General features: G+C 36.7%; 8 protein-coding genes across 10 annotated transcripts; 4 read left to right on the forward strand and 4 right to left on the reverse strand.

The window, feature by feature from the left end:
* Positions 1-19,949: 19,949 nt before the first annotated feature.
* Rho-7 (rhomboid family intramembrane serine protease rho-7) lies at positions 19,950-21,969 on the reverse strand. Of its 2 annotated transcripts, XM_076802843.1 has the most exons (9): positions 21,813-21,928; positions 21,576-21,715; positions 21,309-21,489; positions 21,081-21,182; positions 20,844-21,009; positions 20,546-20,766; positions 20,381-20,482; positions 20,200-20,297; positions 19,950-20,133 (listed from the first exon to the last, which is right to left on the reverse strand). In XM_076802843.1, exons 2-9 carry the CDS (start codon positions 21,620-21,622, stop codon positions 20,037-20,039), a joined length of 1,014 nt encoding a protein of 337 aa, XP_076658958.1. In that variant the 5' UTR covers positions 21,623-21,715; positions 21,813-21,928; the 3' UTR covers positions 19,950-20,036. The 2 variants fall into 2 exon arrangements, with proteins under 2 accessions (XP_076658958.1, XP_076658950.1); XM_076802835.1 differs by having other exon boundaries at positions 21,576-21,969.
* Positions 21,970-22,335: 366 nt separating this feature from the next.
* On the forward strand, positions 22,336-34,714 carry Kto (mediator complex subunit kohtalo). Its single transcript, XM_076805117.1, has 12 exons — positions 22,336-23,090; positions 23,701-24,410; positions 24,479-25,259; positions 25,346-25,671; positions 25,744-26,275; positions 26,355-26,948; positions 27,026-28,740; positions 28,812-29,237; positions 30,117-30,591; positions 32,144-32,400; positions 32,480-32,641; positions 34,204-34,714. The coding sequence occupies exons 1-12, from the start codon at positions 22,547-22,549 to the stop codon at positions 34,408-34,410; spliced, it is 6,729 nt and encodes a 2,242-aa protein (XP_076661232.1). The 5' UTR covers positions 22,336-22,546; the 3' UTR covers positions 34,411-34,714.
* Positions 34,715-35,348: 634 nt separating this feature from the next.
* Positions 35,349-36,789, forward strand: LOC143365187 (uncharacterized). The gene is made up of 6 exons (XM_076805120.1): positions 35,349-35,727; positions 35,809-35,867; positions 35,934-36,074; positions 36,147-36,329; positions 36,393-36,575; positions 36,645-36,789. Exons 1-6 carry the CDS (start codon positions 35,520-35,522, stop codon positions 36,783-36,785), a joined length of 915 nt encoding a protein of 304 aa, XP_076661235.1. The 5' UTR covers positions 35,349-35,519; the 3' UTR covers positions 36,786-36,789.
* A 108-nt stretch (positions 36,790-36,897) lies between these two features.
* Rps23 (ribosomal protein S23) lies at positions 36,898-37,944 on the reverse strand. Its single transcript, XM_076805121.1, has 3 exons — positions 37,806-37,944; positions 37,292-37,451; positions 36,898-37,214 (listed from the first exon to the last, which is right to left on the reverse strand). The coding sequence occupies exons 1-3, from the start codon at positions 37,807-37,809 to the stop codon at positions 36,947-36,949; spliced, it is 432 nt and encodes a 143-aa protein (XP_076661236.1). The 5' UTR covers positions 37,810-37,944; the 3' UTR covers positions 36,898-36,946.
* Positions 37,945-38,258: 314 nt separating this feature from the next.
* Klp3a (kinesin-like protein 3A) lies at positions 38,259-43,111 on the reverse strand. Of its 2 annotated transcripts, XM_076805118.1 has the most exons (12): positions 42,980-43,111; positions 42,330-42,555; positions 41,101-42,243; positions 40,620-41,010; positions 40,181-40,547; positions 39,827-40,121; positions 39,621-39,757; positions 39,372-39,551; positions 39,120-39,290; positions 38,591-38,770; positions 38,458-38,519; positions 38,259-38,395 (listed from the first exon to the last, which is right to left on the reverse strand). In XM_076805118.1, exons 2-12 carry the CDS (start codon positions 42,553-42,555, stop codon positions 38,371-38,373), a joined length of 3,177 nt encoding a protein of 1,058 aa, XP_076661233.1. In that variant the 5' UTR covers positions 42,980-43,111; the 3' UTR covers positions 38,259-38,370. The 2 variants fall into 2 exon arrangements, with proteins under 2 accessions (XP_076661233.1, XP_076661234.1); XM_076805119.1 differs by lacking the exon at positions 38,591-38,770.
* A 685-nt stretch (positions 43,112-43,796) lies between these two features.
* On the forward strand, positions 43,797-45,353 carry Surf1 (surfeit locus protein 1). Its single transcript, XM_076805159.1, has 5 exons — positions 43,797-44,097; positions 44,208-44,329; positions 44,546-44,740; positions 44,828-45,001; positions 45,089-45,353. Exons 1-5 carry the CDS (start codon positions 43,873-43,875, stop codon positions 45,297-45,299), a joined length of 927 nt encoding a protein of 308 aa, XP_076661274.1. The 5' UTR covers positions 43,797-43,872; the 3' UTR covers positions 45,300-45,353.
* Positions 45,348-116,318, reverse strand: Gs2 (glutamine synthetase 2). The gene is made up of 3 exons (XM_076805153.1): positions 116,148-116,318; positions 58,615-58,805; positions 45,348-48,804 (listed from the first exon to the last, which is right to left on the reverse strand). The coding sequence occupies exons 2-3, from the start codon at positions 58,796-58,798 to the stop codon at positions 47,879-47,881; spliced, it is 1,110 nt and encodes a 369-aa protein (XP_076661268.1). The 5' UTR covers positions 58,799-58,805; positions 116,148-116,318; the 3' UTR covers positions 45,348-47,878.
* LOC143362379 (52 kDa repressor of the inhibitor of the protein kinase-like) lies at positions 100,472-112,303 on the forward strand. The gene is made up of 4 exons (XM_076802470.1): positions 100,472-100,558; positions 106,387-106,453; positions 109,096-110,913; positions 111,105-112,303. Exons 1-4 carry the CDS (start codon positions 100,472-100,474, stop codon positions 111,899-111,901), a joined length of 2,769 nt encoding a protein of 922 aa, XP_076658585.1. The 3' UTR covers positions 111,902-112,303.
* Positions 116,319-121,896: the final 5,578 nt, after the last annotated feature.

The following is a 121,896-nucleotide window of genomic DNA, read 5'->3' on the forward strand; positions in this document are numbered from 1 at the left end:
TGAAAAAAAAAGATTTCTGTACAGGTAAATTGGACAGCGTCCGTGGGAGTTGGTACACCGGTTTTCTTGTATTTTCACTTGGGAATTCTCGCGATCAAAAAAGAAAAGAAAAAAGCTCTCCCCAGGGGGTGTCAACTCCTTTTAGTCCGCAAAATCGAACCGAACACTTCGCGCGCAACGCCATCTGTCCGCCGCATACTTCCAACATTTTCAATGGCAGCATATATATTCTAATAAATTTAATTATTTGGGATTGTTAAAAGATTGAACAACAATATTTATAATAACTAGTTTTGAACATTTTTTAAGGGTAATTAAATTTAAAAAACAAAAAGAATTATTTAAAAATACAAAATATATTTCAGTACATACCATTAAACCCGATTCTTATTAATTTTTTCAGTTTAAATTTCACTTTGATATCTTTTTTAGTTCAAAAGTTATAGCAAAATATGCGCCTCGCCGAACCGGGAATCGAATGCGCTACTTCCAGACATAGTTGGGCACTATTTAGATAACAAATTATTTAAATAACGATTCGAATAAAAGATACTTTAACTTTATTCGTTATTCGAAGGTTCGAATAAAAAAAGTATCTTTGTCGAATAAATAATTTTATTCGACGAGAATTTATCCGACGAAAAAAGATAATTTTTTTTATTCGAAGTGGATTTATTCGAACTTCGAATAATTTTTTCATCTTTTATCTGTGTTTTCTATTCGAAGGCTTCTAATAAATCTTCGAATTACTTTTACCGAGCGCCGAGATTCAAAGACCCAGCGACGACAAACGACATACAATGTAAGCGGATGGAGAATCGCGCACGAATGAAAGTTTAAACTTTTAGATTTATCAATATATCCTCATAAAACTGTGACGAGCGAATGGAGGGGATTTTTCCGATGAAAATGTGGTCAAATTCGAGTGTAATCGAACAAGTTTCATCGGGCTTTTCAGCGGTCAAGACATCCCACTTAAAAACATCTCTCAAATTACTAGAAGACTGGTGCATTCCTAAAACACCCACCCCCCCCTCACATGCACATAGGTTTTTAGAAACATTTCCTATAATCCCACTCACGTCCACAAAACCCACACCCCCTCGAAAGAACCAAGTAATCCCCATTCTGTTCACAGGATATCCAGGTCAAAGGGAAACTATGACTCCCCAGGTACTAGAATAACCAAACTCAAGGGAAACCGCCCCCCTCCCCCCAAAAAAACCAGCAGCGGAGTTGGCTTGGAGCAGCTCTCGGAGGCACTTCTCCGAGCTCCAGACTTCTCTCTTGCTTGTGTGTAAACTCGCTGGTATTGGAGTAACGAGCTCTACGGGTTACGTCCGTGTGCGAGCGAACCCACACCGCGGTCTGGCCAAGGACGGCGAGCTAGGCGTCCCGCCGGTCCCGGCGGTACGAGGCCGAATCGCAACCCCGCGAGCTCAGCATGAACGAGGGAAACACCGATTCATTGATATCGCTGAGCCGCGGCGGTTCCTGCTTCCATCCGCAGGCCAGGATTCCCGACTAGCTCCACCGTCGCACGATAGAGAGCCGATCGCACCTGTACTATACGTGATTTAGAATCGTTCCGCGTTTTCCGCCGTCTCGCGGTTCAGAACCGCTCGCGCATGTACCGTATGCGATTTAGAATCGCTCCGTGTTTTCCGCCGTCTCGCGATCTACGATCGCTCCGCGTTTTCCGCCATCCAGAACCGCTCGCGCCTGTACCGTACGCGGTCTACGATCGCTCCGCGTTCCCGCCGTCTTGCGGTCCAGAACCGCTCGCGCCCGTACCGTACGTGATTTAGAATCGCTCCGCGTTTTCCGCCGTCCCACGATCTACGACCGCTCCGCGTTTCCCGCTGTTTCGCGTGCTCAGACTCGCTCTGCACCTGTACCGTAGTTTAGAGCGACTAGCATTAAGATTAGATGTAGTATTAATTATACGTAATAATAATTATCGTCCATTAACGTTGTGCGTAGCCGACGGTTCCACCGGGAACCTCCAGCCGGGAATCTGCACCGCCCCACGCCGGACCAACGGGCATTCCAGAATAAAATAAAGATTTTCTATTTTGCATGACCGTTGTCGAATTATTTCGAACCCGCTGCCCTCTCAAGACCCTGGCGTGCTCGAGCATCCAGGAGAGGGCAGCACAAATCGACATTCCCGTTACATGGCGCCCGGTAGTCAGATGCTTCCCAGGTAAAACAACGGACTATTTACAGACTACATTACGTCCGTTACTCCGACGTTGGTACCGTCAATCGTCTACTGGCTTTACAGTGTCCATAAAAAAAAAATCAATTGCGTTACATGGCGCCCGAACAGGGACTAGTTGCTCAACGTTAGTGGACGAAATAGGAAGCGAAATATTAGTTGTAAGCCGCGAATTACCAACAATAAATAAGTCGCGAGAGACCGCATCTCGCGCCCTGCGAAGCCGCGTTTTTCGGCCGTACGAGGCCGTCGTCCCGTATCATTTTTAGGAAGAGCGCCGTATCCGGATCGCGTTTCTTTTCTGGCGCGAGAACCCGCCGTCTCGTATCATTTTTTGGGGAACGCCGTATTCCGCCGGAAAGTCGATGAACACCGGCCGGCCGAGACATGGGAGTCTCGTGGGTTTACCGGCTGTCCAGAGAGAAGCTAAAGCAAGAGCTCCGAGAGCTCGGGACCAGCACCAAAAGCACCGTGGTCCAGCTGAGGCAGAGGCTGGACGCGTATGTCTGACGCAACCCCGAGACATTTCCTGACAAACCCGAGGACGAGCCATGATACAAGGAGGAAGTCGACCTCGAGACCGTGGAAGAGTTCCACAACGAACTGGTTAGCGGGCTCGAAGGGGACAATACGTCCACCCCCCTCCGTCCGACTGCCCCAAACGTCAGCGAGCCAACGCTGGCAATCGCCCAGGTACTGGACCAAATGAGAAAGTGAAACTGTCACTTCGACGGTCGGGACCCGTACGCGTTCCTCGAGCGCGTACGCGAGCTACAAGGAACATACCGCCTCACCGACCAACAAGTCTTGCAGGGCTTCCCCGAGCTCCTCCGAGGGGATGCTCAACTATGGTACCGTAACCTGGCACCCACGATCTCGTCATGGGAAGAACTCGAAGTCCAGCTTCGGCGGTATTACCTACCTCCGAGCGAGCTCCGTAACCTGGACCGCCAGATCGCCGATCGACACCAGGGCTCAACCGAACCGATCCGGAGCTACGTTACGGCTCTGATGACCCTCATCCGTCGCCGCGGAGGGTACACGCGAGGACGCCAACTCGACACGTTCTATTACAACATGAAGCCGGAGCTCCAGCCGCATATTCCACGCAGCGAGAGCTTACCGACGCCACACACCTCGTCCAGCGCGTCGAAGAAGTCGAGGAAGTTCTCCGCCACATCTAGCGCGGCCCCCGCACCGCACCTGCTCCGCGCGGGCCCGCCGGACGGACCGCCTTCGCAGTCACCGGCGCATACCGCCGAGAAACGCACTGCTGGCGGTGCAAGCAGCCAAGGCACAGCCATTTCGACTGTACGAACGATACGTTTCTGCTCGTTCTGTGAGCAGGACGACGTCCTGACCAAGGACTACCCATGCCGCACCGGACCTAGTCGTCCGGGGAAACGAACTGCGGGCCGGACACCCGTAACTCCTGGTCCGGCCCCCGAAATCGCCGACAACCGAATCTATACCACAATCACCGTCGGAAACCACCACGCTCGAGCTCTCATCGACACAGACTCCGCGTGCTCGTTCGTAGACGCTGCCATGGCAAGGAAATGCCTCAACATAGGGTAGCAGGTCTGGTGCGAAAACACAACCGCCACCATGGCTGACGGCACCGAGGCCGGTCTAATCCGGAGCGTGAGAGGGACAGCAGTCATCGACGACGTGCCTATGACCCACCGATATTATGTCCTGGACGGGCTAGACCACAAAATGCTCCTGGATATGGATATCCTAAGGAAATTCCGGCTGTAGCTACACCTCGGACACCGCCGAGTGCATCCAGAAGAAGCCAGGCCAACACGGAACACCAAGCTGTCAGGAAACCGCACAGGCCTGTTCACCGTACAGCGCCGGGCGTCACCCGTTACCGTCGACTTACGAGATGCCGCCGGGAGACTAGCCCGCCACATCCACGTCCGTCACTCGAAGGCGTATCGCACCTCGGAGCAGGAAGATCACCCGTCGGCTCAGCGGCCAGGATCAGCCAACAAATCGGAAGTGCCCAGGCGGGTACCAGGGGAACCGATAACCCCGCCAATGCCTGCGCATTACTCCCGAAAATCGGCCGATCGACGCGAGGACCAGCAGGGCTCAAGGGAGCATCCGCATTCGTCATGCAGCCCTCAAACAGCACAGACGAGAGCATAGAAGAGTTCTTGGCCGACCTGGAGGCCAGCTACCGCCGGCACGGAGTCTTCGATCTAGAAGAGGCGCTGGGCCATCGCCAGCTACAGCCGCCCGGCGCCCGACGATCGACCCGACCACGGCCGATCGCTCTGGCCGCCCATCCACCACGTTGGGGTTTCACCCCCGCCGAACCCGCAAGGCCGAGCCACCAGCCCAAGCCACCGGTCGTTCCGCGGCCTCAACCACCGGCGCCACCTATCCGCCGCCTGGCTCTCCTCCTGAGCGCGCGGCCTCAGCCGTCCACCAGAAAAGTCCGATGGAGATCCGCCGTCCCGCTGATGCCTCAGGAAGCGACGCCCGTGCGTGCCGCCACGTCGGGACCACCAGCGGGAACCAAGGTCGCCTCATACCTCGGTCCGACAGCACCACGCTGCAGCCAGCCTTCCCGTGGGGTCAGCCGGAGGCCACCCCGCCCCGCACCAGGCAAAAACACCGGCCCGCAGGTCAGACACCGCCTTCACGAGGAGGTGCCGCCGCCAAGGGCCGTACCGACCCCGGTACCGGCCGTACCACCGCTGCCGCCGCTAAAACCGATGCCGATACCAGTTCTGCCGTCGTCACTGCCGCCAGCACCAGTACCGCCGCCGCCGCCACCAACACTGCCATCACATAGCAACCGTCCCCCGATCCCACGATCCCGGCCCCGCCGGCTTACCAGCATGCCCTACGGCACCCCCGTTTGGTGCCCCGTGGGGGTGACGAAGTACCGCGTGACCCACGGGAGGTCACGCTGCAGCCTACGGTTGGACCATCGCAGCCCAGAATTCCTGACTCGCTCCACCGTGGCACGATAGAGAGCCGATCGCGCCTGTACCGTACGCGGTCTACGATCGCTCCGCGCTCCCGCCGGCGCACGATCCAGAAGCTATCGTGCCTGTACCGTACGCAATTTAGAATCGCTCCGCGTTTTCCGCCGTCCAGAACCGCTCGCGCCTGTACCGTACGCGGTCTACGATCGCTCCGCGTTCCCGCCGGCGCACGATCCAGAAGCTGTCGCGCCTGTACCGTATGCGATTTAGAATCGCTCCTCGTTTTCCGCCGTCTCGCGATCTACGATCGCTCCGCGTTTTCCGCCGTCCAGAACCGCTCGCGACTGTACCGTACGCGGTCTACGATCGCTCCGCGTTCCCGCCGTCTCACGGTCCAGAAGCGCTCGCGCCTGTACCGTACGCAATTTAGAATCGCTCCGCGTTTTCCGCCGTCCAGAACCGTACGCGGTCGACGATCGCACCGCCGTCTTGCGCCTGTACCGTACGCGATTTAGAATCGCTCCGCGTTTTCCGCCGACCCGCGATCTACGACCGCTCCGCGTTTCCCGCTGTTTTGCGAGCCGAGACTCGCTCCGCAGCTGTACCGTAGTTTAGAGCGACTAGCATTAAGATTAAATTTAGTATTAATTATAAGTAATAATAATTATAGTCCATTAACGTTGTGCGTAGCTGACGGTTCCACCGGGAACCTCCTGCCGGGAATCCGCACCGCCCCACGCCGGACCAACGGGCAATCCAGAATATAAAATAAAGATTTTCTATTTTGCATAACCGTTGTTGCATTATTTCGAACCCGCTGCCCTCTCAAGACCCTGGCGTGCTCGAGCATCCAGGAGAGGGCAGCACAAACCGACGTTCCCGTTACATATTGTTACGATATCGATACATCGCGTTGAATGGTCTTCGTTGCACCGTCGTGTTAGTGACGACGGTACAACGGAGACATCAGAGAGTCAGTTGACGAACGCCGTTGTGGGAAGACACAAATCCGACTCCCCCTCTGCTTACTAAAGGTTTATAAGGTCGTATTTTGTACGCTTTATTTATTGAAGATGCTCCGAACTCGCAACAATATATAGTTAATTCTTCACAGAAAATGAAATTTACCAATATAATTAATGAATTTAAAGGAAATTAAAAATTTTTATAAAAAAAATTTAATTTTACAAACTAACAAATTCAAAACAAAATTAATAATAAATGAACCGTATGCAAATTTAATAATAAGAAACGTAAACAAAAAAATGTAGAAAGAAAAGTAAACGAAATTAACAAACTTAACAAATCACTATTCCCTATCCGACTCATTCTCAGTACTTTGAATGTGATCCCCATTCACGTTCTTCCAAACAATCTCAATCTATCAGTACAGTCTTACTTCTTTTCCAATAGGTAGTAGTAGTTTATTTTGTTCCCCTCAGGGTTACAAAGCGCAAAAATGCAAAAATAATAGATTCGCAAGAGAGAGAGAGAGAGAGATAATACCGTACTTAAGTGAAAATAAAATAATAAGAAATAAAATAAAAGACATTATTAAAAATAAAAAATTTATCAATTCTCTCACTCACCTCTCCTCTCTCACACACACACACCTACGCCACCCCTTCCCTAACCAGCGGACCCCCTCTGCCGGTCACTCCTCATCCATCCCAATCCTTTCTGCTTTGTTTTCCTCCTCTTCTTCTATTTGCTCCTTCCCTCCATTCCTCCACGCTCCCCTCATCATCCAATACTTCCCACATCTTCTCCTGCCATCCTCTTTCCTTATCCAGCCTCATGCATTCCTCCCATACATGTTCCCACGTCTCATTCACCCATCTACATACTCTACACTTTCTCGCCCCCTCATCCATCCAATATTTCCCCTCCCTTATCCCATTTACCAATCTAAATTTCGCCACCCTCTGCCATCTACTCTCTCCACATCCTTTCTTCAGCTATCCCAGCAGACCCTCTCCCTTCACCATTCCATACTACTTATTATACTTTGAATTTCTTATCTTTTCCCGTCTTTCCTCCATCTGCCTTTCCTTCTCCCTTTTTACCAATTCCTCGCTCTCTCTCTCTCTCTCTCTCTCCTCTCCTCCAGCAATTCCCCCACCTCCTCCACCGCCCAACCTCTCTCCACAAAGAAGTCCAGTCTCTCCTTCTCCCACCCTTCCCCTACTCTCCCCTCCTATCCCTTCCCCTTATCACTTCCCAACATAACCGCACTAACACACCCCTCCCCTCTCATATTTTCCAATAAGTATAAAACATATGGTATACTAAAAACAAAATTAAGAATACATAAAAATGATTGATATTGTTACGTCCCAGGTAGGACGGATTATGATTTTTAAGAGATAGGACGCAGTTTTGAACCTACCTGCATTCACCGGCTACGGTTCGTGAAATTGAGGATTGTTTAAATAACTTGTATTCTTATTTTCCAAAAACAAACAAAATTATTGATTTATTCAACATTAGATGCTGAATCAGATATTATAAATATGATTTGACAAATAGAGATTATATGTAGTTAACGCATAAACTAGATAGCTTACAAATATTTCGTTCAATAATAATAATGTTAATTTACCGAGTTGTTGGGTTCGCTTCGTTAAGTGGACACCGCAAGTCCACAAGTCGCAGGTTCCGCAAATTGCAGTTGCCGCAGATCGGAAATACCGCTAATCGCAGTTGCTGCAGGTCGCAGGTCGCAGGTTGCAGTTACCGCAGTTCGCCAATTCAACTATCGCAGCCGCAGGTCGCAGATTTCAACTATCGCAGCCGCAAGTCGCAGATTTCACCAATTCCAATTATCGCTTCTTTTAAACTTTATTAAACTTTCACTGAACTTGAACTTTACTGAAACTTTATTAAAACTGAATGGAACTTTATTGAAACTGAATTGACACTTCTATGACGGACTGGTCTGGTCCAAACTTTATGACAGAATGATTGATCTTTGAAGTATTGGTTCCCTTTTATAGGATGAACATTCCATTGTTTCAATAGGATATTGATTTGATCTTTTATCTAATGCGCGTCATTCTTACCATGGGATTAGTGTGCCTTCTTGGAACTTGGCGCAACTGGACACACTTTCTGTTTATTTTTCGGGGTGACATCGATCTTTGCTGCGTCTCTCGCAGGAGGATAATTGGAATTGTTTTGTTCGCTATCTAATTTTCTAGAAATTTTAACGCCTATCCTAATCCCATTTATCTTCGTCTCCTCGCGTGACATTATTGGGTTTCAACAATAGTTCATAATAATTCTTTGTCTGAAGTTTTATTCGTTTGATTCTTAAGCGGTCGAATCAACGGACATGTGTGACACCGTCTTACTTCCTAGAATCTTAAGGCTTATCTTAATCTTATTTATTCTTCTCTCCTCGCGTGGCATAATTTTTATTTGAAGTTTTATTTGTCTTATTCATGAGCGATCGAACCACCGGACGTGACAATATATAATCATTCATTGTACAATCATAACTAAATTAATGATTATTAATAACAATTTCCATCCGAATACGCATTTTTTTGCAAAAGAAATGTATTTCATATCGTGATATACACGAATATTATACTTTCCCTAGTTCGTTAGAAGAGAGAAGAAAGAAACAACCCTGGTTATGGTTGAGCCCATGTTATCGACAAACGTACACGCTGCTCGCGTGATCCCGACTATTCCGAAGAAACGGGGAAGGACACGGCGAATAATTTTAATCTATCCACGGGAAACACGTCATGATAAATGCGAAATTCGGAATGCGTCACCTGTGATCCAGAAATCGTGGTCGAGACGGATCAACAGGCAATTTCATCCTCCTGCAAAATTTTTGCATTCCTGAAATTGTAATCTGGACTCCCGTATGCGATTTCATTTCAGGTAAGTAGTGGAAACAATTCATTCTACACGAAAATTGTCAAGAACATTTTTTAATGGTCAATTTAACTCCTTAAACGTTGTCAAATAACGATTTGTTTCAAAAGTACCTACAATAACACTAGAACGACGAGACCTCTTGAAATGAGTCTAAAAAATGTTCTCAAATGTCCATTTGTTTAAATAGTGCGTATATTAATACTAGAACTAGAAGCCGCGTCAAAATGACGGATTAAAAATTGTTTAAGATCGTTCAATAAATATATTTCAATATGTTTATGATACGTTTATCGAAACAAAATACTTGAAAGTATAACAGGTACTCGTCTCACGTCTGGTACTTGAATAATGATATAAAACACGGAATTGATTTATCCTACTCAGCACCTGCATGGTGTTGACGGGAATAAAACGATTTTCTCTCTGTAGAAATTTTCCATTGTGGAATGAAAATTTCGTGTTCGTTCGTGCGTCATTGCATTCTCTTGAAAGCCACTTGAAAGCCATGGCCGCTCAGTCACGTTTTCCCCGTCAAAATCAACAATAACCACAGTAAAAGCAAACGTTTCAAACGATGCACTTTAAAATTTCGAAAGGGCTAGTCGAAGAAGCCGCTCCGACCAATTGTCTTATTTCGAAAGAAAAGTGTAGGTGGTAATAAAAATTGATTTTGAAGGTCGACGAAAAAATATTATGTCACTAGCATGTGACCGACGTGTTGGTCAATGTGTTAGCGAGAGATAAAATCTTTATACAGTGAATTCTCGATATATGTGGGATGAATGGTTCGTTGTGCGTGCGTGCGTGCGTGCGGGCGACCGGATCATGTTGCGACAGACTGGCGGACAGTGTGACGAATGACCTTTTTAGCTGGACAAAATTAACTTTCAAATAAACAAAAACTAACTGTGCTAATATAATCTAAAATAACCATGTAATAAAACCCTTGAATATTAAAACTTAAAATTCTTTTGTTGTATGTTTATAGACCGTGTAAACTTCACCTAAAAGACGAACACCTAACCTATAAATGAATGGGCACATTTCCATACGAGCTAGAAATATGTTAAAATGTACTAAGGGGTGTTTAAATTTCCTATATACGATGGATGTATTTTCACATTAGTAATTCCAAATATCGATAACATTCCTCTATTTTTGTAAATTAAGTGTCAAAGACGGTACTTATTTTTCCACAGAAACGCCCATGTTACTACTCTTCGTTAATGAATTAGTATATGGTCCACGTCGGTCCACGCGATGATTTTTACATATAATAAAGTAGAGATTCTCTACTTTATTTTAATACCAAAATTGGCTTGCAGAACGTTGCAGAACTATACTAATTTTTACAATGAAGTTACGTCGTTTTACGTACACGCTCGTGACAATCATAGATCGGGCTGGGCGTTTCGAACGCAGCCGATGCCGATTGCCGTCGCCACTTAGCGGTTTGTTTAGTCTATTCGTTGAAACCTATGGATTGGTCTCATTCATTGTATATTGAAGGAATAAACAATGATAAGATACCCGAGTTTTCCTCTGAACTTTCTTCGTATGAAAATTCGTTTCTTCAGTCTCAGAGCGATCAGCGTGCAGTATACATCTCCCTTGCGTTTTTCTTATATCTTTCAGTTTCGTTATTTTTATTGTTGTTGTAGTTGTATTGTTATTGTTATAATTACTGTGGTTGTTGTTAGTGTTTTATTTGTTACGTTATCACTTTATACGTGAAAACGTTATAACAAAATCTTTTTTAAATATAATCAGGTACGTTGAATCAAAACATTTCATTCCTTATAAAAATGATGAAAAGTTTAAATAGTGTAACGAGTCCGTTTCCCGGCGGATCTCGATACAACCGATTCCTCGCGGCCGAATTTGGCTCGCCGTGCCAGGGTTTGCGGCGGGATAACGCGAGGGTTACGGCGGGACGCGGACGGTCGGGCATGGGTGATTAATGACACAAGTAGTCAAAATGTTCGTCACTGTCCCGGCTTCGCGTTTCGGGGGTCGGCGGTCCAGGTACTCCAGCACGCAGCGGCGTGTCCGGGGTTTGCGGGTCGCGGGTACGCTTCGGCACACTCGCGGTGATAATTACGCGGACAAACTCTACGCTAACGGCGCGGGTTGATACTCGGCTTCTCGGCGTCGCGGAAAACGGCTCCGGTCGGGATCGGGCGGTCGGTATCGGCGGCTGGCGATCTTAACCAGGGGGAGGAAACTCTTATGTATGACCTTGGACCGCTTAGTTCACTTGCGAGGGAATGAGCTTAGATGGCACCACGTTCACAGCCATCACATGATTAAACGTGATTGGACGTGACTGATGTTCCAATCTTTGCTGCTATTGGACGCTACTATTCCTGCCAAAACCACTGCTGCATGGCATGAATGATCGTGTGACTCGTTGCGGATTGTGATATTATAACCTTCAAAACCTTCTTCATATTGTTTTAATAAGACAAAAATTTAAGTGTATTGAAAATTCGAGTAATAAGCCCAGGAAATATTGAAAAAATATTGAAAAAAACTTTGCTCAGTGTCGAATCAATTTTAGAAATAATTTTTCAAAATTGAGCGAACTCGGTGAACTTATTTCTGAGCTTATTTTTCGAATTTTACTTTGTGCATTAATTATACAATTTTTTTAAGTTTGTTTTAGGATAGTGAGGTGCAGAGCAGTGCAGCAGCAAGTGTAAAGAGTGTACAAAATAAGTGGATGAAGATATTATCATTTGTATTAGTTTGCTATTATATGTAATTATCTGTTACATGTATAATTATGTATTATTATGTTTCGAAATAAAATATTGTAAAAATAATGTATTGTTGCAAAACATATTATATCCTTTTATTATATTATATCCTTCTTTTTTATATAAGTTTACTTCTAAATTTATGTAGTAATCGTACTGTACAGTAGATATATGTGTATGTGTATATGCGTATGTGTATGTTTGTAGAATCGTATAGCTATATATATAGCTTTTAGTTGAGGTCAGGAGGGAATGGGTCTAGGTGGCACTGCTAATGTCCACACATTATACATGGGAGATTGCCCTCCCTGATCTTAACCGAGAAAAACGTCTGTTCGCGAACGTGGCGGAAAGCCAAGAGAGCGTTTTCCGGCTCGTCTCTCTCGTCTTGCTAGGCGAGGGGGTGCGGTGCGGTACGGTTCCCGGCCGGCTTTTCCGGCGTCGTCACGCATCCGGCGCGACGGTATCGCATCATGGCGGGTTCCGGTTCCCGCCAAGATCGGTTCGCCGGTGCAGGGATCGCGGGGGGCGCTCGCGGGTACCGACGGATCTCGGTATCCGTCGGTCGTGTTCGGGGCGGTTCGAGTTCGGGGTGCGTACGATTAGGAACAGGCCTGGCGCAGCCAGGTCTGTTACAATAGGAAATACAAATTTTTAGATTAATCTAAACAAATTGGTATAAAGAACACAAGCTTATACTAAACCAAAGAATAATTCTTTCCCGTTAGAATATGTCTGAATCTCCAAAAAGTAACATTTACTATAATTTTTCCAAAATTACATTCTTTTTGTCCATAATTAAAAATGACGTCTTCTTTGATAATATCTAGTACTTGTAAAAACATTCTGTGTTACATAGGTCCATTACTAACTTTGTTGTATTTTATATTTAATTATAAATCACTTAAAATATATTGTTTAATTAACAAAAACCAACTAAATATTGTAAAAAAATTAATAATTATTCATATTTTATACAACTGTAAACATATTAATCGATAAATATAGAAAAATAGGCGATTTAGAATTTTGTCCAGCTAAAAAGGCCATTCGTCACACTGTGCGGCGCCGGTATGTTTGGAACACTCGAGTGACTGAGAAGGTGTGAACGAAGAGTGTTTAGAACTAAGCGATAGGGCAGTGTATGTTTTTACGAATCTAAGTTATGGATGCGAGAGACAGAGTGCAAGCGAGATGAATGCAAGAGGGTGAAAGAGTTTATAAGGCGTGGAAGTTCGTCGAGAGGGGCAGTCGCAGTCGATCGGAAAGAAAGTGTATCACGGTGCGTTTTAAGAGAGCGAGCGTTTACCTACTAGCTGAAATATACTAATATAATCAGTAAAGCATTATTCAAAATCAACCACCCCATTCCTCGAGAATCGTACATATATGACAACAACACGGGTCTTGCCAGCGTCGTGTATCTTCCAGGGGACATGTTTACACTCCTCGGCGTCCGAGGCCTCCCGAATTCCTTGGCCTCTCACGGGGTATACCCCACGGTAGTGGGAATAATTCCGCAACGTTTATCATGCAGGCCTTGGCCACATATGTAGAGAAATCACTGTATATTATAAAAATACGAGATAAAACAAAGCGAAGATGAACAGAGATACAATGGTGCTCGAACATGTGTTCGCAAAAAAATGAAATCAAAAAATGAAATACGTCTTGGTGCAACGCGTGCTTCCAAGTGGAAAATGTCCTCTCATCAGCGTGCACTGTGCATTACTTATATATGCACCGTGTACACACTATATTAACTACCTAAAAGCTTTGAAATGTTCGAAGTGAGTCGAAAGCCGCAACACAGTTTCGCGGAAATGAAAATCCTATTAGAGAGGAGAGCGTATATCATGTAGCGATTCTAAACGAAATTCCGGTAACATAATCGTCCTTTCGTCAAGCGAATCCGATTTCGAAAAGAAAAATAAAATTAAGTCACATTCGCAAATTGCCGATGTGAAACACGCCTGTAGTGGCAAGCTTTATTGGAAGGAAATTTGTTAACAACCAAAGTTAACAAACGTGGTTCACCTAACAACGCGCGAAATTGACAAAGTCCGCCGGCAAACAATACTTATGAAACTACAAAACCGAGAGAGGCGTGTCTCGTTCACTGCAAAATTGAATGATCATATTTGGAAGCAATTGCGGAGCTGGCAAAGAGCGCCTGAATCGGGAGAAGTATTACGCTTGTTATGCACTATACAGGGTGGCCCACATAACTCTGAACAGCTCAATATCTCGAAAACTATGCCATCGATTTTAAAGTTCTTAGTCTTAAATTGCATGGAACTGAAGGGCCTTTCTGACTACATAAACGTGAAGTGGCCTCTCTTCCCTTTTAACGGGGGAGGGGAGGTACCTTTATAATTTTAAATGGAATCCCCTATAAAATGTTACATATTTAGATTCTACAGGAAAAAACAAGTCAATTTTGTCTGAAACATTTTTTTGTCAGATACTTCCATGATGAGATATAACAGTTTGAAGTTTCGAGTTGTAGGTACTTGAAGCGCTCGGAAATAGCGTTATGGAATTATACGCGCTTGAGTCCTAAAATTTTTTTATTTTTTATTCGTTATTCGAAATTTTTATTTAGATAAATATTTTGCCCAACTCTGCGTGAATTCGGCGGAACGCGTCGAACAGTCGAGCTTGCAGCTCACGCGGACAGAATAGAGGTACGCTTGTGTGTAGCGTGTGCGTAGTATAACCAACGTAAGGAGACGTACTGTTGCGTTCGTCGTTTATTTTCTCACTACAAACGTGAAAGAAAATAATACAACTACGTTCTCAGTCAGTAGTGAAATAGATTGACATTTTGCAAAAAAGATCAACTACATAATTATTGATTAATTAATTCTTAACTCTATCGAATTTCACAACTAATATTAATTAATATTTTGGATGATTCTTTAAAGCTAAAGTTTATGCTTTTTAAATTAAATATACATGAAAATATATAGTAAATTTCAATTTAGTTTCTTTTTCAAGTTCAGTTACAAAATATATTCAAAATGGTTGCGTATTAATAGTGTTAAAAAATTGTAGAAATGCGAATAATAATTATACGTATGGAGAAATGTTATTTACGTTCAAGGTTTATGAAAATTGTATTTCTATAATTTGGAAACGTAGTATCTATATTTATTAATATTGTATTGATAAAGATAATTGTAGATATATAACATAATGACATCAAATAAAAAAATATAATTTGAACCTATAGTCATAACATCAGATATGTACATAACTCGTCATCATTTGTATTTGACCAGATTTGATCATTTTTGTGGATCTAGTTCCAACATTTATCGTTCGTCAGCGTAGAGGGCGTAAGAAAACCAGTTGTTTACATGTGAGACACGAAATCCCATATGGTGATTGGTCTACTCCTATACCTCGTCTGTGCTTAAACCTACAAGTCCTTCTACTTAGGCGCCACCTGATGAGCTCCAGCTCAACTAAACTTGTCACAATTTTTTTTGCTCTATATTATCAATATCATGAAATCTGACGCTAGAAAGCCATGCCGAAAACGTACTTCAAGTTTTCGCCTTTATTTCGCAACAAAATCAAGACAAATTATAGCTCAATGTGTAGGTGGAGCTATTTTCTAGTGCGGGCTGGTATCGACATCAACCAGAAAACTCATTCAATGGCATGAAAAAAGCTTGAATTCCACGGCACACGCACCGTAAATTTTTGGCCTACTTCTAACGCTTATATTACCAGAGAGGAATGAGAGTGCTCACGCCCGGGGTTTCGGCGTTCCCACTTTCGTGACATCGCCGCTTTAGCATGGCACAGAACCGGTCAGTCTTTCCTGGAACAGAACCGGTCAGTCTTTTAGCATGGCACAGAACCGGTCAGTCTTTTAGCATAAAACTGAACGCACATTATTTTTTTAACCAGGATTAGAACGTACAGCTTAATTGTTTTATATGAAATATGTAACTAACATGTAAATCTTGTGTACAAAATCTCTAATATTAATTGTAATGATACGTATTTTATTTTTTTTTCCAAGTTTGTAGTTGCAAACTTTAGTTGTAAAAAATGGAAAATCCGGAAAAATTCGAACAAATAAAGATCTCATATCGAAGTTTAAAAGCGACCAACCTGAATATTAATTTAATAATGAGCTATTGTCATCAACACTATCTTAAATTTTTTCATATATTTAGCTACTGTTATTATTAATTTAAAAAATTTTTCTTTCATGAATAAATATTTTTCCACCTCAGCACCATAAGATTTTTACTAGATGACTTTAAAAACACATTAGAACTATTTTTAAATAATTTTACTCGAAAACATTCTAGTTTACTCTTTATTTCACCGTTCTACTAATTTTTTATGGGCTGCATTGCAGCTCTGTTTAACACTCCTTTACAACTCAATACCATGGTACCATCCATATTCAAGGAAGAACAATTTTTTGCGACGACCATTGAAAAAACAAAAGTGTTTCCTTCATTTCAGTCCTTTAGTGCGTTGGTGACGTAGCGCCCAGCACACCTACCTGTGTTCTGTGTAACATCTGGAGTTTTATGGTACGCTAACAATTGCTATTGACTCGCAAGCCAGACCGTACAAGCGAATGCATCCACAACTTCCAGAGACCTGCCTCCAAAACTAATTAAAGGAAGGCTAGACATGCAGTGTGTACTAAACTCCTCAAAAGAGGCGGATTCCAGTCGCTCGTGTTATAAACCTCATTCGATACTTCATCGAAAGGGTGATCTTACATATATCTGTAACAGTTCCAAGTGCATGCACTTTGTTCATGATACACTCTTTGTAATTATTAAATTCAATTAAATATTAAGTAAATCTTTCACGGTGCTAACGGCCCTCGCAGAGATGGGCATTATTTGGGATAAAAAATTATTTAAATGAAAATTTGAATAAAAGATACTTTATCTTTATTTGTTATTTGAAGGTTCGAATAAAAAAAAGCATCTTTATTGGACGAGTATCGGATAAATAATTTTATTCGTCGAGAATTTATCCGACGAATAAAGATAATTTTTTCTATTCGAAGCGGATTTATTCGAACTTCGAATAATTTTTTCATCTTTTATCTGTATCTTTTATTCGAAGGCTTCGAATAAATCTTGGAATAACTTTTGCCGAGCGCCGAGTTTCAAAGACCCAGCAACGACGGACGACATACAATGTAAGCGAATGGAGAATCCCGCACGTATGAAAGTTTAAACTTTTAGATTTTTCAATATATCCTCATGAAATTGTGACGAGCGAATGGAGGTGATTTTCCTGATGAAAATGAGGTCAAATTCGAGTGTAATCGAACAAGTTTCACTGATATGTAATGTTACGATAAGAATTACAATCTCATTAAACACAGTCCAAATGACGTCGTGTTTGAACTCATTTCGATCGGAACAAGCTGTACAACTCATTCCTCTTAAAATATTGTTCTGATTAAAAACATACAACCATAAATTGCCAATAATGTGCGATTCTCCATCCGCTTACATTGTATACCGTTTGGCAGTCGCTGGGTCTTCGACGTTCAGCGCTCGTCGGTCCTCGTCAGCCGCCGTCGCCGTTTATTCGTCGAGCTGGCAAAAGTTATCCGTAGATTTATTCGAAGCCTTCGAATAAAAGATACAGATAAAAGATGAAAAAATTATTCGAAGTTCGAATAAATCCGCTTCGAATAAAAAAAATTATCTTTATTCGTCGGATAAATTCTCGTCGAATAAAATTATTTATCTGATACTCGTCGAATAAAGATACTTTTTTTATTCGAACCTTCGAATAACGAATAAAGATAAAGTATCTTTTATTCGAATCGTTATTTAAATAATTTTTTATCTAAATAATGCCCAACTCTGGCCACAGGTGCCTTTTGGAAGGACAGCCCACCTGTTATCTTAACATTCTTTTAAAGTCCTTTTTTTACAGTCGCAGAGGAAGAAACGCTCTGTATTTTGGATTTCAAGTAATTGTAGACACTTGTATGATTCTGTTATATATACTACTTTGACAAAATTAGAAAATAAAAATTATGTGGCGTGTGTAATGTCGTACAAAGCAGTTTCAGATGAATGATAATGTGTTCAGGAACTGTTACAGAAATATGTAAGATCACCCTGTCGATGAAGTATCGAATGCGGTTTATGACACGAGCGACTGGAATCCACCTCTTTTGAGGAGTTTAGTACACACTGCATGTCTAGCCTTCCTTTAATTAGTTTTGGAGGCAGGTCTCTGGAAGTTGTGGATGCATTCGTTTGTATGGTCTGGCTTGCAACTCAATAGGGATTGTTAGCGTACCATAAAACTCCAGATGTGACACAGAACACAGGTAGGTGTGCTGGGCGCTACGTCACCAACGCACTAAAGGACTGAAATGAAGGAAACACTTTTGTTTTTTCAATGATCGTCGCAAAAAATTGTTCTTCCTTGAATATGGATGGTACCATGGTATTGGGTTGTGAAGGGGTGTTAAACAGAGCTGCAATGCAGCCCATAAAAAATTAGTAGAACGGTGAAATAAAGAGTAAACTAGAATGTTTTCGAGTAAAATTATTTAAAAATAGTTCTAATGTGTTTTTAAAGTCATCTAGTAAAAATCTTATGGTGCTGAGGTGGAAAAAATATTTATTCATGAAAGAAAATTTTTTTTAATGAATAATAACAGTAGCTATATATATGAAAATATTTAAGATATTGTTGATGACAATAGCTCATTATTAAATTAATATTCAGTTTGGTCGCTTTTAAACTTCGATATGAGATCTGTATTTGTTCGAATTTTTCCGGATTTTCCATTTTTTACAACTAAAGTTTGCAACTACAAACTTGGAAAAAAAATAAAATACGTATCATTACAATTAATATTATTCTTAATTTATATTAATTAGAGATTTTGTACACAAGATTTACATGTTAGTTACATATTTCATATACAACAATTAAGCTGTACGTTCTAATCCTGGTTAAAAAAATAATGTGCGTTCAGTTTTATGCTAAAAGACTGACCGGTTCTGTCCCAGGAAAGACTGATCGGTTCTGTGCCATGCTAAAAGACTGACCGGTTCTGTTCCAGGAAAGACTGACCGGTTCTGTGCCATGCTAAGGCTGAGCAGATGTCAGCACTATATCGGGAACGCCGAAAACCCGGGCGTGAGCACTCTCATTCCTCTCTGATATTACCAAATATCTAATAATCATAATCTCGTCAGCTCATGACCAGCCCACACTAGATTGAACCTTCCTCTTTCGAATGAGCCCTTTACGTGGGATGTGATAATGCTGATGTAGACATGGATAAAGGAGAGAGGATGGGAACAGGTAAGGAGCAGGCTGCCAAGAGGGTATGATTGGGAAGTGCAGTGGGCAAGGTGTGAGGAAAAGATGGGAAGGACAAGTGGGGATATGTTAATGGGAATAAGGAAGGAGATTGAGATGGAGAGGGGAGAAGTGAGAGGAAGGCATGGAGTGACGGTAATAAAGATGAAAATAGGGGATGGTGGAGGGTAATCGGGGTATATGTAAATGGTGACTTGCCGAGTAAGTTGGAGGAACTGGGAGACTGGATAGAAGGGAGAAAAAAAGGTGTAAGGGTGATTATAGGGGGGGACTTCAATGCAAGGATGGGTCGAGAAGGGGGTGAGATAGGAGAGGAAGAAGAGGGAAAAGGAAAAGGGAGCAGGAGATCCAAAGATAGATATACAAAGGAAAGTCATGCGTTTTTATAAAAACTGTTACTTTTCGAAAACTGTGCATGATTTTAGAATTCGATTTTAGAATGAGAAAGTCTATAAGAATCACCTAGCAAATATTGCAAAATATGGAAAGTGCTTTAATTTGTAGGACTTTGTAATTATCGGTAATTATTGATAGTTGATAGTCCAACTATTGGAAGCTATCAGGTGTTGACTATTGATATTTTTCTATCACTAGTTTGAATAAATCCCTATCGCGTTATTATTAGAAACAACGTAAATCGGGAGAGCGTAAATTGAGGAATGACTGAATCTTGGAGCTTAGTTCTATATCACTATATTTTCACCTAGCTATCGCAAAAATTGGAGTAATTGATATATACAGTTTTGCAAATTGTTTTCCATAATAATTATTTAAAAAATTTCAATATAAAGAAATTATTGCTCTAATTTTATTTTTCTCTGCTTCTTACACTTCTTAATAATCGGTATATATTTTTACAAAAAGACGTCAGCGTGACTTAGGTGGTCCACGGATTTCATGCCAAAACGCCAATATTGATTCACGTTTTTGCCATAGATTTGCGCTACCCCACGCTTGCCAAAACCTATAATAATGTGAAAGAATATTCACACTTAAAAAAGTAAAATGTTTTACAATTTCTTACACTTACATGCCAAATAACACTCCACCCAGGTGAGCTGCATGATCAACGAATTGCCAACGACAAAGGGCACCCATTATATCAAATCCCATTAGGCATTTGATTGCCTATTTAAAGGTATTTACAATGATAAAGATAATAATTGTCTATACATTGAATTTGGATAATTAAATTAAAATTATTAGCGTACCGTACTGGCTGCAAATTTATACATTGGAAGAAAAATAATAGTAAGATATATGTCTGGAAACTGGGTACATGTATATCCAAGAATACCCATTATTGCTCCTGACTGTATCATAAATAATCATTATTACAGAAAATGTTAGACAATAACTGCATTGTATGTACTCACAGCTCCCAAGGAAGGACCACGTAAGCCGAGTGCAGCTTTGTACACATTACTCGTAAAGCTAGACACCACTGCACTAATCAAATAAAGTGCCACAAACTGTTCTTTACCCAAAGCTGATACAGCCAAGGAACTAAAGCTGTGTAATACATACAGATTACCAGCTAAATGTATAAATGAACTATGGGAAAATGAAGACAGCAGCATTGGCCAACATATGATACCTTAACCAAAATTATAAAATTTAATAAATTTCTTTAACTACGTTGCACTACTTTCGCAATATTTATATGTTACTTACGAGATTCAGGATTGGTACAAAAGTATTTCAACATGACTGTCTGTAATTTAGGAATCCGCCATGCTAGAAACACTAAAATATTTAGAAAACATATAGGAGCAAATACTTTTTCTCCATCTGACAAATTCTTCCACCAAATTTCCATGTCGTGTCTCCATCCTACTTTCTGGATATAAGTAATGTTTTAATAATACATAATAGCTATGATCATTTATGTATATGTTTTTTCATACGAACATGTATTCCCAATTGTTCATAACGGTTGATTAATCTATAGGTTCTTCCCCTGTAACTTTCATAGCCCCAAATAGTAGCAGCAATAAGAGTTGTTCCACTAAACTGACATGATGAAAACGGTGAAACTTATGACACAAGAAAAATAAAATATGCTTGAATTATTTTAATATCAAAGCAACTACTATCTCTTTCTTTAGTATTAAAGTTGGTACTTCTTTTATTGCTTACCATAATCGTGAAGGTAAAGGGCTTCCACAGTTTGGATAGAGGGACATGACTCTCTTCGAAAGTTTCATTTCGCCAGTATATCTTTCTCCTCTCATTGCCTCGAAACTTTTTGAAATGCCTAATTTGATTATATACTGTTGATGTATACAACTTAGGTTTAAGTTGCATTGATGTGAAAATGCTAGAAGTGTACAGTAGAATTGTAATTGTTTAATTCGGAACATTGTTATCTGTAATCTCATTTTAAAATATCAAAGTATGCCTTACCATTTACATGCATTGTCACCTAAATATAAAAATGGTCTGACAGCCATATCACTAATAATTTAAAAACCACGAGAAAAGACGATCAATCCAGGTTGCTTTCATAAAGTTTATCTATGTCACAAGAACCGATTTAGACAAAACTGAAAAATTTTACCACACTAAACAAACGTTAACACTACCAAATGATAAATTCTTAGCCAGAGAATAATAATGGTGTAAAAAATTTTTAATGAATACCCATAAATAGTAAATATTAATTTATTTTTTGCCAATTGTTATAAATTGATTACATATTCTTATACTTGTGCATATACAAAACTCATATGTGAACTATTGTTCCATTGCGACAATTGAAAATGCGGTATTATTTACCAATGTGGCTGAGCCAATGCCAACGCTACGCTCAGCTGTAGCTAATGTCCGCTGTAACCGCGCTCTGATTAGTCCGTGCTTTTCGTTAATAACTCCTTAACAAAGCCGTGGAGAATATTTTTGCAAAGGAAAATGTTGCTCCAAATAACCTGAGGAATCCTCCCTTTTGAAAAAGTACAACATTTTTGGGACACCCTATATATGTAATGTATTTAATTTATTTTCTGCCATTTTTTCGTCAATTATTTTACCGTTCCTGCCGCTTACTGAGATTTACATCGTGGTGTTTATAAACTTTATTGTATAAAGTTCTGGAGCTATATTCATGACGAGCCTACTTATGGACGCATGCGTATTAGAAATTGGTTCTCAAAAAACGCCAAAGTTTTGCCTTTGTAAGAATGCTTTGTGCCGTAAGCGTAGTGACAGTGTCGCGTTACGGTTTACGGAGTTGAGCAATTGTAAATATGTCATTATCGAAGGTTACATCTTATACACGGCAACGAAAGTAAATTCGTAACGTTGCGACCAACTTATTTAATTATATCATCTAAGCTATGTCGATAGCCGGTTGTCAATTTTGATAATTTCCTTATACCATGATGGGAATATTGTATGAGAAACGGCCACTAAAACGGCCTAGACTGGGACCGCCTGATGTATATCCTCAAGAACCTAAGCAGAAAGAAGACGAACTCACTTCTATAAACGTTAAACATGGATTCTCTACATTGCTTCAACTGTCTGATGAATTTGGGACTGCAAGAAATTGTAATGTTACTGCCGCCAAAGTGGGAGCATACTTCAATGGGATTCTTGCAAAGAAGGAAGAACTTTCCACGATGCCAGACACAGGTAGAAAGAGGCAACAGATTAATCCTAAGGATAATTTTTGGCCAGTAACAGCGAGAACAAAGAATGGCATTGAAGCATGGTTTAAGGATCTCTCTGGTTGCAAACCTCTAATAGCTCTTGCGAAAAGAGCCCCAAACTTCAATAAGAAAGAAGAGATATTCATGATGTTATGTGAATATCAAGTACCAATGCTAAGGGCAGCCTGGTTTATTAAACTTAGTTCTGCCTATACAGTAGCTGTTTCTGAGGCCAAAATAAAGAAAAGACAATTGCCTGATCCAACAACAGGTAAACAAGCACATTATTTGTAGGTCCCTTCTACTTCTTCGACAATGTTTACATTGAAGAAAACAATGTACTCAATAAACTAAAACTCAATACCCAAACAACTAAGGTATTCAATATACCCAATGTACGCATGCCTCATAAGAAGTCCTCTGGCAGAAATGTGGCTGTAAGCCGTCATTTCACATGCATTTTTGGTTCTAGCTGTGTGTGACGTGAAAGTGTAATGCCAAAGTCCCAAGAGACTTGTTGTGAAGCACGGAGATTATATATATTTTCATTGACATTCTGTTCTCGTCGACTTATAGATAATTATGTACATTCAGTTCACGTGCTTGTTCGGAATTGCTGGAAACAAAACAGTTAAAGCAGCATAGAAAATATAGCAAGTATTGTTAGTCAATATAAATGTGTTGGCGAGAACAGAATGTTGATGAAAGCATATATTGGGGAAATAGTGTTGATGTAACCATTGTCGAGGAATTCACTGTTGGTCAAGTAAAACAGATCCTAGTCTACATTTGAAACATCAATAATCCTGTTAGAGTAAACATCATAGAGTATTACATCAATGCAAGTTAACTTTGATTACTTCCTTTGTTTTTTTACATAGAATGGACAGGAACTCTCATTAAGTTTTTAAAGGATCAACTTTCCAAGCTACAAGAGTATTATTACATAAATATTCATGGAACAAATAGTATTAGTAACAATGGTATCACAAACAATTCTTGTAATGGTAGCAGTTCTGGAAGTAGTAACAGTAATAACAGTAATAACACTGTCAACAATAGTACGAGTAATAACAATGGAGTTCCTAATAATCCACCAACTACACCAAATTCTAATAATCAAACAGCACCTGGGAATGCCATGAATGAGGAACATAAGTTGGCACTGAAACAATGGCATTATTGCGTGCAATTAGCAAAGTATATGTTTGAAGAAGGTTTATTAGATAGGCAGGAATTGCTACAGTGGATTTTAGAATTATTAGACAAAATTAAATCGTCTCCTTCAGAGGATGGTATTTTAAAGCTCTTGTTACCGTTGGCACTGCAATATTTGGAAGAATTTGTACAGTCTGAATTACTAGCCAGACGTTTAGCATATTTGTGTTGTCGTAAATTGGCACATATGTGTAGCAATGTGGAGACCAATGGCAATCCTCAAAGTCCGTCCATAAACAAAAATGACGTTAATAGTGGAAAAGATACTGCCATTGCTAATCAAATACCAAATCCATTAAGTGCTGCTTTTAATGACTACTTGATGTGTCCTCATCACAGAGATGTAATATACAGTTTGTCAACAATTATACAGGTAATACTAACACTAAAAGAAAAATCATTATTATGAAGAATATGTATTCTAATTACATAATACATTAGGTAATCACATTAGAGTGCCCAACAGCATTGGTATGGAATAGCGTCGGAGAAGGAAAAGCTCCTTCTGTATTAAATGGTTCCCCTTTGGACTATTTGTCTTGCCCTCCCACAGCTTTGCCATGCCCACCAGCGAGTTCGACCAATCCAACTTTAAAGCAGTTAAAGATTGCCCAAGAAAACATTCGAGCTAGATCTCAGGCTGCAGAAGGTAAATGGTCATGCGATAAATGGCAGCAGAGCAGTGCAGGAATAACGACTACTAAAGTGTTGGCTGCTTTGGATGCTCTGGATAGGCACAGTTTCGATAGAATGGATTCTACAAACTCGTTAGATACACTTTATGCTAAGATATTCATGTCACCACTAAAGGATAACGCCAATGAACGCGACTCGAAAACAGAGTACAATCCGCAGCAAGATTCTGCTGTAGTTGAAATTTTGTGCGAATGGGCTGTTAGCGCTGAACGATGGGGAGAGCATAGAGCAATGGCAGTGGCAAAATTGCTCGAGAAACGACAGAGTGAAGTAACTGGTGAAACAAATGATAACGATGACAAAGACAGCGTTTGTAGTAACGGAAATCCACCCGTGCTTCCAATCTTTCAACCATTGCTTATGAAGTTTTTGGACATGGACGCCCCGGTATTAGATAATACATCAGCTCAATCAAAAGTACAGTTCACGAATTTGGTTCACTTATTTTCAGAATTAATTAGGCACGATGTATTTTCACATGATGCATATATGTGCACTCTCATTTCTAGAGGAGATCTTATACAAGGTATATATAACAAACATTTTGCTACTTGATTTGTTTGGAAATATTAATTTTATGGAATTCTTGACTTAATAAACGCTTTTAATTAGGTCCCGCAGCAAGCAAGCCTGGAACTCCCAGTAATCGAGAACCAATCGACGAAGATAGTTTGTTTCCAGGGATAGATTTAAAGCCAGCAAAGTTAGAAGTACCAGACCATGGGAGAACAATGGATTATGATGATAGTAAGATTGACGATGACCTGGATAAGATATTACAACACATTAAAGAGGACCAACAGAATAGTATGGATGCTCCTGATAGTCCTAAAGAAGATGCATTAGCTGGACATAGTACACAGGAAGGACTGGATTCCAAGATACCATCCAGTCATAGTAGACATTTGTTGTATACAACGCATTTTCCATTACCACAGGTAGTAATTTAATTTTTTTTTCTTTAGAAATCGTATATTACTTCGATGATAATGGTAAGGATGTGTTTGAAGGATGAAACATGCAGCCAACACGATTGCAATCAACGACATGTGCTACTTTATGGAGTGGGACGAGTTAGAGATGACGCTAGGCATGTTGTCAAAAAGATGACAAAAGAAGTGTGCAAACTATTTGGAAAAAAATTCAGCATCGACGTCGCAGAGGGCGGAAAAGTGAAAAAACATTCCCGCAGCGAGTTCAATTTCGAGGCGATCACGCTGAAGTTTCAGAACTTAAGTTATTTTGATCAACATGTGGTGACCTGGCAGTGTGCGACTCAAGTGATTGAAATGTTAAACTCATTTGCGCTGGCTGGATCATCTTATTTACCGGTGCAAGAGCATGTAGCCTTTCTCTTCGATCTAATGGAGTTAGCACTAAATATATATGGTTTGATAGATGTTTGTATTCAAATTCTAAAAGAACTCCCAGAAGTTGAGACACAATTAACTGCAAAAAATAGTCAACTCGTTAGAAGTTATACCACAAGTTTGAGTCTCTATGTTGTAGGTGTGTTAAGGAGATATCACTGTTGTTTATTATGTAAGTATATAGCTTTGAAATTATTACATTGTCGAATTCGACTTGTTCAAGCAATGTTATAATTGTTTGATCATTTCAGTATCTCCGGAACAAACAACTGCTGTATTCGATTTGCTGTGTAAAATTGTAAAGCATGTGTCCAATCCTAGTGATTGTAGCTCCGCCGAAAGATGCGTATTGGCGCATCTCTACGATTTATATTCATCTTGTTCATTACTGAAGACTAAACCTCACGGGGTAGAAGCTTTTAGTAATGCCTATCCGAAGATTCGAACGGCTCTTTATAGCACGTTGCAACCAACTACATCGAGTCATGTGTACAATTCTCAATTCATGGTAGATGTTTTCACTAGCCCGAAACGTGGTGGAAAGATCGAACAGCAATGGGCTAGACAATTGAATGAGACGCCAGCCAATCGTTACAGTTTCGTTTGCAACGCGATCGTTGCAGTTTGTAGCGAAACGGACAATGATAAATTGAATGATATCGCAATAACTTGCGCTGAATTGACTGCTTGCTGTAATGCGCTCAACGCCGAGTGGCTTGGAGTCCTCATGGCGCTCTGTTGCTCATCAAACAGTTCTGCCTTCTATATCGACGTTCTAAATCAAGTTGACGTACAAGACTTGAGCATACATAATTCGCTTGCTGTATTCACGTCGATTTTAATTGGTAAATATTTTGCGATCATTCTTTATAGTAAAAATTATACACACTTTCCGTTTTAACATCGAATTTTATTTTTATAGCAAGACACTGTTTTTCGTTAGAGGATTTTGTCGTTCATATAGCACTGCCGTCTTTAGTTAAAGCTTGCAACGAAGGTCGTGGGGATGCGGACATGGAAGCTGAAGCTGGAGCACGTTTAACATGTCACTTGCTTTTGCGACTTTTTAAAACAGTCGAGTGCCCTCAGCCAGCTCTCTACTCAGTGAGCACAAGTCCTCATCCATTGCCCAATGGAAACTCTAGGGGTTACAGTATAAAATTAAGTTGTGACAGACACTTGTTAGCAGCTGCTCATAACAACATTAGGGTCGGTCCAGTTTTAGCAGTACTCAAAGCTATACTCGTAGTCGCCGACGCAACTGCTGGCAAACAACCACCAAAGAAACCAGACGTACCGATGAATCATTCGAGCAAAGCCGGTGGACCAGCTAGCGTTGGAGTTGGTGTTGGTGTTAGTACAGGTGGACCAAACGAATTATCTATTAGTCATATCCTCGGCACCAGCGATATTTTAGGCGGTGGTGATGACTTGGGACTCGATTTAGCTATGTCATCGTCTAGCAGTAGCGCTGGTATAACCACAGAAAACGTTAAAGGATTGTCAGATTTTGCGCAACATGTGCTAAGACAAATTTGTAGCCAGGAATGGGTTTTGGAAAGATGTTTGCAGAATCCCGAAGAACTTTGTCATCCAGACATGTTATTAGACAATATGTTAACTCCTCGTCAAGCTCAAAGTCTACTCCACATGATTTGCTACCCAGAAACTTCTACCGATGCATTTATCGACCAGAAAACCCACATCACCAATATTTTAGAGAATTTGGAACAGTGGAGTCTAAGAATGTCCTGGCTCGATTTACAGCTTATGTACAAACAGTTTCCTCCAGGATCCAATGATCTTTCGCAGTGGTTGGATACAGTTGCTAAAGCTGCAATTGACGTATTTCAATTAAACACTGTGTCCAATAAACCTGACAAACGATCTGGATCTATATGGCTAGTTGCTCCGCTGGTTTCGAAACTGCCGAGTGCTGTACAAGGCAGAGTTCTTAAAGTAGCCGGCCAAGTATTAGAATCCGGTAATTGGTCAAAAACAGCAGCCGGCCGTGAAAGAGGTAGATCCAAGTCGCCGTCTCTTTTCAATCACCAGCCGTTTCTTTCGCTAGTTCTCACTTGTTTGAAAGGTCAAGATGATCAAAGAGAAGGTTTGTTGATGTCATTGCACTCGCAATTATCGCAATTTCTGAATATCGGTAAAGAAGAGAAGAACTTCGCTACCGAAGATCCGAAGACGAGAGAAGTGTTGCAGGATGCGCTTCAGTTAAGGTTTAGTCTCGTTGGTGGCGTTTTCGATAGCATTCAAAGGAACACCACCGTTACCACAGACTGGGCCATTCTGTTAGTCCAATTAGTTAGCTATGGTGTTATAGACTTAAGTAACAATTCTGAATTATTTACAACTGTCATAGACATGTTGGCAACTCTGATACATTCTACACTTGTTTCCGATTCACAATCCGAGAAAGACGAAAATAAGAAACATTATCAAAATCTAATGAAAAAATTGAAAAAAGAATTAGGTGATAGAAATTCTCAAAGCATTCGATATGTCAGACAATTATTACCTCTGCCAAAACTGACGATGGAAGTTATTAACTGTGAACCTGTCGGTTCTTTAACGGACACGAAAGGCAACAAGATAGCTGGCTTTGATAGCATTGATAAAAAACAGGTATGCTCAAATAAATTTAAAACAATTTAAATATTTGTGATTTGAGCTTATTTCAATTTACTATCTACTAGGGTCTCCAAGTGTGCGATTCGCAAAGAGTGTCAGCATGGGAAGTACTAGAAGGTCACAAAAATCCAGCACCAATATCTTGGGCTTGGTTTAGAGCAGTAAAATTAGAACGTAAACCTTTAACGTACCAGAATGCTCACAAACTTTTACGATACCACACTCACAGCCAAATCAGGCCACCTAGCCACTACTTGGACCCACCACCATTGCCTCCGGAAGATCTAGAACCAGATAAGAAGGAATCTGAACCCGGCAAGGCCGATACTCCCGTGAGCATTGATTCTCCTGGAAGAGTAACAAGCGGCGTTGGTGGTAGCGGTATCGGTAGCGCTGTCACCAACGGTAAAGGAAAAGCTATGAAGACCAGAAGACACAGAAAGAATAAGGGACCAGCCACGCCGACTGCCCCTGTATCACAACAAATTCAGGTTTATTTACATTTTAATATTTTAATGTTTAGTAAAACTAGACAGACAAATTACAGGTCAATGGTCATCAGAGTATCATAATGATAAGAAACTAACATTTTGTTAAATCCTGCTCAGTACATTTTCCTTTTAAATTTTTTTGTCTTTTGAATAGTTTTGAAAGTATTGAAAGCTTTAAAGGTAATGTTAGGTTCAAGAATACAATTATACTACTACGCCAACAGAGATTTTGTTTATAGCTCCACTAAATTTACTTACTTTATGTTATTGTTCCCTTTCAATTTTCAATTTTAGAACATGTTTCAATCCGGGACTTCTACTAGTAGGATAACATGCCGTTATATAAAAATATCCGTATGTTTACCGGTATTTATGGGTAATTTTTTTCGGTTTCTCTATTTTATTATAATTTCCAAAATGTTTCTAAGCACAGGTTTACAACCAGTATTATTTTATTATATTATGTTAGCAAATACCAAAATTGGTATGCACTACCACAATTACTATGATACTGAAATCACAGTAATTACCAGCATGTTCATGGTAGTGTATACGATACTATGTTTGCGAGTGGAAAAGAATACGACATTACAATTTACAGCAACTGACATATCTTATACATGCAATGTTGTGATACTTGTCAATACTAGGCTTCTAGCTACATAGCTACGCTACGATTTGCAGACAAAAGGAAAACTGAAAAATATCGTTATTTATTTCGGTTTATGTAGTATATCTGTTTCGATATTCGTACATTTCGGTACTCTAACGATTTCGGTACTGTATCGGTTTCGCTACAGCATTATCTGTGTAACACCGGTTTTAAGTCCCTAGTTTCAACTCTTTGTTTTCTCTAATAACTTTCCATATATTATACAGCAAGCACCAAACCAATTACAACAAATGGCCTTTGGAAATCAACAAGTACCTGTCACCCAACAACCTGGCATGTTTACTGGTCAGCCAGCACAGCATCAGCAGCAGTGGTACGCGAATCAGCAAACTCATGCACCAGCCCAGCAATACGGATATGGACAACAGTTACCGCCAACCCCAGTCGGACAGAGATACGACAGACCGGGCATGAACAATCAATCGAAACAAGCGCTTTCTCATATGCTGCGCTTACGATTGCCGTCCAACCAATTGATGAGTTCCCAACAGCAACCAAATGCTACACCCGTTGGTGGACCTGGAGCTTTCCAGGGGATGCAAAGACAGCAATTCATTAGGCAACAATTAAGAGCTCAACATGGAGCTCCTAATATGAATCCGCAACAAGGAATGTTCGCTTCACAGCAACCGCAACAACAGCAACCACAGCAACAAGGGATTTACTCTGGAATGCAACAAGGTAATTCATTAATATAGAGGTGTGCGAGAACCCGAAAATGTCGGGTACCTGATGGTCAGGACAGGTCGAGACGAGTCGGGTTCTCAAAATTACCGGGATTCTCAAGAATTTTCGAGATTATTCTTGGGAATTTCACTACATTCAAGAACGCGAAGATTCGACATTTTAGGGTTCTCGCACACCTTTAGTTAACACTGCCTATCATCTTAAAGAGATAAACCATATTGACAGTTGAATATAAAGGCTATTTTCAGGAATTCTTTTTTGGAAAAGCTAAATCTCCTTTTGAAAAATGAGTAAATACTACATTTAAGGGAAGTAGTTTTGATGATCTTGACTTTGAGATATGTTGTATGTATGATCTTGGCATATATTGTCAAGATCATCCTCTTGAGTAACTTGTTATAACTTATAGTAGTTATAACTAGAATGCTCCTCTTCGACTGCTGCTGCTGGTATGTTATTGCACAGGGTAGAAAAATTTGAAAAAGAAGAAATAAAAAGAACGCAGATAAAATAGATAAAGTGGTGTCGAAAGCTAGATAGGACAACACCAGATTACTTTGTACTGGGGGAAACAATGAGGGACAAACTACGAATAAGCAGAGGGAAGAATATTAGTGAAGGAGTGTACAAGGGAAGGAAAAAGGAAAGTGGGATAACTAGAAATAGTAAAGGAAGAATGGAGTATTTGAAGAAAAACAACAGTAAAGAGGGATTAGAAGTTTAGTAATCCAGCTGCCGTAAGACGACCAACTACGTACGCGTGAAATGATACTTTCCTAATATTTGTCCACATTTAGTTTTCGTACGTTTGTCGTTGTTTCACACGTACGTTGCCGGCCGAATTACCAAACGTAATCCAGACCAACATTCTTACATGCTTCTAATTGAATTATAACTGCTATAAGTTACAACAGACAATTCTTGCAGTCACATATGTGTGACTGTGTATATATGCAACTGTGCACGGGACAGTTGTATTCTTTTAATTACAGAGTTTTCTCCCTTTGCTGAAAGTGGAATCCCACGCGTAAGCGAAACTAACAACAAAGGGGTCTCGAAATTCGATACTAAATTTCTTTTGTTGATAACTTTCTAATGAACAATGAGCGACATCTAAAACCTTTTGTTAGTTGCACAATACAGTGTCCTTGACACCATATACCAATATGTATCAAAGCTGTTGAAGCACCCTACCCTGAACATAAGTTTTAGTTTCGGCAGTAAACTTCTTTTGTTCATAATTTTTTTATAAAAACCGAGCGACGACTAAAAACCTTTTGTGGGTTACTCAGAAGGGTGACCTTGACGATATGTCAAGGTCAAGGTTATCTGGGTTTCCTCGTCTAAACGTAATATATATCGAAAAATGTTTAACACTTCTAGAATGTACACTTTTTTAAACTACTTCTTGCGAAAATTAGAAGAGGATAAAGAAAGATTTTGCTTTTTCTAATTTGTGGTTTATAACAGGTTCGCTTCTTAACTAATTAGCGGTTTGATATACTTGGTATATTAACTTATTCTATCTATTACATTTTTCCCATAGGAATGAATCAAAACTACGCAGGATACGGAGGTCAACAAATGATTCCGCAACAACAGCCACAGCAGCAACAACAACAAGCACCTCAACAGGCGCAACAGCAGCAGCAACTACTGCAACAGCAACAACAAGGTTTGATGAATCAACAGCAGAATATGATGTTCTCTAACCAACAACAAATGATGGGACCGCAACGTGGGCAAGAATATATGCAGCAACAACGTATGCAACCTGGAGCTGCTAGGCCGCCTTACCTTCAGGCACGTCTTGAACAACATGAACATAATCTGTAGTGAGTAACAACTGAGTAAATATCGAAAATGTTCTTGTTTGAAACAGGCTCCAAATGTTACAATGAACACAATGGGTCCAATGGGAGGTGGAGTTCAAAATCAACCAGCTCCACCATATAGACAAACTAGTGGAAAACCTGGCGCGGTTGGGGTGACTGGGGTAGGCACTACGAATGTTGGACTGCAGCAAAATCAACAATTCCAACAAGTAAGATATTGCACATATATCTTCAAAGATAAAAGTAATGGTGTTATGTCTTTATTTTACATTTTAACTTGTGCCCTTGACATAGTTAAAGTTACATTCCATTTACATCGATGTTTTACAAAAAGAAGCACTGTTCTTATTTTTTAGAAATGTATGGTACAACACTTAATCTATAATATGATATAAACCAAAGTTAAAGCATAATACAATAGAAAAGTAATTCCTTTCAGAGGCCCATTCACTTGAAACCAAAATAATTATTCATTATTTTTGAGAACTAAAATAATGTAATTTAAATATTAATAACGTATGTAACAACGAAATATTGCTTATTTTTTGCAGGAAAGCTTTCTTTCGACAAAATTTATTTTTCATAAAAGCAATACAGTGCATTTTTACTGTAAGTCCCTACAAGCCTCGCGTTCACCGGTTCCTGGAGCTATCCACACCACCGCAGGGTATACAGTGATTTCGCTATAAGTCCCTTGCACGGTTCTGGCGAGGGACATTTAGATGAAATCTGTGGTTCTCGTCAAAAAAATGGTTCAGTCAAAATTTACTTGTTTTTTCCTGTAGAATCTAAATGTGTAACGTTTTATAGGGGGTTCTATTTAAAATTATAAAGGTACCCTGGCCCCCTTTAAAGGGAAAGGGAGACACCACTTCAGGTTTATGTAATTAGAAAGGCCCTTCAAATCTATGCAATTTAAGACCAAGAACTTTAAAATCGATGGCATAGTTTTCGAGATATTGAGCTGTTAAGAGTTATGTGGGCAACCCTGTATAGTCTTCTGGTCTCACACCGATATATCTGACCATGTTATGTTATACTCCTCGGCGGTAACGGCTCTCGAGCTTCTTGGCCCTTACAGGGTACAGTGAATTCCCGTCGCAGGTCACTGCCAGCTTCGCGGTTGGGAGTCATTAGAACTACCCACACCACTGCGGGGTATACCCCGCTCTCGAGCTTCGCTATCCATTTCTATGTACGTGCAACATTGTATCGGAGAAAGACATTCTCTGAGCCTTCTTGTCACTATCCGTCAGTAGTCATAGATTTATGACTTAGGGACTGATACTGACTCTTGGGTTTCCAGCGTGCACTGTGTATTTCAAATGCAACGTTCGGCGAGAACCACAGATTTTATCTTAAATGTCCCTCGCCAGAACCGTGCAAGGGACTTATAGCGAATTCGCTGTAGTCCTGAATTGTGTGGCCAAAATAGTTCAGTACACATAAAACAATTTTGAATGTACTGCACTTATAAGATATTTTACCTCATATCTTACATTGTTTGCGCAAAGTGTATCAACATTTTTTTATTACGTTAGACCCATAGTATTGACAGTTTCTGAGACTACGTCATTGCTTCTACTATATTTAAAGATAGAAAGGAATAGTTATTAGATGCCTTTCCTTTTTGCATTGTTCTCTAGAAATTTTAGGATAGATTTCGATTAAATTACTGAGAATAAAGTAAACAAACAAATATTCACACGTATCCGTAATCAAGGCATAAAATACAAAAAGTTACAAATAATTGCGATTGTTTGAATTATAGCAGCAGGTAATCAATCAACAACGTATGAGACAACAGATGCTTGCAATGCAACAACAACAACAGCAAGCGCAACAACAACAAGCGCAACAACAACAACAACAAGGCAATGCCGGAGGGCAACAGCCGACTCCTCAATTAGTGACGCATTTGCAACGACACTTAAGCCAACCACCGCAACATTATCAACATCAACCGCCGCCTTATTAGTAGTTTAATATGTACATAAATTAATTAATACATTGTACAAGAACAATTTATATGAAGTGTGTACATCTGGATTGCAAGAGTTATGTAACTTAATTTGTGGTATGAATGTGTAAAGCGTGCCATGCCAAAGGCAATAAAGTGGAAACAATTTCAGACATTGGAATTTGATTTCCTATGCATTTGACTTTCCCAATAAATTATAATGTAACCAGCATAAAATATAATCCATGTCGATTTGTTGAAATAATTGTATAATTCCTGTACCTGAAAACAAAATAAACTGACAACAAAGACTCTTTTACAAGACTGAGTGACTACAGCTTAAATTTTCTATTTGAATGTTTCAATCTGGAACACTAAAAATTATAGTTTAATTATTTTTTTACAATAATACAGTGACCAATATTAATGTTCCGAATTACATTAAAATTTTAAAGACCAAAATAAAATTTAAAATTGTATCAAACGACTCGAGTTTTTTAAGGAGTTAGATGATAAACAAGATAGGCTAATTACAATAGTCACCGAGTGCTTTGTATTTAAAACAACTTTGTTTGGGTTCAGACAAACTATTATACTTATTTCATTTTTTTACATTGGTGACCCATAGGTGACCGTAGGTTTTATATTTTTTATGCCCAGAATTTCTTACATAGCGTAAAAACAACTTTTACATACTAAACTTTAATCAACTTCAACATCGAAATCGTCTTAATTCATCATTATTGAACTTGTAACAACGAAAGATGTAAGAATTTTCAAATTGATAACACTTATGGGCCGAAAGCCGTGAAACGCTGTAATTTTCATAATCTTTAAAAATATATATATCGTCGGTGGCTCTGTTATAAAGAATCATTTCACATTTACTTTCTGTAGATACAGCAGGATTTTCAAGGCACTACTACGTATAATTTCACTACTTCTACGTATCATGTAAACACATAATTAATGTTACTATTTTAAAATGTAACTATATACATAGCTGTCATAACCGTATCAGAGAAGATAAGCTGTACGTAATATGCTCTGTGATTTAACTGCGAGGTGGTGGACAAAATATTTGAAATCAAAAGTAACCTCTGTTGAAAATCGTGCGAATTTCAAGGATGGACCAGAAAAAACAGACTTTGTCCAACATTTATGTTACCTTAGTGCAAATGAGATATCCTAACATTACAACAGCAACAGCTGAGAATATTGAAATAACAATTCTTAAAGGGGGAAATCGTATTTCCTTATTGTCTTGGCTTCTGACTGAAATAGATGAAAAAATAGCAGTTGAGCTGCAAAAGTTAAAAGGATCTGACTTAGAAGGTTTTTAATTATACTATTACCAAATAAATAAAGCATGTTTATAATATGTTACGTAGATACTAAAAACAATATTTTTTATAGATAAATTAGTACAATATTATTCTAAAATTGGGATTTGCAATGACAAGGATGTTTTGCTGGTAAGTGTGTATACAGTTATATCTTTTTGTACCTTTGCTCATTAAAAAAGAAATGTTTTTCTGTAGGGAAATTGTATACTACAAGAACAACTTCCTACTTTAAACTTATTATTAGATTTTATGAAATTGATGCACAACTGTCAAAACATTGTTGAATCATCCAATGATGAGGACGTTAAAGTAGAATCTATTGATGATGTATTGCAGGTATACAAATTAATCTATAAGATGTAATTTATGTAAATTTATGAACATAATTATTATATACATTCATATTAGGTCTTGAAGAGTCATGTCAGTTCAGATAAAATACTGTCAGTTATTGATCCTAAATTAAATTATTCCAACTCCCTGAAGTATTTTGATGATATACAAAAAGTTTTGGATGAATATCAAAGTTCAAGTTCATATTCAGAAGATCATAAAGAGCAGAGTATGGAAGAAATTGAATCACCATTAAAGGTATTAATATATTGTTTTTACTAATTACAGTAAGATAAAATGAAAATTCCGATACAATTGCAGGAAGAAAAAGAAGTGATCTCTGAGAATGATAGGGATGCAATGTTTACTTCAGAGATAATAAAATTGTTGGAGGCTTTTTCACTCGACTCTTTGCCAGTAGCAAAAGAAAAAAGTATAAATACTCTTTATTCCATGAATTCGGACATCCAAGATGTATACTCAAATTTTTTTTCTTTAACACAGGTAACTTTGCCAAGTATTCATGCATTATCCAATAGGATTGTTTTTATATTAAATTAATTTAATTTCCAGTTTTTAAGAGCAAAAGATGAAATTTGTAATACTACTATACCGGATGGAATTGAAAAAATTACCACACCATTAAACAAAGTTATTGAAGATATTCTTATTTCCGCAGAAGCAATCATGAATATACATGTTAATCATTTATAATATTACCATGTGAATTTTTATTTTTATAAAATAAAATAATTTATATTTAACTAGCCTAAGATATTTTACTTTGCCTGAAATGTTGTGTGAAGGTATTAATAAAGTCTAAATATTTCTTTAAAAGTCTTTATAGATGTAATTAGAAATACATTACAGAGGTTTTACGATCTGGGTCGTTCCTTCTTTTCTTTGTAAAGAGCAAGTAAAGAAACATTAGCAACTTTCACAACTTTAAATCGGACTCCTGGAATGTCACCGACAGCATGACCTTTACGTCCAAATCCTGCTACTAAAACTTCATCGTTCTCTTCAATGTTGTTCAAACAACCATCTCTGGGTACAAAAGCTGTGATCTTTTTACCATTCTTGATAAGTTGCACCCTCACACATTTACGAATAGCAGAATTTGGCTGCTTAGCTTCTACACCGCTATAACATAAAATTAGTTGCTATCAGTACTTGCATAGATCACTATATGTATAAATAATTCGAGTATTTAAACATACACTTTTTCCAAGACAATGCCCTTAGCATGGGAAGCACCACCGAAAGGGTTAGCTTTCCATCTGGTTCCTAAGTGAGCTTTCTTGTAGTCTTTGTCATTCCAACGTTGATCACGTCTGTGATTGACGTGTTTACGTGCTGTACGAAGACCACGAGGTTTACCTGCAACGGTTTTAAATAGTTAGGTTATGTTTTAATCGTATTCGATCATTTCCTTAAATTTATATTTAATCCCGGCATATTATGTATTTTTAAATGTTGTATTGCATGTTAAAAACACTGTTTATTGTAAAACAATGAATAAGATACAAAGAATGTATTTTTTATATAAACTAGTATTCACCAGCAACCACGTTATTTTAATGCAATTCGAAATACGCTATTTATAAGTTTGTTATAGAATTTTTAACAAAATTATAGTTAAGTACATTAAAAAGGATTCCATCAACTTCACACGTCTTATAATTTATATTTAATAACTGTAAAAACAATATAATTTCAAGATTGATTACATACCCATCTTGCTCGGTGTTCTGTACGACCGGAAGAGACCTAACCTCCATTAACGGAAGTCTGAAATTAATGTACACTGTCTGTATATCTACCACTGCCGCTTCATTTTAAAAAGAAACATGCTAAGGATGTAAAAAGTTACCATATCTGCACATTTTTTAAAATTAATCTCCGGTAATCATTTATGTTTAATATTTTATATTTCACAAAATGTATTTAATAAAATATAGCATTTTTTAGTTATAATTACTTATTAGTTCTAAGATTACTGTACTAATATCGTATTTTATTGAATATCATTAAAATTTATGTAAATTTTGTTTTAAAATGTATTTTAACTATTAGTAAATCTCACATAATCTGTGTCTAAACATATTTGTTTCATTATGTATCCTGTATTATTAATATTATAATATATGGGGGTTTCTAATTGAAAAAATGTTCAATATTTCAATATTTTTATCTTCAATGTACTTATATTTACTAGTTATACATTTTACAAAGATATTTAAATGTTACTTAAAACACTAATTTTGTTTTGTACATAAATTATATTTATATCTCCATATTACTCTTGCTCCTGCTCCATCAGTCTAAAAACAAATAGTCGTTAGTATAACAAAAAAGCGATAATAAAAATATTTCTGAAATATACCTTAGTTTCTTTATTGGTTCTACTTCATTCTGTGTTTCTACGCAACCAAATGTTTGACAAACCTAAAAAAAAAAGAAACGCTCTTATGTAATAGAGAGCAAATATAAAATAATTAATAAATAAGAAAACTTACAATCGTTAGATTTCTGTTTTGGCAAATTGTCGGATTGCAGCCACAGTTCTTACACGCCACATTATTTTTTCGACATAAGCAAATACGAGTTGTACACTTCGTTTTACAACCACATTTTAGTTCTCCATCTGATGATCGTTTCATGGTAGTTCGTTCAGATGGGTTAGTCTTTGTTATATTCTAAACGTAAGTCAGGTATTAAAATAATATCTCTCACGAGGAAAAAATTTTCAGCATTTCCCTTCTACAGTCACGCTGCTTGGAATCAGCAATTCAATTATATTCAAAATCAGTAAAACGATTACTAGATAGTAGAATCTGTTGATAGCTTGGTTTTATTTCATAGTTTTTTACTGTTTATTGTGATTTTGTTATCTTGTAATTGACAGATTAGAAAAAAGCCTAGTTGTTATTAGTTAATCATCGAAAATAATCCCACTAATGCAGCAGACTTGATGCAATTGTTAACACAGTGAAAATATACAAAGGGAATGCTATATCTAGTGACTCGATAACTTGATTTAAATACCCAATGTGGCGACTGTGTCCAATCTGGATCTCTCGCGACATCATCGACATCGACCACATAACTGTTGTCTAATTCAGGAAACGTATTTTCATCAATTATTTTGAGAACCCTCGTCTCTCTTTTTTTCTTTGATTTCGATATTTCGTTTTTATCCTTCAGTTCCATTAATGCCTGTAGTATAAGAAAGAATTAAAGTTGATAAAAACTACATTCCATATATTATCATAAACAACATCGATGCAGTATATTAACCGTTTGTTCTAGGCGTTGGCAGTTTTCTTTATAATGTTCTAACTCTTGTTTCAATTTCGTGTTCTTATCTTCATCTACTTCCGCAATTTGATTTGTAGTTTTGTTTATTTGTGTGAGATGTATTTCTTTTTCTTTTGTTTTATACTCTTCCATTTGTGCTTGTAGTACTTCATATTTATCCTACAATAGTATAAGATTAATAATAAATTTAGTCTATTAAATTAAAACTGTACTACATCAAGAACAAACCATAAGATCATTGTAATCAAACTCTTTTACACACTGTTGTCGTCTATCCTCTGCAATTTGTTTAAATAGTATTTTAAGCGCCGTTTTTGCTTCCTCCATCGTATAGAGTATTTGCCACCTTGTTTTTTTTTTACTTTCTATATAAATTTATTTTGAATGAGCTTACTTAATTTAAATTGACATTTAATGTAGAAATACATACTTACCTTGATCTGATTCAACTATTTTTTGCTGAATATCAGTAATTTGAGTATTACGTAACTCTAAAAATTCAGATAACTCAGTTATCTTCTCTTCATTTTTTGGGACACCACACAATTCTTTTAATGTAGCTGCCAACGATGCTCTATCTTGCATTAATTTTTCTAGCGAGAATTCTGCATCCACAGTGCTGATTAATATTTGTATTTCTTGATGCAGCCAGTTTTTAATTTTATCCGAATTATTATTCATTTTCGCTTTTCTCATGGCTGCTACTTTCTTTTGTAAATCGAGAGCATCCTGAAAGAAGAAATAAATTAATTTAAAATATTAAATGAAATTGTTATTTAGATTCTTACCTTTAATCTTTTGTTAACTGCAGAAGCTTCTACCATTTTTCGTTTGAATACATTCTCTTGTTTAGTATGCCACATTTTCAGACGTATTACTTCATTGACCTGTTTTCTATTCTGATTCTTCAATCTATTCAGTTCTTTTTCTTTAGTCCCCTTCCATTTTGAAAATTTATCGGATTCGTTTCTCATTTGTTTAATTAGTGTTACTTTAGTGTGCTTTAGCGTTTTCATTTCTTCATACAATTGTTTTATTTCTTGATCCTGTTTCTCTTTAACTTTAACTATTCTGTCTTGCTCTGTGATCTTTCGATTCAATGCTGATATTTTTTTTTCTAACTCTTGGACTTTTTTGTGACGGGATTCCGCCAATCTGCAAATATTAAAAACAAATGTATAAGGTGACTAGATAACACAGTAGTCGTGAAAAAATCAGGTGTTTTACTTTGAACTTGGGTTATTTGTCTGAATATTTCGCAATGCTTGCAAAAGTTCTTCTCTTTCCGTTTGAAGTGTTTTAATTTCCTGCTCCATTTCTTGGATTTCGTTCGAATAATCAATTAATTCCGAAGAATTTTTTAGGAGTTCACACATGAGACGTTCTTTAACGGCGAGTTCTTTATTAATGTCTTGTACTTGGTCATTTCTTCCAGCTTGAAGTAAAGTGTGCTCCTCTTGCTTTTCATCGATATTATCCATGCTATCCTGATTTGCAGAATTTATTTGCTCCGTGGGCGTTTCTTCCTCACAGTCTTCCTTACATGTATTAGAATCGGAAGATGTCATTCCACAATGTATAAGCTCTTCTGATTTTTTCTTGTGATCTATGTCCATATCTATATATCAAAAATTACAATTTTTATCAATGATACTCTTTCATATAGTAACAACAAAAAAGAACTAATGAATAAAGTCACATTACTTACCAAGAATTTTTAAATATAAAGCTTCTACTTTTGCACGATGTCCAGTGGGTGATCTGGGATTTTGATCAAAGTAATTCAAAATTTCTCTGCATTCTTCTAATATCTTTATTATATCAGCCTGGATTTTTTCTCTACTTTGTTCAGCTAATTCTGCTCTCTCATGCATAATTACAATTTCAATTAAATTAGCATTTAATTTATCAGTTAGATCTCTAATCTTTTTTTGCAAGGACTTATTCTTTTCACTCAGTTTTTGATGCTCCAATGGACAGGAGATCTTAATTTCTTGATCTACTAAAGCAAGCTTCAATTCTTGTACCATTTTGTTTAGTCTATTGATTTCTAAAAGTTTTGGATCTTGATTGACCACAGGTTTATTCTTTATTTTACGTGCCCTATCGGCATATCTCAATGTACTAAGAGTTTCTTCCAAATTATAATCTGCTGGACTCACACACGCTATCATCAGTGTCATGGAATTACCACCAAGAGAATCCTGTAGCAGTCTTGTGAGTTTACTGTCCCGATATCCAACATAAGACGCAGAGCCTCCTTCTCCTAATTGAGATATAACATTTCCTAATGCCAACAAACCCTTATTTATGTTAACACCTTCTTTGAATCTTTCTCCAGTCGCTTGTGTCTTTTTGCTTCGCTCAGATCCAGCTAAATCTACTAAATGAAACTTAGCTGTTGTTGCTGTGTTAGGATTGCCCTGCTTCTGTTGGTGTATACATATTGTAAATATGGCATGGCTACGGCTGCTTTGGGCATTCATAGCTGTAGCACCAGTTACACGACCTAGAGATCCCTGGGTTAAGCATTGAAGCGTTTCTGATGCATTAGTGACCTCTTTTTCGACTATACCAGAAAGTTTGATATTTTTGCCATCATCTCTAATATCAACGATCGATTGATGACGCTGTTTATCAGCCAAGAGATCATACAATTGTTCTTGGTAAAGTTCCATAAATGATACTGAAACGTTAAAATTCCAATCCTCTTTTAATTCAATTATTTGAAATATATCGTGCACTGCTCTTGGTATTACACCTGTTTCTTCTGTTTCTATATAATTTGTACCCATTGAATGAGTTTTACCACTTCCTGTTTGGCCATAAGCTAATATAGTTACATTATATCCTACAACATAATGTAACATATGATTATTTTACATAATTATGTACTCAAATGAATAGATAAACCTAGAAGTTCTCATGTAATCTTACCTTTAAAAATGTTTTCTACCATCCCTTTGATAGCTGTCTCATAAAAGTCTTTTTGATTAACATCAGAAGCGAAAACATGATTAAATGTGAAAGCTTTGTCTGTCTTATTTACAATTATTTGTTGTTCTCCTGCAACAACTTCTAAACATGTCCGACACCCTTTGTCTACTTCACTTTGTATTAATGGACGGATACGTACAGCAACACGAACTGTGTCTTCACTCATCTGTACATATTATTAAAGCATTTTAAGTACAATGCATACATTTGTATACATTAGAAATAAACTACATATATAATCAGGACTTAAAAGAGTTCTGACATATTGGAATTTATAATATTTCTTTTTATAACTTTTTTAAAAAATATTCTTGTATTATAAGTTGTGATGAGAATGGATAAAGAAATATTCTTAAAAATTAAAGTTTCGACTTTAATAGAACAAATAGAAAGTGTACAAATGAAAGTTGTTCTGTAACAGTATTTGGATTTCTCATTTATTTTATAATGTTTAATATTTATTTTATTTTATATTTCGTGAACTTTCGCAGAGATTCGTTTTCTATTTCATGATTTTTTCATGGGATCCATTCAGATTCCATTTCAAAGACGAGAAGGCTGAAATTAATAAAATTATTATTATTACTTACTGTTAGCTCGTTTATATAAAAGAAAACAATAACAATACAGAACAAGTATTAAAATTATGTAAAATAAAAGATAAAACTTATAGCGCCTGCAGCAACTACAAAATAGTAACGGTTCCAGCCGTTCCAGGCACGTTCAAAATTGTTTATACTGTGACATTGGAGAGCAACAGAGGAAATGAGAGTGCTCACGCCCGGGATTTTAATGTCCCAGGTATAGTGCTGCCCCGTAGTCTAATTTTTACCCTGGACCAGAACCTGCATCATCTTTTTACCCTGGACCAGAACCTGCATCATCTTTTTACCCTGGACCAGAACCTGCATCACAGACGAGGTATAGGAGTAGACCAATCACCCAATGTATTTTTCTGTCTCACGCTCGGGGGGCTCTAGACACCGACGAGATATATATAAAGACTGCCAGCCCTCGTGTTAAACTGCTAGTCTCAAAGTGGGTGCCAAGTCGGTGCTGGGATCGGTCGGTAACAGCCCCAATCACCGACGAGATATATATAAAGACTTAGAGATTTTGTACACAAGATTTACATGTTAGTTACATATTTCATATACAACAATTAAGCTGTACGTTCTAATCCTGGTTAAAAAAATAATGTGCGTTCGGTTTTATGCTAAAAGACGACACGGTTATGTTCCAGTAAAGACGACACGGTTCTGTTCCAGGAAAGACGACACGGTTCTGTTCCAGGAAAGACGACACGGTTCTGTGCCATGCTAAAGCGGCGATGTCACGAAATTGGGAACGCCGAAACCCCGGGCGTGAGCACTCTCCTATCCTCTCTGTTATATATATCTCGTCGGTGACTGTCGGTGACCGGTGACGGGGGCTGGCAGGATTTCTATCTGTCTTACTCAAGTTCATAAAGAACCGCTGAAACATGCATTTAAGTAGAACAGTTTTTACAAGATTGGACAAACAGTTAAAAATAAATCTAGTTCAGTTTGTAAATAAAAATCGTTCTTCTCAATTGTGCGATGCTGTCAATATTCAGAAAAGATTTAAAACACATCTAAGTAAACCTAACCTGTATGTAGGTCCAAAGAAACCGACAAAATTTTATGAATTTGCTCAAACAATTGGACCTTATGGATTTTTCTTGCTGGCAAGTTAAATGAAAATTACATGTTCAATTAATCCAATACAAATTTCGTAGTAATAACGTACAATTTTTTTTTGTTTTAATGTCTATACTAACAAGTGTAAATAATGCAGAGTATTCCAATTGGGACATTTCTTCTTGGTACATGGCAAGTACAAAGGCGGAAATGGAAGTTAAATCTGTTACAAAATTTAAATGACCGCATCTATCATGAGCCCCTTGAATTACCAGCAGAGTAAGATAATCAATGTAAACATATAACAGTTAAGGCATTGTGCACTGTCGATCAGGTCATCAGCGATCACTAGGTACAAGAAAGCATACGAGCTCGTACTTACTTAATCACTACAAGTAATAATAATTTTGGTCTCTTGGTGTCCAAGTCGTTGGCGACTGGTCAATAGCGCATGATGGTTCTAAATGTTGCAAAGTTACAAATTACTGTATTCAGGTTAGAGCAACTGGAAGAAATGGAATATTACCCGTTCAAAGTTAAAGGAACATTTTTATACGATCAAGAATTTCCTATTGGCCTCAGAAGTTTGATAGTAGACGGTGATTCTAGTGCTCAAGGTTCTTTGGTAGGGAACAAGGATGCGCAAAAAGGATATTACATTATTACTCCTTTCAAATTATTAGATCGAGAGTAAGTTACTGCCAAGAAATGGTGGTTTTTAACGATATATATATTCTAATGCTTTTATGTTCTTAAAATTTATAAAATACATTATAGCTTGACGATCTTGGTAAATCGTGGGTGGATCCCTAAGACACTTAAAAATTCAACTGCAAGGCAGTATACTCAGGTAAAAGGTGAGGTAGAAATTATAGGTGTTTTAAGATCAAATGAGTCAAGACCACAGTTTGTACCAAAAAATTCTCCGAAGGAAGATATATGGTACTATAGGTGAGAGAAGATAATATTAAAACATAGGAAAAAATCTGTCTGAATGTTGTATCTTAATATAGTACTGATATCAATAATATTTTCCAGAGATGTGAATGCAATGGCTGAGATAGCAGGAACAGCTCCCATATACCTTGAAATGAAAAGTGATAAAAACTTTCCAAAGTATCCAATAGGTAGTCAAACAAACGTGAAATTAAGAAACGAACATTTAAGTTACATTATCACATGGTATTCTCTTTCTGCGACCACAGGATATATGTGGTATAGGCAAATTATTCAAAAGTTGGCAATATAATATAATTTTTTAATGATCTAAGATTATGAATCCAATAAACAAGATAAGTCAGAATTTGTAGAAGTTTTTATTTCAGAATATAACAAAGTGAATGTTTTATACTAATCAGGGAGTAGTATTTCCTTCATCGAAAACATCGCTTTTTATTGTTATTATTACTATTATTATTTTATCGTTATTATTACTATTATCATTATTACTATATTATTACTATATTATTATAACAACAACAATGATAACCACTACTAACAAAACTGTCAACAATGGTCCTGATATACAATTACAATTACAGAAGTCGGCATAGAAAATACAAATATGAAAATATACCATACAAATATGAAAATACACCATGTACATGCTACATCGACTTTTCTTTCGTTTGTTTTTTTACATCGTGTAAATACGTTGTTCTATACGTTTGTATACTACTCTAACATGATTGAATAGAGAGCGACCACATGGCCACCTTCCAAAGTTTACGGATCCAGGGACCCGTAAGCAATTGCACAAATGATAATTGCGAGAAAGGAGAATGCCTTTGCTCGGAGTTACTATACATACTTTGTATTCGAAAGTTGTAACAACCTTTTACGCTTTATTATCCTGCATGTTACCTTCGATAAAATCATTACATATTTCGAGAAAAAGTTTTGTAGATATCTATACACCCGGTCGCGGCTATAAATAATCGTATTGAATCGATGCGAACGTGGTGTCACTTTTTGATGATGTTTGCCACTCATGCAACCAGTTTCGAAACCGTTCTAGGTCGGTATAACTTTCAACAACAATTTGTTCTGCAAACTTGTAAATTGTATTATATAAGCTGATATGTGGAACAGCTTACTAAGAAAATATTTCTCGCTAACGCGATTTGGAAACGATATTAATTTCTCGCCAACCCCATAATCTGACTGAACTATTTCACCGACTACTGAAACGAGAAATGTGAAGATAAAGCATACGACCTCACGATATTTCAAAAGTTCTTCGTGCTTGCCTTTGAAAACTGTTATCGCTAATCATCGAAAGATGTTCCATATAGATATTTCGGAGTCCCAAGTGTTCAAGCCAAAACCAGAACCCGCTACACATGTTTTTGAGTTGATCGGATCAAGTAAAATGCAATGTGTCGAAATCTGACGGGCTTGTTGTGAACGCGATAACTCCTCTCTTTCTTTTCCCGACAAGCAGCAGAACAGTCGAAAATGTAACAGTTCGCGATGCTAATTTCGCCTACGGAATGACATATTCGTCTGCCTTTATTGTCCCGGTCGCTACAACGTTATTAAATCAAACGGGTAAATGTAACAAGTGTTAACGCTACTTCGTGCATAGGGTATACCGTAGAACTGAACCTTTTCTTCCTATATACTCGGTTACATAGATACTTAACAATCTAAAGGTCCTTTTTAAAAGTATAAAACACGAATTACAGGTCGCTCAATACGTTCGATTCGACAACGTTCAGAACGCTAGCTGAAAAGCTAGTACTGACCGAATAAATGTCGATCGGTGAACCAATCGCGTTTGGTGTATTCAATTAATGTATTTCTGTAGAATGATGGCTTTTTTACATAAAATATATATAATACAATGAAGTACGCATCTACCAAAAACACATAAAATTTACGGACCATTAATAACAATAATAATTTCAGTGTCATGTCTAGAGGAGTTCAATTTACAATTTAAAAAATTGAATACCTCAAGAACGATAACTTTAACGACCTGTATTTGTGAATGCATTTTTGTTTTTTCAGGTCTACCGATATACCCGAATCTTTTAGAACAATTATTCCCACGAAAATCTTGCTCCACTCCCTCTCATTCGTTTCAATAATATTTTTTACAAGACTACCTACAAACAGTTCACCTGCGTCGATCCGAGACCGTCGTTAAACAACTCGGCGTTCGTTAGGCACGAGCCTCTCGCGAAAGGCATTTTATATTTTCCCGGGAAGTGATCGTTCCTCGAACGATCCCCAGCGTGTTTCCTTTCAGATTAAGGATGTGCGGGCTCGGGCGGGCTCGGATGAGTTCTAGCGGTTCGACTCCTTTGGATAAGGATAGCAAAAGCCGGAGGGACTCAGAGTCCGCTCGACTTTTTCCGATCTAACCCAAAACAGTATGAGTATATGTAATCCGTACGCTTCCCACTCTACCATCAGATTCTCCTTTTGCGACTCTCTGCATAAGAGAGAGGGAGAAAGGACTGGACGTCAAGCATTCCATCGTACGGAGAGTCGCTAGAGGAGAATCAAGCCACATTTAAGAGTAGAGGGGGAAGCATTTTGAGGGGAATACAAACCCGTCTGGCAAAGTATCGGACACCCGACCCGTACAGTCGGGTACCCGACACATTAGCCGCCCGCACATCCCTACTTCAAATCTCTCATTTCGTCTACTACATTTTACTTGAATCGTATCGAGCAGGTGTCCGACTTGCAAAGAACACGTTCGGTAAAGATAGATACACGATCACCATTGCACTGCCAGTTACGAGTTTGAATTCGTCCCCCCCCCCCCCCCGACCCTATTCATCATGACATCGAGAAACGAGCGATCGGTCCGGCCGTTTACTCGTTCAGAACACAGGTCCGGACGAGGGCCTCGCAGACCGCGTACGGATCGCAGTTGCTGCTGGGTCTCCTGTCCTCCAAGTATCCTTTCTTGTCTTCGGCGACGCCGCGCGGAATACGAATGCTGACGTTCCGATTCGCGACGCCGGCGCTGAAATCATGTATACTGCTCGTCTCGCATTTCCCGGTGAGACGACGCTCGTTGTCCTTCCCTCCGCGCGGATCGTACGCCTGGATGTGCCTGAGATGTTGTTTGCTTAGCTTGTCGATCGCTTTCTCGATCTCCGCGATCCCGTTCTCCGCGCGCATCGTCTTCGTCGAGAAGTTGGTATGCGCGCCGGCTCCGTTCCACGAGCCTTCCATCGGTTTCGGGTCCAGGGTCACGACCACGCCGTACTCCTCGGCCACCTGGTGCAGGATGAACCTGGCGACCCAGAGGTCGTCGCCGGCGGTTATGCCGCTGCACGGGCCGACCTGGAACTCCCATTGTGACGGCATCACCTCGGCGTTGGTCCCGGCGATCTTGACGCCCGCGTAAAGGCAAGCCCGGTAATGGGCCTCGACGATCTCGCGGCCGATCACCTTATCGGCCCCCACGCCGCAGTAGTAGGGCCCCTGGGGCGCCGGGTAACCATGTTTCGGCCAGCCGAGCGGCCTACCGTCGACGTCTAGGAAAGTGTGCTCCTGCTCGATGCCGAACCACGGGTCCTCGCTCTTGACCGCCTCCATCGCCTCGTTGCACTTGTACCGCTTGTTCGAGGCTGTCGGGGTCTTGTCGCTGTGGTAGGTGTCACACAGCACCAGCTTGTTGTTCCCCCGACGGAACGGGTCGTTGTAGATCGCCACCGGGCATAGGTAAATGTCGCTGTTCGCTCCGTCCGCCTGGTACGTCGAGCTTCCATCGTACGTCCAAATTGGTAACTCTGGAAACAAAGGAGGAACTCGTAAGAGATCTCGAAGAAAAATATCAAAACATTATTATTGCAATTCCTCCGATTCTAGTCCTATATTATTTAAGTGCTTCAATGTTGGTAAAACTGTTTCATATTCTTGATTTTCTTCATCTGTTATTGCAGACGTCGATGTCGGTTCTGTGGTAACAAATGGTAATTTTGCTTTTTGAAGATATTTGTGTCTTCTGTTTTTAATACTTATAGCTGATATAAAGGTTGTCCCAAAAATGTTGCACTTCCTTGAATTGGATGATTCCTGAGGTCATTTGAAGTAACTTTTTCCTTTGCAAAAATGTTCTCCACGGATTTGTTAAGAAGTTATTAACGAAAAACATGGACCAATCAGGGCACTGCTACAGCTGAGCGTGGCGTTGATATTGGAAAAAAGTTACTTCAAATGACCTCAGGAAGCAACCTATTCAAGGGAGTATAGTTTTCGGACAGCCTGTATGAGGATCAGACATTTCCATAGCCCTGTCAAGAATACCAAAATAAACAGGGAATAGAGTACAATAATTTATATTTAAAAATCATAAAGTCCACGAGAGCACTAGTGCTGATGAAAATTGATACCTCGTAATAGTAAATAAAGATATCGTATCACAGTTATCATCGTAGCTCAACTTCGCGTCCGTGCGCCGCGTATTGAAACCTACACCTCGTTCGCTTATCTCTCTCTGTTAAAATTCGTATAACTGTAAAAGTGGCGGATAGTGGCAGCTGAAATTGTTCAGAATTGTTCAAGTTTTCATATAAAAAAAGTTCCATGCTTGCCAGTCTTAGCTATTTTTTAAAAACCTTTCTCAAAGTTTAAATTGTTATGAACATTTCAGCATTTAGACGTGGATTGAATAATGCTTACGAAACAATTAAAGAATCAAAATATACGATGAAATAACAATATATTACGACGAGTGTTTACACAAATCAATTTTATCTGGAATTTTAGAATTTTGTTTTCAGAATGATATCCCCGATAATACAATCATCCAAAACGAATAACATTTTAGATCTTGAAGCTCTGAAGTGTTGTTGGAATGTAGAAGAAATCATTTTTTGAAATCTTGAACAATTGACCTTTGGCCACTTTCTCACGGTATTCAGACCACTGTGACTCAGGGGCGAACGGGTACTGTTAATCATATATAATAAAGAATAATTTTCAAAAAAAGGACTAAACAACTTGAACTTTCTTTTTTAAGCTGTTAAGTGGATTGTTTTATCATCTAATATGTAAAAGATTCTTTTTATTTGATAATTTGTAGGGATCTTGAGTCTGCGAGCTGACCCTGATCGTGTGTTTATATCCGCTCTCTCGTCTCGTTAGACGGACTATAAGGACACGTTTGTTGTCCCCGACATACCCAACCATGGCAATCATCCATCCGCGATAGCAACCTGCGAATTTTGTCCAGATTGTAGATACTCTTAATCAACGACATGTCCGGAGACATTTCCATGCAATCGACGCTTCGCAAATGTTAATGGCTGCGCGGTCGCACGCGGAATTTCATGAATACAGACCCAACCGCTTGACAATGACGAACTTACGCAAGCAAGCTGAGCGCAATAAAGCGAATAACACGGTCAATTTTGAGCCATGTATTCACCGATGTTTACCGCAAGTACTTGTTTATTGCTGTTGGGAATAAGAAGAACAAAAACCGATGTCCCCTAAGCGAAATCTTTAGTCTCACAATCAGTATGCAAAGGCAGACCCGCGCGGTGCTGTAACATGAACCTATGGCCGGCCCTTGAGGACCGGCTGGGCCCGAACGGAAAGTCTAACGCCGATCCCTACGGACCGGCATGTGTTAACTTTGATTTTATCGGTACTATTGAAGATATACTCAATTTAATAGCATTTTTGTATTTCTTTGGAAGGGGTGATCCCTTACGCAATTTGGAGTAACTTTTTCCTTTGCGAAAAATTCTCCGCAGCTTTGTTAAGGAGTTATTAGCGAAAAACAGAGACCAATCAGAGCGTGGATACAGCAGGCGGATTCTGATTCGGCCAATGCCAACGCCACGCTCAGCAGGAGCTGTCTCTGGTTGATCCGGTTGATTTTGTCGTTAATAACTCGTTAACAAAGCCACGGAGAATATTTTCGCAAAGGAAAAAGTTTCTTCAAATGATCTCAGGAATTATCCCTTTCATGGAAGTACAAAATTTTTGGGACACCCTGTATATGCAAACAGAGTTTTGTTAAGTTTTATTTATTCGAATACTCGTTTGGACAGCACAGAAATAGATCGTTAAAGAATCAGGTCATTCGGGACATCGGATCATTTTTGGGTTATTTATTACTATGACAAGTTGTATGAATGCATAGATTCAAACCTCCGTAATAAAAAAATAAAAAAAAATGTTTGAAAATGAATTTAGTTAAAAAAAGATTTAATTTTTCTAATATTCTGTTGTTAAATAATTATTTATAATTATCAAATTAATTAATAATAATAATAAATTATTATTTATAATTATTAAATTTAATAACAATCTTAAATTCTTCAAATGCCATTTGAATTTTATTTTCCACTAACCCATTTTTCCCATAGATAAATAAAAGTCGCAGCCTAATGGCGACAGTGGTGAAACAATAATCATAAAATAATGGAAGAGACCGTGTATCCATTATTTTTTTTTCTTCTAAATTGTGAATATTAGTATCGCTCACGACGACGACATGGAATATTCTCGCGCATACTTTCGCGAAAGTTTCTCAGGAAAAGTACAGCATCGTCCAAAAAATGTTTTCCCCTCGTTGCTTCGGTAGATTCGTAGCTTTAGATCGAATTCGTATCCACGATGCTACTTACATACTCGGTAATCGGTCGAATTGCATTCGTGAGTCAAGGTTCGCTCGCGGAACGGATAAAAAAGAACAAGTGTTTTGAACAGCAGGACGTAAACATAAGAAGGGAAAATGCAAGGTAATTGGAAAGCACAGACCACGATGTTTATCTCGAATCACGTTGTAATACGACACGTGACTAGATAAATACGTTTTCAGCTTTCAGTGGCGCCGTTAGTCGCGGCAGTTGCTTGTTGTTTTCGCAACTATATTCCAAGCTGTATTTCAATTAATCGTACGAAGTAAATGTCATTGCGTTCTTTGCAAAGATGGTCGATGTACGAGTACACTTGAGAATTCCTGGGTTTAGAGACACTTTTGGAACTGTTAAATGCTCAGACGAAGCGACACACATAGTGTTCCCGATTTCTCAACATTTTTCATTTCTCGAGAAATGAGAAATAAGACTATATTTCTCGAAAACTCTCGAGAATTCTCGAAAATTTTTAATAAAATAAAAAAATATTGGGAAACTTATAATATTTGGAATGTCGTTAATAATATTTATCGAAAAGGCAAAAAACTTTAACTCAGTGTTTATTCCTGTTCAATATGTACATAACTTTAAAAACAGAAAAAATACAGGAAAAAAATAGACGCTAAATATAACCGATAAAATTTATTTAAAACCAAACTTTTATAAAGTGAAACATTACGCTTTTGTTTTGAAAATGCATCTAATGTAGAATCAGACAATCTACTTCTTTTTTTTTTGTAACAAAATCTGTAGCCGTAGAAAAATTTCTTTCATTTTGTGTGGATGTTGGCTTTATTGTATACAGAACATCCAAAAGTTGCTGAAGATTGGGTGTCCTTTTGGGTGTGCATTACCTCACATCGACATGCATTCGCAACAATTATTATAAATTTTCACATTGCAAACATGCATACGTAGGCATTGATATGCTGCCTGTAGATATGCTTATACGTACGCGGTTGATTAGTAATATGCAATTTGAGTTAATTGAAAATTCATTTCCGAAAATATGTTATAAAATAAATAAGATTTTTAAGAATTTTCCTAGATTTAAATTTCTCGAGAAATACTGGAATTCCTCGAAAAAATGAGAAATAATCAATTATAAAATTTCTCGAGAAATTCTCGAGAAAGAATTCTCGAGAAGGAACACTAGACACACAGTGGTCCGTATCGAAAAAGTAAGTGACATTTTGTTATACCTTTTGAACTATTAGAGATATTGCAATGAAATCTTCACTAAAAATATTTAAAACATAGTCATTTTTTAATGGTTGATAATTAAATATGTTTTGCGTTTGTTAAACAATAATTTTTAATTTATTTTCATTCATATTTTTGATGAAAATGAAAATCGTTAAATATAATATTTCAAATTATTTTTTACATGTAAGTATGTATTTTATATTTATGTTTCATACATGTGATGTTTTATGAGACACGTAAAATACAGATTCGAGAAATCTTTTAATTAATTAAAATCTTTAAATTAAAGTAATCACAAATCTTAAATGATATTAAAATTAAGTTATAATAATAATGGATAGTATCAAATGGATAATATCAATAATTACGTTATTAAATTGGTAATAGGTAAATGATAGACTTTTAAAGTGTTTTTTCATTTATTGAATTAATAGTTTTAGTGCTTCTGAGTCCAACCATTTTGGTTTTTTATTATTTGATTTTTTATGAAATGTAGGTAATATATTAAAAAACACTTAATTAAATGCACTAAATATAACTTAATTATACGTAGAATAAGTATATACCACACACAAAGACATAAATGCAACTAAACGAAAAAAATAGAATACATATAAGGTTAAGTAATAGAAGGGTAATAATACAAGGTTTAAGTAATAGAAAAAATGTCTTGAATCTTTCTTTCAACGAATTTAACGATAAAAACACAAAATTGATATAACAGTATTTCTATCGTTTTTTGGGCACAAATCACATTTTTACGTATATGTGTATATTTTCAGTAACATTTCTGAAACATTTATGTTATAGGAAAATCAGAGCAAAAAGGGAATCGCTTTAACGTCATCATCTTTATAAATAAATTTACACAAAATATAAAGAGAATAATTAAAAATTGCTGATAAGAATTCACAGTATCTGATCTAACTACAATATAATTAAAAAATCCAAAAATTTTATTACTATTAACAATAGTAATGTTCTCATTATGCAGTTATCTCAAACTACAAAAATATTGTGGATTTAGAAGCTTTCAGGTATTGCCACTTCACGGTAAACAAAATTTTTCAAAATATGATATTTGAAAGATCAGTTTTGGCCAATTTTTTCGCCTCGTCTGGACCACTGTGCGCCGGCCAGTAGCTATATTATTAACATTTAAAACTTTACGAAGCCATTGTATCGTATAAGTTTTACAGCAAAAAAACAATAATCACATTTTAAATATATATACACAGGCAAATATTTTTTACACGTGAAGTATATTATTTACCATGCACTTGATTTTCATAAATATTTTCATAGATATTTAATAAATGTATATGTGCAAAATATATATATTAGTTATGTAGCGCAGTGTAGTTGTCGTTATTGTTTATAATCTTGTGCCATTTATCGGGTAACTTTTGACTCGTGAGCATTATCGCGGCAAGAACTTGGCGACTTTCAGACAAAATAACCATCGTACCATTTCCCACGTTTTCAATTTCCGAAAACTTTCCGGGTTATGATCGTCGTCCATCTAACGGAGCAAACGACACTATTTAGACCAGCATCGACACATTCACAATTACCCCAAGAAGGAAAAGCAATTAAGTTCACAAACTTTTATTATAGTACATTTCAATAATATGAGTATACTGATGCTGGTCAGATGGTGTTCAGGCGTTATGCTGTTGGATGGGCGACGACCTTAATAGTCCCTACATCAATTGAAATAAGTGGTAATCTCAAGGGATCATGGCAGACGAATAAGCCGCAAGCGGAAGAAATTGACCTCTCTTTTCTCTGTGACATTGCTTAATCTGATTGGTTGTTGTTACTAACGAACTGCTTCGAGTTGAATCGATCGATTCAGTAATTTGTGCAATATTCTGGTTCTAAAATGCCATTTTCTTACCAATTTTTAGATATTTTTCTCATAAAACCATTAAACATCTTGCACTAAGATTTTACACACATGTTTATGGGTATTTAAAGAACATAGATCATTTTTTTAAGGTAAAAATAATCAAAATTTCATGAGTTATATATATTTGAATAAAGTATGTTTTAAAAAAAGGCTGTGGCCGGAATCGGAATAAATTAAAAATCTAGAGTATTTACAAAATGACAGCATTTTGAATTGAGATTATCGATGTTTTAAATATTTGTCCATCCCTAACACGTTAAAGAAAAATAAAGAAAAACGATAGATTTTTAAAATTTTGATTGGCGTGATGACCATTTTGATTGGTGTCAAAGACCCTCTCAAAATTTCAAGTCAACTAGGGATATCGTGACAACAGTATCAAAGGAATGTGGTTTCCAGAAAAACGCGTTTAAAGATTCATCTATTGATCATATGCAAATGTGTATATATGTATACGATTAATTTGCATATCCAGGACTGCAATAAAGTGTAATAGAAACAAAAGGGGACCACAAGTCTACGCTCATTTGATTAAAATATACAATATCTAATATTGATTTGATCTCCCCACAACAGGCAAAATATAGATTTTCTCATTTGTTTCAGCTTTTTTATTGACATAAAACCAAATTATTGTTTTGCTGTTATTTATGCGAGACAAATTAAACAGATAAAATATGTTTCTACAATATATAAGCTTGTTCGTCTATGGTATTATACCAATGTTGACACTGCTATTCTTATCGTTTTTATAATTTATGTACATCTCTAATAAACTGTAAATATTATGTAAAACAAATGTGGTCATGAATAAGTTTGTTGTTAATGCGACCTTCATAAATGAATAAATTAAAAGATACGTGTATCATTATTATTAAAGACAATTACATTCATTTCTCTAGAAATTGCATTAGTTTCCAAGACAATCGAATATCGAGTCGTTACATATTGTGCTGAGAATCGTGCATGTGGTACCTACTTAGCGCGTTTATCAAGGAGACCTGTGGACTGTGGACCAACTTTTCGAGACGATACCACAATGGTAGAGCTGCTCTGAAATGAATCGAGTCAAATACAAGATCGCATGCACAGCAGGGGGATAAGAGAGCGTGCCGAGGCATGGTCTCTTAGCTTCTGTTCCGAGGAAATTAGTGGAGTAGAAGCTCTCGCAAGCACGGTTATTTACGGTACAGGAGCACGATACAAGACTAGTATTGAATAAGCACCTTATTAACTGGGTTAAGTTCCTGCACCGGGTAATCGGAGCAGTCCTCTTTAGGGTCAACTCATTACGGTTGAATTATATCTTACAATAATCGAAATATTGTCGTGCTCGGTGTACCGTTTTCGTCGCAAAAATTTCATCGGTTCACGGGCAATTACATGCCATTTTAGTTTGTGATAGTTATTGGATGAATGCGAAGAGTTTGTGTGGCCGATATGAAAATAAAATGTAAGCAATTACTTTTTAAATTAATCCTTAACACTCGAATGGCGACCGTAAGGCGCCACTAAAAATTACTGTATCATTATTCAAAATATTTTTTACATTATTAAATTTGTATGTATTTAATAAATTACTAAACATTTCCGTACTGTACGAGTAAATTGCACCATTTTCGTATGTATAGCATGAAAAAATATATATAGAAGGGAAATATTCTAGGCCGGAAGAAATGTTTCGTTTTCGAGTTAAAATGGCTTCGAGTGCAAAGGGTTAACGGCTTTATTAACCCTTAACACTAGGTTTACGATTCTAAAGATACATTCATGAGGAATTATTCAACAAATTTATTTCTTTGGGTATATGTTATTTAAGAAATGGCTCAAAATTTGGGTAGCGCATTCTTGTTATTTTTTATAAAGTAATGTATTAAATTATATTTAATATTCATCTCTATCGAAATGGTAAATATGTATTTAGATGTCCGAATAATTTATGGGAGTAATTGTATGTACTACGGGAAGCGTAAACAAAATTTAATAGTCATCGGAAGTCACACTGAACATAATTTATGTACATAACCTTGTCAATAATAGTACAGTAGTAAATACAATGTTACATGTTTCTCTTATCTCTGATCTCGTATGACCTTGGAAGTCATTGTGTTACATATGAGTGAATTCGTCTTCACCGGCGTGTTCATATGACATTAAAAAACATATAGCGTTTCATTTCAGAAACTGAAGGTTACCTTCGTGTCTCGAAAAATAGTGTAAATATAAAAAATTGGCTGAGATTACCACGTTGTCAGTAAGATATACTGTGAGTTTTCCCTCTTCCATTTTTACTTTTGAAATATTTACTGTTTACAAGAAAAACCCTGGTCTCCGTATAATTCTTTTAAAATCGTTTTATTTTGCTTGCACTTTTTCAAGCTAATTATTAACATTATAGACGTCATACTCTTAGAATGACAGACAGGAAAATATAATCGGAGTCTGGCAGTCCAACAGCGAAAGCAACAAGTAGATATGCGAAAAGATAAAATAAATCTTGAAAGAGGGATGAGGAAAAGAGCCGCGACTTATGTAAGTATTTATTGCGGGTATAATTATGTGTGTGCAGGAAAAACGGAGGAGTTATTAAGTGTTTAAAAGATATCGAGAAAGAGAGAGAAGATAAAAAAGCAAATATCGGTGAGTATGAGAATGTGTGTGGATTGCAGATCGGTGAGCGAGAGGATTAGATGTGTATGTATGTACACCGCGCAGTCGAACCTTGGTATCTTCTATAAGACTACAATTTTCTTTATCCCCTTCCGTCTCACTATAAATTCCTCTGTACATCAAAATACAAATTGTCTTTAACTCGAATCATCTGCTGCAGCATGTTATTTCTGCTCGGTAATTCAAATTCAGAGACACTCGATCTCTAGAAGTCAAAGCTTACTTCTATAAATCAAAATGTTGTAATTGTTGCCTTTGTAACTCAAGGTAATAGGCATACATTTATAAATAAGCTATTAATAAAATATTTTGAGTGTGATATTTTTAGTGTGTTGCGTTCCTGCTATTCATTTTTACCATATTGCATTAATGTTATATTAATATTGTATTAATCAACGCACCTTATCGATGCGGCTACATATCATGTTCAAAATCGTTGTCATTATTAAGCATGCATTTCTGAGCTCTCTTCATTATACTTTGGGTCGTTGTACACTGTGGCCGTTAATGTTTTTCTAGGTATTAATTAGTCGTTGTATAGTATACGATGTATACTACACATTTCAATACGTCTTGACAGCCTCTTTTAAATGGTAAATAAATATGTAGTATTTCATTGAAGAAATGCAGATAACCTTAATTTCTCGAAGGATACTGTAAATGTAAAAGACTGTTCTGTTCTATTGTGTTGATTATGCCAAACTGTGCACTTTTTACTTTGCTATACTTTCCTTGCATTTGCCATTTTCGAGAGAAAAAATCAGGGCAATAATAACATAAGCATCCTGTGTACGGAGAGCATTTTGGATATGGTATGGAGAGAACTGGAAAAAAGATGGCGTGGAAGAATATAGAAAAGGTGAAGTGGCCAAGTTTCGGTTTGACTCGATTAACTTGTTTTACCAAGATTATGTAGTCATAGCCAGAGTCGCCAAATCAAGACTTGTTCCCTCACTCTAATTTCCCCTTCTACCGCATTATTTCCCACGCTTCCGCCGCAGCCTGGTCACGTGACGCATCCCGTCTCTGTTATGTATATTGCAGTACTGGCAGAGAGAAGGTAACTTTTTCCCCTCAATTCGTGCTCCCTCCCCTCATCTGGCGACACTGGTCACAGCTGGCTGGTGTCTAACCAAATAATGAAATTCTATTTTACCAACCTGATGGGCGTTGCGGTATGAACTCTACAGTCCTGGTCTTGTTCCTCAATCCTTCACCGGTGCCATCGATCCAAATATACGTAGCTTGAATCTGATCGTCCGGCTGATGCAGGTCTAAATATTTGTTGAGCAAGCTCTTGTCTAAGGCCGCGTTCGGCGACTCCTTCAGCATGGTGCGTGACATCGTGACGCTGTAAACAATCAATAAGATCTTTATAAGTACAGGGTCGTCGAGATGAATCCGGAAGTTTTTCAGGCAGTTCCATAAATAATTTGATAAGGCAATTGTTAATCAGGTAACTCGATATACAAGCCATCAATCAGTGAACAAGTGGGAAAGTGTCAGTCATGAACCGAAAATACGACCGAAGAGCAGCAATATCCCGAATCGCTCCGTAACAGGAAATTTAGTGGTTTTCGTAGTTTGGCTACATGAAGACGCAAGTTTACGATTTAGAAAGAACATTTTTCAGGTATAGCACGTCGATTTTAATGAGATTTTTGGACAATATAGTTTGTTAAATATTTGACGCGTATTTCCTTCTATCTACAATGATTCATATCGAATGGGTGAAAAATATCATCGTCCCAGGCAACTCACAGGAAGGCACGGAATTTGTTAACGAATTCAAAAAGAAAAGATTGATCAGTAGACTGCGGACAAAAATGGATTGGTCAAATGCAAAACTGTGAAGGTATTCGAAAAATCTTTGATGATGTTGGTATATTATCCTCAATTCGTTATTATGAAACGTACTTTTAATCAACTTCTCTTTCTTACAATTAACTTTGACAATTTTTATTCTGCATAAAGATCCGCTGTCTACTAATCAGGCTTCACGAAAACCTCTGTTATCGCTCATCTCCCGACTAATGGACCATTACATGGTGGGCGTAGTCGAGGCAAAGGTAATTACAAAGCGTCATAACATCAAAGATGCCCTAAAGCCCGCTAACATGAAGGTGATGACGAAAATGATCAAGAAGGAAACTCCGTAACTGTCGCCAAGGTCTCTACGTAACTGTCAAAATTATATCCCCGGGGGAATTGTATCACTGGGGGAATCTCCCTTGGAACCAGTCAAGCGGTAAACACGCTCGACGACTGAGCCAGCGAGGGGTCGAGTATCGGTGAGATCACACTAATGCAGGCGAAGTAGAAGATTGCAACTTTTCTAACATTTGATTTTTCTACGAAACTTTTACCATCGTTTTGGTCTCGTTGTTATAACTAAAATGACACCAAGCACGATATAATTACGATTAGAATTACTCGTGTAATAGGCGATTAAAGTTTCACGTGAAAGAGGTCAGCGAATGGAAAAGAAAGAGTCCTTCTTTCTTCAGTCGCTATCCTTCTCTGCGTTCGGCACACTACAAAGAATGTAGTACTTCTTCTAGAACTGTCGGTCGGCAGACCCGACGATACGACAGTTAGTGAGATACTACTGTAGCGGAGCCTACATCGAGTAATTCCATTCCTTAGTATACCATTCACTACTTTTTCAGTACAATGACACAATTGAAAAGAGAACAGACCTTTCGAGGAGAACGAGGAACAACATACGGGGCAGGAGAATTTTAAACATAAGATCAAAATTAAAAACGTTAGAAGTCCGATAAAAATAAAGATTCTGAGCTGAAATTTTGTTTACAATATACAGGGTGTACGTGCTAGTACTAGCCAGCGTTTTTCTTGCAAATAATAAATATTAGAAAAAAATTAAAGAGGCGAAAGTAATACTGTTTTTTGCAAGCAATATGATGGCGTATGTCATTTTTTGTGTTTGCACTATTTTTTTAGAAATTAAGGTGACCTATTTTTTAAACGGGATGCTATATAAATTTTTACACCATATCAAAGCGTGTGTCAAGACAAATTCATTCGTATATGACGCAATGACCTTCAACAAGATCAGGAATGGAAGAAACATTTATTAAAAACATGAAATTAATTTTACCACTACTCATTTTAGCGTTAAAAATGATAAATTTTATCTAAAATATAATTACAGTTGATTTTCCATTGAATACCCCCTCGCTCCCCCACTCCCCTTCTTAACGCCACGTCCAGTTGGCAGACGTAAACATTCAACGTTTTATAGGATATTCAGAGTGCATTTGCTGTGTGTCTTCTTGAGAGTGACACAGGTCTACGATTATGTACCCGAGGTGTTACCACCCACAGAGTACATAGTCGTACAAAGGTGAAAGTAAGGTTTTTCTCCGATTCTACTTCTAGGCACGTGTATATCTTTAATTAGTACCGTGGACATATGCGTAACCAAAGTCACGGCATCGATAGGTAAATTATCAAGGATTTTTAAAAACAGCATACAACAATCATTTCCTGTTACGTTTTACGCACACGTTTCACGCTTGGTATCTAGAATCAACTTTTAATCAATTCGCTCTTTACATGTTTCACGCGTCTCAAAATATTTACGTTTCAATGGAAATATTTTGCTCTAGTTTGACCGGTTGTAATTTTTTTGTATTCTCTTACAGGTTAACATCTGGAAAACATATTTCAAAAGCGTCACAACTAAATTTTTATGTTTGATTACGCTAGAAGGTATTATGTATAAGGAATACTGCATGTAATGCATGCAAGCAAATTTTTGATACCTAAAATGTTATAAAAAATGTAAACCTATAATAATCATTTATTATGTGTTATAATAAATGACATTCCTATATCTTGTACGCCATTTTTTACTTTTCTAAAATAAAAAGCTGTTATTTAGCAATAATATCGACTTCTTTACCGAGAAAAGGTAGACAATTTTTGGACCGCTTTTTTTTATTTTCGCATAAGTATTATATAATGTGTTTTCCTGATAGGTAAATAATGTGTTCGACTGCTTACTGAACACTAGATTGCGGATTCTTATTCATATAAATTCTTTTCTTATTAATTGTAATAAGCTGTAAGTAATAGAACAATATATTGTTACGAGTATCGATATGTTATGATATCGAGACATCGCGCCGAATGGTCTTCGTTGCCGCGTCGTGTTATTGTTAGTGACGACGATACAACGGAGACATGACAGAGTCGGTTGACGAACGTCACTGAGGGAAGTCGCAAAGCTAAGTACTCCTCCTCTATTTAATAAAGGTCTCTTTGGTATTACACTCGTTTTATTCTTTAAAGATGCCCCGAACCCGTAACAATATTTTGATTCTTTAAATGTTTTACTGTTTTGCATTTGATCTATCCATTTTTGTCATAAACTTTTGCCTTGTAAGTTAATTCGTTATTATTTATTATTTGCAGTATCCAGCGATTTTTTCTAAGTAATGTATTCTAAAAGAATATAAATGAAAATATATAAAAAGTTTCTAATAAAATTACAAGCTTTTTCGTCGAACGCTCTTGCTACTACTGTTGCAATTGTGAAATAAGATATTATTTTTAGTTGAAAATATTCGAGTACATTTATCAAATATCAGTTAAAGTGCGTGTTCTGAATTATGACTACACGACACTTTTTTTTTTAAATTCTCAAAAACTACTTTGTAATCGACGGGTTAAAGTAGGTAGATCCTTTAACACAACGTGGTGTTTATGGCAAGGGAAAAGGTGTACGGTCAAATCACTAAAATTAGAGTACAATTTAATGACGTGTACAATATTCCCGTTTAGTACATAGAAGCATGCATCATCGGTAGGTCACGAAAGCAATTGAACGAATGTATTATTACTGGTTCTTTTTACATATTACCTTGCATTAATATTTGTTTGGGTTAACTACAGCTGTAGCAACCTCCTAACAAGCAATTTACTTGCAAGTGTTCGGATACTTTGTCGATGTATTGTCATTGAATTACTTTCTAACATTACTAGTATATTGTACGTACAACCTTTACACTTTTCTCTTGGCATACACGTCATCTTGTTTTTAATATTTCGTGTTAAAGCAAATATTTTTCCCATCAAATATTACAAATGTATTTTGGATTTTATTTCCGGAAGCTATTTTTAACACTCCTTGCCACATAGGCATAAAAATAATGCTATTAGCATAGTTGCAAACGCATAATCTCAATTCTCAGAAAATGTATGTCGCCACACCTGCTAGCAACGTTATAATCAGTCAGACTCGGATAAAACGGAATGCTGTAATCAACAAAAAATTGTTTATTCGTCAATGATTGTTTCTAATTGCTTTAGATTCTACCTGAGCTGTGTAACATTCATGTCAATCCATACTTATAGGACTGGAGATTCGAGAAATAGCGTCAAGTATATTTCTGTATCGAAAATCTGATTTCGATCTTCAAGGAAAATCTGCAAATTAAGAAATTCGTTGCTTATGATGTCTATATAACTAGATCTTTGTATTGATCAATTTTCAGTATACATGATTATGAAACACGTATTGTTTCCAACATTTTTTCTTGGATGCTTACTAAAACAGTGTTCGAATAAACAAATGCAACAGATTTTCAGCTGTCACTGTTTCAGATTCGTAACCAATGCGAGTACACTTTCCACAGGAGATGTCTACTAAAAAGATCCTTCAACAGTACACAATAAAAGGTGGGGAGGCGCGAAAAAGAATTTCTTTCCGGGAGGTGTTGCTACACCTCAGTTGCTATTGCATAAAGGTTAGAAACCGCTGATCTACTGTCTACTGTCTACCACGTCGTTTGAAACGGTTTTTGATGCAATGGCCGCGCGAGCATCGAAAGATTCCCCCGATTTATTCTCGGTGTGGCATGGCAGAAAGAGGTGCGCCCACGTATCGCATCACGCAGTTCGCATGTAGCATCACGCGGCACGCACGCGGTTCGCGCGTGCACTCCAACTCCAACCGTGCATGCCGCCCTGCCGGTCGCCCACGGGCACCGCACGCTCGAACAATGTTCTCTTCAACTTTAACTCTTGCTAAAGCCTTTAGCCGATATCCCGTAACTCTAACGCGCACGTGCGATTGCTTACAGAGGTCATCCTCGAATATTTTTAGCCATTTCCCGACTCTTTTAACCCGTTTATCCGTACAACAACCAATTACAGAGAATTCTCGTTATATATCAGTATCACGGGTCTTGATGTCATCTATCGTCCAGGAAACACTATTTCTTGATCCGCGCCGAACGTAGAAAAGGACAGCAAAGCTCGAGTGGCCTCGGTCGCCGGAGAGTGTAAACATAACACGCGTCGGGTATATCGTTGTGAGACTACTCTCTAATCCAATAACAAAATTTCTTTATTTTTCATTGTTTTTTTTTTTTATAGGACTTTTACCAACATGTTCGTGGCATTTTTCTAATGAAAATGATACCAAATATGATAGAATTTTTACGTTATTTACTTGTAGTATTATGTTTACACTCCTCGTTGATCGAGGCCACTCGAGCTTTGGGGCACCTCACGGAGCATACCCCGCGGTAGTGGGGATAGTTCTGGGACTTTTATCGGTTAGATATTTGGGAAATATATCAAGTATTGGTTGTATTTGTCACACGGCTGTGCTACGGCCTATCTATTCCCAATCCGCTAAGTCACTGGTCGCCAGATCAAGACTTGTTCCCCCACTCTAATTTCCCCTTCTACCGCGCTGTTCCCCAAGTTTCCGACGTGTTTCGTCTCTATCGTGCAGAGTACGGTACTGGTAGAGAGAGGGTAACTTTTTCCCCTCAATTCGTGCTTCCTCCCATCATCTGACGACACTGATTGTGAGCTGTGCCCACGGGCATCGGTGGGGTGCCCTTGCTCGCTAATAGGCATGTCGAGCAGCTCTGACGTTGGCGGTCGAAGCCGAAAACTCGTGAGAAAAGAATCGCGCGTTCTTCTTTTGCATTCGATTGTATCGTTATATTTATAGTATTTTCTAATGACGTCGTTTATACGTTCATTATAGGATAAATTGTTTTCATTCACCCGTGAATACTTGAATACTTTCTAAATCGAAAAACAACTAACTCGATTAAAGACGCGAAACGATCGGAAACATCGCATTGGGTTGTTTACAGACTTGGGCATTATCGAAATAAATGATTTGAAAAATAATCGTTCATATAATATATTATCTTACTCGGTTACACGCCATTTGAAATAATCATATGTTAGTTTATTTGAGCAGCCAAATAATTTTAATAAAAATTATTTCATTATTCGAGCTTCAAATTAAATTCTAATAATTTTCCAATACATATTTCATTTTCTGAAATAATTCGCACTCTCCAAAATGATCTATTTATTACGTGCACTAAGGAACACTTTTAAAAGCGAACGCAGCTAAACTTTAATCATTAAACTATAAAAATTAGCATATCTACATTTAATAATTAATTTAGTTACTTCAATAACCTCTTCTCGAGGTGAAATTATTATTATTTTATGTGATCAATGTAACTAAAATAAAAAGATATTCAAATCAAATATTATTTGAAAATAATTCATTTGATTTCAATGTCAAATAAAAATGGATGTTTACGTTATTTTTAAAATAAAAATAATAAAGTATTTAAAATAATTTATTATTTCAAACGATTATTTGTCATCTTATTGTAAATGAGATTTGCCCAATCCTGGTTGTTCAATGCTACGAGAACAGTTGTTCAGTCTGATGAAAATGTTTGCTGCACTTAGAGGTGGTCAGTGTTTTATGTGTACACGACTTAAATGATCAGTACCTTTGACTATGTATGTTCGTCGTAAGTGAAAGTGATCGTTCGACTTGCGTACGTACGTATGACTCACGTAATTGACCACACACACTTTAAATCAGAATCGCTTTCTTAAAACTGGACCAAACGATTTCAATTTTTCTGCGAAGCTAGAACGATTAGCTTAATGACGAAAAGTTTAAAGAGAAAGAAAGTTTGAAAGTTAAAAAATATGTTTTGTAGATTCATGTCAGTAATATACATGTTGAAATTGTTCATCGAAATTGGTTAATGTTGCTATGATCTACAAACGATTAAACATGATGAAAATTAATTTTATTCACGATTTTTCGGGCACTTCCTAAAATTTGACAGAAATATGTTTCGAACAACAGCTAACCAGCTTTCAATCGACTATAAATTTCAACATTAATTTAAACAAAATATTTTGCTTTGAAGAAAAGAACACCTTCACTTTTTGAAATGGTGTTACGTATTTTCGTCTGCGTAGTGTGTATTGTAGGTCAAGATGAATTCGATGACCTAGCATGGCCTTGAGGCGATCTTGAACTTAGAAACACCAGCTTGTACAGTTTTGCTACTTTGATTTTTTAAACTATCAAATGCAACGATAACCGACATTGCAAGTGTAAATCGGATACATCGATAATTAGACAACAAATTTTTGTGCAATTTCTGGCACCTGAAGCTTGATTTCAACAAGCGGAGTCAAAACGGAAATGTACTTCTTGTATTACAATTTATATTATATTTAAAATAAAATAAAAACTTCAATGGTGTTTGTTGTCGTACACATTTCCAACATTTCAAACATTTTTAATAATATAACCCGTAGCAAAAAGTATTCCATCAGACTTAAAAATTGTATAATTTTCTTAAAATTGAATCAAGCTGAAAATTTTGGATGTGTTAAAAGAATTAGTTTATTAAATAACGGGTGTATTATTGAAAATGTTTAGGATAACTTAGCCAGACGTGTCTATGCATGTGGAAGGCAATACAACAATAGTAATAACGATCTAATTGAAAGTATAATACAAAATTGGAATGCACTGAAACAAAACCGAATAAAAAAGACAGATTATTCCGAAAATGTTTGTTAGATGTAACACACCAAAAAAGAAGTATCACCAAATATTAGTATAATATTTGATTGAATACACTTATAAAAAAAAATGTCAATGTTCTATGTCTTATAATTATTTGTCCAACCAAATAAATCGGTTCATATTTATATTTTCGTCTCAAACGATTTTTACCGTAGGTCGTACTTTATTTCTATTTTTGTGTGTTCACTCCAGAAATAATACACAAAAGACAGGATGTATAAAAAACGTTGTGAAATTATTTTCTTTCAAATATACTAAATACGGAAACTGTATAAAGAGTCTTGTACATTTGTCCATCGCTGTATTTCACGCGAGGGATTTCCCGTAGTGATTCACTGCGATGTAATTATAACGCAAATTACTCGACAAATGAGCGACGTAAATCGACTAACCTAAAACACCTGGCGACGACCACCATTTTTGGAGCACGGCTGACGCCGACATGTTTCAGGATCATCGGCCCGCAGAACTTCATCAAAATACTCGAACCCATTTCGAATAATATCGATCACTTGGCTAATAATATCGCGATCTCCAACTATTTTCTGCACGACGCTCAACGTCAGGTGGATTCACACGTTAACGGGAATGCCTACTTCTCGAAGAAACAATTCGTACCCGTAACCCGATTGGAAGTTAACAGAATTCTAGTCGAGAAATCAGAAGAACGGTACCGGCCGTTAATGTGATATGAATTAGACTCGGGGAACGATTTATAGCGACGCCGAACGTTATTTGTATCTTCGAATAAGAGCCTTGGGAAAGGATCACACGGAGGATCAGAGAACTACTGGTCCACCATAATATTGAGCGGCGGGGATGCTATTTATACAGGTATCCCTTCCATCGAATTCCATTGGGAGCACGGGCACCATAATATTTCGTCCAAATTTTCGGCCGGTTTGCTTTCCCCTAGCCAAAACTGATGTTCGTGACTGGTCTTCACGAGACACATCTCTTATACAAGGTGAATCGCTTGAAACAGACCTCGAACCACTGCCACAGAAATAGGGAGACCCTGTGTAATGTGACGCTACTATTGAAAGAGTCAAAAGATCAATAGAAAATTTCATAAATGCATCGGTTTATATTACACAATTGAGAGAAATGTAATGCAACACAATGCAGAATCAATACTACAGAGGTGAAGGTCTTCTTCATTTTGAAAACATTATCTTGTATTGATAATATGGACCGTACATTGAATCTCGCGTTTTAACAACAATTTATAAAGATATCTCGAGAGAAAAGAATGCATACAACGGAACAAACTTCTTGTAAGGAAACGGAGCATAGGAGTCGAGAATAAAGATATTTTGAAAACCAGAAACCGATCTCAGTCGAAGGTACTCAAGTAGGACGAAGAGGTCAAAACTTAGTACGTCTCGTTAAACGTTAATGTATAATAATACGTTTTGATAATTACCGATTTGCATGCTCTAGACCTGGAAACTTCTGAAATAATATTATTTGTAATGCTATTTCAAATATCATGTTATTTTATTTGATAATCATTTGAAATAATTATTTCAGATAATTGTGAAAGTGTTCTTCAAAATTCTATCAGCTAACCGGATTATCAGGTTTAGGTTCAGTTTATACTGACACCTTTCGTTGCATATTATTTTGAGAAGAATTTCTTTTTACAAACTTGGAAATAAGCAAATATCGAGATAATAAAAATGAAATTGAAATTGCTAATTTGAAACTGCTATTAGTTAATGTCGTTATTTATTTATTTTCGTTAAAGCGTTTCTGTTTGCTTCAATATACAGTAGTACTCATTTTAAGAGTGTGTGTGTATATTATCAACGATTAGAAGACCTGTGCATCAAAATACAAGACACTCGATCTTAGTTGTCCTTCAATGGCCTTGAACGATCTTTAACGATAGCTCATACTTGATTGAACCTTCAAAATGTCCTTTAAAAATTCAATAATTCAATTAAATTATATTTAGCGATATATTTATATGTAATATTTATCTCTATCAAAATGGCAAATAAAAACGTAGTGAGATAGTAAAATTTCATCTGAATCTACAAATTAATTATATTATCAATACCTATACATTAAATAATTGTTAGGATAAATTTAACTGGTCGCATCGGTCCCAATAGTTCACTTAAGGATTAAAAAACTGAACTTGATTTTGCATTTCCTGTACCACTTTATTTTGTTGATATTAAACTATGCATCCACAGACAGTACAATTAATCCGATTGATTTGATACACTTTTTTAATGAGAAAATAATTAGTCTAGATTTGATTAGAATAGTTTTTCCATTCTAAATTAGAATTGTTCGATTGGTCGTTTTTGATCGCCTCACCGTATACATTTTTCCATCAGCTCGACTTTCACAACCTCTCATCATGATACCGATATCGTCAAAGGATCCGTGACATTCACAACCCATTGTGCTGGTTTGGCACACATGAAGCTGCCGTTCTGAATGGGGCAGTACATTGATGATACATGTATCTATGTATATTCTCCCATAACTAATTAATGTGTTCGTGCCTCTCGTGGAAATTGGGTTGTGAATCCAAAGACTCACATAAATCTCACGGATTTACATTTTACGTAAATGTGAATGGATACGATTTTACGTAAATGTGAATGGATACGATTTGAAATTAACTCTATGAAACAAGAGATCAAAGTCACTTGATGATTAAGTTCATTGTTATTCTGTGCTTTGTATAGAGTGAGTCACTTAATTGTACCACTGGAATTTACGCGTAACCTACTTGTTGCATCAAATATTGTTTCAAACAAAAGTTGTTAGACATTAACCGGTACACCGGTAGAATGTAATAATTAGTTATTTTATATTTCACTTTGTTATCGAGATACGAAGGCAACTTTGAGTTGTTAATTCATTATGCGTAATCTGTGAATATGCGATTTGAAAGACTATCGAATGCTGAGTAAAAAAGTATTAAGGTATGTGGGATGAAAAAGTAATGATTACCGAGATGTTCTTTAGATAATCTTTGGTAGAAGTACGATGATAAAACTTTTTTAGTTTTCATTATTTGTTTACGAATCATTCACTAATGTATTTGTGGCGCTTTTCTGATTAAAACCAGTCCAAACACGATACAATTTGCATCACGTTTACTCGTTTAATGCACGATTCGGTAGAGCCTCCATTATCCGAACACTCGCGCCCTACTGACTAGTTCGGATAATCGCAAGCAAACACGATCCGGACCGTACCATGTTGGGTATCATTTTAATCAGAAAAGCGTCATGAACATGTCGGTAAAGTTTTACAGGCAAAATAATTAGCAACAAACAAACTAACATTGAATTTGATCGAACATGCGCTGAAGAATATCTCAATAGCTATTACTTTTTCAGGTTATATACCTTAATACTTTTTACACAGCGTTCAATGCTCTTTCGAATCGCATATTTAAATAGCACACATTATAATACAAAAACTAAAGGTCACCCTTACATCTTGATAAAATATCAAGACATCAGAAAAGTAATGATCACGTTGCGTGTCTTATTTGATATAAAGGTACTTTTGTTAGAAACTTCTTGTTATACAACGAATAGGTTAGGAGTAAATTTAGGTGGTACAGGTAAGTGACACTCTGTATGTGAAATATGTTTGTGAAATTGTCTCGGTCACTCTCTTAGAGTAGAATTGAATTGACTTATAATGTATATATACCATATATATATATGTTTACTGTAATATTGTTTGCACACACCAGTTAAAGTACTATGCATGCATGTACTATATTTTACTTATGTGAGCAACGCAAAGTATTGCCAGCTGTGTTTTCCAGGGGTTGATTATTTGGCCCGTTTATTTTATTTTCAAATTAAATAACTTATTAATATATTTTGTTCGAATAATTGTTATCGAGCTGAAGTAACTTTACATGAAACAATTAAAATTACTTTATATACATACTTATTTTACAATTATTTTACAATAGTCTTCTGCGTGTTGCAATATCTCGAAAATCAGTCTAAATTAAATATTAAAAAACAGATTTTCGTGTCTTTTAAATTAATAGAATATTGTTTCTTTATTAATGCTTTAAACCAGATGGTTTACTTAGCAAATACATTATTGGTTATTTAATTTTCGTAGGAAAACTTTACAGTATCTCAATCGTTTCTAAGGCAATTAACTAACATAAGTATATATATACACATACACCTGTAGCAATCAGTCATTTATTTTTCTACTAATCTAAGATAAGAAGTCCTTCGTTTAATAAGTACAAGTGAAAATGTCTACCGTATAATGAATAGAAGTTCAAATTTTTCAGAGGCTTCATTATCTACTGAATCAAGATAAGTTCAAGATATAGTAGATAACGCTATCATATTTCAATCTTCACATGCGATAGTAACAATTTTTATATTTTATGTATCCTGGTACAGTTTTAGCGTCGTTCTTCTTTCTACCTACATAATCACGACTTGTGTCGTTGTGAATAAAAATAAATATAGTTATGTAGTAATCACAATTATTGCTACTAAGAATCCTGTAAAACTGTTCATTAAACAACATCAATAATGTATACTGTTCACTATTCGAATTGTTATTGTTGCCATACTTGTATAAGGAGGCAATTCCTAAAATCTTTTTATATCATCTTCAATTATGATTTTTAATTCATTCGACGAATGAAAGTCATTATACAGTTGTAACTACATTTTTGTGCGTAGTATCTTTTAATCGAGGTATGAAAATAAAATCGTATAACACGAACTATGCTGTGAAGAAATGATAACGACGACTATACGACGTCCAATATAAATGAGATGCGATCTCAAACGAGTTTATTGGCTGTGTTTACGTAATCGAATGTAGGTGTTTAACCACCGGGTGACCTTGCTAGAGTCGAAGATGTTATATGGCATAGATGGATTAATTAATTGATACGTTAATCGCACCGTGGAACTGGTTTAATCCGTAACCGTGGACGGAAACTGCTCGTGATTGCCGTGAGATTATTCTAACTGCATGTATAATTGGAGCAATCTAATTGAACGGACGCAGTCGTTTTTGTCGGTCACTGGATAGGTAGTTATTTTGAGAAAAATATAACTTACGGACAGATAAAGTAGCCCAGTCAGGCTTATAAACAAAGATGACGATACATATTAAAAGTTCACTTCACTTCACAAATGTCAAAATTGGGATTTTCGTTTTACGAAATACAGTGGCATACAAAAGAGAATTTCAATAATAATTTACACCAGGTCTGTCTAACTTCTTCTTCGTCGCGGGCCACGCGGCATACGGTCTTCACCATCAACACGGTTCCCCACAGGCTCTTATGTTATAATATACGATAGGAATACATAGGTCCGCGATAGAAACAAGTGCCAAACGCTCCTGGCGTTACGACCGTGTCAAACAGTGGGGGAACCTCACTTCCCACCATGACGGAACGAAGAAGTGGGAAAACGGACCAAATGTGGTCCGAGGGCCGCCAGCTGGACAGCCCTGATGTACACGATAATCACCAAAATTTTTACAAACTGCAATTTTATTTTAAAGAAGCAACGCATTTTTTTTATAAATATCTACGTCTTATAAAATAATGGAAGCGAGAAATCTACAAAAAAGTAAGTAAAGAGTAAAACAATGAAACAAGTAAACAAACTGGTTGGGCAAAGGTAAGTTTAATTCTATATTTTTCTGATTACATATTATAAGGCATAGTTTTGTAGACGATGTTAAGACGAATTCAATGATCTACTATTGACCTTGAACTAAGTGACTTACTAGTGACCTTGTGTTGACCTTCAACTAAGAAATTGGTATTTAATACCAATTCTTCTTGTTACACAGCTTTATAAATTCTTGCATTTCTTCAAAGAAAATCTTTCTTTTGACTGTGATACAGACACGTCTTAATTTTGTCTAAGGATTATTCCAAAGCTCTGTGAAATAATGTTTAGTTACATTGCTTTTCGAAATATGTTTATCTTACAATAGCAAACTATTATCAGCATTATTGTGATTTTCATTGAATCAGAAAAAAACGTGACAATCACAAAATGGTTAAAATAGAAAAAACATTTAGTATTAACCTTTTCTATAATTACAGCAGGCTATAATTACTTGGCCCTCTCATCTGGGAATAATAAGCAATTCCAAGTGTCAGTGTTGTGAAAGACAGGACATAGATCAGTAGGCAGCGAAACTTTATGCAAAATAAAAATTTCCAACCTCAATTTCAACAAACTGTAGTGAAATATAAATTTATTTTATGTTTAACAGGTTGAAAATTACATGACAGTATCTTTAAATTCTTCTAATGTGTTTACTTTTTTAAATTACATCTACTCGTTTTTGTCATAAATATACATAAAATCCACTGTCTATAGATCACGTGTCGTGGCAGTATGTACCATGTATTCCATGATCCGAGGAGAAATCTCACAAAATTCACGAAACTAAACTACTGTCTCCCATTATTCTCCCATTAAGTAAACTTTAATTATTAAACTACAAAAATTAGCATATCTAAATTTAATAATTAATTTACTTACTTCAATCACTTCTTCTTGAGGTGAAATTATTTATTATTTTATTTGAACAGTGCATTTGAAGTCAAAGTTATTCAAATAAAATATTATTTGAGAATAATTTATTCGTTTTAAACGTGAAATGAAAATTAATTTTCTTCTGTTACATTTAAAATAAGAATAATAAAGTATTTTTAAAATAATTCATTATTTCAAATGATTATTTATCTTAATGTACTCATCCCTGTTTATCGATCATACCCCCTCCCCTAATAAGTACACGTGAAATAGGAATCTCAAATTTGAACCCTAAACAGATGGTAGACGAAAAACGTATTTTTACGTGTCCCGTATACCAGCAACAATTCAGAAAAAACGTATTTTTACGTATCCCGACGACAAAGTGTTAATCAAATCGCTTCATTCGTAAATTACCGTCATCGTCGTCAGTATACACGAATTCACAGATTATAGTAGCCATCTACTGATCAATTGTACACGAATTGTTCATCCATTTTTCGAAAACCAGATTCTCGACCCAATTTCGAAACCTACAGTCGATCGAGCATGATCAGTCAATTTTATTTTACCAATTACCTAATTATGTTTTGTTTATGTGGCGGTGGTGTCTACACGAAATATCTCGTCCTCTCTTTTCAGATATCTATACTTATCGTCGCTTATGTATGTTTCGGCCTTGACTCCGATTTCTAGCTGCGTGCCAGTGAAACGCGTGCTTGCTTCTTTCCCCATTTTCTTTCGGTTTGTTTATGCCGTGAAATGATGCTGTTATCTTTCCTAGGCATGTGTCACCGGCTTCTCGAAATGTTTCATTGAAATAATACTCGTTTAGCCGTATTTTCATCAGTCGATAACAATTATCTGTTTTTATTTGTCTCGGACAAACACGCTTTCAAAGATAAAGGCACAGTGATAAACAACGTGATGGTTTGTTGATGATAAATACCATCTTTTATTACATAGATATTGCTAATCTGTCGGGATCATAAGTGACTATGTACAATTAGTCGACTCGTCAACATTCTCCACTACCAATTAGACAGTGTGTATCTATGCAAATTTATATACTTATCATCAAGAATCTGAGATACGATAGAATGTAATGTCATGTATAGATAGCTCTTCAGTAGATTGAAAATGGTGTAAATACAGGTGGTACACTTTCAAGTTATCAAATCTTTTTTCTCCATGATTTTTTGAAGCCATAACCATTCATATATATATTCACTGGGTTAAACTTTACTTCAGGAAACCAGAAGTTTTTAACTTATTTGATGTAATCCTGTAGATTTTGGCGAGAAAATGCCGAAAATCCAAGTTTCAATCCTAGGAGATCAGTAGTTCAAAAGTTATGCGTGTGTATGTGCTATTTTCAGCGTTTACACGATTACGTAATACAAAAAGTTAAAAATTTCTCATTTCCTGAAGTAAAGTTTAGCCATTCACTGTATTGTAATTATTAGACTGTGGATCTTTATGCAAAATAAAAGTTGTATATATCGACTGCAACATATAGGAGCTAAATACGAATTTCGTTCATATTTCAATAACGTTCATAAGCTGTAACTAGTATATTGATGCTCTTAAATTTTTTAAATCTGTCCACTACTTAAAATTGCATCTACTCATTTTTGTCGTAAATCCATAAAATCCGCAGTATAGTAATCATGCAGCTAGGATTATATATCTCGAATCGAGAACTCCAAACTAGCGAGAAGAAATAGATTTTTCACTCTCCCAATTACAATTCGTTTGTACAAAACTTTAAACTATGCTTTATCGTGCAGGGTGATTCAACTAAATGTGCCACCTAAATTACACGAGAACTATTCGGTATAGGAAAAAATGGTCAAAAAGAAAGTTCTATGGTTTCAAGAGTAGCATGCAATGTAATAATTAGTTTCTTTCTATTTTGCTTTTTTGCAAGAAAAAGCACAAGTTTTGATAGTCAGCATCTTGACGAACGTAAATGGAAATACAATCACGAAAAAATTATACCAAGCGTCTCAGAAAGCGTAAGCAGAAAATATCTTGTTACGAGTCATGTTTCTTTCTTTCGTGTTTGAAGATATGTTTCTCGCGAATTAAATATGCGCAGAAACGATAACTACTCTACACGGACAATTGTATAAGAAAATAATATGTGATCTGTAAGTTTAATAAAAGAATGTAACACAATTTTTGAAGAATATAAAAATTTATTTTGGATATTCTATGTAGTATAATATTATATCAAAAGCATTACGTGTGCAGAATAATACCATATCCGTTTCGATTTTCCTGTAATAGAAACAGATACTTTATTCTATCTTTATCCTACTCGGTACATTTCAATCATGCATACAGAACTATTTTCGTATATCAATTAGATATTAAAATGTAAATTATCAGCATAATTAATACTAATTTTCAAATATACTTTGTATATGACTCTGATTCTCTTATTAGGGTATCTATAATATGAATATATTGAGTTGGAACGAAATTTCGTACCTTTGTTAAATTAAAATTCGAAGATAAAATTAAGAAATTTATTCATAGATTTATTCAATAACATATTTTCCATTCTGTTCTATTACTCTTTTTTTTAATTTTTGAGGTATATTATTATGTTATTGACTAAACCTATGAATAAATATCTTAATTTTATCTTTGAATCTTACTTTAAAAACACCACAACCTTTAATACATAAGACACTTTTAGGAGCTTAATTTTTTCTTTAAAAGTTTTTAAGGTTTTTATTTGTGTCACTATTAAAACGATTCTGATATTTAATGTAAAGATTATTAATTATTTTGTGCCAATTCTAAAAAATATTTTATAATTCCACAAAAATTAATTCTTTGACTCCCTCCTCATACCAATTTGCATACAGTTTGTCAGTTTTTAAAAACCGGTTTTATTTGGATAGATTTATGCACTTGGAAAACCGGTTTTAAATATTAAGCTTGATGGGGGAAAATTATTTGATTGAAAGCGTTGAGATTTTGTGTCTGGTGGAAGATCAAAATTTTACGTTCTTAGAAATTATATTTTCCGAAAAAAATGCTAAATAAAACCAAGATTTATAATTTATGTACTGTACAAATTTAAGTTACATATTCCTTTTACAGATCACCGAACGGTCACCATAACTTTTTTCGGTCGTAATGATGGTTTCGTAATTTGTTTAGGATTTTCGTTAGCAGCTTAAACTCATACAAAAACAATATTCTAAATTCTTTCGGTAGCACCATATTGTTCACTTCTCGCAGAACAGTTACACAAATACAAGAAAGAACTTATTACACAAAGGAAATAGACGAGGACAACGTCAAAATAGGCTAACCAAAATATAGCGTTTCCAAATCGCAGTTGACTATCATTTATTCTAAAATCTAAATTTCATGTGGTACGATTACTGAATTGGCGACAATCTTCATAAACATCGCATACTAATTGTCCCCATAAATTTTCTATCGGTCAGGGGACCTTGATGGCCACGTTAATGTTCCTATATAAAGTTTTTTCTCGATATATGTCCACAACACGGGTCTACCCAGAGACACATATCGTCTAGGAGATACTATTCTTTGATCCACGCCAAACGTAGAAAAGGACAGCGAAGCTTCCTGGCTCCCCATGGGAGTGGGGATAGTTGTGAGACTTTTATCGGCCAGATATTTGGGACATATATCGAGAAAAGACTGTATTTTCGTTTAGCCACTGTTTAGTAGTTGTCGAAGCGTGTACGAACGCAATATCGTGCACGAATTTTAGCTTGACGGATGAAAAACGACGAATATAGGGCAAGAGGTGTTCCTCTAACAGTTTGATATTTTATCGAATTAAGACGCCTGTCGAGGAGGGCTAATGTCGTCTTGCGAAACGCAGAAAACGCAATTTAAATTAACCTGGGGTGCATGCACCCCTGGGGGTGGGAGGAAGCGTTTCCAGGGACGCGAGAGAAGTTTTTAAATTTTCGATGGAAAATTTATTTTTCAATAAATAAATTATCTTGCAATAGATGTAATTTTCTAAATAAAGAAATAGAAACACATTTTTCAAGGAGGTGCGAGAACTTATTTTTAGATTCAAGAGTGTACCGACCACTAAAAAGGTTAAGAACCACTGACCTAGACGAATGACAAATTTCGCGACTAGACATCCAGACATCCCAGAATGTTCGTACGCCAATATCTGTTCCTTTTATTTTTCATTCAAACACGTGCGCGGCCCGCAGGCCGCCAGTTTGTCAGCCTTGATTCAGTTTTTGTACATTAGTACATTACTATAATTTATTAACCGTTGGGAACTGGTCGCGTTCTGAAAAAAATGTCTAATTTTTGTTTTGAAACGCTATCTTTAAATAATATTTGCCAGAGAAATTCGTTAGTATAGGTGCCTAATACCCTGCAAACGTGACTGAAACTATCATTTCTTAACGCACTGTATGATGAAGATGCGCGAATAAAAATATGGCACTAGGAAAGGTGTTTTTCAAATGATATTCTACCTGGGCGGAGTATATTCAAGTATATGTGTGTGACGTAATAGTAGTGGAACACTAGGTCAAAGTAGGGTAGTAGGGTAGCAGGGTTCTGCAGACGCCTTTAATACTTCTTTCAGTGCGCAAACAACAGGTTTCGAGTAAAAAATTATGCTTCATCTGACATATACCTACATACACAAACTGTGTCCGTCAGTTTATTCTGTAGAATTAGCCTAGAAAAATGTCACAGACATTATAAACCATTTTGTATACGTGATTGATATGAAAATGATATGTCGATATCCTCATAATCGAAAACTAACCTTAATTTTATATTTGACATAAAAATAGTTATAAATTCACGTTAGAATTGTATATCAATTCTGTAACATCAAACGAGACACCCTTTCTATTCGAAATTAGCGTATAGGCATGTTTGCTGATTGCTTTGTCAATAAGCATGAAAATTACCTAGCCATTGCAATATTTGCTGTTTCCAGACGAGCCTACCTGTTAATATTTTTTCATCCTTTCAATTTGTTTTCTAGCCACAATTACGCTTTTACTCAACCTTTTTCATTCATACTTATTCTTCTTCAATTAATTCTATCTCGAGCTTCGTTAAGTATTTAAATGCTACATATTACACTTTTTCCAAACCTAATTAAGCAAAAACTGTATTTGTTCGAATCAATTCGATCTGGGTTAGGTTGATTGTAAAGTTGCTTTTGTAACAATGCTATTTTCTTTTTTCTATTGCATTGCTTAACTATAATTATCGTTCTCAACTATAGATCATTGTCCGGTTTTAACTGTATCTATTCTTAGCTTCATTTCATTAAATACGTGCATCAGCAATGATAATAGTAACCACTTTTAAGAGCATTCGCAACTATTGAAACGAAAAGAAGAATGATATTTATACGCGTAAGCTATCGTCAAGAATAATAATGCGAATGGACGATAAAGCGTCAAACAAAAGAGTAAGCGTATTACAAACCCTTTATATGAAACTGTATGATGTACAACGTATTCTTATAAAACGATAAAAGTTGTTACGCTTGACATCAGTTATCAGAATAATGAAAAAATTAACATACAATTCCATTTCAAATCTTATACATCTAAATTTATAATTATTGAAATTATAAATCTAATTTATCTAAAATGTTGGGCTGTTTGATCTACCACAGGGAATTCTAGCATGTGGCTCGCGAGCTACACGTGGCTCTTTCCCCGCTTAAGTACTTCCCCCACTTATAAAGTTCACCGTTACGTAGAAGTACGTGAAACTTCGTCCCTGTTCCCGTGCCGCTACTGCCGCACAGTGGGCAATTTGGACGAAATCGGATTCAAAATCAAAGAACTTTCGACAGAAATGAGGTAGAGCGATGAAATTTTTTTTAAATCGAAGCTGAAACTTTGTAGAATATGGGAAAAAAATAGGGAGATTATGGTACGAACGCTTTTTAACCTTGAGAAAGTTCGTTAAACTTGCACAATTTCAAGAAAATTGTGGTTTTTCCAATACCACGCGCGGAAAAAATTTTTTTTTAACATGCTATACATCATTTCCCATAGATTTTTTCACGCTGATTTCAAATCTGGTCTCAAAATTTGTCTACGACCTCAGGATTTTGCAAAAAACAGATTTTTGTGACAAAAACTAATGAAATCATTTTTTCGTTGAAATGATTTGATAACACACTAGTTTGAAGGTATATCGTACTCTCATATATAAAACACACTAGAAATAATAATAATGAAGCGTTTGAACGTTTTGAGTTTCTCACGAAACATGAAGCACTTCGCATCTCGTCATCACTTGACGTATCGCTGTCATTGCTACTGGCACTTTCTGCAGACTGTGTGTGGCTGTAATGTAGTATAAATTAGTACAAAATTTAAAAAATTTTTTCCGCGCGTGGTATTGGAAAAACCACAATTTTATTGAAATTGTGCAAGTTTAACGAATTTTCTCAAGGTTGAAAAGCGTTCGTACCATAATCTCCCTATTTTTTCCCATATTCTACAAAGTTTCAGCTTTAATTTTAAAAAAATTTCATCGCTGTACCTCATTTCTATCGAAAGTTCTTTGATTTTGAATCCGATTTCGTCCAAATTGCCCACTGTGTGCCGCCTCACTAAGTCTTCAGCTGAACGTAGTAGTGGGAAAAGGTTTGACCAATGGTGGGGACCTTGCGCTTTTCGGTGGGGAATAAGTTAGAACTCCCTGATCTACAGAATAATTGAGCTGTATAAGTGTGCCACCTAAATTACATGAGAACTATTTGGTATATTAAAAACTGGTTGAACCGAAAGTTACATGATTTCAAAAATAGCATATAATGTAATAACTAGTTTCTTTCTATTTCGCTTTTCTATCGAGATATAAAAGTCACCTTGAGTTTTCTTATTGCAAAAGGTAAATTTTAATCTTGTAGTTGAAGAGAGAAGAAATCCTAGATGAAAAACTATAAGATTATATGCAATGAAAAACTAATATTTACTGAGATATTCTTTAGAAATGAATGCTTCTTTAGAAAAGTAATGCTCGAAACGATACCAAACATGTTTTAGAGATCGATGTAACGTTTTAGCTGACATTTTGTATAAGCAGTAGTTACTATGTCGATCACACTTATCTGGTAACAATTGCAGGATTGTCCCTATATTTGTTATACGGTCAAACCTGTTTTTATGCGGTAGATAGGGACCGCATAAAAGAAACCGCACAAAAAAATATTTAGAAACTTCATAAATAGTTATAACAAATAATTGTTTACAACATATTAAAGAAATTGTTTTAAGCGGTGGAGAGGGACCGCATAAAAAAAAAGTCTCACTTAGAAAATATGTCAAAGATTTACGAAATAGCGAGAAAGTGCTTTCCAAACAAAATAAATAATTAAATTACACATGGATACATTTAAAAAGAAATTTAATTTCTCAGTTTAAACATGGAGAAATTTTCAAAATGCACATAATTCAATACTACTCGTCGTAGTCCAAAATGCGCATCTTCTTGTGATGAACTGGTTCAAAATCGCTTTCGTCACTTGAATATATTGGAGTTGATTTATTTTTTGTTACCATGAAGTTAGTGATAAGTTTTTGCGACGACGGTTGTTTGATTAGTTGCTTGTAAAAACGTCACGATAGCCAAATATACACGATCGAAGCTCTTTTTGGAATTTCAAACACCTTTCCGAATTGTTATCTATTTTAAGAAAATGCTTTTTCAATTTGTTGCAAAACTGGATCCCTGCAGGGGATCCTCATTACAAGGGTGTTATAATGCCAACATCATTGGCATTCAAATACCGCATAAAAAAAATTCGCACAAAACAAATCGCACAAAAAAAAAAAAATCGCATAGAAAAGGACCGCACAAAAACAGGTTTGACTGTAGTTTCTTTTAAGAACACAATACAGACCGTTCTTAGATCCATACAAAAATTAGTATTTTCCACTTAAAAATGATTACAAATACTAGTTTTAGTTACTTACTTCGAACGGAAAGATAATCTCTTTGCTCAAACAGGATAGGTCATTAAAATTTCTCCGAAAACTATAATAATTTCGAAATAACAATAACGGTTGTTTAATGACATATAATCTGATATGATTGGTGAAAATTATCTGTCCGATACAGCAATTCTAAAATTGACATGTAATGGTATGCTGTCGGACAGAACGTTGTTGGTAAGACAGCAAAAGGATGAGGAAACCAACGCTATATGTATCTTCGTGTTAGTCTCAGGAGTCGCAATACATACACATAGTGGTTAAACATAATCGCGGTACGGAGTATACATCAAAGTATCGTAGATTTGTAACTGTTTGAGGCTGAAGCGTTATAAATATGGTCGAGTTTCGTTTATACAAGGTGTCCAAAAAATGTCGTTGTTCCTTAAAAGGGAGGATGCCTAAGGCCGTTTAAAGTAATTTCTTCCTTTGTGAAAATGATCTCCAAGGCTTTGTTAACGAGTTATTGACGAAAAACGCGGACCAATCAGAGCATGGCTACAGCAGACGGATTCCGGCTCGGCGACAGGTCCCACTGAGCATGGCGTTGGCATTGGCCGAGCCAGAATCTGCCCGTTGTAGCCGCGCTCTGATTGGTCCGGGTTTTTCGTTAATAACTGCTTAACAAAGCCGCGGAGAACATTTTCGCAAAGGAAAAAGTTACTTCAAATCACCACCGAAAACAGCCGTTTCAAGGAAGTACAACATTTTTGGGATACCCTGTATAATAGTTACATACTTTTCTTCCTATTAACTCGTTGCATTCCTATGCCAAGTATGATTCGACATCAATTTTATTCATAGAAACTCCTGTGTTGAGTGTGATTGAACATTTTTTAATTGGCAGTTTCAATATGCATTGCTTTTTTACTTAGACAAGTTATGTACACGCATTTAGCTATTTTCAATATAATTGGTAAAAAAATTGTTCACATTTTGGACCAAACAAGGACAAGCCTTTTGAAGTACATTTTTAAATGAAGCACTTAAAACGCTAGGGAGTTGTTGGGAACAAACTTGAAAGCAGATTCAGAGCGCATAGGCCGTGAAAGCCATGTCTAAATTAGATCCAAACGTATAAAATATGACACTTTAACGCTGGAACAAAATTCATAGAAAATGATTGCACACAATTTATTTAGGAATTCCTGTGAAACTGAGAGGTGCCAAATGTTAATTATTTATTTCGGGTTAGAATGACGCAAACAGTCGATGACTCAGCGTAGTAATCTGACAAAGCCGAGAATAGCGAAATTTTGTAAAGGGAAGAAGTAGCGACAGATCGAATTCGTGTTTCGTTGCATGCAACACGTGAGCTTATAAATTATTAGTACACTAGATATTATGCTAAAGTGTTCCACTGACCTAATCTTGCCGATAGAAATGGTTCTTACTCTGCGCGACCTTCGTTGCAAAGCTTAACCTGTTTCGAATCAATCTCTCTACGATATCAACCCCTGTCACTTGTTCATGACTGATTTCAGATATAAAGTTCGGACCAACATTCTGCGGGAAATTTTCAGCCGTTCGTTTACTAAATAAAAGTCCGTTGTTTGAAAAAAAGAAAAAACGAAGAATATTTTTTTCAAAGTATTTTCCATCGTCAGCTATAACCCACGCCTGGGCAATTGGTGCTCCGAAAGTCGGTGACGGAGAATCGGCTACCCTCACTATCGCGCTCCGGTCGCCTGTTGCGGCAGTCCGACTCGCTTAGGCGAAAGAGGGGAATACGAACTAGCCCTAAAGCAACTACCTAAGGCCGGACCGCGATAGTGTTGGTAACCGATTCCTACGTCATCGATTCTTGGAGCACCAATTTCCCAGACGTGCCCATAACCTTTTCCCACTTTTCACGCAATAAGTGGATTTCACGATCAAAGAAATTCGGTTCGTGTGAAGTAATGCCAAGCAGCATCTATCAGAATGAAAGGTAATCTGCTAGACCAACGTATCTTTGACTGGTTTTGCTATGTGTGCTCTAAGCATTGTCATTCTATAAAATCACTTTGTCATGTCTTTTTGCATATTCTGGATGTTTTCCTTTCAATGCTCAACTCCTTCTTGCAATGCAATCTCCTGCAGCATTTCCTGTAAATGTTGTTCAGCGGTAAGAAATTCGACATTGTCAATGAAAACACTTTCTGTTTACGCAAGACTCGGATGTCATATACCAGGCTTGAGCATTATCGAAATGAATTATTTGAAAGCTGGTCGTTAAGATTACATGTTATCTTATTTGGCTACATGACATTTGAAATAATCATATAATAGTTAATTTGAACAGCCAAATAAGTTTTTCAAAATTATTTCATTATTGGAATTTCAGATGAAATTCAAATAATTTTTCATTTTATTCTTCATTTGATCAAACTTCGTAATCTCCAAAATTCCATTTATTTCGTGTCAACTGCGTTAACAATTTTCAAAGCGACTGCAGTTAAACCTTGAACACTAAACTACAAAAATTAGCATATGTAAATTTAATAATTACATTAGTTACTTCTATCGATTTATTATTTCATTTGAACAATCTCAATTGAAATAAAAAATTATTCGAATAAAATATTATTTGAAAATAATTTATTCAATTTAGACGGCAAATGAACATAATCTTTTTATGTTATTTGTAAAATAAAAATAACAAAATGATAATTAAAATGATAATGATTGTAAAATGATAATTTTTTATCTTATTTCAAATAAAATGTGCAAAAAAAAATACTAACAGTGCCGTAAGTGATACTAATTAATTATGATTGGCAAATTAGATCAAACCTACGCGCTGGTCCAAATTCAGCTCTTTACTCCTAGACTGAAATATTTTAAAATTGAAAATAGTAGGTTTTAAATTTTTTAATTTACGATTCTTGAAAGATGCATCAATAACGATATATACATCGCTCGATACCGCACAACTTTCGCTTGAAACATTTCGTTATATGACGAGTAGTATAGTTTATGAGTATATAGTTAGGTGACTGGCTCTGTATGTCAAGACAGAATATTATGCGATTGCAACAATCGATCAGTCGATCAAACTTATTTACTCGTTTGAACACGACACAAATAAATGTAAACTAAATACAGCATACAGCATCGCCGTATTTGAACTGATTTTTCTAATGATGCTGAAGTCAGCGTTACCCTCAGAATCGGTATTATTAATAAAAAATTAAGGTGATTAAGGTGGTTTTTAAGGTGGTTTTATGCATGTTTGTAAAAACTGAGTAGGCGCAATTTAAAACAGTTAAAGGATTAAAAGACCTTAATAGTGTTAATATATTATTTTCACTACTAAATTAACTAAATCGCGCGTCTTGCAATTGATATACAAACTTTTTATTTTGCATAAATCCGTAGTCGAGTGATCACAGAGCTACGCATTATGTTCTGTAACTTGTTAAGTGTTTCTGTTTTCTTGGAGGTGACAATGTTGGCTATAAACAATTTTTTGGATGTCGGTGCCGTGGCCAATGCACGGTCAAACATATACATATTCAAACTTCTATCATTATGCAATACATAAATAGGAAACCAGGCGCAGCAATGCCAGGATTTTGTAACGTGTTATGACAGCGGACACCAGTGTCTTCCTACCATGCAACCTTGGTACTAAAATACAGCTGTAGAATATCTCATGGTACACTTGAAGAAGGCCATCTAGCAAGATGCCACGAACTTGACGATCATCTCGGATGAATTTTTAATTACCTTTCATTGATAAAATCATTCGATTATTTGTACACCAGACTCCCGTATGACATAATCGAAAACTGTTATAGAAGATGCATATACATAATTTCTGTAAATAATTTTTTGATCGCATTGTAAAGGCGTCTACTGTATTAAGTGAAAGTAACAAACTTGAAATAAAGAAATATCGAAATAATATACTATTTGTGAAATTGCTATTATTTCAAATGAATTAATATTATTTTTATCTTCAAATAACAGTGTTAAAAATAATAGAGCGAAAGAAATTATTTCGAATAGGGTAAGCGACCCAATTACTGAGTCTATATTAATTATACTTACTTTTAAAGCATAATAATTATTAGAAAAGAGAAGTAGACGAGTCACATATTTTTCCTATAACTAATCCGTTATGTTTTTTACTAAATTGGAAACAAAGTTTTAATTCTAAGCATCTTTACACTGCATTTTTCTAAAATTCAGTGCATATCGTCGACAAATGAAAATATGTAATGATGGAACAGCAATATCGATTTTTTAAAACACAAATATTGAATTTGAAATCCATAGATTAGAAATCGTATTAAGTAAAACTGAGAAACAAAGAAATAAATTCAAAGTCAAAAATCAAAATCAAAATCAAAATTTAAAATCAAAATTTGACTGGAACGATTATTAGAGTAGTAGTTGGCTTCAAGTTTGCTGTTGGTCATGAGTAACTTTCCGTTAGGTTTCGGAAAAGTACGTTTCACTGAATGATCTCACGCTGAGCGAAGCGCCCTTCGTGTCAAATTGAAGGGAAGCCATGAAAGCAATTAATGTCACTAATTATTAGACGTACGAGCTGCCGGTTGTCGACATAAGAAGAATGCCTTTTCTTTACACCTTTTTTCTTTATATTCATTGTCGTAACATTTATGCAAAGATAATTTAATATTTAAAAATCTATCGATTCGATCCATAAAAGAATTGATTAAAATGAACGACCATTGTTTAGACATTCAGTTGTTGAAATTATTACTACGTGATCTAAGTGTGCAGAAGGAAGTGCACGGTTGTTTATTTATTCTATAATTCAAGAAACACTTCAGTGTCTACACTTCCACTTGCCGATCGATTACGCAAATGTATTCCTTGCAATGAAGGACATTTTGAGCATGATTTGCATTAAAAATCATCTATAGAGCACATCTCAGTAACTATTAGTGTTTCAGCCCATGTGTCCTAATAGTTTTTTATTCGGGATTAAATTCTAGCTTCAATCACTAACTTAAAATTTATAGTTTAAGATAAAGAAACTCAAAGTTAACTCAAGGTTTATATCATCGTATTATAACATCTTATGCTACTTTTGAAACCTTAGAACTTTCGTTTCAACCATTTTTTCATATTCCAAATAGATTACATGTAATTTAGGTGGCACACTTAGTTGAATTATTGGCGGGCAAGGGCGCCCGCCGATGCCCGTGTGTACAGCTACGGGCGCAGCTACGGGCAAGTAACTCAATCGAGTGGGGATAAACATACCACAGCCGTAGCTGGCCACGTAGCTGTGACAATGCGTGTGATAAATACATGCATCTCTCTCTCCTTCTCTTGTTTTCTCTTCAAATTTCATAGCAAGCCTTAAAAGACGGCAAAATGATTTCTGATAATGCTTATCATCGTTGGCGATGTTTTCTGTTAGCACAAGTGTTACTAATCTACTATTGAAGTCTACTTCCGTTTGCAAATTTTTTGTCTTTTGCGTAACGCAATAAGCATATTCGGGTTTCTTATTTTGCGTTTGATTCATTTTGATTAGTTTCAGTTAAGTAAACGTTCACAACTATTCATTATTATCCGGCAATTTGTGGTGACTACAAACGAGTTATAAAAATCGGTTGGGTAATTGAATTTATTTCGACGTCAATGTTTGCACGCTGAATAAATTTTTTCTAAATTTATACTCTATAGACTATCGATCATTTATCTAATCGTTCGATCATACACGGATCTTTGGCACGTGTTTGATTAGTGCGGCAAGCTTCACAAGCCGATCGTATAGATTAACACAGCGATGCTCCAATAATAACTTAAAGTACACAAAAATCTATGATAACTTGTTATTCTATCATTTATCAATACTTTTTAATCATCTTTGACAGCACAAACTCCTGCAAGAGATTTTATATCAAAATTTTATTTTCATCGTTGTATTATTTTAAACACGTTAGAATTATTAAGAGGAGACATGCAGTTTTAGTTTGCATAAAGATCCACAAACCAGTAATTCACTAGCTAATAATATATAGTTAGTTATTATAATGCAAAGTATTTTGAACACATTTTCTTCAGAAAATATTTTAGTACTCTTTGGAAAATATATATTACAAAGAGTATATAGATGAGAAGAGTATATATTTTTTTTTTTTTGTATATCTACAAATTAGACTACGGATTTTATACATTTATGACAAAAATGGATCGACATTAGAAATATTAAAAGAGGAAATGCATTTTCACTTGACTTCTGTGCTTTCCAATCAACTTGGACAGTTTTTGTTTTGCATAACGATGCACAGTCTAATTATCACAATAGACGTGAACCTGAACGAGAAGTTAATGGTGCTAATATTACTCATGTGGAAGTATTGGGTCACAGTGGTAAGTATTAAGTAACGAGAGTGGAAGATACGTAATTGAGATCGTATATCTTGTTATTATCTTCGTAATTTGATAACGTATGTGTTCAGTGATAATATATGTACGTACTAAGCGCTGAAAAGTAACAAAATTGTGCATACAATTTTTATTGAACTTCTAATATTTTTAATATTCATTAAATTGATAAGAAACGCATAAAATTTGTGGTATATTAATTTTTCATTTCGACAATGTTAATATCGATGTAATATATTTTTTAAATTGTTTTTTTATTTTAATTGTATTTATGGTGCTATAGTGACAACAAACTATGTCCACAAATATATGCCTTTAAAAAGGAAATATTGTGAGAAAATACTGATTTTGTATTTTATAACTGTATTCGTAATACGCTCGCGCATTAAAACAAAAGTTACAAAGAGAAGCAACTAAAAAATAATGCGAACATATTACTTGAATAGTCATGTAAAGAGGAGTTCATAACAGTTGTCATAATTTGTAACAGCATCATACTACAACAGTTGTAGTCATAATTTCAACAGTTGTGGTGAATTGTGCTAAGTTTATGCTACATTGTGCTCGAATATTAAAACTGTAATATCAAAAATACGACAAAAAGCGTAATATCAAAGATATGATAAAATACGGTATCAGTAGCGGTCACACGTAGTTGAGAAACACGTTAAAAGCGAACGTCAACAGATGATGTTCTAACCTATGATAAGTGACATTTTCAAATTGTCAGTTTAAGTATGCTCTGCATTTTATAATATCAATTTTTCTTCCAAAGACAAGCAATTTACATGTATGTATTTAGCTACTTGTAAATATAAAAACTATACTAAAATGAAATCGAACTGTACCTTATACATTTTAAATAAAACAAAGAAATACAACGAAAGCCATTGCCGAGCCATCGTCTTATATCGAATGAAAACTGTAGTGAAATATCGGCGTGGATCAGAAACGACTCCCGGCACAGGTCTAGAACTCGGAGTCCGAGGGTTAATTTTTCATCTATAGTAGACCCTCATAGTTCTTTTATCCAGAATTCAATTCTCTCTTCAACTGAGATTAAAATTTACCATTTACAATAAAGAAAGTCAAGGTGACTTTTTTGTTTCGATAGAAATGCAAAATAGAAGAAAAAAATAATTACTACATTCTATGCTACTCTTAAAACCATACAACTTTCGTTTCAACCAGTTTTTCATACACCAGAAATAATTTGCAGGTAATTCAAGTGGCACACTTAACTGCATCATTCTGTATGAACACGTGCCATGTAACAGGTGTAGTTATTTCAAATAATGGTCGGTATAAAAACAATAATAGAGAAGCGCTTTGTAAATAGCAATAGTGGGTGTCAAGGAATGCCAAATGCATTTGCCAGGTGAGTCGAACGCAAACGGCGCTCTGCGGCGTTCGGAAACAACGTACTGTCAATATAGAGAACACAACAGCTAAAATAGTTCCGAGTCCAAAGTGCACTAGACTGTGAGAGTAAACCGCACTTCCGGGTACAAGCGGTATTAATTTGTATAGCAAAGGCACATCGCGTATTTGTACGTTCATAGAACATACATCAACAATAACAATTTGTCTATATCATATGTTCAAATATTTAAAAATTGTCATGTTTACATTCCAAAGTGCACGATAACAGACCTGGGCAAATTTTATTTGAAACGAAAATAAGAAATAACTGTTTGAAATCATTTCTTTCGCACCGTTATTTTCAATACTGTTATCTGAAGATACAAATAATATTGATTCATTTGAAATAATAGTGATTTCATTATTTCAAGTTTGTCAAAAGAAATAATCCTCAAAATAATATGCAACAAACCTGATAATCCGGTTAGCTGATATAATTTCGTAGAACAATTTCACAATTATCTGAAATAACTATTCCAAATAATTATACAATAAAATAACATATTATTAACGACCAAGTCGATCGGTAACTGGTGGTACAACCGGAAAAGGGGCGGTGCTACATGAAAAAAGTCGAAAATGTAAAATAAAATTTTCTCATATGAGACTTCCTTTTCGAGAAGATCGGCTTTAAAAATCGGCCAAGCAGAACCGGTAGGTCATGAACAGACGCGTAGGACGATTCCTATTCAATAGCACGCGTGTGCGCGCCGAATTTTCGAACTCGATTTTCTCGAAAACGAAGCCTCGTATGAAAAATTTTACTTTACATTTGCGACTTATTTTTTTTTATGTAGAATCCCCATTTTCGGCTGTACCACCACTTACCGACCCTGTATAAGTGTTCGAAACTCTTGATAATTTTTGTGATGCTATAGTTATGCGCCACAGTGCATGGTCGAGGCCTACACGTGTGCCGACGACCGGGACAAAGAGGGAGAAGAACATGGAATCATTGATTGCCGTATTATCGAATGGCTACCGTACCAAGTGCGTGAGCGCTATACTATAATGACGAGTTTCGCTCTCACGTGAACACGTGGCGTAGATGGCAACAGAAGAAGCTCGTCACCTCGCGTGTTCCTCGGCATTGTTTTCCACCGCGTATAAATTTATTCACGCCGTGGCGTTGTCGGAATGATAAACAGTGTTTGTCCATTGATAACAATTCCGTAGCTTCGGAGGACAAGTTCATTTTCCGCGTTCCCGAAGCGTCTGCGATTCCCGTTCTTCCCCAGCCTTCGCGTCGAATGACGCATCGTTCGGGAAACGGCCAAGCGAAATAATCCTCAAACTTTCCGTCGCCGATGTATATTTGCACGTTCAGCGACGCGGCATGGCGGCACGGCGGTACGGTCGATCGGTTCATCGGCGAATTAACGGACACGCGACGACGACTTACACAAACGTTAACGACACGACGGAATGCTCTATGTGGTCAGCGCTAATTGAACGCTAAGTGTCGTCGAGCCGGCGTGTTACATTTTGGATACTAACACCGATGACACACAGCGCGGCGCGGCGTTTGTGTCCGCGTCCGCGACAGTCTACGCGATGTTTCTATTTTCGAGGACGTTTAAACGGGAGTGTTCTACATTTTCCCGCAAAACGATCGATCGCGTCGTTTCAATCCGAACGTATCGGGTCGTTTCTCACAAATAGAAACCAACGTTCGTACATACGGATTCGCGTTTCTCTCGACAAATTTACCCCTTCGACCCAAACTATTTTCACGCGACTCGCGACGGGTCTAACAATAAGTATCACGCGGGAGTCAATCATCTTTCTTCCCGTGTAAAATGAAATCGAGGCCATTGACAGAAAAGGATATTCACCGTGCCCTTTATCTTTAAACCATCTGCATCATTAACGTACAGCGGCCCACGAAAGTATTCGAACGCCCTTTAAATTAGAATAACTTCTTTCAAAATTCGACCGAACGACTTGAACTTTTTCTGAGCAATTGCAAGCATCGATTTACCAGATGACGTGTAAGCAGTCGGCAAGAATTGTGCCCGTCACCAAGAAATGTTTGTACCGACCACTATAATATTGGCTGAATAATAAAATACTGATAAATATGCATCTTTGCTGTCAACAAGCCATTTATTCATCAATTTTAAACAAGACACGTACAATATTCTTGCTGTATTCTTCACAAACAATTTGTACTTTTATGTTACATTTATTAGTCACCGCTAGACTGCGGATTTGATGCGTTTGTAACAAAAATTACTAGATCAAACTCAAAACAGTGAAAATATTCGAAGAATTTCACGATGCTGTTGTATTATTTTCAACTTATTAAAATAATTAAAAAAAGGAATAAATGTGTATGTAGCTGTTCTGCATCTTGTAGCGAGTGCAGACAATTTTTACTTTGCATAAAAATCTGCTGTCCAGTCGACACTCTTCCGATGTTGTGATTTTGTTTTGAATCATTTTTACTCTGTTTTCCACGTGCATATCTTTCACCAAAAAACATGTAGATAATTGTAGTTTTGCTTAGTTACTGACATCTGGCAGATACTGTTTTGTTACATAATTTTCTCAAGACCAGCGTCGCCAGATCAAGCCTTGTTCTCCTACTCTAATTTCCCCTTCTACCGTTGCTATTCCCCAAGTTTCCAACGCGTTTCGTGTCTGTCGCACATACTCCGGTACTGGCAGAGAGAGAGACTTTTTCCCCTCAATTCGTGCTCCCTCCCCTCACCTGGCGACACTGCTCGAGTCTCGTTTGTGAGTTAGTCACGCAACAGTCGTTAGGTGCTGTCGTGCAATATTTTTTTGTTTCATTGTGCAGTCTGTACAGACTAGAGTGGTGATGAAAGTTTCGTTTTTTGTAAAAAGCTACAGTAAATTCTCGATATATGTCATCAACACGGATCTTGCCAGCGTCGTGTATCGTCCAGGAGACATAACTGAGTCGTATTATGTTTACACTCCTCGGGGTCTGAGACCTCTCGAGCTTCGCGGCCCCTCACGGGGTATACCCCGCGGTTGTGGCGATAATTCCGCGACATTCATCATCCAGGTCTTGGCGACGTATATAGAGAAATCACTGTATAGAATTTAGTAATAACAATCTATAGATTTAATTTTTCATTTTATATAAATATATGTTATTCGACCGTATCTTGAAATAGTATATAGAAACAAACAGATGCAATGTGACAATAAATTGAAAAAAATGTATAAGTAGGAAAACACTATTAATTTAGTAGGGCGATTCTAAAATGATCATAGACTAACGCAAAGTGCACCGTGAACCGCGGATTTTTATGGAACCTTCAATTTCATCCAAGAATCATGTCTAGGCGTTTCGTAATGTAGAACTTTCACTATCGCGTAACCCTCATCTGGAGGATGGAGGTTCTTACATTCTTCACAGAATGCTTTCCGAATCGCAGAAATTCGTTTCACCAAAACGAGGTTTGCTAAGTTAAAACTAAAATGAAAACTTTACCTATTTAACATTTGCGTATTCGTTAATGTTTAAATAAAATTCATGCTGTCATCTTTTTTTCTTTCTTCAAAAATATTACCAATTAAGCAGTCCCATTAAAAAAGTACCTTAGTTTATTTATAAATGATAAACTCTTTGACTTGTATTTTTACTTTCATTCGAGATGTCAAGATTATTACGCAATTTTTTGTTCGAATTGTATTTTCATTCTTCTCTTTAAATAACGATACCGTAGTAGTTTCTTTCAATATCGTATATCTAAAGGAGTTTGTCTAATAAATATTTATTGATTTGAAGAGAGTTCTTCTTTGCTTAGTTACCTCTATATTACACGAAAAAACCAGTTACAAAGCATTAGGTATTGTCTGTATGCGGTAAATTGTTCATTTCGAATTTTCAAATATCTTGTGGTATAAAACTTATACCTTGTAAACGTAAAGTATAATCGTTGTGCTATACATAATATTTCACGAGCACTTACTTTCCACGATCCATTTTTATTAATCTATTGTGTAAATTACGAAGTATTATTACACGCAGCTCTCTGCTTACTTGTTGATAGCTCTTCTCATTCTAATACGTGCACTGACTACTTTTATTGTTATAAGTTTCGGTCACCAATTTATTGTTAAAAGTGTATCATTTTAAGCATAACTAAAATCACTTGCACATCCCTCCTAATGTGAAAACAGATTCGCTGTGAAGCTACACACGAAGTTCTTTTTCCGTATCTGCATTGTTGCTTTTCCCACGAGCCGAGAACAAGGAACATAGAGTCGGGCTAACAAATGACAAGAATTACTCACCCGTTATAAGTAAAAATAGCATTTGTGTCATGGTATACGATTATCTTAAGATTAACATGTCCACAGTCCGAGTATCTAAGCTCGAACACAGAGAAGGCAATGGCTGTTTTGAAAGCAATAATAACAAGTTTTCTTTTAAGTATTCTGTCATTCTAGAAATTTGAAAAGAGGCTTTAACCCTCCCAGGCGAATAAAACTCAAACCCTGAACCATGCAGGGTTAACTTTACCCAGACGATAACACATGTACAAATAGATTAATTAACTAAAAAGGCACTTCAAAATGTTTCGCCAATTTTACAATGAGGTCAGATCCAGATAAAACGAAGATTTCTCATGTCGAAATGAACGATTTATCTGTAAAAACACAAACATGTTAGTATATTTCGAAGTAGCAGTTTTAATTAAAGCCGCTAGAATTGTACGGTGCTGGCCTTGTGTCTTCAATCACAGTTTTTATTCTAAATCTTCGCGACACACGTATGGAGCATGTTTGGACAATGCGCGTCACTTCACAATAAATCGATTTATCTTCGAACCACATACAACGTATACGAAAGATTCCGCAAAACTCCTCGAAGAAAAGAAAATTGCAGAAACCCCCACGTATCTGTTACAACATCAAGTGGACAACATCATCGACACTGTCGGTCCGTTTCTCTTTCTACGGTGATTGGGTTTGGCAACTGCGAGTTATAGACGAATGAGAAGATATCATACGGAGGCGATTATCACGGATATCACGGGACTAACCCGAGTTTAGCCTACTTATGGAGCGACAGTACGCGCGTACCAGAAATCCCAGCAAGCTGATAGATCAAACTGTGCGCGCCATGGGAGCTAATGTGATCGTTCGATCGTTGAACAGCGAAACTCCAGCGACTCCGTTGATCGTCGATCGTCGATCGCGTTGCAGGGCTCAGAATCATGCTTGTTGCCGTCTAAACAGGATCGCGTGTTCAAGACCATCGAGAGCTTCGCGACACACATTCATCGGTAGTTTCGGAACGGGCGCGCGTCATCCGGACGATGATTACACGTGTTGCCGCGGCGGCCCCCTATCAGCGCTCTTACTTCCACTCTCGTTAATACGAAAGAACGCCGGATCGATTCGCGTGTATGCACGGACATATTCTATCGCCATGGAGACTCGCGAAAACATATCCACGCGATTCCCGAGACCCGATGACCCATCGGCGATTTGCGAGGGAGTTCAGTGTGTCGGCCAGAAAAAAAGGAGTCGCTTGCTCGCCCGCTCCATCGCACAGTGAGTGGTCTGGAAAGTGACTTTTCGTGGCCAAAAACACTCTCATATCGATCCTCTTTTTCTTCCTCTCAAAAATTTATTAGGTTCGTGAATAATTGCGGTTTTTCTTCTTAAATTTTGAAGCTACGTATATACTTCGCTGTGCTTGCGAATTCGAGCTCGAACGTCGAATGACTGTTGTATGAGATCAACTTTTAGTTCGTCCCCAATCTCTCGGAATTTTTTTCGAGAATCTCTTCTTCGACAATAGACGTCTCCATCTTCGAGACTTTTATCTCTGTCGTGGAATCTTTAGTGTTGAATTGCCTTCTATAAAGCCCGTAACTTCTAGAAAGCCACATTTCTTTGCAAACAATTTATGCTTCGACGTTACATTTGTTAGTCATCGCTGAATAGAGGATCTTTATGCAAGATAAATATTTTCTATCTGAATTGCAACAAACTCGAGTGAAATAGAAATTCATTTTTCCTCTTAATATGTTTAATAAGTTAAAAATAATATAGCCACTTGGATAGTTTTGTTTAATAGGTTAAAAATAATTTTTGTCTGTTTTAAACGCTGTCCAGTCAACATTTTTGTTTACATTTTATAAGTGCTACGAATTTTGTTGCTTTTTCTCGTTTGTGGAAACGTTTTAATTGATATTAACACTAAACCTACCAAGCATTAACAGTATCTGGTGAATATTGCCTTTTGAAAATGGCAACCCTAAATTTATTGAGATTGTCCGTAATTTTCAATATAATAAATGCTGGGATAAGGAAATTTCTTCTAGTGTTATCCATAACTGAATTTTTATAGTTTCAATAATTGTAATATACGAAACCGGCCATTTTGACTGTGGTAGGTTTAGTGTTAAGTATAAAGTGGAACGCTTAACTTGCTTCGTTATGTTTACATTTTGTTCCGTTTTGTTTTTTTTTCTCTCGATGAAGCAGAATTTAAGTTTCTATAAAGCCTTAACTTAGTTTCCGTGTACATTTTGTACAGATAACTGTCGAGCTTCGCAGAAAAACTGGAATCATTTGACATACTTTTAAAACGGCGGACTTAAATACTATTCGAACGAATTATGTGTCATTCCATGATCAACACTTTGACTGCAAATCCGACAACATCGAAACTTCCATAAAATCAAAGTAATTTATTTCACGAAATCGAATTTGAAAAGTTAAAATGTACGGCACGCGGCAAAGCTTTTTTGTTTTCATTTGTGCTATCACCAAATTTTTAGCAGCATATCAAATCCACGTGGAACGGATATTCACGTAAATTGAGGAACGGGTGTATATAAAATCTACGTTCATAGGATCTAATTATCGGCATTTTCTGTACGATGTATAACGGAGTCAATAAACAGTATACTAAAATTAAAGCCGCTTCAATAGGTGATCTGTGATGCATTATACTTCCAGACATGCAGTCTGGTCTTTGATTAATGAACAACGCAGTTTTCATTGCTATAATCAAATCAAGCGATAGGTCCAAGAAAGACGCGAGTGTGAGTAATTTTTACGTGAAAACAGCATTCAAGAAATAAAATAGTATTATTTAAACGTGTGAATAATTGGCATGCTACCATTCTTTATGTAAAAACATTCATTTTAACTACTTTATTGTATCTTCTCTGCTCAATATAAAGTTCATGAAGAAACAAATTTTGATTGCTAATTTCAACAATACGATGAACAATGATACACTTTTAGAAAACTTTTAGAAAACTCTCAGAAAATCTGATGTATTACATGCTAAGCATTTTTATTCGCAACAACTGTGTAGAAACTCAATAATATTTTGAGACTGAAAGATGATTATTTTACGAACTTATTCTTTTTTTAATTTCTAAAAAGGAAGCCTTTAATGAACGAAAATTAAAAAATGGACTCGTTTTATTTAGTCTTTTCATGAATAAAAAATAATCGCACTTTCATTTTCACGAGTGGAAAACATTTTTTAAACATTTCTTTAAACTTTTTTCTTCAGTACGCGAACATTTTTCATCGTACGGAAAAAATAGTACAACATAAAAATGCGTCACGTTTATATCTACAAGTTCTGTCTAAAGCCCTGTTCAGACTGACAAAGACAATTGTCCGCAGACTGCACACTGCACATGTTGTCTGTGGATATGTAGTCCGCGTACGATATACAGGGTGAGTCACCTAGCCTTTACTCCTCAAATATGTATCTTTGTTCTTTTTAAAGATACGTCAAATGTCTTAAGGACAAAGTTGAATGGTTCAACGGGATCTCACATGATACCGTAGGAATATTTGTTTTTGTGTTATTTTTTCTTCAGAGATGATCTCAAGGTCATTTTCATTTTTTCAAACGGGACCACCTCTTTTTAAACGTTTACAATGATACTCCCTTTTGTTAGGAGTTCAGTGACTATAATTACTCAAGGTCACAGATAGAGGAAATGCGAGTTGTCCGTCATTCTGGACAGCGCTTAACACGTTTTTTATGCAATCAATAATTTAAACATTCAAGTAATTATTTTAATGTTTAAGGTCCCAGAGAGGCTTTCTTTCTCATTATCTGATCAAGCTCAAATTTAACGCAATTTATTTTTCTAAGAAATATTAGAACTGTTCTAAAAGATGAAAGACATTCAAAATTCGAAAACAAGAGCCGCTTCAGTGTACATGCACGTTCAAATTCGCAGAAAAAAGACCAGTAATGTATAGTATGTATAATGCAACATCAGATTTAATCGCAGTTAATGATCCGGAATAGAATGAAGCTTGCTTATTCTAACGAAGAATAAACAATTAACGAAGCGTAGAAACCGGTTAATGCCGGAGACCGTCGAGTGTTTACGGAAGTTGCACTGCGTTATCAATGTCACGGACTGCATTACGATAGACAATTAGATCCCAGGTATTAGATATATACACCGTGTAATTGAATATCTGGTAAAACATCAACATATCCATTTTTTTTCTCTAACATTTATTAGCAGGATTACGGGGATTTTGATCCAATCACGTTAACATTGTGATTACACCTATCGAGAAGAATATCACTGCGTACGTAATTGAACTGTAACTTATAACTATGCGTATATGACAAAAATGATTAGATGAAATACAAAACTGTGAAAACATTTAAAGAATCTGAACATTTTACTGTATCACTTTCACTCATTAAAATGATTGGAAAAAGAAATAAATACAGTCTCTACTCGATAAATGTCCCAAATATGTAGCCTATAATTGTTCCAGAACTAGGAGTAGCTCGAGAGGCCTCGGTCGCCGAGGAGTGTAGACATAATACGGGTCGGGTATATCAGTGTGAGACGGGGAGACTACTACTAATGTAATAAAAAAACTTTTCTATGTAGGCAGTGAATCAAAGAATAGTATCTTCTAGCCGATAATTGTCTCTGGCCAGGCCCCTTGTTTTGGACAATTATCGAGTAGACACAAGTACACAATTTTTATTTTGCATAAAAGTCTGCAGTCTACTTACGTATAACTTTGCATTTGTTGCAAGTTTCATTCTAGTTTTCTGTTTGTTTTATTGATATCTAATTTAGTTATATTCCACAAATGTGTGCTTGAATTCTAACACTTACATATATCATTGCAAATTTTTACAATTGAAAATTTCAAATTCTTATTTGACGAATCCTACAATAAATGTTTAAATTCACTTTGGCTTGTCTATGGATCCATCGAAATTTTAATGGTTTGCGTTCATTTTCTAAGCACAGTTTTATGGAAGCACTAAATCCTTGTCGCGAATAATATATGGTCACGAGCTGCGAAAGTCTACAAGAAGCTAGAAATGAAAGTTACATAAACACATAACTGCTCTATCTACACGTTATTATGTTTGTACACGCACGTAGTGGAACATTGATTATGTTCCGAGATCTTTTTAAGTAAACTGAAACAGATAATGCGTCTAAAAATAATTCGATAAAATATTGTGTGCTCGTGTGTAAGTGTGTACACATTTGGAAATATGAGGAAACTGTCGATACGCTGAGATCTTCGTTAGAATTAAAATAATAAGAATAAAAATACAATATTTCTTATTTACGCAGCACCGAAAATCCGCTATTTCATAAACAATTGAAATAATGGGTAATCTAAACCTTGGAAGCATTTTGAGTCTCCGTGCTGAATGAAAAGTTTTCTGTTAAAACTACAATGAACAACAATATATGTATAGCACTAAAAATACTGCTGAAAATTTGGATTATTTGAAACCCTGCTTCCTTCCAAGCAACAGTTTGCTTTTAATTATAATAACTATCTACTATAATTTAACAAAATCAAAGTAGTTCGTGAATTAAAGAAAGACTGAAAAATTAAGTATAAATCCTAAGTAATATGCTCCAACCAGTAAAGTTAATCAGCACAGAAATCACTTCTTACATGTGGTCAAATAATTTCAACCCTTTTTGCAAACCACTGAAATAATTGCAATTAATACTGCATAAACAGAATAGGGGATGCATAACTGATAGAAATGTCCTTTACATACACTTTCAATAATGGAGGAAAACCAGTAACTGTATTAATTTTTTAAAATCAATTAATGAGGATACATATCTATTGCACAAATATGTAAATTACTACCGTGGACGAAAGCAATAGGTAAGGAATTAATTTATAGTACGTTCGAAAGGGACGCGATAAATACAGTGTTTACTCTATATATGTCCCAAATTCCTAGTCGATAAAAATTCCAGAACTATCCCCACTGCCGCGGGATATACCCCGTGAGAGGCCATGAACCGAGGCCTCTAGAGCTTCGCTATCCTTTTTTATGTTCGGCGTGGATCAAAGAATATTGTCTCCTGGCCTATATATTAAACTTTAGAGTAAATTCAAGTTTTTATTTCTTAATTTATTATATGATCTCCATCATTATCAAGGACGGTTTGCCATCTTTCCTGCAAATTTTCAATTCCCCTCTTATAGAAATCCTCCTTACGTCTTCTATAGAAGTGAATGTTTTATTTCTTAAATAATGCTCCAGAGATCTGAAAAGATAATAGTCAGAGAGAGCAATATCCGATGAGTACGGGGGGTGCGGTAAAACTTCCCATTGCAATTCTTTGATTTTTTCCTGAGTGACTTTCGCTGTATGGAGCCGGGCATTGTCAAGTTGCAGTATTACACCTTTGCAATAGTTCTGAATACAGCCGTTGTAATTGCTGACAATACAACTCATTGTCAGCAGTAACTGTTTCTCCAAGTTTCAACAACTCAAAATGAATTATGCCACGACAGTCCCACCAAATGCACATTAACACCTTTCTAAGTGATAAGCTAGGTTTAGGGGTTGATATTGCGGTTTGATTTGCAGAAAGGCATTGCTTGGAACACTTTATGTTATCATAAAGAATCCATTGTTCATCTCCGATAACGATTCTGCTAAGAAATGGATCTCTACGAAATCTCGATAGCAATGAAGTGCAAATTGATCGACGAATATTCTTGTTGGTCTCACATAATTGATGCGGTACCCATATTCCTTGCCTATATGCCTTTCCCATTTCGTGTAGCTGCCTTTGTATAGTTGACCATGTGGACCCAAGGCTTCTCGATAATTCTTGTATACTTAATTTTGGATCAGCTTCCACTAGAGATTTTAGGGTGTCATTATCAAATTAAACTAGTCGTTCACTTCGAGGCCTGTCAGACAGATCATAATCACCAGCTGCAAACCTTCTGAACCAACGTTGACACTTGTTGACCTTCAATACATCTCCATAAACATCGCAAATTTTCTTTGCTGTTACCGTTGCATTAAATACCGCATGAAAATGAAAAAGTATGCAATGACGAATATGATCCTCGGAAGGTACGGACGCCGGCATTTTGTTACAGGCTCGTAAAAAACAATTATACTTTTTCGAATATTTCGAACACAGGCTACTTTACAGAAAACAGTAAAAGAATAATTGTTTCCTCTTCAACGATCGGTACAGAACTAAAGGCGAAACAAATTCTTTGCAAATAATTGATTACTTATGGGTACCCCTAATATGTCCTTGGCTAGACCTGGGTTTTGGACATACGTATGTCGAGTAAACACTGTACTTCCAGTACTGTAAACTACAAGGCGATTCACGTGTACCACCTAAATTACGTGTAAACGATTCGGTATATGAAAAAATGGTTTAAACGAAAGTAATATCGTTTCAACAGTAGCTGTGTATGCCCGTGGTAGATCTTCGGTGATCTTTCAGGCTTATGATGTATTAGCACTGCGAGGTGCCCGCTAATAACTATTACTATGCTCGAAGGACCACCTTCCAATGGTCGGGAGGAAATAAAAGGAAATGCAAGATTGTATCAACTAGCTATAATTCAAACTAAGAAGGTGAGAAGGCTGCTGGAAGGAGCCAAGTCACGTCGAAACTACAAGTCTATTTGAACTAGGTGACTTTTCTAAACTAGTTGGACTTCCAGAGCGATCCGGTTGGGAGAACACGAGTTGCAAATAAGCTAGCCTCGGTTCTCCACACTACTCTAGAGCTTTAACCCTACTTCGGGGGTTTGGTGGAAGGATCTAGGGGCTGGGTGCTTGAAACAGGCCCAGGGTGCGCCAAGGCCACACACGCTTGGCGATCGAACGGTTTCGGGTGTTTTATGACAAGGGACTGCATTGAAGGGACCCAGGCACGGACGGTAAGCTACGAAAATTCACGTACTGGATCTGCTGCAGAATGTCAAGGCCCCTGCCATAAAACCGTCGCCCAACGCGAGCCCCTACAGTAGCATTCAATGTAAGAATTTGTTTTTTTCTATCTTGCTTTTTTATAGAGATACAAAGACCACCTTGAGTTTCTTTATCATAATCTGGCGGATGAAAAGAAAATTAAATCCCGAATTAAAAAAGCTATAAAAGTCTATGAATATTTCAGTAACTATTATGTTCATCGCGTATACATTTATAGTTTTTTTCATACACGACTCCATTCTCTCTTCAATCACAAGATTAAAATTTACCCTTTATAATAGAAAAACTCACGAGTGACTTTTATGTCAATAAAAAAGCAAAATAGAAAAAAAACTAATTGTTACATTGTATGCTACTCTTGAAACCATACAATTCTCGGCTGAACGCGGCACGCTTAGCTGAATCACACAGTACCTCGAAGCTTGTCATTCGAAAAACGAACTGCACTAATTACGACGCACGAGCTTTCTCGCTGTGCGATTACCGTGTTCTGAGAAATTGCATCAAAATAATCATGTCTACTCGAATGATAAGCCGTAAAAGCATCAATCCGTTATCTCATATTTCTCGAATATACGACGGTTCTCGGAATTGATCGCGGAATAATCGCAATTGCACGTGTCCACGGTTCGATTTTACTCCAGCACGTTCCTAAAAGCATCCGCCAATGTTGATTGGAAACAGAAATCGGCGGCCGCCCGTTTCAGCAAATGAAAATTTCATACAACTGTGCGCGCGCCCGCTATTTTCACGATGTAGGTCAGTGTCGGAGTTTGCTTGATCCTTCTCTCTCGCCATTTATATAAAAATCGATTAAAATGTAACACGCCAGAAACAATACGAATGATCTCCGAACGCACGCTCCAGTAGCACAATAGCATATTTATTATTCAATTGTGTACAATCAAAATTGCTTTAAAAAAAGCCTGAAAAAGTTAATTACGCTTAATATCGATTTTCATCTGTCGAAACGATTTCAGAATAGTAACAGTAAGAACGGTAAAGCAACATCATTGTAGACAGTATAACACGCGATACCCAAGCGTGATTATACCAATTAGAATACTGAACTGACAAACTTTATGGACATTGTGATAAACGAATAATCTTTTCTTTCTCGAAGAAACGAAATGCAGTAAATGTTCAAATTCAACTCAAATCACAGATACAGAAGAGAAATCTGTTTTTATGCTCAATACTGAAATAGTATTTGACAATGCACAATTTTCTACTATGCGTGGGAGTAGAACTTGGGGAAACCTAGGCTGCCTGAAGTTTGTAAAATAAAACGCAAAATAAATTTGCGATAATCAATATTGGAATGAAAAGAAGCGTTCATGCATCCCAGGCTCCTTTTATGAACATACGATTTTAAGGGGGTATGCAACCCTGTAAGCCTAATAAAATGGAGTAAACCTAACATTTTTTTCGCATATAATGATACTGTAAAAAAGAAGATTTCTTTTAGGGAACATTAAGTGACATTTTATCTTTATTTTCATATCTTCTTTAATACATAAAATTACAAAATAGTAGGTTTGTGTGCAAGTTACCAAGGCTTTGCTGGACATGAAGTTAGATAATGTTATACAACTCCACCATTTTGTAATTCTATATAATAAAAAAATACGAAAATAAAGCTAATATAAATGCTCCCTAAAAAAATCTTTTTTTACAGTATTTTTACATGTGAAAAAATGTTAGATGTATGTCTTTTTATTAGGCTTATAGAGTTGCATATACCCTTAAGTGGCAGATATTAGAAACGCTTACCTATGTAATATTTAGTTAGGTTTATACGTGCAACAATCAAGTTATAAATACTCTTTTGCCGTAAATAACCGTGAAATTAGTGTAACAATTATCCGAATCGTGTAAAAGCATGAATCAAAAGTTTATTTCCCTACTTTGAGGTAAAGCTTTTTTAGATGTTCTATATCAGACACCACTTTTTCGAATCGCCGGTTTTCAGTTCTTTTTCCGATTTTTTTTTGACAAAAACTTCATTATAATAAAGCACAATTGCATATTACATAGTCCCCTCACTCCCACGTGTAGATTTCATTAAAAGAAAAAACTTTCTCTACAATTGACAAGCTTTTAAAATCAAGTGTTCCATATTATCAAATGTCGCTCTATAAATAATTTGTTCTGCCGCTGTGTACTGAAAGAGTGAACTGACTTTTCTATTGTAAAGAAGCGATATAAATAAATAAATTTGAAAACAGGGGTGCATCGTATCCTCGCGGATACAATCGGATGTTTAATTGGAAGAGTCCTCCAATTAACATCCACGCGATTCCGTTCGTTCGAACAAAGATGTAAAATAGTTGCTTCTCATTGAATCGCATAATGTTAAAGTGATTCAGCTTTATCTATAGCTCGATAAAATGAAATATTCAAGCCGCGCTGATACAATGAGCGAGCTGATGCCAAGAGCCGTGAGCCTCCTCTCCTCCACGGAACAAAGTGCAAGATTTGTTTTCTCGATCCTTTATTCGTACCGGCTGCCTTCTGCCGCGTATTGAAAGTCCGGATTATATTTGTAGCCAACCACTTTTCCATGCGATTCAGTGGAAACAGAACTCCAAGTGACGCTCGAACAATCTACCCTTCCATCTGTGAAATTACTAAGCTGTCCACTCGTCTTCGTCTTTGTTCGGTGCAAGCTGGACAAGTGCAAGTGCATACAGAGCCGTCGAGATAAATCCGGAATTTTTTCAGGCAGTCCCACAAATAAGATGTAGATAAAGCGAATATAATAATATACACAGGGTGTCCCAAAAATGTTGCACTTCCTTGAAAGAGGTGATTCCTGAGGTCATTTGAAATATTTTTTTCCTGTTCGAAAATGTTCTCCTCGGCATTGTTAAGGAGTTATTAACGAAAAACTCGGACCAATCAGAACGCGGTTATAGCGGACGGATTCCGACTCGGCCAACACCAACGCCACGCTCAACGGGAGCTGTCGCCGATCCGGTATCCGTCCGTTGTATCCGCGCTCTGATTGGTCAGTGTGTTTCCGTAATAACCCCTTAACAAAGCCTAAGCGAAAATTTTCGCTAAGGTAAAAGTTACTTCAGATGACTCCAGGAACCTCCCCTTTCAAGGATTTCCAACATTTTTGGGATACCCTGTATACATGTATATTATAAAATACCCTAAACTGCTCTTCGTACATTTTTCTCCCATTTAGTGTTTGGTTTTCCTATTCCCCTGTCCCTTCATTGCGTCACACCTCCCCCGTTTTTCTTTTTTCTTTCCTTGTCCAGTTTTCTTATCCAAACCTTCACCTTCTAATCCTTTCTACCGCTCACTACTTCCTCTATCCTTATCCCCCTCTCCCTCTCTCTCTCTCGACATCCTCCCACCAAATCTTCTAACATACCAAATCTATCCCCACATAAGTCACAATTCCTTCCTCCCTTCCGCATCTTCTCACTACCTGTTCCACCTTTTCAAGGTGAAACAATTGTTAACAAGGTAGCTCACTATACATATAAGCCACCCATCAGCGAACAAGCGGAAAAATGTCAGCCATGAACGGAGAATGCGACCAAAGAGCAGCAATACGTACTCGATTCATTGCGTTGTCTGGTTACAAAAAGACGCAATTTCACGACCTAGCCAGGAAATTTCGAAATTCTGACAAACAGTATTTCGTGATCGACAGGAATTCGTGATCGAATTGAAAGAGAAAATTAATCAGGCTTTACGAGAACCACTGTTATCTCTGATCTCCCGACTTGTGGCCTCCCAGATTGCAATTCCCTTGGCTATCACATATGGGACGTCAATGCATAGCATCATAATACAGAGTTTACTCGATATATGTCCAAAACACGGGTCTTCTAGCCAGGGACATATATCGGCCTGGATATGCTATACTTTGTTCCACGCAGGAACGTAGAAAAGGACAGCAAAGCTCGAATGGCCTCGGTCGCACAAGAATGTAAACATACATGTACCACACGATGCATGTCAAAAACACGGGTCTGACAGTGCCAAATATCGTTTAGAATAATAATAATTTCACTTAAACGTTGTACATGTATGTAACTTACTTAGACCTACAAAAGGGACCTTTTGAATTTTCATTACAGACACAGACAAAAACCTTACAAATTGTGAACTATACTTCTATCTTCGAAACTACGACCAATAGCAATTTAAAAAAAAAAATTATCTTTGCATTACTTAGCAAATTAATCATTCTAACATCTCCAAAAAATTCAAGCAGTTTGGTCCAATTTTAAAGAAGTTAGTTCTTTTGAAAGAGTGTACGAATACTTTGTACACCGACTGTATATAGAGTAAACACTGTAACAAAACCCAAGTACCCATAAAGCGGAGGTGATGACGAAAATGGACAAGGGACAGGTGAAGCGAGCCTGCAGCGCACAGTGGTTCTAAATGGCCAATACGAAGACTAAAGTCTACTTGTCAACTTCGTCGAGAATTAATGATGTTTGGGTTATTAATAGTTATATACGTAGACCAAATGTTAGCATAAAAATTAATTGGCATAATTCACTTAGAACTTTTCACCAGAGCTTTGAAATCGGAGAACTATGCCTGTAGCGGAGAATCACATTTTTCTTTGAAGTTATGTTTTATACTTCTCCAAATTTCTGTGCATTTTAAAGCTTTAAAAAGTACCATTTCGCGACTGCCGATTTTCTCCTGTTTTTCTGATTTAGTAATGAACACAAAGACAAGAGTTCGCGCCAGAGTTCACGATGAATTTTACATAAAAGCATTTGTTAGTGCACACTTAAAATATTCGCATACAAATTTTTTGCTGCGACTTTGCTACCTTGAATATAGAAACAAAAACCGTGTAGCCAACACATAGAAATCGGTTAACGCCACACGGATTGGTATGTACTTAAATAAACGTGTGTTTACAGTGTTTGTAGCTTGAAGTGGGACGTATAATTGAGAAACGCTAAATATGTAAAATGCGAAGGAACGATACGAAAGCAAGTGTCTGTTATCTCTGACGTTTTGAATATTTCGCTTATTTTGATTACTCCGCGGCAGTGGGGATAGTTCTGGGACTTTTATCGGCTAGGCATTTGGGACATATATAAAGTAAATACTGTCCTTATATGATATTATTTACATAGAGTCACATTATGAATCAAATCCCAAAATTTCAATTTCTACGGGTTTTTACCCCTATGAGGATAGCTCTGTTAGGGTAGTTTTTTATTCCAGTAAAAAAAAACAATACCAGAATGAAATTCTACGACCCAAAAGACCATAGACATTGTTAAGTTTGTAATTAATGGGGTACATTTTCAAGGTTTAATGAATTTAGTCCGCGTTTTGGCCATTTCGAACCACTGTACAGCGGGATCAGGTACAAGTTCGAGAAGGTCGTGACAGCTAGTAGAGGCTACATAGAGTAATTCCATTTGTATCACTCACTACTTTTTTACAAACTGGCAAAAAACATACAATAGGTTTTCCGAATCGCCGATTATCCGCATAACCGATTATCCGAATACAGGATAAAATCGCCTATACAAGGTGAGTCACTCAACTGTTACGACCTGAATTTACGCATAACCTACTCGTTGCATAATAAAAAGTTTCAAAGTAAACGTTTAGTTTCGTATTAAAAGTTTCAGTTCCTTCATATCAAATAAGACATGGAATTTTCTGTCCTGATATTTTATCGAGATAACCTTGAGGTGACCTTGAGTTTATGATATTTAAATATGTGATTCGAAAGAGTATTGAATTTTGAGTAAGAAACTATTAAGATATATAGGGTGAGAGAGAAATAGAAATTACTTTTTTCACCCCACGAACTTTTATAGTTTTTTACGTAGCATTTAATAGTCGTTCAACTTGCATATTCAAATATTAGACATTATAAAACGAAAACTCAAGGTCACCTTCGTATTTTGATAAAAAACAGTGAGATATAAACAAACCAATTGTTACATCGTATGTAACAACTTTTGTTTGAAACATTTTTTCATGCAACAAGTAGGTAGGTGGTACATACAGTTAACAGACTTTTTTGCAATTTTTTTTTACTAACTGTTAATTGAAAGAAACGAATTTGTTTTATTTATTTCCTGTTGATGTCAAAATTTTACCAAAAACAATGCTTTTTTATGATTTCTGTTAGGGTGCCATATTACCCTCACACTCTTGTAAGAGGTCCAAAAATGACTTATTTTCATAATACATATTAAATTCAATGAAATGACTTCGGGCAACGGAAATTCGGATAATCGAGGTCTTTCAGTAGTCTCTTTTAATGTTCTGTAAATAGTATTTAGAGCTTTTAAAGATCCATAATTCAGTAGCTATAGTGATTTTACTCACGAATGGGTTAAACACTTCCAGTAACGTAATCTAATCATTCCTTTTGGGATGATTTAATTAAAAGGAGATCATCATGTCCTTCCTTGATATAGCAGAGAAACAATGAAAATTCTATTCGGTCGTAGCATAAATAGGCTCGATACTCAATATTCAATTTTCTCTTTTATTAGACGGTGAAGTTCTCATCATTGAAAGTGGCCTTTTTATTAAAATGACTATAAGTGATTTCTTGTTAACCAAGTAACATCAATGCATAACTAAGTTTTTAGAATTAAAACGAATTTATGATTGGCACCGAACTTATTTATGTTATGACCAGATATTAAACACTAAACCGATTGAAAGAATTTGAAAATACCTTTGTACTATTTTCGACTAAACAAGATTACTAAGAAAAGAAAGAAATGTTTATCTTGCAATTAATGCAGACAATTTTATTTTGCATAAATATCCGCCGTCTATTTATGACCTAATCGTTTTCCGGTAGATAAAGTACTAATTGAGTTATTACTGGATCCGCATTATGTAAAGCAATATGCACGAAATTAAAAACATTTTGTAATTACTTGTTTATTACCAGACCCCGGATTTTATGCGTTTATGATGAAAACGAGTAGGTGCAATTTAAAACAGTGAAAATATTAAAAGACTTTAAGAGTATTAATATATTATTTTCACTACATTAAAATTATTGGTGAAAAATATAAATAAAAAAAAAGAAATATATATACATATATATTTATATTTATATACATATATATATAAAATATATATATAAGTATAAATAAGTATAAAGCAAAATATAAATATAAATTAAGGTCTAAATCACCTTACCTGTGTCTTGCACAGGACTCCTGTGTGATGCACGAATTTTTTATTTTGCATCCGGAGTCTATTTATTACCATAAGATCAGGCAAATTACAATAAGTTCGATCAACTCTCGACATTAAAATTCAAGATTAGACCTACTATCGTCGATTAAATTATCAGTTTCGAACATTTTATTTTACCTATGTACGTTGTAATTATAAAACAACAATGCCAATCAGTTTTAGTGCTGAGTAGGTTTAGTATTAATCCAGAAGACGTATTTTTTTTTTTGTAAACGCGCTGTATCTTGCGTAGCCTACGTACAGTAAGTTTATTTACAATGTTGTATAGACGTAAAGCGAATTGAAAGTTTAACCCAGAGCAAATTGGCTTGAATAAAACACACGGGTTCAAAGGTGCATAAGCAACGGCGGATCCAGGGGGGTGGTCATGGGGGTCATGACCACCCCCTGAGCTGGTTCCAGGACTTTGGTGGACCACTAATTGAACATAATGATTTTATTTATATATTTTGTCACCATACAGATTTTATGTAATTACATAAAAAAAAAAAAAAAAAAATATGAAACCCGGTCGCCTAGGACCGCACCACGGCCGGCGGACCGGTGAGATAAAAAGACGATCGGAGTTTGTAATAAACAAAAGAAGGTGGCCCTGTGCCGGCGACCCGCGACGGTCAACGGGCGACAGTCAGTCTTTATAGCGTGGCTGAAAGCGAAAGACGTGTTCGGTTAATTTTTAGTTATTCCTACACCTTTATAAGTATTCTTAAAAATTGTAGCTGCAAATTCATTAATTTCAAGAAATGGTAAGTAATCAGTTTCTGTAAAACTACCTATATTATTATGTTTTTATGTACTTATAACTCATATGTTTACAAAAGTTTGTTGTCTGATGTGGGGTGTGAAATTTGCATGGTTTTGCTTTGTTTGTGAGGTAATGCGCCTGCGCCACCAGCCTGTACTATAGCGAATATATATTTAATATGTATTTGCAACAGTCTGTTGTCTGTTGTGGGGTGTGAAATTTGCATGGATTTGCTTGCAGGGTGATTCTAAGGGAAAAGGAGATGGTAGTGGTGGATTGAAACATTCATTAAAAAAAATAGATTCATTTTTCCCAAAGAAACCAAGGCTTGAGATTGCTTACTCGAAAAATTCACCTACAACAACTACAGATGAAAATAATTGTATTGCCGATGCTTCTGCTTCTACAGCTACATTGCCTACATTAACCATAGATGAAGAAAAAACATGCTCTCCTGTTACTAACGATATTCAGCCTACAATATGTACATCGACTTCTGATTCTGATCAGATAAAGACTTCACTTTCTCAACCAAAGTTTGCTTCAGATATTGCTTGTTATATAGGGGAAAATATAAATGATTCAACTAAAGCTATGTTGCTTGAAAAGCATTGGCAGCCTCCCCCTAATTATACTTTTCCGCATTGTGTTGTTAATAAAAAAGGAAAACAAACAAAAAAATATGCTCAGAAGTCTCACCTTGACAAGTTTCACTGGCTTGTTTTGTCGCATAAAGACCAGGGTCTTTACTGCAAGTACTGTGCTTTGTTTGTCGTAGCTCCTGGAGGTGGTGTACAGACAAAAACACCTTTATGTCGACTCGTAAAAGAACCATTAAAAGCTTTCGGTAATTTGCTAGGTGAAAATGGTCTTCTGCTAACACACCAGCGAAACAAATACCACGAATTAGCTGTCCAAGCAGGGAAGAACTTTTTATTGAGTTTTCATAAACCGGAAATTAACATAATGAACCAAGTAAATAGTCAAAGACTGAAACAAATAAATGAAAATAGAGAACGTTTGCGACCAATCGTAAAAACTATAATATTTTGTGGCCATCAAAATATATCGTTACGTGGCCATCGCGACGATGGTAAATTGCTGAACTATGACAGCGTAGTAGCCGATGAAGGGAATTTTAGAGCCCTTTTAAAATTCCGTATTGATTCTGGCGATATTGCATTGCAGCAACATTTAGAATCTTCAAAATCCAACGCCACGTACATCAGCAAGACTGTACAAAATGAGTTGATAGATGTTTGCGCAGAAATCATCCAGGAAAACATTTTACAGAATGTGCGGGAAGCTAAATATTTTTCAATTTTGTTCGATGAAACAACAGATATATCACATATCTCACAGCTGAGCCTATCATTCCGATATTTGCATGATGGCGTTATTAAGGAACATTTTGTGACTTTTTGTGATACCTACGATGTTCTTAGACGTGAAGACAACAATTCAGGTGACATAGAGCCTCGATTGACAGGTGTAGCTTTGGCGAAAATCGTTGAAAATCTGTGTACCAAATTTAACTTAGATTTATCTTGGTGTGTGGGTATTGGAACTGACAGCTGCTCGGTTATGGCATCAGATACAAAAGGTGCAGTGCAAGAATTGATGAAAATAGCCATTCATGCTAAACGTTGCCCGTGCAACAACCATGTGCTCAATAACTCATTGGCAAGATCATCCAAAGTAGTTTCCTGTCGCAATACATCTGGCACAATGAGAAAAGTTGTGGCATTTGCCAATGCATCCGCTAAGAGGCATGAAATTTTTAAAATAGAACTCGGAGCTGCCATGCAAGGTATTTGTGAGACACGTTGGGTAGAGAGGCATGATGGGCATCTTCAATTTCAAGGAGACAACTTAGTCAAAATTTGTAGCGCTTTGGAGAAGATTTCTGCTTGGCAAGACAATAAAACTGCCAATGATGCGCATTGCTTGCTGCAAACATTGCGCAGTTCTGACTTTATTATATCCTCCATCTGTTTAAGTGATGTATTAGGTGGGTACTTCCCTAAATTATTTTATTTCTTATTGTTTGGCAAATGAACTTATACGAGTATACTAAACCTACTTTAAAATTATGTTGTTGTTTTGTTAATATTTTATGCTACGAGTACATACCGTTTATATTAAGTTATAAATTCTTAGTTTATGCACTACAGTCACAGTCACTTACTTTTTATTTTTCAGGTACTACTGTATCTTTAAGCAGAATACTGCAATCGAACTCAATTGATTTAAAAAAAGCTACGGACGCTATTAATGATACTTTAAGTGTTTTACAAAATAAAAGAGAAAATGTGGACGTAATCTACCGACAGCTTTTTGAAGAGGCTAAAGAAGTAGCTGAGCAGCTAGATGTAGAAATTAAATGCCCCAGAATAGTATCAAAACAAATACATAGGGCCAATAACCAACCTGCTCAATCTGCTGAAGAGTATTTCCGCAGAGCTATATACATCCCTCTTCTAGATTCAATAATAAGTGATCTCCAGGACCGCCTGTCTCCTGATGTACTTAATTTGTTTCAGCTAAGCGTTTTCATGCCAAAAAGCGAATGTAGTAATGAAGACATTGAAACTGTGAAACAACTAGCTACCGACTATACATTATTACTAGATAACACTCCATTTTCTGTCATTGTAAATGAATATCGGCTGTGGATGGTGAAGTGGCAGGCGTGGCAGCGGAGCCAGGACATACCGCAGTCGATTTCTGATCTTATTTTAAATTGTGACATCGATATGTATCCTAATATAAGAAAATTTTTATGTATTATGGCTACACTACCTGTCAGTGTAGCGACAGCAGAAAGGTCTTTCTCTACGTTGCGCAGAATTAAATCGTGGCTAAGATCTTCAATGGTTGAAGATCGCCTAACCGGACTGGCACTTCTCCACATTCATAAAAACGTACCCATTGACGTAAATGACGTAATAACGCGTTTCGGGAGAAGACGTAAAAGAAAAATTGATTTTGTTATTTAAATATATGTATTTTGTCTGTTTCTATTTTGTTTGTTGGAAACCCTTGTCGTACCACCTCTTCACTTTTGCGGAGTTTTGCGTCATACCCCTCGACATACCTCTAGCTGTTATGACAAATCATTCACCACGGTTATGGAATATAAATAGGCTGCCTCATTCCGTGCGTGATAGTGCTTCTCTGAATGTCTTCAAGAGAAGATGGCAATATGTACGTGTATATGTACAAGTTATTATGTGTTAAGTTTTTCAAGTGTACAATAAAGAATAAATATTTTTAAGTACAGTACTTACGTACATTAATAAAATACCTACTTTTTACTTGTATCTATTGTTATCAAAATTAAATTATAAGTTCTTGACTTGACCACGACTATGTGACCCCCCCCTGGCGCCAAAGCTGGATCCGCCCTTGTGCATAAGCCTTTCTTATGGAAAGCTCTCACGTTTATAACTAAAAATTATTGATTTGCACGAAATTACAAAGAAATTTTTATTGTTCATTCGAACACGAGAAAATAAAAACGACATGACTCTATATATCTGTACCGGCAAATGTTTCGCATGGCCGCACGCAACGTACGCTGCCCATTCGCATTTGAAGCGTCGTTATGTAAAAAAATGCTCTTGTTGACGTACTCGAACAGTCATGACAGAAGATAATAGCTCGATTATTACGACATTAACGCGCTCTCTGAATTCATAATTACCATTCGCTTATGGAAGCAAAAAAGCAGCTTCTATTTCAAAATTGACTGGTTCCTAATTTTTTCTTTCACAATTCCCAAAATTATAAAAATGTTTTCATCAGAAATTTTTTAACGAACTTCTTGATTGAAGCACATGTTGGAATAAAAATGGTATTAGATTTGAATAGATATAGTCTTGTCATTATTACCAAGCTATATACATCAGTTGTACAGGGTGTCCTAAAATGGTTGTACTTCCTTGAAAGGGGTGATTTTCTTCAGGTTATTTGAAGTAATTTTTTCCTTTGCGAAAATGTTCTCCGCAGCTTCGTTAAGGAGTTATTAACGAAAAACACAGACCAATCAGAGCGCAACAACAGCGGACCGATTCCCGCTCGGTGACAGGCCCTGCTGAGCATGATGTTGGCATTGGCCGAGCCGGAATCTGTCCGCTATAACCGCGTTCTGATTGGTCCGTGTTTTTCGTTAATAACTTCTTAACAATGCCGAGGAGAACATTTTCGAAAAGGAAAAAAATACTTCAAATGACCTCTGGAATCACCCCTTTCAAGAAAGTACAACATTTTTGAGACGCCCTGAATTTATTACTCGGTAGTTCTAGTGTTAAACGAACCCTCATAATATGGTTTACTTAACTGTTTGCAATTGTTCTTTCAACAGCCGTCATTTCCTCCTTTTTCAAAAGTATTAAAAAATCGTACGCTACATTCAAGATACTCTATTCTTGTTTAAGTCAATACAACAATGTTTTATTTGTTATATTCCAGTCACTTTCATAGCAGGCTGCAAGCTGCCAAAGTTTTGCTGGACATGGTGTTAGATGTTATACAACTCCACCATTTTGTAATTTATGTAATGAAAAAAAAATGAAAATAAAGCTAAAACGTTGCTTAACGTTCCTTAAAAATCGGTTTCATTTGCAGTACCTTCATATGCGAAAGAAAAATGTTAGATTTACTTCATTTTATTGGGCTTGCAGGGTTGCATGCTCCCCTCAAGGACTTGACTGTCGGATCTGCGCTAAATCACCCCTTCCGTATCAACGACCCCAGAAATTTGGGTTGCATCGAGTCAAGTCTTGACAAGGCGCTTGTTAACATTCGTATTCTAGTCATGTAATAGCCACACTGGTAACATATCTACGAGACATTTTGTCACAGTGACAAACAAACCGGGAGAATTATTTAACCTACAATTACGTTCCAATATACAGGGTGCCCCACGAGCTCTGTCCATCTGAAATATCTTCGTTATTTTAAACAGTAATTTGCAGGATTTAAAGCATTCAATAGTATAACAATAGCAATTCTTTGGCAAGTGGACACGCGTAAAGGAGATGTGAAGGTCACTTTTGCTTTTTTAAATGGAATTAGTAGATTCTGAAAAGATTCATAGAATGGTAAATTCTGAATAAGAAAGTGTTAGTACCAATCACTGTGCCTGTATTAATTATACTTATTTTTAAAGCATAATAAATATTAAAAAAAGAGATATTAAATTTTTTCATTAAAATCAATTACTATATATGTTTTATATATATGTATATAGGTATTATATGTAGATACATATATAGATATATATATCTTTTTTATATTCTTTATGCTTTAAAAATAAATATAATTAATATAGGCACAGTAATTGGGTCCCTTTCAGATTGCGAGTCAGATTTCTCGCAGTTTTCATAAAAATATCTGCCCAAATGAAAAAATGTATTTAATAATTTCTAGTGGAATCATTTTTAGTAATTTCAATAATTATAAAATGAACAATGTGCAATCGGTCATTTAGCCGATCGTGGGAAGAAAATTTTTGCAAGCATTTGTGTGTAACCTCCGTAAACGTTTCCCCTAAAGTGTATATTAGTGCACAGAATCTGCATTGTACTAATAAAATATCCGTTTCCGAATGCGAATAGTGTGCGATGGTTAAAACGGTTCGTCACGTATTTCCCTGTTAAATTATCAACGGACCGTAGGTCTCGGTTTAAGTATGATTCGATAAATCGAAAAGTTCAATAAATCTTCGAAAAATTATTAGTTTGTTTTCGAGCATTGTAAATCGTGCTGCGCAAATCATAATATTCGCTAGAATTCACGAGAAAATGTGTAAACATGAACATTATTCGTTCCACGTAGAACAAATTGTAATTACAAAATATCTAATCTCACCTATTCGTAGGCCATTAGCTTTATCTTAATTGTCAGAAGACGTAGAACCTTTTAAACAAGTCAACACTTTTATGCGAATAACTATTAAGTAGTAATACTATTATACTTTGTATATTATTTTCTCGAATTTTCTCGAAACAAAAATACTAATCAAAATTGCCATTAAGGCGCTCTCTTTTCCAAGAATCCGCATTTGACCGATAAAACTAAAAATTATTATTTTATATAATTGTTTAGAAGATACAGGGAAAACTTTGTAATATTTGCTTTCCACACAAATACATGTAAGTTTTATATAAATTACTTAATGTAAAACAGTAATGGACATTTTTTTTTTAATTTACTTTGGAGAGAAGTCGTTATTTTCGTTTTCTATTCTACTATACGATCTCGACTTTTGACGCATTTCCGATAAACTGACAAAAAATCGTGCAAACAAAAGGTTACTCGGTTTAGGAGTTATTAATTTTGTCCCGAAATCCCCTAGCGCTTCGAACACTGTGCGCCGCAGGTATGGATTCAAGATTAATCGTTTCAATGGCTTAAATCTCCATCGACCTAATATTTACACGTATAATTGAAAAATGAGACTTCGTGACGAAGTGTAAAAGATAAAGGGATCCCATAAATTATAGGTAATCGCAAAAACTCATTCAGTGGAGTGTCACATCCGGATAGTACAACACGTCCCAATAAATCAATTATCTAACAAGCGAGGACACGAGTGTTTATGAAGCACTTCAATTCTATCGCTAGTCTTGAAAGTATAAATCGACTCGTTTCCACCGATTAAATTTATAACCAGTACGATGAAGACTGTATTCTACCTGTCATACAATCTGATTCTACAGAAACGCAATTTGACAGCGAGGAAATACCTATAACTTTGTAACCGTTCGTAATGGTAATTCTAATGAGAACAATCGATAAAACATACCGGAAGGTCTTAAGATAAACTGCATATCAAAGTTAGAAAAGTGCTAGATAAACTTAAAACAGTTCCGTGGCAGTGCGCATAGATTCTCCACATTGTCGGAGGACAGTATTAGCGTCTCACGAAATAAATGGCTTCCATTAACGTATTGTTACAGTGCTAATTAATTATCTCCGGAGCTGTGCAAACAGACAGAATCACGCCAGTAACCTCGGATATAGTACGGCGGGGCATGTATACCGAGGCGAGTACGCGCAACGAGTAATCGCCCGCGAAATTCAAACAAGAATCAGGGCGAAGAACTGGGAGCATCGAACAAAATATAAGAAAATAATCAAACAGGAGAATTTAAAAACGAGTTTGTAAACACGCGTGCGAATGACAGTAGAGTGATCGGCGATCGATTCGTGTAACAGGTAGGAAAAATCTCCACTCACCGATGCTATCGATGATCCAGCGGAGCTGCGTGTGGAGCGCTAGACGGTGACGACGACGACGACGTGTATACGATCTATGATTTCTGGACGCGACCGTACGCCACCCGTTCTGTCGCGTTCTCTCACGAAGAGTTAAAAGGCACTGGTCATAAAGGCAACGGAGCAGCTGATGATAGCGTGTTACTACCGTCGGAGCGCGACCGCGATATTTATGTGGAGGAGCGTTTCGGCGCACGCGTCACGTCTCTCGAATCGTCGCGTCGCGACGCGCCGGACCGAATGGAGCCGAGCAAAGCCGAACGCAGCCGATCCAAACCGAATCGAGCAGAGCCGAGCCGCGACGACGACCCCCACTCCCATCCTTGCGCTCCTTGCACAGAAGCGATTATCCGGTGCGATGTGTGATCGTTAATCGTTGGGTCCATTCGATCGTTAGACGGCGGAAAATTCTTGTGTCCTCTGCACGCGTCGCCGTATGACCAGCTGCCCGACCGGCCACGAAAACACCACACCACACGAATTATTTGCGATTCGAATGACGTAACGTGAACTTACCGAAGGCCGTGACAGAGAAAGAGAGAACCCCCCGCTGCGAAATCGTATGGAAATTTCAAGGCACGACCGCGATCGCGGTTAGAGAATGGAAACGCGTTGTTTGAAATTCTTCGGACAGCCGGGTTATGACACGGAAGCAGTGTCATGGGTCATCGGGTCTAACTGGACACAAGACGAGACGAACGCTGAGAATATTTTCGCAAAGGAAAAGGTCTCTTCAAATGACCTTAGGAATCACCCCTTTCAAGGAGGTACAATATTGTTGGGACAGACTGTATACAATACATACATGCATCCCATTCATACAGTTATACCTATACAGCGCGTTAAGAAATAATAGGTTCAATCAAATTTATGGTCGTAATTTAAGAACAAATGTTTTAATCAATTTATTATTTACAAGGTACGACGCATTTGTACTAACGAACTTCTTTGACAAATATTATTTACAAATAGTGTTTCCAAACAAAATCAGACATTTTTTTCCAAATTTAATCAATTTTCTGGAAATCCGTTCTAAGCCACGAGGCAAGATCTAAGTGTAATAAATAAGAAATATTCTCTTTCACTTATTTATTATCAGCTAGCTCATAAGCTCATTTTCAAGATTTTAATTTTTTTAGTTTGCTTAAAGAAACGTTGCATCTTTAAAACCACATGTAATGTTTACAGTCTTTTTATTAAATAGTAAAAATATTAACCCTTCATATTTTAGTAAATCCACCAGATACTTGATAATGTTAGTGTACACGTGAATTATGTAACTACCTATAACTACCTATTCCCATGACATGGAAATAATAAAAAATGTACACATGTAATGGCAACGAAGAATGTAAAATAACATTACTTTCATGAACAGCTTGTTTTCCACCAATTCAAAAAAAAGCGAGCATCTGAAAAATAGAGCTCTATACGGAACATTTTCTAGACGGACGTTTTCGTAGCATCGATGTAATTCAAACCAATTTTTGCTGCGTCCTAGCGTGGCCACGCACACACATAGATCCCCTAATCTAAAAAATTCCTCTTGTGCAAGATTTAACAGAATACACAGATGAAAACAATGTAGAAACACGCAAGTTTTATTTCTTTTCGTGCTTGTCCTGTAGCATGTTTTGTCAACGCGAGTTAAGTAAACAAGGTTCGTACGACGACATGAACACACAAGGTCGTCACGATAACATGTCTCGTAAGGTATAAATGTGATGCAACCATTGTAGTACTACACAGATTCCTCGATGAATCAATAAAGCTAATTGACTGAATTATCGATACTGTAAAAAAAAAGCGACATCGACAACAAAGAGAAAACTTTTTATTGTTGGCAGTCTCGTAAGTAGGGGAGACGAGAGAATTGATACATAAGAAGGCTTGGTATATTTTTGTACTTCTCGTATAAAAGACAAAGGAGAAGCGTACGATGGAACAAAAATTTTATTCCGAGATGAGAAAATTGCAAACGTTTATGAATGTATTTACTTTGGTTTCTTCCATTAGTTTGCTGTATCCTAATCTAAATGTTAATAGTACAGTAGGGCTCCGGACTTGCCAGTTAAAAAAATTAAATACTTATCTTACTTCCTCTGTAAATGAAAATATAATTATGGACAATAGATATCTAATTTATACTACATTATAGCCACACACAGTCTGCAGAAAGTGCTAGTAGCAATGACAGCGATACGTCAAGTGATGACGAGATGCGAAGTGCTTCATGTTTCGTAAGAAACTCAAAACGTTCAAATACTTCATTATTATTATTTTTATTGTGTTTTACATATGAGAATACGATATACCTTCAAACTAGTGTGTTATCAAATCATTTCAACGAAAAAATGATTTCATTAGTTTTTGTCACAAAAATCTCTTTTTTGCAAAATCCTGAGGTCGTAGACAAATTTGGAGACCGGATTTGAAATCAGCGTGAAAAAATACATGGGAAATGATGTATAGCATGTTAAAAAAAAATTTGTTTCCGCGCGTGGTATTGGAAAAACCACAATTTTCTTGAAATTGTGCAAGTTCAACGAATTTTCTCAAGGTTAAAAAGCGTCGGTACCATAATCTCCCTATTTTTCTCATATTCTACAAAGTTTCAGCTTTAATTTAAAAAAAATTTCATCGCTCTACCTCATTTCTATCGAAAGTTCTTTGATTTTGAATCCGATTTCATCCAAATTGCCCACTGTGCGGCGCACCTCACCAAAAAATCTGGTGATACTGTACCTGATACGGTACACTGATACTGTAAAAATATAAATGATGTCGTTCTTAAACTTCACGAAATCTATGTTTTTCCGATTTTGTTTGGGGTTTTTGATATTTTACAACCAGGATGTTCTACTTAAAAATCCGAATTAATTACAGTATATCGCTCTGGGTGTTCGACATCTGTCAGATTTTCTTCAGAATTTTCGCATGTTACTAAATACGGAAAATAGGCGAAAAACTAATCTTTCCCATTTTATCGTATAACTACCCTCCCGGTCGAGATACAGGGTTAAAATTGTACACAATGTGGTTTTTCTCGGTGCCTTATCGAATAGTCCATTAGCCTTTTAATTTGATCCGAGGATATGTTTGACCATCTTATCTAGCTAGGCGAGCGTTCTAGGGATGTTTGAAATGGACGTAGGACATTCGCTATCTGGGATGTAGTGTCATGTAGTATTGTTGCGGAGTGTAGTATGCTGTGACTAACCAGCCGAGCCATGAAGGAGAAATCGGACCTTGGGAAATCATTTTCTTTCCGCGAAACGAGCTACGACCAGGTAAACAACAAGAAGAGACAAGCCTATGGGAACAACGATGCTGTGAAACCTCAGCCACTCGAACAATAAACTGATCTGCCTTCTTTACGATAAGTTCACATTTTCCCGATCCAATTTCAGCAGCAAAATACACACCCATTTCACGGAGGCGATCCTTATGTAATAACAATGTTACATGCGTGCATTATAGTCACGTAATCGGTCCAATTACTTGGAACGTACTTGCACTTTAATGGCCATAACAACGCTTCAAATTCAATCTTCATAATCGTTGGGTCTTTAACACAATCGTTCAGATGTTTGTTTACTCGTCGACTGACAACAACAAACACAAATGACGATTGCGGTAAGATGCAGTTACAGCAGCCAACACCGAAATACATCACAAAATCTACAAAAAATGTCTAGCATATACCAAACAAAGGATGTTTGTATGGTTCATCGGTGGTAGGATTAGCTGTTAATGAATCATCCATTATATTTGAATGTAGTCAACGCTTTTCGAAATGCGATAGGATATCAGTGCTATGAATAGACTCAAGAATATTTATTTTTGCTGACGTATATTGCTATTACATTATCTAACCAAGTTTACCTGTACTTTCCGATAAACGCCAACTTGAAAACCGTCTTTTTCATCAACATCAGTTTTTGTTTTGAAACAGTTGTAAAAAATTAAATTTTGAAGAAAATATTGAATTTTCAAATTTAGACACTTTTTATGCCTCAATCGTGTAGTATGTATATTATGCACGTACGTATGGATATTTGTGCCCATCAGTGTCCTGACTCCACAAAAAAATAAAATAGTTTCGTAAGGGACAAAAGTATTACGACTGTTTTCATTGTTACGCAGTGTTGATTGTTTGAACATCTTCGGCGGTTGTTGGAATAAAAACAGTCATGATTTGTCACCGAAGCTTGAAGCATGCTTTAAATAATCGTTTATACATTATACAGGGTGAATCACGAATCGTGATCAGTAGAGATTACTCTGTTATTAGCAATCCGATCGAAAATGTTTTTATCAGCTTTTGCATGGTTTCAAGAGAGCTTTAACATGATTATAAAAAATTATTTATAAACTCTTTTTTTATGTTTTTTCAAGGTCGCCTTGAATTTTTTGCAAATAAACATATAATTTTTTAATTTTTTGGGGAATACAATCTTTAAATTGTACGCCCGCGACAAAACTGTAAGACATATGAGGAAATGAGTAAAAAGTATGTTCTAGTGCGAATTTTTTTCTTCCTTTATTTCTATCATTGTTGTTTATACCGTGAAATGCGTATAGAGTCCCAGTCAGCCAAACCTGCTTCGAGCAAGTTTTGATCAATGTCTATAATCGTACTTCGCGAAGAAAAGGCGGCCATTTTGGTGCCAAGACACTGCTTCGAGCAGAATTTAGTCCCTATGAATTTTCCCTATGCTATGAATTTTCCACCAAAACTGATCGACAAATCAGAAACGAATGTCGAAACAGATAGATATTTTAGTGCAAAGTTTGCAGGCAGAATTCCATGCCAAACCGAGGGCAGACTCTGACATCGTGTAGAAGGCAGTTCGGTCGCACTAACAGCGGACCTCACCTTGCTCTAAGAGTACATATCGGACAAAATCGGAGTAAACCTTGCTGTAGGAGGACAAAGGAATTTTTATATAAACTTCTAAATTATATAATTTTAAGTTTCATATATTTTCAATAATTTTGTTCCGTTTTCCAAAGATTGTTGTGTCCGTTCTCTTGTACACTCTAATCGGGCCTCTTTATGGTGACTTGTTAGTGGTGGTTCTTAACATTTTACGTCTCTTAAAATAGGAGAGACGCCACATTTATATCTTCTGAACGGGGAAGGGGATCGCTTCGATTGTGTTTTATTTTCATATTACTTGAGTGTCTATGAAAATAAAATTCTCTCTGTTCGGATCTCTCTGCAGTTATTGTTTTTATATGACGCCAAAGTGAATACTCCACGAAACGTTGCGTGTAGAGTTTTTTGTGTCTAATAGATTAATATTATCATATTTACAATCGTAAAAAAGACAGAATAAAGTAAGCACCAATTTTATTATGTAATGTGGTTCCTTACTAATTGGTAAACACAACATTTTTGAGTTTATGTATTTCTGATGCATTCTCTTTACACGTGACGTCTCTTCCACAAAATGTAGAGAGGCGTCACATAAGATAATAGGCGTTATGATTGACTTGAAATAGTTATTATGGTCGAATTTTTTCATCGTAGAATTCCGAGGGAATATTTTCGATAACATAATGTTGCAAAAAGAGAGTAGAACGATAAAAATTTGAAATTGGCCATAGAAAAAATTTAAAAAAATGAGATATCAAAGCATGGAGCACAGAGGACATATGGAATCCCTATAAGACCGTTAACGGCTCCGTTAGCGAAAATCTGCTT

The sequence above is a fragment of the Halictus rubicundus genome, chromosome 2 (assembly GCF_050948215.1).
Source record: "Halictus rubicundus isolate RS-2024b chromosome 2, iyHalRubi1_principal, whole genome shotgun sequence".
Lineage (NCBI taxonomy): Eukaryota > Metazoa > Arthropoda > Insecta > Hymenoptera > Halictidae > Halictus > Halictus rubicundus.

Excerpts from the sequence above, each read along its gene's own strand:
- Kto (XM_076805117.1), top strand. The coding sequence starts at position 22,547 with ATGATGGGAATATTGTATGAGAAACGGCCACTAAAACGGCCTAGACTG. Across the intron at positions 24,411-24,478 it reads GTTTGTCAACAATTATACAG|GTAATCACATTAGAGTGCCC; the intron begins GTAATACTAACA and ends ATAATACATTAG. Across the intron at positions 29,238-30,116 it reads CTGTATCACAACAAATTCAG|CAAGCACCAAACCAATTACA; the intron begins GTTTATTTACAT and ends TATATTATACAG.
- LOC143362379 (XM_076802470.1), top strand. The coding sequence starts at position 100,472 with ATGCTCGAAGGACCACCTTCCAATGGTCGGGAGGAAATAAAAGGAAAT. Across the intron at positions 100,559-106,386 it reads CTATAATTCAAACTAAGAAG|GTTTTCCGAATCGCCGATTA; the intron begins GTGAGAAGGCTG and ends AACATACAATAG. Across the intron at positions 106,454-109,095 it reads GATAAAATCGCCTATACAAG|TCTGTTGTCTGTTGTGGGGT; the intron begins GTGAGTCACTCA and ends TATTTGCAACAG.
- Rps23 (XM_076805121.1), bottom strand. Across the intron at positions 37,215-37,291 it reads GGCATTGTCTTGGAAAAAGT|CGGTGTAGAAGCTAAGCAGC; the intron begins GTATGTTTAAAT and ends TTTATGTTATAG.
- LOC143365187 (XM_076805120.1), top strand. The coding sequence starts at position 35,520 with ATGGACCAGAAAAAACAGACTTTGTCCAACATTTATGTTACCTTAGTG. Across the intron at positions 36,075-36,146 it reads CTATTGATGATGTATTGCAG|GTCTTGAAGAGTCATGTCAG; the intron begins GTATACAAATTA and ends CATTCATATTAG. Across the intron at positions 36,576-36,644 it reads ATTTTTTTTCTTTAACACAG|TTTTTAAGAGCAAAAGATGA; the intron begins GTAACTTTGCCA and ends TTTAATTTCCAG.
- Rho-7 (XM_076802835.1), bottom strand. The coding sequence starts at position 21,622 with ATGGCTGTCAGACCATTTTTATATTTAGGTGACAATGCATGTAAATG. Across the intron at positions 20,767-20,843 it reads TTGTACCAATCCTGAATCTC|GTATCATATGTTGGCCAATG; the intron begins GTAAGTAACATA and ends ATTTTGGTTAAG. Across the intron at positions 20,134-20,199 it reads GGTGGAGTGTTATTTGGCAT|GTTTTGGCAAGCGTGGGGTA; the intron begins GTAAGTGTAAGA and ends ACATTATTATAG.
- Surf1 (XM_076805159.1), top strand. The coding sequence starts at position 43,873 with ATGCATTTAAGTAGAACAGTTTTTACAAGATTGGACAAACAGTTAAAA. Across the intron at positions 44,330-44,545 it reads CCCCTTGAATTACCAGCAGA|GTTAGAGCAACTGGAAGAAA; the intron begins GTAAGATAATCA and ends TACTGTATTCAG. Across the intron at positions 44,741-44,827 it reads TTCAAATTATTAGATCGAGA|CTTGACGATCTTGGTAAATC; the intron begins GTAAGTTACTGC and ends AATACATTATAG.
- Klp3a (XM_076805118.1), bottom strand. The coding sequence starts at position 42,555 with ATGAGTGAAGACACAGTTCGTGTTGCTGTACGTATCCGTCCATTAATA. Across the intron at positions 41,011-41,100 it reads TTTATATTTAAAAATTCTTG|ATATGGACATAGATCACAAG; the intron begins GTAAGTAATGTG and ends TTTGATATATAG. Across the intron at positions 38,771-39,119 it reads GGACACAGTCGCCACATTGG|AATATAACAAAGACTAACCC; the intron begins GTATTTAAATCA and ends ACTTACGTTTAG.
- Gs2 (XM_076805153.1), bottom strand. The coding sequence starts at position 58,798 with ATGTCACGCACCATGCTGAAGGAGTCGCCGAACGCGGCCTTAGACAAG. Across the intron at positions 48,805-58,614 it reads CATACCGCAACGCCCATCAG|AGTTACCAATTTGGACGTAC; the intron begins GTTGGTAAAATA and ends CTTTGTTTCCAG.